The sequence below is a fragment of the Salvelinus alpinus genome, chromosome 25 (genome assembly GCF_045679555.1).
Source record: "Salvelinus alpinus chromosome 25, SLU_Salpinus.1, whole genome shotgun sequence".
Taxonomy (NCBI): Eukaryota; Metazoa; Chordata; class Actinopteri; order Salmoniformes; family Salmonidae; genus Salvelinus; species Salvelinus alpinus.
Window position 1 is genome coordinate 2,505,036 of NC_092110.1, and position 136,386 is coordinate 2,641,421.

Genomic DNA, 136,386 nt, shown 5'->3' on the forward strand with positions numbered 1-136,386 from the left:
CTCCCCTCAGACAGACTCTATAGGGTCCCTCCTCCCATCAGACAGATACTATAAAGTCCCTCCTCCCCAATGACAGATACTATAGGGTCCCTCCTCCCTTCAGGCAGACGCTATAGGGTCCCTCCTCCCCTCAGACAGACTCTATAGGGTCCCTCCTCCCCTCAGACAGATACTATAAAGTCCCTCCTCCCCACAGACAGATGCTATAGGATCCCTCCTCCCCTCAGACAGACACTATAGGGTCCCTCCTCCCCTCAGACAGACGCTATAGGGTCCCTCCTCCCATCAGACAGACGCTATAGGGTCCCTCCTCCCCTCAGACAGACTCTATAGGGTCCCTCCTCCCCTCAGACAGACTCTATAGGGTCCCTCCTCCCCTCAGACAGATACTATAAAGTCCCTCCTCCCCACAGACAGATACTATAGGGTCACTCCTCCCTTCAGGCAGACGCTATAGGGTCCCTCCTCCCCTCAGACAGACTCTATAGGGTCCCTCCTCCCCTCAGACAGATACTATAAAGTCCCTCCTCCCCACAGACAGATGCTATAGGATCCCTCCTCCCCTCAGACAGACACTATAGGGTCCCTCCTCCCCTCAGACAGACGCTATAGGGTCCCTCCTCCCTTCAGGCAGACACTATAGGGTCCCTCCTCCCTTCAGGCAGAAACTATAGGGTCCCTCCTCCCCTCAGACAGACGCTATTGGGTCCCTCCTCCCATCAGACAGACGATATTAGGTCCCTCCTCCCATCAGACAGACGCTATAGGGTCCCTCCTCCCCTCAGACAGACGCTATAGGGTCCCTCCTCCCATCAGACAGATGCTATAGGGTCCCTCCTCCCTTCAGACAGACGCTATAGGGTCCCTCCTCCCATCAGACAGACGCTATAGGGTCCCCTCCTCCCTTCAGGCAGACGCTATAGGGTCCCTCCTCCCATCAGACAGACGCTATTGGGTCCCTCCTCCCATCAGGCAGACGCTATAGGGTCCCTCCTCCCCTCAGACAGACGCTATAGGGTCCCTCCTCCCCTCAGACAGATGCTATAGGGTCCCTCCTCCCTTCAGACAGACGCTATAGGGTCCCTTCTCCCTTCAGACAGATGCTATAGGGTCCCTCCTCCCTTCAGGCAGACGCTATAGGGTCCCTCCTCCCCTCAGACAGACGCTATAGGGTCCCTCCTCCCCTCAGATAGACATTATAGGGTCCCTCCTCCCATCAGACAGACGCTATAGGGTCCCTCCTCCCCTCAGACAGACTCTATAGGGTCCCTCCTCCCCTCAGACAGATACTATAAAGTCCCTCCTCCCCACAGACAGACACTATAGGGTCCCTCCTCCCTTCAGGCAGACGCTATAGGGTCCCTCCTCCCCTCAGACAGACTCCATAAGGTCCCTCCTCCCCTCAGACAGATACTATAAAGTCCCTCCTCCCCACAGACAGATGCTATAGGATCCCTCCTCCCCTCAGACAGACACTATAGTGTCCCTCCTCCCCTCAGACAGATGCTATAGGGTCCCTCCTCCCTTCAGACAGACACTATAGGGGCCCTCCTCCCTTCAGGCAGACACTATAGGGTCCCTCCTCCCCTCAGACAGACGCTATAGGGTTTCTCCTCCCTTCAGGCAGACACTATAGGGTCCCTCCTCCCCTCAGACAGACGCTATAGGGTCCCTCCTCCCTTCAGACAGATGCTATAGGGTCCCTCCTCCCTTCAGACAGACGCTATAGGGTCCCCCCTCCCTTCAGACAGACACTATAGGGTCCCTCCTCCTTTGAGACAGACTCTATAGGGTCCCTCCTCCCCTCAGACAGATGCTATAGGGTCCCTCCTCCCCTCATACAGACGCTATAGGGTCCCTCCTCCCTTCAGACAGATGCTATAGGGTCCCTCCTCCCCTCAGACAGATGCTATAGGGTCCCTCCTCCCCTCAGACAGACGCTATCGCGTCCCCTTCCCTCAGACAGACTCTATAGGGTCCCCCCTCCCCTCAGACAGACTCTATAGGGTCCCCCCTCCCCTCAGACAGACACTATAGGGTCCCCCCTCCCCTCAGACAGACACTATAGGGTCCCCCCTCCCCTCAGACAGATGCTATAGGGTCCCTCCTCCCCTCAGACAGACTCTATAGGGTCCCTCCTCCCCTCAGACAGACTCTATAGGGTCCCTCCTCCCCTCAGACAGACTCTATAGGGTCCCTCCTCCCCTCAGACAGACTCTATAGGGTCCCTCCTCCCCTCAGACAGACTCTATAGGGTCCCTACGTGTAAGCTGAACAGTTGTAAGCACTCTTTAATTCCCATGTCCATCAAATACCTGAATGACAATAAGTAAAGCTGAGCTGTGTTAGTTCGCCACTGACTGAATGTATGGGAATGTGCAATATGTATTATCTATGAGGCTGTGTTAGCAGTCCATAATTGGTATGTGGGTAAAGTGCTATATTATGTTGAATGTGTAATGTATACAGCAGTACAGTGTGTCAAAGATAATTTTCCGATTAAGTTTATCCTATCCTATACACACACACACACACACACACACAGGGTTGGGTAGGGTACTTTCTAAATGTAATCAGTTACAGTTGCTAGTTACCTGGATTACTTTTGGATTACCTAGTGTCAGTAGCGTATTGTGATTACTTTCTGTAATTTTTGGATTACTTTTCCCTTAAGAGGCATTACAAGAAGACAAAAAGGATCCATCAAACACGTTTGGTGTGTCGTCATAGTGGTCTCTGAGCAGGGTTGGGGAGTAACTGATTACATGTAATCAGTTACATGTAATCGGATAACAAAAAAACTGTGACGGTATTTAGCTACGTTACCAGCAAAAATATTGTAATCAGATTACAGATACTTTTGAAAAACTAGATGATTACTCCTTGGATTATTTTTTAAATCATAAAGGACATTTGCAACAACAACAAAAATACATTGGCTCCCAAGGGGCGCAGCGGTCTAAGGCACTGCATCTCAGTGCTAGAGGCTTCACTACAGACCCTGGTTCGATTCCAGGCTGTATCACAGCCAGACGTGATTGGTGAGTCACATAGGGCGGCGCACAATTGGCCCAGCGTCGTCCGGGTTAGGGTTTGGGCGGGGTAGGCCGTCATTGTAAATAAGAATTTATTCTTAACTGACATGCCAAGTTAAAAAAATAAACTTTTCTGTTTTCTCAATAACATTAATTTCAGCATTGAAAAAATATGCAAGTTTAATTTCTTCCACGTGAGCATGTCAGAGACCACTATAATGATACATCAAATGCGTTTGATGAGTCCTTTTGTCTTCTTCTAATGCCTCTTTAGGGGAAAGTAATCCAAAGGTAACAAATTACCTGACTAAATTTGGGTCATCAAAAAATTACGTTACTGGTTACAATTTTGGACAGGTAATTAGTAATTAGTAATTAGTAGAAAGTAACCTACCGAAACCTGTCTCTGACTTGTGGTCAGACTCGCTCAAATGGAACAAACTTAAACGTGTGCCTAATGCTGAAATGAATGTCATTGAGAAAGCATAAAGGTGTCATCATGATTTTTTTCCCGCAAACATCCTTTCTGAATTTAAAAGTCATCCAAGAAGTAATCATCAAGTTTTTCAAAAGTATTGGTAATCTGATGACAATATTTTAGCTGGTAACTGATTACAGTTAAAAAAATAGTAATCAGATTACATGTAACTGATTACATGTTATCAGTTACTCCCCAACCCTGTACACACACACATATCCAGATGTCACAGGGATCATTAGAGTAGTATAGCTGTTATGTAGTAGTGACTGTGTTATAAGAACAGTCACGTTTATGTAACCAACGAGAACACACGGGGAACATCGTTGGCACCTTTACCGGTACACATCTTTCATGCCCACTGAACAGGTTCCAGGACATTGGTTGCTACCAAAACAAAGTGTGTTGTCGTACAAAACAATCATCAACGCCACTCTATTTCAACAGGAAGTTTCTCCCGGTCAACACACACATCTCTTACCATAACACATATAGATAGGTACAGTGAAACCTAAAGACAAAAGTTTTAACACCGAAAGAGAATGAGTATTACTAGGGTGTAGAAAAATAAACGCAGAGGAGTGTGGAAGGGCTCTCCCCCCTCCCCCTCTTTCTTTCTCTCTCTCTCTGTCTCATCCCTCGCTCGGCTGCTCCTCCTTTCCCCTAGGTGCCGTAGGTAGACTCCTAATGAAAGATCAAGGGCATTAGCTCAGCGGAAAGCTAAGTGGGTTACCTGCAGTTAGACGCTCCGACACAGAACATTAACTTTACTGCAGCCTCATTTGTAATGGAGGGGGGAGAGAGGCAGAGAGCAGGAGGGAGGGAAAGAGAGAGAGAAGAAAGAGTGAGGCAAAGAGAGGAAGAGAGAGAGAGAGAGAGAGAGAGAGAGAGAGAGAGAGAGAGAGAGAGAGAGAGAGAGAGAGAGAGAGAGAGAGAGAGAGAGAGAGAGAGAGAGAGAGAGAGAGAGAGAGAGAGAGAGAGAGAGAGAGAGAGAGAGAGAGAGAGAGCGGGGCAAAGAGAGGACGAGAGAGAGAGAGAGAGAGAGAGAGAGAGAGAGAGAGAGAGCGAGAGAGAGAGAGAGAGCAAGGGAATGGGAGTAACACAGGTTGGCATTTGCAGGTGCTTTGTCAGCAGTGGCTGCATGGAATGCCAGCTTCATTACCTTCTGTCTCCATACGGTCACATTCCTCAACGTGATTCACACCACACACACCCACACACACAGACACTTACACACTTACACCACAGATGCAAGCACCACACTCGCACACACACACAAACAGAAAAGCTTTCAGGGCCAGGCCATGGCAGCCAAAAAAAACTGTAAACAAACATAGATAGTGTGTTGTGATGTTTTTAGGGCGCAATGTGAAGACGCCAACTGCCTTTTTATAACCTTAGGGGTAGACTGGAGTCACAGCTCAATATATTCAGGCTTTTGTATGCAGGCCTTGCTCTAACACACCCGAAGTGAAGACCATGGCACTTTGATTTATTGAAACAAAAGCCAGTACTTTCTTTAGCCCCCCAGGACCAGAGTTGCCCACCCCTGTTTTGCACTACAAGCCTCTTGTCTAGTTACAGTGACACAGTGCCAGTACTGAAGCATCCATTACACACCCTCCCTTCCCTCCCAGACTCCAGTCGGTGTCCTTACATGAAGTCATGGCACGTTCCTCAAGGCTGCCACCAAAGCCTTCAATCTTTTCTTAAATCCCCCTAGCCCACAGCCCCATGCAAATCAAGCCCTCTTCCCACAGATAGGGAGACTTGCAAATGTATGCAAACACAGGCAGCCTAATACTGGGGCTTTCATGTAATGCTGCTGTATTTGTGTCTGAGTTACAGGGACCCTGGGACGCATTAGGGGGACGGGCACGGATTTGTCAGGTTATTATCTGGTGTCTGCGGATTGGGGTGTGTATGTGTTTCTATCTGAGGGGGGTTATTGATTCGCTGATGTAATGAACACCTCCATTTCTATGCTACCTTGGCAACAACGGGAGAATGGGTTCTCCTAGTGAAGGATTGTGGGGTGTTGGCGTGAACAATGAGACATCTGGCATCACACACACACACGCACACACAGACACACGTATCCACTTAAAACCCAATCCTCATCTGTGTAGGGTGCAGCAATAAAGATGCCACCTGAGATGATACTAACTCAAACCATAACATACCCCTTTAATGTCAACATGGCATTTCAGGTAGGAGTTAACAGTGATAGCTGAGTGTTGGAGTAATGTTCACCAGTTATCACCTTTCCCCAACCTTCTCAGAAACTAGTGTTTTGTATCCATGACAACTGAGCAGAGCCAGGCCAAGCAGAGCACCGGGAAGAAAGTAAGACGTAAGCCTGGCAAAAAAATGGTTGAAAAAGAAATGTCTAGTCTAGTTTACTTGTTTAACATGGACATTTATATCGATTTTTCCCACACGACACGTAACAAAAGCACAACAGACAGAACAAACAGTCAACAACCAGGTTGGACGATAGGCCAGGCTACCATGGTGGAGATCCATGCATGGAGACAAATATAAGAGAGTGGTGGAACAGCGACTGGTTAAATGCACTTTCTTTCCTTCCTTTATTGCTGCTGTTGCATAACAATGGAGGTTGGTAGAGGGTGTGGCGCATGGGTAAGAGAGGGAGAGAAAGTGAGAAAAAAGGACAGATAGTGCGAGAGAAAGAGAGTGAGAGAGAGAGAGAGAGAAAGAGAAAGAGAGAGAGAGAGATTTATAGTGGTCTATGATTAGGACTGTTGGTCTGTAATTAGTGTGTCCACAGTGTGCAGTGCAACACAAACAGGCTGTGAGTTATGGGGCTGGAGAAAACATGTCACACAGTGTGAGAGACCCACTGTGTCTCAAAACATGTGTACACAGAGAAACACTCTTTTTCTCCTCTTTCCTCGCTGTCCTTTCCCTCTCTTCCTCTACAGGAACAGGTCCACAGCACACTGTGTGATACCCAGTGTATCAGACAATGAGTACATGCAACCCCCTTCTCCTCTTATCTATCCCTTCCTCTTCTCCGGCTCTTCCTCCTGTCCTCGTTCTTCTTTCCTCTTCCCATCTTTTCTTTCCACAGTCTGGGAAACTGACACTAAAATGTAGGACTGAAGGGTGGGAAACACATAAAGGCACAGCCAATTGGCCAGTGTTACCTAGTGTTGATAGATGATGCAAGAGGTTTTCCGAGTAAGTGTTTTCATGTCGCTGTTGTTTTGGGTTTATTTTATGTCTCTCGCTGGTGTTTTTGCCATTTATACTCTAGTGTTTATCCAGGAGTTAAATGAACTCTGTAAGTGTTAAATTAACAATCATTGGTGTAAAAGAACGCCAGTGTTAAAAACCAGACTTGAACCAAAAGGACAACTATCATATTTCCCAGCATGCTCTATTGCAGGTCGATTTTTTAAAATTGTTTGTTTCAAAATCTGTTTTTGCATGTACATTGATTGATTAATGAATGTTATGCTACTCAAATATAAATAACATAAATTTTTCTGTTACTTGGACTTCTTGCACCCGTTACATCCAGTTTAGATGCTTTAGGTAGTCTAAAATCTTAGCCTTCCCAACCCTGGTAGACAATCATGAATGCAGGTGAATAAAAATGCCAAATGTTGGATATCCCAACTCTGGTTGGATTTCAATAGGAATTACACATCACTTTGCAAGCCAGCATGTGACTTGCAGGCCTCATGTGGCCTGTAAAATCATTAATTTCAGGCCACTTTACAAGGGTAAACTAGGCCCTCAACATAAGGCCTTATGAAAACAGTGCATTCAGAAAGTATTCAGACCCCTTGACTTTTTCCACATTTTGTTAAATTACAGCCTTATTGTAAAATGGATTACATTTTTTTTAAATCCTCATCAATCTACACACAATACCCCAGAATGACAAAGTGAAAACAGTTTTTTTTTGCAATATTTGCAAATTTATTACAAACAAGTAAACATTTTACCTTTATTTAACCAGGAAGGGCTCATTGAGATTTAAAATCTCTTTTTCAAGATAGTCCTGGCCAAGATAGGCAGCACCAAGTCATTACAAAAATTACAGACAGACAACATGAAAAACTACAAGTAATCTAGTAAAAACCATTGAATTCACAAGAGTATAACAAAATCAAAAACAGCAAATTAAAAACATTGACAGGTCAGGGAATCAGCCTCAAAATCCTTCATCAGTGATTTAAAAACACCAATCGGGACAAGTTCTTCCAGTTTAAAAGTATTTTGTAAGGTGTTCCAAGACGATGGCGCAGAGTACATAAAAGACCTTTTACCAAATTCAGTTCGGACATTTGGAACAGTTAGCAGGATAAAGTCCAGCGAACGAAGAGAGTACCCACCACATTTCTGAACAATAAAAATGCCCAAATAAAAAGGTAGTAAACCCAAAATGGCTTTATAAATCAAAGTATACCAGTGACTGAGCCTACGAGTGACTAGAGAAGGCCAGCCAACCCTGGTATACAAAGTGCAGTGGTGCGTAAGGGTTTTGCAGTTTAAATAAATCTCAAAGTGCCATGGTAAAGAGTGTCAATTGATCTCAAACACTGTGCGGAAGCATTCATATATAAAATATCCCCCTAGTCTAGTAAAGGCATAAATGTAGCTGATACTAGCCTCCTTCTGGCTTCAAAAGAAAAACAGGCCTTATTCCTAAAATAAAATCCCAATTTCAGCTTCAAATTTTCTTTGTAAGTTGTTGAATATGCAATTCAAAAGAGAGGCCGTCATCAATTAGAATTCCAAGATATTTATATGAGGTTACAACCTCAATCTCCTTGCCCTGACAGGTAGTAATAGGTGAAAGGTTCAGATGTCTATTTCTTGCATTAGAAAACACCATTAGTTTAGTTTTGTCAGTATTGAGGATAAGCTTCAATTGACACAAGGTATGTTGAACAGTATAAAAAGCAGTTTGCAAGTTCTGGAAAGCTTTTGTAAGAGACGAGGCACAACAGTAAATAACAGTATCATCAGCATAAAAAGTTGTGTATTTTGGACATTTTTGTCTAAATCATTTATATAAATAGTGAATAAGAGAGGACCAAGTACAGAGCCTTGGGGCACACCATTCAGGACAGACAATTTAACAGACATAAGCCCATCAAATTGAGTGCACTGAGTTCTATCAGACAGATAGTTAGCAAACCATGCAACTGCATGCTCCGAAAGACCTACACTCAACAATCTCTGCCTTAGTATAGCATGATCAACTGTATCAAAAGCCTTAGAGAGATCAATAAAAAGTGAGACACAGTGCTGTTTTTTGGCTGCTGTAATTGTGCTATGCTTCTCCCTGAAGCCCGATTGGTACATTGATAAAATAGAGTTAGTAAATAAAAACTCTTTTAGCTGTTCACTTACAAGGGTTTCAAGTATTTTCACCAGGGGTGACAGCTTTGAGATTGGCCTATAATTATTTAAAAGAGTTGGATCTCCCCCTTTTAAAAGTGGTAGGACAAATGCTGATTTCCAGATCTTTGGAATTTCATTACATTCCAGGGTTAGATTGAACAGATATGTAAGTGGTTCAGCTCTGAAATCATTTGCCAGATTTAAAAAGCAGGGATCCAAAAGATCAGGACCTGCAGGCTTTCTTTGATCTAAGGTTTTCAGGGCTTTATGTACCACCTGTACTGAGAATGGCAAAAAGCTAAAAGTTTGACCAGCTCTCACTGGTTCATCCACACAGGGTTGTACAGAGACAGAGGACACTGGTTCAACCACACAGGGTTGTACAGAGACAGAGGACACTGAATCAAACAGCCTACCAGATGATACAAAGTGCTCATTGAAACAATTCAGCATTTCAGTTTTGTCATATATAGCAACAGAGTCCTTCAAAACACATGACGGTAATTCATTAACACTACTGTTACCAGACATAGACTTAATAGCCTTCCAAAACTTTCTAGGGTCATTCAGGTTATCAGTGGTAACAGACATAAAATATTCAGACTTGGCCTTCCTGAGAAGAAAAGAACACTTGTTTCTTAACTGCCTAAAAATAAGCCAATCAGCATCAGAACAAGATTTCCTTGCTTTAGCCCAGGCTAGATTACGGTAGTGAATAATACAAGACAGCTCAGACAGCTTAGCTTATTTACATAAGTATTCAGACCCTTTGCTATGAGACTCGAAATTGAGCTCAGGTGCATCCTGTTTCCATTGATCATCCTTGAGATGTTTCTACAACTTGATTGGAGTCCACCTGTGGTAATTTCAATTGATTGGACATGATTTGGAAAGGTGCACACCTGTCTATATAAGGTCCCACAGTTGACAGTGCATGTCAGAGCAAAAACCAAGCCATAAGGTCGAAGGAATTGTCCGTAGTGCTCCGAGACAGGATTGTGTTGAGGCACAGATCTGGGGAAGGATACCAAAAAATTCCTGCAGCATTGAAGGTCCCCAAGAACACAGTGGCATCCATCATTTTTAAATGGAAGACATTTGGAACCACCAAGACTCTTCCCTAGAGCTGCCTGCATAGCCAAACTGAGCAATCGGAGGAGAAGGGCCTTGGTCAGAGAGGTGACCAAGAACCCGATGGTCACTCTGACAGAGCTCCAGAGTTCCTCTGTGGAGATGGGAGAACCTTCCAGAAGGACAACCATCTCCACAGCACTCCACCAATCAAGCCTTTATGTTAGAGTGGCCAGACGGAAGCCACTCCTCAGCAAAAGGCACATCAGAGCCCGATTGGAGTTTGCCAAAAGGCACCTAAAGGACTCTCAGATCTGATGAAACCAAGACTGAATTCTTTGGCCTGAATGCTTTGGCCTGAATGCCAAGCGTCACATCAGAAGGAAACCTGACACCTTCCCTAAGGTGAAGCATGGTGGTGGCAGCATCATACTGTGGGGATGTTTTTCAGCGGCAGAGACTGGGGGACTAGTCAGGATCGAGGGAAAGAGTAAAAGAGCAAAGTACAGAGATATCCTTGATAAAAACCTGCTCCAGAGAGATCAGGACCTCAGATTGGGGCGAAGGTTCACCTTCCAACAGGACAATGACCATAAGCACACAGCCAAGCAATTATATAAACTCAGCAAAGAAAGAAACATCCTTTTTTCAGGACCCTGTCTTTCAAAGATAATTTGTAAACATCCAAATAACTTCACAGATCTTCATTGTAAAGGGTTTAAACACTGTTTCCCATGCTTGTTCAATGAACCATAAACAATTAATGAACATGCACCTGTCGAACGGTCGTTAAGACACTAACAGCTTACAGACGGTAGGCAATTAAGGTCACAGTTATGAAAACTTAGGACACTAAAGAGGCCTTTCTACTGACTCTGAAAAAAACAAAAGAAAGATGCCCAGGGTCCCCGCTCATCTGTGTGAACGTGCCTTAGGCGTGCTGCAAGGAGGCATGAGGACTGTAGATGTGTCCAGGGCAATACATTGCAATGTCCGTACTGTGAGATGCCTAAGACAGTGCTACAGGGAGACAGGACGGATAGCTGATCGTCCTCTCAGTGGCAGACCACATGTAACAACACCTGCACAGGATCGGTATATCTGAACATCACAACTGCGGGACAGGTACAGGATGGCAACAACAACTGCCCGAGTTACACCAGGAACGCACAATCCCTCCATCAGTGCTCAGACTGTCCACAATAAGCTGAGAGAGGCTGGACTGAGGGCTTGTAGACCTGTTGTAAGACAGGTCCTCACCAGACATCACCGGCAACAATGTTGCCTATGGGCACAAACCCAGCATCGCTGGACCAGACAGGACTGGCAAAAAGTGCTCTTCACTGATGAGTCGCGGTTTTGTCTCACCAGGTGGATTTGCGCTTATTTGCGCTTATCGATTTGCGCTTATCGTCGAAGGAATGAACGTTACGCCGAGGCCTGTACTCTGGAGCGGGATTGATTTGGAGGTGGAGGGTCCGTCATGGTCTGGGGCGGTGTGTCACAGCATCATCGGACTGAGCTTGTTGTCATTGCAGGCAATCTCAACGCTGTGCGTTACAGGGAAGACATCCTCCTCCCTCATGTGGTACCCTTCCTGCAGGCTCATCCTGACATGGCCCTCCAGCATGACAATGCCACCAGCCATACTGCTCGTTACATGCGTGGTTTCCTGCAAGACAGGAATGTCAGTGTTCTGCCATGGCCATCGAAGAGCCCAGATCTCAATCCCATTGAGCACGTCTGGGACCTGTTGGATCGGAGGGTAAGGGCTAGGGCCATTCCGCCAGAAATGTCCGGAAACTTGCAGGTGCCTTGGTGGAAGAGTGGGGTAACATCTCACAACAAGAACTGGCAAATCTGGTGCAGTGAGGTGGAGCTGCACTGCAGTTTTTAATGCCAGATACTGACTTTTACTTTTGATTTTGACCCCCCCCCCCCCCCCCTTTGTGTTCAGGGACACATTATTCAATTTCTGTTAGTCATGTCACGCCCTGACCGTAGAGATCCTTTTTATGTCTCTCGTTTGGTTGGTCAGGGCATGAGTTTGGGTGGGCATTCTATGTCTGGTGTTCTATGTTGTCCTTGTTTTGTATTTCTACAAAATGGTAGAAATACATTGGTTCCCAATCAGAGGGAGCTGGGATTAGACCGTCGTGAGACCGGTTAGTTTTACCCATGAGGACTGTAAAACGTTGTCTCTGATTGAGAACCATACTTAGGTAGCCTGTTCCCACCTGTGTTTGTGGGTGGTTATTTTCTGTTTAGTGTTTGTTGCACCTTTCAGAACTGTTCGTTGGTCGTTTTTGTTGTTTTTGTTCACGCGTTCATCTTTATTAAAAGTATTATGGATACGTACCACGCTGCACTTTGGTTCTCCTCTCCTTCTCCCGACGACAATCATTACAAGGCACATGTCTGTGGAACTTGTTCAGTTTATGTCTCAGTTGTTGAATCTTGTTATGTTCATACAAATACTTACACATGTTAAGTTTTGCTGGAAATAAACGCAGTTGACAGTGAGAGGACAATTCTTTTTTTTCTGAGTTTATATATAAATTGCTCTGCCCTGACCGCCACTGACTGTATGTATTGTATCGTCTTAAATAATGTATCTTAATGATATCATATTCGCGTAGGCTCGCACTTGGTGAACGCCATAGGACTGGAAATGAATAAATGCAACATCCTTGTAAACTTAGCAAAAAAAGAAATGTCCTCTCATTGTCAACTGCGTTGATGTGTAAATATTTGTATGAACATGAATATTTGTATGAACATATGTCACTAACAAATACAGTCATGGGTGGCATCTACAATTCAATCAAAAGGCAAAGCACACTGGGAATTATGCAAATAATTATGCTTTACAATGTCAATTTAACACTGAAAAGTGTGGAGCCGCATCGACACTGGAACAGTGTTGATTTAATAGTGGAGAATTTGCTGTGGACTTATTGAAGAAACATGATCACAGGAGTAACTTTTTGCAATGCGGTTTTATTTTATTGCAGCTGGAAGACAATACAACACAGAAACTTTATGTTAGCTTTTTGTTTTCTTCGGAAAAACAAAAAATCTTTTTTTTTTTAAACAAACATACTTTCGTCATAGTAATGGACAAGGTGATATTTACATGAATTGATGAAGTAGTTTGTCTTTGGCAATATGAATACACGTCAAGGAAATACAGAACGCACCTACGGAGGTCGGTCTCCATATTAACAGATCAGCTGTAAGGTCATGCCATCAAGACTACATGGTTCAAAAACAGGACACAGAAATGATCGGTAGCATGTTTTTACAGAACATCACCTACCTGTTATTTACATAGAAACTACATGGTGACTTTTTGGTATTTTGTTTCTTTGTTACCAATAACAGTGGTGTAACGAAATTGCTGACAGTCGTTTCAGCGATTAGCACAACTACGGATCCTTTGAGACCAAATAGTAGCCGATTCTATTGGAATTTGTGCCATAAGTGCCATAAGGTACCATGCAGTTTCCATGATTACCAGGTGAAGTGTACTGCAAATAACTTGAAACTGACGATCCATTGCTCTTTCTTCTCCTCCTCCTCAGAAAACCCCTCCAAACAATAAACTGAAAAATGGCAGTTGAACAGACATAAACCAAACAAAATATCAACAAAAAACACAATGAAACAAATAAACACTTTTTTTTTGACTCATCAATATATCATTATTTGCCAGGCTAATTTTGACAGTTCATTGATAATAATTCATATTCAATATTTTGAGAACACGTCTTCCTCCTCCAACATTGTGGCACCTGAAGGATTGTGATTGGAGGAAGAGTTATCGAGTGACTGTTATCATCCAAGGAAGGCAGTGTTCCTCAAAGGGTAACGTAACAAACAATGGGAATAAATCATATAATATATTTATCAGTTGAAGATACATTGACACACGAAGCAGTCCAGTAGACAGAAGCTCATAATCTCATCTTAATCCAGGGCAAATAAGGGCTCTTTCAAATGATACCTTATTTCCCATATAGCACTCTACTTTTGACCAGAGCCACATTGGGTTAGTTAGCTCTGGGTTAGCTCTGGTCAAGAGTAGTGCACTATGAGATATAGGGTGTTATATTCAACTAAAAATGAAAATCATCCCAATGAGCAATGATCGGTAGCAAAAAAAAAATCCAAGTAATGTGGTAGGTTTCAACAAAAATCAGTAGCACATAATGCAGAAAGGGTATCTGACAGAAATGCTACAGCTCACTGGTCTTTTTTTTGTCTTGACATACAGATCAAATATGTGTGTCATCTATTTCAGGAAGATAAGGAATTATTACAGGCTTTGGCACTGAACTTAAACAATATCTTTATTTGAATATCTTAGTGCAATCTGGCGAGATAATGTGAAAATATGCACTGTAGAGTTCTTATTTACCTTGCCATCGTACTGTGTCATTTACTTTGTGTTACTTTCATGCGCAACGAGCCTATGGTAGCCTGCCTAATAATACTGACAACAAGACCTGAAGAGTTGCTCGAGTAGAAATGGCAAAAACACAGCGAGAGACATGAAATAAACCCAAAACAACAACGACATAAAAAACACTTACTCGGTTAAAACTCTTGTGTCATTGAAAAAATGGAAGACCCTGAAATATCAAAGACGTCTAAAACCTTAGAAAAGAAAGAAGTGATGGAAGAACAGGCACAGAGAAGAGGGGGGGGGGGGGGTATGGGGAACAGAAGACTGACACTCACTACCTAAACTCTCTTTTATCGCATGGGCTCCAACATTCAGCCGTCAGGGTGAACCCATCAGACACAGTGGTCACTATACGGCCATGCCGGAGAGGACAGAGGTACGCTGAAAGTTTGGTGCTTTCAGTCCACAAATAACTGATCTTCATGCCAAGAAGTTTTTAAAATGTTGTCTTTTCTAGCGTGGCCATCTAGGGACTACATACAAACACTGGGACATTCTGGTTTAGTCAACTATGGATGAAGGGAGTTGCTATCTATCCCTGTATCCACGGTTGGAGCGAGTTATCCTCATATTGCAGAAAGAGACTTGCCCCACAGACCGTCTTTTTGTCCCCGAACAAGATGTTATTACTGTATTTTTTTTCCAAAGCCCACATTAAAACAAAGATGAGTAAGGACGACAGGAAACAAATCATCAAGTCAAAAAGAAGAGGACAAGACAACCGAGAAGGATTCCACACCTCCGGGCGCAGAACTTCGAGGCGGAACCTTTTTGTTCGCTAGGATACTTATATGAAAATAATTCATGCTTCATGCTAAATACATTATTTACCTAACATGAACTTTGTCTGAATAGAAAACAGTTTTTTCTCTTTTTCTTTACAGAACCCATGCAACACGATTTGGAAAAATCCTGCTGGCTACATTGCTTAAAAAAAAAAAATCAAAATCTAGTTTAACTTTTTATACAGTGTTATCCTGACTGGATGAAATTGCTTTATTACGTCATGAGAGTGGGTAAGTAAACACAAACAAAAAAAACAAACACAAAAATTAACAACTCCACAGTCATATCATTATTCTTCTCACACAAAATATAATTGGCAGGTTCCATAGCATCATTTCCTTTCCAACCAATGAAGGTATTCAGGTGTTAGTGCCACAGGAAAAATATCACTACATCATGTGACTGGATTATAACTCAATGATTCACGTTGATTGCTTTCATAAAAGGACACAGGCAGTTTTGAGGTTATCTTGACATATTATCAGTTATTTCCCTCTCCGATAAGCGCTTGCTAGACTATTAGCTTATGACTTTTAGCGAACTAAATTAGTTTACATTTAGAGAACACCCTGTCAAAAAAACGAAGCCTTTCCTACATCTAACTTGTACCAGTGTCCTTCATCCCACTACAGTCCTACAGTCAACCATTAAGGTGAAAACCTAACTCTCCCCTCCGCATTGGCACGCTAGCTAGCGCTGGTGGCTAAATGTGATTAGCGGTCAGAAGGACAGTTAGCTAAGGAAGTGCTACCATCATCACTGGGCTGACCAAGAGTTTCTCTTTGACACTGTCCCAACACTGACACACATAAACTGACTCTCTTCTATGAGCTTGGCTACGCTACTGATGAGTGTCTCTTCTATGGGGTTGGCTACGCTACTGATGAGTGTCTCTTCTATGGGGTTGGCTATGCTACTGATGCGTGTCTCTTCTATGGGGTTGGCTACGCTACTGATGAGTGTCTCTTCTATGGGGTTGGCTACGCTACTGATGAGTGTCTCTTCAATGGGGTTGGCTACGCTACTGATGAGTGTCTCTTCTATGGGGTTGGCTACGCTACTGATGAGTGTCTCTTCTATGGGGTTGGCTACGCTACTGATGAGTGTCTCTTCTATGGGGATGGCTACGCTAATAGTCACTAAAGCTAACAACTTCCCTGGAATTTCCTGGAACATTTTTTCTGTGGCAGCTTCCTTGCACACAGACAAGACAGAGTTGGCAAACTGGGTTTTATATATATATTTTTTTTTTATAGCCGCCTTTGTAGCACCGGAAGTTCCAAGGCAAATTAGAATGCCATTGTTTTTGAAAGTTTGGTACCCAACACAGGGGATAGTTTGCCAAACTATGTGTATCTGTGGCACTCCTATCCATGTCAGCATATACCTGTGTTACTTCAGTGGAATAGTTGACTAATATAAACATTGCTTTAGCCAGTATAGCATGTGGATTTGTGCTTGGTTATTGTGACATTTATGTATATGGTCACATCCTAACTGAAATATGCAGCCCATAGACATCAATGCAGATCTGACCCTGAATACTAACTTGATTTCATTTGAATGATGTAGATCACTGTAAAAACAAAATAGTCCGTGATAAGCACCTCATAATAATGTTTTACCTGTAAATTCTACTGAAGTAACAAGTTATGAGTCTGTAGAACTGTACTTAGTGTTAGCTGCATCTGATGAGACTGTAAAGGGCAATAGCTGCAGATTGGGTACATTTTGACATTAACAAGGTGATCCCCTATTCATACATCCAAGCCAATCCACGATGGGGCAGTTTTTCAAAAAGCTATTTTTTTTCTCTCGCTCACTTTACTTTCAGCCAACGGAAACCTGCGAACTTAGCTGAATATCAGAAAAAGGTTCATCTATGGCTTTAATCTCCTTTAAACAAATAAAAAATAATTTTAAAAAACGTAAAGAAAAGAAAGAAAATCAACCCTATAAACAGTAACTTTAAATACAGGAAAACAAAGTGATTGTTTTTTATATTGCCACAAATCATTCAGAATTCACCTGATATCCTGAAAAAAAGAAAGCACACATTTCTATATTAAAAGTGATGTTTTGTATTTCCGTTCTCTCTCGCTCTCCTTTTTTTTTCTTTGAAAATCTTCACTCTCTCAGTCTCTCTTTCTCTCTCAAGTCTCATGGGTCAGTTTTTTGTGGGTTCTTTCTGCTCTTTCTGGCCCTTGGCGGTTCTGTTAGTGATATTGTTCAAGCAGGCGCGGACGCCCGCCAGGTGGAGCAGCGAACCCGCCGCCTCCTTCATCTCCTCGTCGTCGCTCTCTGGCGGCTTTTCCGTGCGCCGCTTTTTCAGCGGGAGCGTATCACTAGCCACACCCATCCGCTGCTTGGCTTTCAGGAAGTGATGCCGCTTCTTGTTGTGCTGCTGGCTGGAAAGGGTGGAGTCTATCGTGTCTATGGGCCAATCGCGTGGCTCTTCCTTCTTGATCTCCAGCTGAATCTTGCTCTTGTCATCTTCATCATCCTCGTCGTCGAAGTCTGAATCGTTGGCGACATCCCGGGCGACGGGGCCGTTGCTGCGGAGACTGGAGTCGCTGGTGTAGTCGCTGCCGTCATCCGATTGGTTGGTGCTGTAGGTGTGGTCCTCCTTGGCGTCGCTGCTGACCAACGGGGAGTCGCAGGCGGGATGGCTGATGCTATGCTTCCGACAGCCTCCGGACAGCACAGATCTGGAGAGAGACAGAGATGAAATGCACATAAATACATGCACATAGTATGTACACACACATACACTGAAGCCGACCGTAGACATGACAGATACACTGATGTCAACATTAGACACACTTCACAGCTCCCTGCGTTTGACTTATGTTGGTAGCATGTTTACGCACGCACGCACGCACGCACGCGCGCGCACACACACACACACACACACACACACACACACACACACACACACACACACAAGCTTCAGTGAGTACATCAGACACACAGAGCAATGCTAGCTGTGACCGCTAATCAGCGAGTCATCAGCTAATTCAATTAGACCAGGCTCATCTCCGAGTGGCCACTTCAGAGACCGGAGTACAGAGCTAAAGAGCTAATGCTACGTGGATGATTATTCTAATGGATTTAGCCCTACACTCTGCCATCAGGTAGATGTGGGAATCGTGTAATGCTAAGTAGCTCTATTTGCTGTGCATTTTTGGAACAGCTGTGGTTTCAAAATAAAAACCTGTGACAAATCAATCACCGTCTCGGGATTAAGGAAGTAACATTCGATTTGAGCCGATTCACTTTAATTCAATTCAATTCAGTGGTGTAGCTGGCTGATAGCACTACATGTCCTACATTGGTGATCATCATAATGCCAACCACTTTATGAAGTGTTATAACTGTTGTATGAATACTGTGTGCTAGAGCGCTGAGGGGGGTTAACAGTAAAGTGGTGTCATTAATTATCATAAACGTTATCATACTATTTTCGTTAAGGCTATTCCGTTCTTTCCTATAAAGGACAAGGTATGTTGTAAATGAACTAAAACTTTTTTTTTTTTTAAGTGAACGATCCCTTGAAGCTTTTCCATTCTCCTATAGATATTACAGCCCAACCAGCTAAGTTAAGTCAAAGATGTTCCCGCCATCACTCTGCATCATGTCATGCAGCTTCCCAACTAAAAGCCCAGCTCTGAGTGTCTCTGGCCATCCTGGCTGCTCTGTGCATTTAAACCTCATGAATTATAGGAGGAGCCCAGCAGTCTAAGACAAATCCTATCTATTATTCATGTCAGCCAGTCACTCACTCACCCTCTCTCTCTGCTCTGACTGAGTGTGTTCGTCTGTGTGCCTGCGTGAAAGACACAGAGAACGGATGGGGAAAGGCACCTGTTTATGTGTGGACGCTGTCTCTCTGTGTTTTATACCACGTCAAACTACACTGCTGTGTTACTACAGTTTTTCAAATCACATTTTAGCCGTCACATACACATATTTAACAGGTGTTATTGCGGGGTGTAACGAAATGCTGAGCTATAATGTTATCGTTTGTGTGCAGCTGTCAGTTGTGTCCCTACCTACCACTTATCCCGGAATACAGTTTGATCTATAACACCGAGCTAGACAGAGCTCAGCTGGAATCACTGTGTTTCCACGTGAGGCTGTCACCGCCTCAGGCCAGAACGTTCTGTGTGTGAGAGTGTATAATAGCATATGAGCCTGAGTGTGTCCTGTCTGAACATGCAGCTTTCACCCCTCCTAAATGTCTGTCCCTAACGCTTCCGCGCCATCCCTTGCATGAGTGTGTGTGTCCGTGTGTGTGGCTGTGTGCATAGACCTGTGTGAGCGCGTGTGCATATATGTGTCTCTCTCTATGGCAGGTATACCAACCTGACTGCGGCTGTCCTGCTCTCTAAGGGATTGATGGGCAGTGGTCGTATTCCTGGGTAAAGGCCCTGACTCATCATACTGGCACCGTTCCGGATCACTCCCTGAGGGACTAAAGATAAAGGGAAGAGAGAGAGGAGAAAGAGGGTCAGTAACACACACACACACACAAACACATGCAGTGCATTCGGAAAGTATTCAGACCCCTTGACTTTTTTTCACATTTTGTTACGTTACAGCCTTATTCTAAAATCTACACACAATACCCTATAATGACGAAGCGAAAACAGGTTTTTAGACAAATAAATACCTTATGTACATAAGTATTCAGACCCTTTGCTATAAGACTTGAAATTGATCTCAGGTGGATCCTGACACCATTGATCAACCTTGAGATGTTTCTACAACTTGATTGGAGGTAAAGTCAATTGATTTGGAAAGGCACACACCTGAAAGGCACACACCACAGTTGACAGTGCAAAAGCCATGAGGTCGAAAGGAATTTTCTGTAGAGCTCTGCGACAGGATTGTGTCGAGGCACAGATCTGGGGAAGGGTACCAAAAATGTCTCCTGCATTGAAGGTCCCCAACAACACAGTGGCCTCCATCATTCTTAAATGGAAGAAGTTTGGAATCACCAAGACTCTTCGTAGAGCGCCACCCGGCCAAACTGAGCAATCAGGGGAAAAGGGGTTTGGTCAAGGAGGTAACCAAGAACCCGATGGTCACTCTGACAGAGCTCCAGAGTTCCTCTGTGGAGATGGGAGAACCTTCCAGAAGGACAACCATCTCTGCAGCGCTCCACCAATCGGGCCTTAATGGTAGAGTGGCCAGACGGAAGCCACTCCTCAGTAACAGGCACATGACAGCCCGCTTGGAGTTTGCCAAAAGACACCTGAAGACTCAAACAAGATTCTCTGGTCTGATGAAACCAAAATGTAACTCTTTGGCCTGAATGCCAAGCGTCACGTCTGGAGGAAACCTAGCACCATCTCTACAGTGAAGCATGGTGGTAGCAGCATCATGTTGTGGGGATGTTTTTCATCGGCAGAGACTGTGAGAGTAGTCAGGATTAAGGGGAAAGATGAACGGAGCAAAGAAAAGAGAGATCCTTGATGAAAACCTGCTCCAGAGAGTGCTCAGGATCTCAGACTGGGGCGAAGGTTCACCTTCCAACAGGACAACAACCCTAAGCACACAGCCAAGATAATGCAGGAGTGGCTTCAGGACAAGGCTCTGAATGTCCTTGAGTGGCCTAGCCAGAGCCCGGAATTGAACTCAATCGAACATCTCTGGAGAGACCTGAAAATAGTTGTGCAGTGACGCTCCCCATCCAACCTGGCAGAGCTCGAGAGGATCTGCAAAGGGGAAAAACTCCCCAAATACAGGTGTGCCAAGCTTGTAGTGTCATACCCAAGAAGAATTGAGCCTGTAATCACTGCCAAAGGTGCTTCAACAAAGTACTGAGTAAAGTGTGTGAATACTTAAGTAAATATATGATTTCCGTTTTTTATTTTAAATATTTTTTCTAAAAAATTCTAAAAACCTGTTATTGCTTTGTCATTATGGGGTATTGTGTGTAGATTGGTTTTAGATTAAGGCTGTAACGTAACAAAATGCGGAAAAAGTCAAGGGGTCTGAATACTTTCCAAATGCAGTGTACGTATGAGCTGGTTAAAGACTTCATGTACGAAATACCTGGGGGTGGTGATTGACGATAAGCTGCAGTGGAAAGAGAACACCTCCGTGGTTTTTAAAAAGGCTCAAGAAAAGCTACTCCTTTTAAAGGAAGCTCAGATCCTTTGATGTCTGCTAAAAAATGCTCCAAAAGGGTAACATCACTAAGGTGGATACAAACAGGCTAAACTAAATCATCGAGAAGGCTGGATCTACCATCGGCACCCACCAGGACAAACTAGACCCCATCCTGGATAAGCGGACCCTCAAAACCTCAGGATTATAGAGGCCAACACTAGCCAACCCCTCCACAGTATCAGCCTGGAGCATCGCAGTGCGATGGCAGACAGATTTATTTTACCCAGGTCCAAAACAGAACGTTTATGCAGATCCTTTTTACCATGTGCTATGAGGCTTTTTAACACGAACACTTCGTTTTTTATCAAATCATATCAAATTTGATTGGTAACATACACATGGTTAGCAGATGTTAATGCGAGTGTAGCGAAATGCTTGTGCTTCTAGTTCCGACAGTGCAGTAATATCTAACAAGTAATCTAACAATTCCCCAACAACTACCTAATACACACAAATGTAAAGGGGTGAATGAGAATATGTACATATAAATATATGGATGAGTGATGGCCCGAGCAGCATAGGCAAGGTGTAATAGATGGTATAAAATACAGTATATACATAGGGTATGAGTAATGTAAGACATGTAAACATTATTGAAGTGGCATTATTTAAAGTGGCATTGTTCCATTTATTTAAGTGGCAAGTGATTGGGTCTCAATGTAGCCAGCAGCCTCTCTGAGTTAGTGATTGCTGATTAGCAGTCTGATGATGGCCTTGAGATAGAAGCTGTTTTTCAGTCTCTCAGTCCCAGCTTTAATGCACCTGTACTGACCTCACCTTCTGGATGGTAGAGGTGTGAACAGGCAGTGGCTCGGGTGGTTGTTGTCCTTGATGATCTTTTTGGCCTTCCTGTGACATCGGGTGCTGTAGGTGTCATGGAGGGCAGGTAATTTGCCCCCAGTGATGCGTTGTGCAGACCGCACTACCCTCTGGAGAGCCTTACGGTTGAGGTCGGTGCAGTTGCCATACCAGGCTGTGATACAGCCCGACAGAATGTTCTCAATTGTGCAAATCTGTAAAAGTATGTTAGGGTTTTGGGTGACAAGCCACATTTCTTCAGCCTCCCGAGGTTGAAGAGGCGCAGTTGCGCCTTCTTCACCACACTGTCTGTGTGGGTGGACCATTTCAGTTTGTCCGTGATGTGTACGCCAAGGAACATAAAACTTTCCACCTTCTCCACTGCTGTCCCTTCGATGTGGATAGGGGGGTGCTCCCTCTGCTGTTTCCTGAAGTCCACAATCATCTCCTTTGTTTTGTTGACGTTGAGTGAGAGGTTGTTTTCCTGACACCACACTCCGAGTGCCCTCACCTCCTCCCTGTAGGCTGTTGGTAATCAAGCCCACTACTGTTGTGTCGTCTGCAAACTTGAGGATTGAGTTGGAGGCATGCATGGCCACGCAGTCATGGGTGAAAAGGGAGTACAGGAGGGTCTGAGCACACACCCTTGTAGGGCCCCAGTGTTGAGGGTCAGTGAAGTGAAGATGTTGTTTCCTACCTTCACCACCTGGGGGCGACCCGTCAGAAATCCAGGACCCAATTGCACAGGGCGGGGTTAAGACCCAGGGCCTCCAGCTTGATGATGAGCTTGGAGGGTACTATGGTGTTGAATGCTGAGCTGTAGTCAATGAACAGCATTTTTAGGTTTAGGTAGCCTTGTTCTCAAATTTGCTTTGATAAAATCCCCAGCTACAATAAATGCAGCCTAGGATATATGGTTTCCAGTTGACATAGAGTCCATTGGAGTTCCTTGAGGGCCGTCGTGGTGTCTGCTTGAGGGGGAATGTACATAGCTGTGACGATAACAATTCTCTTGGGAGGTATTATGGGCAGCATTTGATTGTAAGGAATTCTAGGTCGGGTGAGCAGAAGGACTTGAGTTCCTGTATGTCGTTATGATTACACCATGAGTCGTTAATCATAAAGCATACACACCCGCCCTTCCTCTTCCCAGAGAGGTGTTTATCTCTGTCAACGCAATGCATGGAGTAGCCCGGTGGCTGAACTGATTCCGACAACATATCCCAAGAGAGCCATGTTTCCGTGAAACAGAGAGTGTTACAATCTCTGATGTCTCTCTGGAAGGCAACCCTTGCTCGAATTTCGTCTACCTTGTTGTTAAGAGACTGGACATTGGCGAGTAGGATACTCGGGAGCGGTGGGCGATGTGCACGTCTACGGAGCCTGACCAGGATGCCACTCCGTCTGCTCCTTCTGCAGCGCCGTTGTTTTGAGTCGGCTTCTGAGATCCATTGTCCTGGGTGGTGGTTCAAACAGAGCATCCGCCCTCGGGAAAGTCGTATTCCTGGTCGGAATGTTGGTAAGTTGACGTCGCTCTTATATCCAATAGTTCTTCCCGGCTGTATGTAATAAGACTTAAGATTTCCTGGGGTAGCCATTTTTTTAGATGATGATGCTGCTTTTAGTGTCTGTGTGTCCTTGTTGTGATTCTTTCTGGCATATTTATTGGTAATGTATGTATTGGCTGGTGCAATAAAAAATGTCCCCTCTGGTGGATTAATAAATTACTCTTATTTTATGATACAGTTCACACGTAGAAACTCCAAATGGCAAATAAACCAAGCAGATTGCAGATCATGTGAACGAAAAGAAACACAATCTCATCATCAACAGAGGGAAGGGGGGATACGGACGATAGAAAGAGAGGGAGGAAGGAAAATGATTCACTGCAAAGCAACCAACTCAGAGATCCAGACAATCCAGGCCCAGACAATGCTATGCCATGACCATGCAGCAGCTTGGCGGAGCTGCAGAGCTGCAGTCTACCCTGCACATATTGCCCAGCAGCGACATGAGATCGAATCCCACCCAAGACATTTTCTGACTTTCTCCCAACCACATCGACACCCCTATTATCTACCTACCATCGATAGTGTCTAAATAAAAGAGAAAATCCAAAGGAGGACGACTCTACTACACATTGGACTGTAGCTCAGAGTGAAACGTACAGGGAAACATGCACACTCGATTCTCCTTGGCCCAGGCCCTCCCTCCATCTATAAAAGGCTTTATTAAGTTTGGTCAGAGACGGAGACGGCTTGTAAACACACAGAACACCATGGAGAGAGAGAGAGGGGGGATAAAGAGAGAGAGAGAGAGATTGTAAACAGAGAGAAGAAGGATGTGGGACAGTGCGTTTCTTTCTTTCCCAGGCACTTTCCAATAACCACATAGTCAACCCAGTGGAAAGATATGACTGGACAACAAACTAAAAGAGAGAGAGAAAGGAGGGACGGCTGAACCTGATCAGAGAGTGGCTATCTAGCACATTCCCTCACACACTGCTTCAATTAGTTAGACCTGAGTTAGACCCCTGTCGAGACGCCTCGAAACACACATGCGCACACAGAGCCCGACAGAGTGCTATTGAAAGAAGAAAGGAGGGAGGTTCAGTTGACCGTTAAACCGTCATGACCGGGTCAGGTCAATCGCGTCTCAGCAAATCGCAGTCCTCAATGTCTGGGTATTTGGACTCCATTCACCTCTGTCGTAAACGCGTTACATTTAAGAGCCATGTTGGTCAACAGATCCAGATCTCGGCCGGGTATTCCTCTATGAACCAGACACTTTATGGATTAGGTGAGATTATAATCTTTGGAATTATTATCTTTTGTTTTGAATGATATTTGAGTACAATAGAGAGGGCACAGTGATGACGAGGCAGACCGCGAAATTGGGGACAGCTAGGGCATTGACAGGCACACCTGCCACCTGCCACGGTTGGCCAGCGACACGACAGCGTTGGTGTACGTGAGACACAACCTCCCCGCAATGGGGGGAAAAGAAAGATGGAGGGATGAACTAATCTAAAGCAGATGGCAGACTGTAGAGAGAGAGAAACAAAATTAAAGAGCGAGAGAGGGGGAAGAAAAGAGGGGGGGGAAATATTATCCGTTTAGAATCATACTCACCTTCCTGCCCATTAAGCAAGTCGGAATTGTTGTCTTGGCAACCCCCTCTCCCCGAACTGCCATGACAACCGTATACAACTACGGTTGCTATAGTGACAGTTGCTAAGCTAGCTAACCAACCAGAAGAAGGCTAAATAGAACAGCTGGGTTGAAAATGCCCTCTTTTCTCTTTCATCTCCCACCACTCGAAAAGAGAGGGGCACAAGGGGTGCCCTCAGACAGGGGGTACACTGACCCCACGCCTCAACACACACACACACACACACACACACACACACACACACACACACACACACAAAGACACGCACACACAAAGACACGCACACACACACACTGCCCATCTATCGTGGTGATAGGATGTGAAGTGACAGAGAGACGCGGAGAGGGAAGGGTATTAGTGTGGTTGGGCTAGCAGGGTGAAAGGCTAGTGGGAGATCTCCTTTGTAGCACTTGATGCTTCCCCTCCATGACAGACAGAGGAGTGTAGAAATAGAGCTGGTAGACTGGACAATCCTGACAGGTCGAACTGACTGACTAACATATGTTACAGACTCTTACCACTAGGGGGAGAGCCTGGTTATAGGGTAATCTGATCCTAGATCTGTGGTTGAGGGTCATTTCACCTTCAGTACTATTGAGGTATGGTGGGAGATGCTTTATATGACTGGTTACTGTGGTTACACACGACAACCCTCAGTTCACACCGTAGACTTCAATGTAACATACATTGATTGACCTTCAGCATTCATCTTTCACGTCCATCCTCTATACAAGACTGGAGCTTTCACCAGCATGGGAATTCTCTATTTTATCTAACCTTTGTATTCATATTTTGACCGAGTAAACACATTCTATTTACAAGCAACGGATGGAAATGAAAGGGAAGAGTTGCAGGAGAGAGGAACGCTACATTAATAATTGCACATTTGACTGTTGTCGGTGTACAGTAATGTCAACGCACTGACCTATAGACCTGGCCATCATGAGGGCCTACGCCTCATCCACGTCAAGAATACCACGGCTTTTATTGACAACGACCGGTACGACAACAGAGTCAGACAGCGTCACAAACTCTCTCATGGACCTTGAGGGTAGACAGAAGAGGAGGCACTTTCCCTAGTGCCTCACACAATACAGTCAAGGCGGACTCGCCCGAGTGCCTTATACCCAGAAATCACAGGTTATTCATAGAAACAAACTGCTGACTGGCCTTGTGTTGGAAAGCCCCGTCTCCGTCCTTGAGAATGTCTCTGTCCTTTAGAACGTCTCTGTCCTTTAGAACGTCTCTGTCTATCGGTATGGAGGAGAGAGAGCGAGACGAGGAGAGGAAAAAGGAGAGAAGAGGAGAGAGGCTGGTCCCGGCAGGGGAGTGCTGTGGGTCTTTGTGTCAACACAATGACCTGGATGGAGTGAAGAGAGTAAATACAGAGAGAGGTGGAGGGAGAGATAGAGGACTGGAGGAGTTTGTAAACTGTGGTCTATGTTACGCTCCAGTTGGTCTTCACATCGAGGGAGGACGTTTTTTTTTACTCACAAAGACAAGCAGTGGCAGACAGAGCACACAGAGCAGACAGACAGGCAGTCAGGCACTTTCTCAGGAAGAGGATTGACGTCCCAGGTAACGACGCAATCGAGAGAGTCACAAACACAATTATGTAAAGCAAACAAACGCTCACATGCACAGAATGCACAGACAGACACATCAACCATTAGAACCATTTCCTGCAGTCAAATTACCAAATCTCCCTCTAGAGGCCTCATTCACAATTAATAAACACATTTTTTTTAACTGCAAAAAAAACGAGGTTTTTATGTCTCTTTTTTTTTTACCCCAATTTCCCTGCAACTCCCGTACGGACTCGGGAAAAGCCTCTGTCCTCTGAAACACAACCCAGCCAAGCCCGCGCTGCTTCAAGACACAATGCCCACTAAACCCAGAAGCCAGACGCGCCAATGTGTCAGAGGAAAACACCGTACAATTTCAACTCTATATTTGACATAATTAAAAGGTGTCTTCTTTTCTTAAGCCCATAACCATGTGTGTGAGGTGTATACGTTTGTTTCAAAGTAGATTTCTTTAAGACTACCAAGAAACACTCTGTGACCCTGGTTCAGCCCTCTGCAGCAACCGTAACTCTTTAGCCCACATGTAATGCAATAGAATTTCTATATACAGGAGCACTGATTGTGGCCATGTATAGAGTGAAAGAATAGACATGCATAAAGAAAGAGGATGTCTTGAAGCCTGTTAAGTTATTTAATCTTAGTGCATCACACAAAAGCACTTCCTTGAAGAACACGGCGACTCTCTGGAGTACACACACACACACACACACACACACACACAAACAAACAGCTTTGATATCACATTTCACTGCTCGGGCCGATTAGGAGGAGAAACATGATGATTCTTTAATGGTTACTGAGTGAACATCACAAATAGAAAATTAACAGAATAGTCTTTAATTCATTGGAGGTTTGACTAAATGTATCATGCCTTCTCCAATTCCCCTGATCCTTACTTTAGGTAAGGCTTCTGAAGAGAAGTGCTCAAGCAATTTTTCCTAACCAACACATGGTGAATTTGGGGGACAGTCAAAGCGGGACTCGAACCTGCAACCTTTCTATACCAAAGCCATTGTAGCCATTTAGCAGTCCATACACACACACACACTACACACACTACAAAAAAATACATCTCTCCCATCCAGGAAAAAGGAGAATATATTTGTGGGAGCAGCAGACAGATTCAGACATGTAGAAGTTGAAGCGTTCAAAATAGGCCATCCATGTTGTTGCCAGGTAACAGAGTGTGTTTATCACTAATGGAATGGATTCTCCTGGGTCAGAGCAGGGACGTGTGTGTGTGTGTGTGTGTGTGTGTGTGTGTGTGTGTGTGTGTGTGTGTGTGTGTGTGTGTGTGTGTGTGTGTGTGTGTGTGTGTGTGTGTGTGTGTGTGTGTGTGTGTGTGTGTGTGTGCGTGCGTGCGTGCGTGCGTGCGTGCGTGCGTGCGTGCGTGCGTGCGTGCGTGCGTGCGTGCGTGCGTGCGTGCGTGACTGTGTGTGCGTGTGTGTGGTCACAAATTACACAGTCAAACACAGTGTGCTCAGAGACATTGTGGTCAGGAATCAGGGTGTTTGAGGTCAGAGTGAAGAGGTTGTAGAGGACGTTATGGTTGATACACATGACCTGGCTCTCCTCTGCTCTGCTCTCTTCTCTCCTCTCCCTCCTCTCCCCTCCTCCCTTCCCCCTCCTGATTACAGAAGCATCCCAAATACTCCATCCAGACTGACTTGAGGTGCAGACACCTCTCCTCTCCTCTCTCTCCAATTTCTCTTTCTTTCCCCCCCCCCATCAAGTGATGATAAACTGTGTTCGAGTCGTTCTATTATTCACTAAGTGTTACAACCCGGCTTCCAGCTAACAAGGCGACATCTGACTGAAGCTGCCTTTTAGCGCTGTGTTCAAGAGAATAAAATTAGCAACACTTCACATTAAAGGCACACCAACAGCTCTCCACACAGACAGCCTTCTAAGAGCTACATTCAGGAACACCACACGTAAACAACAGAGTAAACACACACACAGTCACTCAGAACTACTGCTGTCACTGACGCACGCAGGCACGCACGCACGCAGGCACGCACGCACACAGAGATAGATAGAGACACAGACAGAGACGCAGAAAGACAGACAGACCGAAGAAACATATGTTTCCCATGCCAATAAAGCCCTTTGAATTGAGAGAGAGAGAGAGAGAGAGAGACGTGTATGTATGGGTAAACCACTTCTCCAATCTTATCCAATCTTTTTGGCCCTATAACAAAGAACAAACAGCAAAAACATATACATGATCAAATGAAACATACAGATAACAAATTCCAATTGGCTATACTTAAACTCTTTAACATCATCCTTCACTCTGGCATCTTCCCCAATATTTGGAAGCAAGGACTTCAATCCACAAAAGTAGAGACAAATTTGACCCCAATAACTACCGTGGGATATGCGTCAACAGCAACCTTGGGAAAATCCTCTGCATTATCATTAACAGCAGACTCGTTCATTTCCTCAATGAAAACAATGTACTGAGCAAATGTCAAATTGGCTTTTTACCAGATTACTGTACGACAGACCACGTATTCACCCGACACACCCTAATTGACAAACAAACAATCCAAAACAAAGGCAAAGTCTTCATGCTTTGTTGATTTCCCAAAATAATTTGACTAAATTTGGCATGAGGGTCTGCTATACAAATTGATGGAAAGTGGTGTTAAGGGAAAAACCTACGACATTATAAAATCCATGTACACAAACAACAAGTGTGCGGTTAAATTTGGCAAAAAACACACATTCATTCCGCAGGGCCGTGGGGTGAGACAGGGATGCAGCTTAAGCCCCACCCTCTTCAACATATATATCAAGGAATTGGCGAGGGCACCAGAACAGTCTGCAACAACCGGCCTCACCCTACTAGAATCTGAAGTCAAATGTCTACTGTTTGCTGATGATCTGTTGCTTCTGTCGCCAACCAAGGAGGGCCTACAGCAGCACCTAGATCTTCTGCACAGATTCTGTCAGACCTGGGCCCTGACAGTAAATCAGTAAATCTCAAGACAAAAATAATGCTGTTCCAAAAAAAGGTCCAGTTGCCAGGACCACGAATACAAATTCCATCTAGACACCGTTGCCCTAGAGCACACAAAAACTATACATACTTCAACCTAAACATCAGCGCCACAGGTAACTTCCACAAAGCTGCGAACGAGCTGAGAGACAAGGCAAGAAAGGCCTTCTATGCCATCAAAAGGAACATAACATTCAACATACCAATTAGGATCTGGCAAAAAATACTTGAATAAGTCATAGAACCCATTACCCTTTATGGTTGTGAGGTCTGGGATCCGCTCACTAACCAAGAATTCGCAAAATGGGACAAACACCAATTTGAGACTGCATGCAGAATTCTGCAAAAATATCCTGTGTGTACAACGTTAAACACCAAATAATGCATGCAGAGCAGAATTAGGCCGATACCCGCTAATTATCAAAATCCAGAAAAGAGACATTAAATTCTACAACCACCTAAAAGGACCGATTCCCAAACCTTCCATAACAAAGCCATCACCTACAGAGAGATGAACCTGGAGAAGAGTCTCCTAAGCAAGCTGGACAGCAACACAATTAGACCCAACCAAATCATGAGAAAACAAAAAGATAATTACTTGACACACTGGAAAGAATTTACAAAAAAACTGAGCAAACTAGAATGCTATTTGGCCCTAAACAGAGAGTACAAAGTGGCAGAATACCTGACCACTGTGACTGACTCAAAGTTAAGGAAAGCATTGACTATGTACAGACTCAGTGAGCATAGCCTTGCTATTGAGAAAGGCCGCCGTAGGCAGACCTGGCTCTCAAGAGAAGACAGGCTATGTGCAACACTGCCCACAAAATGTGTTGGAAACTGAGCTGCACTTCCTAACCTCCTGCCAAATGTATGACCATATTAGAGAAACATATTTCCCTCAGATTACACAGATCCACAAACCGAAAACAAACCCAATTTTGATAAACTCCCATATCTAGTGGGTGAAATATCACAGCAGCGTGACTTGTGACCTGTTGCCACAAGAAAAGGGCAACAAGTGTAGAACAAACACCATTGTAAATACAACCCATATTTATGTTGCTTTATTTTCCTTTTTTGTACTTTAATTATTTGCACATCGCTACAACACTGTAGCCATAATATGACATTTGAGGGTAATGTTAACTGTTCATTTTTGTTGTTTATTATCTACTTCACGTGCTGTGGCAATGTTAACATATACTTCACACATGAGTCTCTCTCTCTCTCACTCACTCACTCACTCACTCAAATGTGGCATCTGCTGTACAAATCTCCCTTGATGAATTCCCAGGACTCTTGTCAACAGTGTACAGAATATGGACAGGATATTGAGGTTACTGATCAACTCAGATTTTAGGCTGCACTATCCATTTCAAGCAGACATGTGATGTTCCTTTCCACTTGAGGTCCATGGGCCTGCTCCTGAGTCCACAACCTCTGTCATGCAAAGCAATGGACACACAGGGAGCTGTCAGGCGTGTGTAACAGAAATAGAGGAGCAGAGGTCTGGGAAACAAGCTGTCAGAAATAAGAAAGTCCTTTTTAGAAAGAGGAGAGGTTCTAAACAAGGATTTTTACTTCAAGGAGAGTGGCTGAATTATTCAAGGGGTCTTCAAAAAAGGGCAGAATCCTTCAATTATTTCATTGTTTCCCTTTTATCTCCCTCTCTCTCCCATCTTTTTCTCTCGACCTTCTCTCTCCCTCCTCTAAAAGAATGTCTATGTGGCTTCCCACACGGAAAAATACTACAGTTTACTATAGAATACTACAGTACTTATATAGAATTCTAAAGTAAACTGTAGTATACTGTAGAATACTATAATACACACTGTAGTATCACTCAATCATGTGTAGTACTTATTATAGAATGTTGTAGCATACTGTCGGATATTATAGCAAATACTACAGTATTAACTTTTTTTTTTTTTTTTTTAAATACTGTAGTGAACACTACAGTAAAGTCCGCAAAAACACGACACTTTTTTATCTATAGTAAATACTACAGCATTCGATTGACATATACCCATTCCCCTCCCCCATAGTCCAAATTTGTGCCACCCATAAGTGAGAAACCTACATGTCAAGTATAGCCCATATATTGTGTTCCCTACAGGTTATAGAAAAAGAGCAGAAGCTCTGAAGTATCCCTTCAGAACCCAGACCAACCTACTTACAGGTTATGGAAAATGTGTTCTTTCAGTATTTATCCAGTAGGTTTCCTGAAGGAGAATAATAAAACAAAAACACCATAGGAACTATTACAGAAATGTCAGCAAAAATACTACAGTACATACTACAATGCGCAAAACACTACATTATTTACTATAGTATATACTACAGTTCACTGTAGTGTTTTTGCGGACTTGGACTTTAGTGTATAGTGTAAATACTGTACTATATACTATAGTAAATAATATAGTGTTTTTTCCTGTGGGTTGCTGCTTCCTTCCTGCCACTTTCTCTGGCTGGGGCATTGCTGTCGCCAAGGCAACCGATCACATTTCACATACTTCACTTCAGAGCCCGAGTGGATCACACACACCACATGACCAAGAACAGGAAATACCAGAGAGAGAGAGAGAGAGGAGAAAATGAGGAGACAGACATGCAGAGAGGGAGTAGGGAAGAAAGAGAGAAAGAAGGATAGGGGGAAATAGAGAGGGAGACATAATCAATGTTTACAGCCCATAATTGAAACCAGTCGAGTGGTGACTATAAGCAAAGTCATTCTTACTCTATATATCCTTCAACGCTGCTATGCGTTCCACTTTTACCCTCCACCCCCCTTTTATCTCTGTCCCTCTCTCTTTCTGTCTCACTCCCTCTCTCATCCTTTCTCCCTCTCCCGCTCTCCCCCTCTGTGTAAAGGAAGGCAGTGTAGTGTTACAATGCACAGTCCCTGACTTCAAAACCTATTTATAGAAGTAACTGGGTAAGAAAGAGGAAGAGAGAGGGAAGGAGAGGGAGAGCAGGAGGGGGGGGGATAGGGAAAGAGGCATCATCATCACCACAAGTCAAAACACCCACAAACGTCATATGATCATGCATATAACAGACCTAACCATGGCAGAACACCCAGGAAATAAGCTTCAGATTGACCAGGCACAACACCCACAACCCATATCTGTTCACTCAGATCACAGACGCCAACGAGATGATGCAACACTCAGCCCTCTCATCAATTCACACCTGATGACAGAAACAGAGAGAGACACAACAGCTACGGATCATATCTGATCAGTCATAAAAGCAGACGCTACACCCACATAATAAATCACCCCGATAACGAACGAGAGAGAGAGAGAGAGAGAGAGAGAGAGAGAGGGGAAAAACGATCAATAAAGATAGCAGATGTTCCTCCATAGATCTGAATATAGAACACAAGTAGCAGTGAAGAATAGCAGACTGGTGTTCTAAGTGGGAGTGACCAATAGCAGACTGGTGTTCTAAGTGGGAGTGACCAATAGCAGACTGGTGTTCTAAGTGGGTGTGACCAATAGCAGACTGGTATATAAGTGGGAGTGACCAATAGCAGACTGGTGTTCTAAGTGGGTGTGACCAATAGCAGACTGGTGTTCTAAGTGGGAGTGACCAATAGCAGACTGGTATATAAGTGGGAGTGACCAATAGCAGACTGGTGTTCTAAATGGGAGTGACCAATAACAGAATCCAAGGCAGCTGTGGGCAGAACATGGACTGAAGTCAACTAAAACCAGAATGTAGACCTCCCCACACTTTGAGGTGAACCAAGGACTGCATAGAATTTCATAGTCTGAAACAGGAAAGCCCTGTACATCAGACGAGTGTGACAGGAAAGCCCTGTACATCAGACGAGTGTGACAGGAAAGCCCTGTACATCAGACGAGTGTGATGACATCCCACTTTACATAAAGATCCTGCAGCATCAAAGAGCCTTTCAATGGTTCATTGGTGGCAGCAGTGGAAATGTACTTATTGTGGACATGCTGACTGGGTGTTCAAGTGTGAGGACACCAGACAACCAGTCAACCCCTTTCCCTCCCATCAGCTGGATCTGTCACATGGGTTGCCGGTGCCGTGTCATTTCCCCTAGACGTGAGGACACCTTTTCATCCCCCAGACAGACAGACCCAGGAGACATGGTCAAGGCTGTTAGTGGAGACACACACACACCTCTGAGTCACTGTGACACTCTGAAGGTAAAAAGAGGGAAAAGGATGAGAGAAAAGGAAGAGGGAGTGAGATGCTTTGAAGCAGGAAACACGCTACCTGACAGCACCACCCACAGAGAGAGAGAGAAAGAGACAGGAGAGAAGGGGTGATGTAACCAACTGATCGCCTCTCTCGCACTCTCTTTTATCCCCAGGGTATTCTGACATAACAGAGTGGTGTGTGTGTGTGTGTGAGTGTGTGTGTGTGTGTGTGTGTGTGTGTGTGTGTGTGTGTGTGTGTGTGTGTGTGTGTGTGTGTGTGTGTGCGTGTGCGTGTGCGAGTAGGAGAAGTCAGTAATAGTAGCTAACGTGACAACTGTCACTTCTAGACAATCAGATCTGCTCCGGCTAAAACTGGACCGGACACACTACACCACCTAATCCATTCACACTAGGAGATGATGATAGGAGGAGAGCAAGGAGCAGAACAACACGACAAGGTATGGAGGGGGGGGGGTATTCCAAGTCTTCAGTCCCATAGTCTTTGATGCAAGAAAAAAGGAGGAGTGTATGAGAGGAGGATGAGAATATGAGAGGCGAAAAGGAGGGAGGCGAGGAGGCGTTCCCCTGTTCAGAGCACACACTGGGTGCCTGGGAGAATAATGAGTAAAAAGTGTCACACACACACACACACACACACACACACTTCTACAAACTCTGTTCTCTCTCTCTCTCTTTCACCCCCCCCCTCCTCTCTCTCTCCGTCATCTCCTGAATATCTAAATGTGGAAGAAGCGAAGACAAGAACGAGTGACTTACTCTTAGAAGTTAAGGGGAGAGGAGGAAAAGAAGGATGACGGAGAGAGAAACGGAAGAGTGTGTCAAATGTCAAAGGGGCTTCATTGGCATGGGAAACATATGTTTACATTGCCAAAGCAAGTGAAATAAACCAACAAGAAGAAACCAACAACAACAACAACAACAAAACGATTGAAAATGAACAGTAAACATTGCTCTCATAAAGGTTTCAAAAATATAAAGATATCTCTTTATTCTCATGCTCTCTGTTTACTCTGTTTAGGCACAAATAGCATTCCCGTTTGACACGTCGGCATTACACGTATTGTACAAAACTATAGCGAAGCTTAACGTATAAAATATGACATCTATTTCTAACTACACCAGCAAGTATCTTAACCATTCCTCTTATCTCACTTGTCCAACTGTCTGCATAAGAAAACTCAAAAGGCACTGAAGAGCGATGAGAAAACGGGTTCTGCCAGAATGTCTTGAAACAGTCTAAGTCTAAGTTCCTCCATACCGGTAACGGTGAGTTTCATGCAGAGGGAGCTATGGAGAGGGCTGTGGTATGGAAATGGGTTCACAATATATTCTGTGTCCCCATAGGAGAGGGTGTAGCGCGGAAAGTGGTTCCACTGTGATATTCTGTGTCTTCAGTCCACTGCCATTCCTCCAACTGTTCATCAGTACTACGGTACTTCTCTCTTCTCTCTCTCTCTTCATTCTTTTCTCTCCGGTATCAGCAAGTTAAATATCCCCCGGCTTATTCTGCCATTGCTCAGAGCTGAAAAATGTGTGTGTGTGTGTGTGTGTGTGTGTGTGTGTGTGTGTGTGTGTGTGTGTGTGTGTGTGTGTGTGTGTGTGTGTGTGTGTGTGTGTGTGTGTGTGTGTGTGTGTGTGTGTGTATTCATTGCTGAGAGCAGTGTGGTGGGCGGAATACTTCAAAGACTTTTCCTCTGACTCACTCCTAACTTGTGAGACAGCAGAGGCACGCGACACACACACACACACACACACACACACACACACACACACACACCCTGCTCTGTCGCCTTCTGCTCTAACTGGTCCTGCATCATTCAATATATGTAAAAACATACAGAAGACCACCTAAATGGAATATAGGTTTAGGGGCTTAGAGGAACTGTCTCACACACACGCACCAATAGAAATTGGACACTCTTGAAAAAAATAGTAATGTGGTCACATGACACACTCCCACCCACACAGCACAGACGTCAATGTCCCGGCTCACACGCACACACAATGATATCACATGTCAATCAACGGTCAGCTGGAAACCCTGCTTGTGTTACGCGCGCGCGCGCGCAAGCAAGCACACACACACACACACACACACACACACACACACACACACACACACACACACACACACACACACACACACACACACACACACACACACACACACACACACACACACACACACACACACACACACACACACACACACATGACATCATACCCAGGAGTACTACAGGGAATAATACAGTTCAATGATGATGAGTTAATGGGACTATACAATTTTAGTTAGTACGATAAAATCTGTACTATTAGGTATCACAGCTGTCATATTACTAGTCTGGATTACTCCCTGTATCCCCTCTCCTGTCCTCCCTCCTCTATATTATCTCTCCTCCCTCTATCCCCTCTCCTCTCTTCTCTATATGCTCTCTCCTCCCTATATCCCCTCTCCTCTCTGCTCTATATTCTCTCTCCTCCCTCTATCCCATCTCCTGTCCTCCCTCCTCTATATTCTCTCTCCTCCCTATATCCCCTCTCCTCTATATGCTCTCTCCTCCCTATATCCCTTCTCCTCTATATGCTCTCTCCTCTCTCTATCCCCTCTCCTCTCTCCTCTATATTCTCTCTCCTCCCTCTATCCCTTCTCCTCTCTCCTCTATATTCTCTTTCCTCCCTCTATCCCTTCTCCTCTCTGCTCTATATTCTCTCTCCTCCCTATATCCCCTCTCCTCTATATTCTCTCTCCTCCCTATATCCCTTCTCCTCTATATTCTCTCTCCTCCCTGTATCCCCTCTCCTCTATATGCTATCTCCTCCCTGTATCCCCTCTCCTGTCCTCCCCTCTATATTATCTCTCCTCCCTCTATCCCCTCTCCTGTCTTCCCTCCTCTATATTCTCTCTCCTCCCTCTATTCCCTCTCATATCCTCCCTCCTCTATATTCTCTCTCCTCCCTGTATCCCCTCTCCTGTCCTCCCTCCTCAATATTCTCTCTCCTCCCTCTATCCCCTCTCCTGTCCTCCCTCTATCCCCTCTCCGGTCCTCCCTCTATCCCCTCTCCGGTCCTCCCTCTATCCCCTCTCTTCAGTTTGAAAGTGATGGGTATAGCGCTAGACTCCAGCTCTCTGAGCCATTCCTAAGCTAGACACGCCTCACCACAGAACTTTGAACTGAAGAGGCACAACTCAACAAGAAGAGCAGGAGAGAGGAGGGGAGGGGAGAGAGAGAGTGAGAGAGACGGTAGGGAGGAGAAGAAAGAGAGGGTGTATTTGGAGGGCTTTTGGCAGGGTGTCAGGGGAAGCTCCTAAATCCATAAATCAATAGTGACCTGTGCATGAGACTGGGACAGGTGTGAGAGTCTTCAGAACGGAGCTGGATCACACAGCTGAGGTAGGAGTGTGTGTATGTGGGGGGGGGGGGGGTACCTGAGTTTGTGTGTGTGTGTGTGTCATGGTACTAGTGGCTCAATAATATAGCGCTAGTTTGTCTGCCTCTCCTTCAGCTGCTCCAGAGGAAATCTCCAGCCTCTCAACAACTCTCTCAAGGCCTGCGCAAGGGGCTGCGAGACACACATACATACACAATCACACACACACACACTGGAATCTGCCACAGCATGCGTACGTGCACACCTTTCTACTTATCTGTGTGAGTGTATGTGTTAGCTAGCCGTTCAGATCGTGTTTCGGTCGCTGCTCTCAACAGATGTTCCTCCCACACACACTACCCCCCCTTCCCCTCCATCCATCCATCCAACCATCCCTCCCTCCCTCACGCTCCAGGTAATACCAGGCTCCACAGCAGCAGAGTTGATACTAAACACTCCTCCCTCTAACTGCCAGTATCAGTGGTGTGTCTGTCTGTCAGCTGGGAGACAGATGAGGGACACAGTAGAGTAGGTCTCCACATGTCTAAGGAGTGTACTATGAATATCCAGTAACTTGCAGGTGCAGGGTACTTTTTGTACTCTGTCTGTAATAGTCCTGCTATCTCTAACTGAGAAGGGGGAGGGGGGGAGAGAGAGAAAGGAAAGGTCATACCTAGTCAGTTGCAAAACTGAATGCATTCAACCAAAATGTGTCTTCCGCATTTAACCCAACCTCTCTGAATCAGAGAGGTGCGGGGTTGGGAGAGAGAGGGGGTAAAGTGTACGACGTCATTACATCTATTTACTCTAACAACACAAGTAGTATTAAACTGAACAATAAAATAACAGATTTTTTTTGCACACGGGCGAGGGGTGAGACAAGGGTGCAGTTTAAGTCCAACTCTGTTCAACGTCTACACCTGCAGCCCCTGGACTCACCCTCAAAGATGAGGTCAGATTCCTGCTCTACGCAGATGACCTTGGCCTGCTGTCACCGACAGAGCAACTACAGGAACAACTTAACATTATTTGGGAATAAAGCATAATTTCTCTTTTGTTTACCTTAATTTAACTAGTCAGTTAACTTCTTATGGCTGCAGGGGCAGTATTGAGTAGCTTGGATGAAAGGTGCACAGAGGTGCCCAGAGTAAACGGCCTGCTCCTCAGTCATAGTTGCTAATATATGCATATTATTAGTAGTATTGGATAGAAAACACTCTGAAGTTTCTAAAACTGTTTGAATTATGGCTGTGAGTATAACAGAACTCATATGGCAGGCAAAAACCTGAGAAAAAATCCAAACAGGAAGTGGAAATTCTGAGGCTGGTAGATTTTCAACCTAGCTCCCATTGAAATCGCAGCGAGATATGGATGAGTTTTCACTTCCTACGGCTTCCACTAGATGTCAACAGTCTGTAGAACTTTGTCTGATGACTCTACTGTGAAGGGGGGCCGGATGAGAGGAGAATTAATCAGGTCGGCAGGTCACATGAGAGGGAGCTCCGTTCCATCGCTCATCTGAAGTCAATGTAATTCTCCGGTTGGAACGTTATTCAAGATTTATGTTAAAAACATTCTAAAGATTGATTCAATACATCGTTTGACATGTTTCTACGGACTGTTACGGAACTTTTGGACATTTCGTCAGGTTTTAGTGAACGCGCTTCCCTGACGTTGGATTTGTTTACCAAACACGCAACAAAAATAGCTATTTGGACATAAATGATGGACATTACCGAAAAAAAACGAACATTTCTTGTGGAAGTGGAGTCCTGGGAGTGCATTCCGACGAAGATCAGCAAAGGTAAGTGAAGATTTATAATGCTTTTTATGAGTTTTGTTGACTGCACAATTTGGGCTTGCTTTTGTGGCTGAACGCTGTTTTCGGATTATTGAATATTGTGTTTTGCCATAAAGCTTTTTGAAATCTGACACAGCGGTTGCATTAAGAACAAGTGTATCTTTAATTCTATGTAAAACATGTATCTTTCATCAAAGTTTATGATGAGTATTTATGTTATTTGACGTGGCTCTCTGCAATTTCTCCGGAAATTTTGGAGGCATTTCTGAACATGGCGCCAATGTAAACGGAGGTTTTTGGTTATAAATATGAACTTAATCGAACAAGACATATATGTATTGTGTAATATGAAGTCCTATGAGTGTCATCTGATGAAGATCATCAAAGGTTAGTGATTCATTTTATCTCTATTTGTTCTTTTTGTGTCTTCTCTCTTTGGCTGGAAAAATGGCAGAATTTTTCTTTGAGTTGGTGGTGACCTAACATAATCGTTTGTGGTGCTTTCGCTGAAAAGCCTATTTGAAATCGGACACTTTGGTGGGATTAACAACAAGATTACCTTTAAAATGATATGAGATACATGTATGTTTGAGGAATTTTAATTATGAGATGTCTGTTGTTTGAATTTGGCGCCCTGCACTTTCACTGGCTGTTGTCATATCGATCTCGTTAACGGGATTGCAGCCATAAGAAGTTTTAAGAACAAATTCTTATTTATAATGACAGCCTATCAAAAGGCCTCCTGCGGGGATGGGGGCTGGGACTAAAAATTAAAAATACAATAAAAATATAGGACAAAACACATACGTTTCAGCAAGTTTCGGGAATCCAAAGTTGTTCTTTTCCAGAAAAAGGCCAGGAACCGGAACAGCAGACACTCGTTCAAATGAGGAAATACCATGGTTGAACATGCCCAATGGTACAACTACCTAGGACTAAAAATATGTGCCTCTGGTAGATTTGGTCTGGCAGTGAATCCACTCAAATAAAAAGCCTGCAAAGCATTTTACTCCTTAAAAAGTTAATTCTCAAAAATAAATATTCCTATCCAAATATGATACAAAATAGTCAATAGTGTAATTTTACCAAGGTTTGGAGTTCAATCTGTAATTACGATTATAAGCATTGGGCTAAAAACCCAAATCATCAATCAACATACAAAATTCGGCAGAATTATCCTAAATATATACATTTTTAAAATACCAAATAATGTATGCAGAGCTGGACTCTGAAGATTCCCTTTAATTGTAAATATAAAGGAAAGGACACAAACATTTTGGCACCATTTTAAATGAAGCCCCAACATCCGTACTATGCACTGGAAAAAAGCACTGGAAACCCAACAGCGGAACACTGAAAAGAGTCAGCTGTTAAAAACACGAAACAACCCTATTACCCAAAACACACAAGGAAATCAATCAAATTGCTACAGAAATTAAAACCTCCTAAACAAAAACAAAGAACAAACTAAACTGCTGTTTGGCCCTCTAAAGAGAATACAAATTGTCAGAATATCTCTACTCTGTCAGAGATACAAAACAGAGACCGATCCTGACCAAACACAGGCTCAGCGACCACCATTCGGCTATAGAAAAGGGCCATACAAAAAGACATGGTTTCCAAAAGAGGAACGCCATGTGGTCACTGCACTACAGGGGAGGTAGAGACAGAGATGCACTTTCTCCTCTACTGTAAGAAATACTCCCAAATGAGATCAATCCATTCCCAACTTCTGCGCTTTTAATAACGACATAAAGCTGGGAATTATTCTGGGTGATTTCCATAGCCTGAGGGACATCCCGTGACCTTTAGTTCCCTGAAGTATGTACATTGTACATCACTTACAAGTAATACATAGTGTAACCATCATCCATGTACATTGTGTTGTTTATCTAATCTTATTTAACGAAATGTATCAACTGAATGCTTCTTCTGCGTTTAAATGCGAGAGAGAATCCGAGAGATGCGACGGCAGAGAGAGAGAGAGGGGGGGGGGATAAATAGATGAAGAGGGATTAGAGGAAGTATGAGAGGCAGAATAATTGAGAGAGAGGAATATAACTGATCAAAATAAAAGGAGAAAGAGGGAAGACCCAAAACAGGCAATTATGTCTTCCATATACCTTTTCGTTCTCCTCTCCTCAATTCATTGTCTGATCTAGAAGATGAAACTCACCATAGTAAAAACCCTGACAGTCTCATCGCCCTCTCCCACAGACACAAAAGCTTGGGGAAGATGTCTACCGACGTATCGCAGCCATGGCAACAATACTTTAGGTGGCCAGCTCTAACCATTACCATGGCAACTTTCAGAAGGTGAATCTCCATGTCTTCCTAACTGACTAGGGGATTGAGTCCAGTTAACTGACAATAAAGTTCAACATAAAGACAATGGGGTTCATCCAAAATGGCACCCTGTTCCCTATGTAGTGCACTACTTTTGGCCAGAGCCCTATAGGGAATAGGGTCCACTTTCAGATGTGTCCTTCCTTCTGATATTCAATGCAACACTGGACCACTTAAGTAGAATAATTTGCCCATTCTTTGTAACACTTTTTTCCTTTGCTTCCTCAAACACTCCTGGAAAGATAGATATATTTATCCTCTTCGGGATAAAGCAATACGTTAGAAGCTGTATGCCTCCTTTCAAAACTCCTCTTCCTTCTTCCCCTGTTTCAAAAACTGCAGCATTGTCCTCAGGAAAAGGGATCTCCCTCCCTCTCTTTTTTCTGTTGCTCCACAATAGCCATATTAAGGTCTGCTCTCTGTGCATTACCATTACCATGTGCAGTATCATATTAGCAGGAGCTTGGAATACTGATCAACTGGTCAAGAGACAAAGGAACAATGGCGACTTATACACCAAGCCCCTTCTCAATGCCCAGCGCCGCGGGGGAGGAGAAAGAAAGGAGAAAAAGACATTCCATCGGATTACAGTACAGCAGGAAAAACAAGAGAGGGAAGAAGCAGCTGAAGAGATGTTGCCAGAATCTCTATATAACCCCCCTGCCAAAAAATAACGTCTGAATGAGAGAAAGAGGAGGGGAGAGGAGCAGAAACAAAAAGGCAGCCACCTCGAGACTTAGAGACGGTCCTTTTTATAAGAGCAGAACCAATGCCGGATCTATACAGTGTGAGTTAAGGCTATTGTGATCTAGCCAGGTGCCTGCATGGAGGGAGGGTGATCGACAGAGAGAGCGAGAGAGAGAGAGAGAGAGAGAGAGAGAGAGAGAGAGAGAGAGAGAGAGGAAGGAAAGAAGGAGAGAGTTAGACTGGGTTAATGATATCTAAAGAGCATATGCAAATGAACCAACTTCACTCCGGCAGCTTTGAAGTGTATCAGAAAGTGAAGGATGGGGGTCTCAGTCCGTCCTACCGTGCACCATGGGGGCGAGGAGGAGATACGGGAGAAAGAGGGAGTGAAAAGACAAGGTATAATATTCAAGTCTACGTGACGGTACCTTGCAGGAGGACCCCTCCATTTTTTCGGAAGAAGGGACTCCCTGGCCATATAGGAGGACTGGACATGCTGCAGAAAAAGAGAGAGAGAAAGCATGAGTAAGGAAGAGCCTCGGACTGAATTCGCTCAAATGACAGCCCTGTAAAATATTCCACTAGAGCAGCACTTCTTCAATCTCTATGCAAAACACAGCAAGGGGGTTTCAACCAGTCTCTTACACACACAAAACAGACCACGGTCTTTTTTTAAATTCATTTTGATTTTTTATTTATTTTACCCCCTTTTTTCTCTCCAATTTCGTGGTATACAATTGTTAGTAATTACTATCTTGTCTCATCGCTACAACTCCCGTACGGGCTCGGGAGAGACGAAGGTCGAAAGCCATGCGTCCTCCGAAACACAACCCAACCAAGCCGCACTGCTTCTTAACACAGCGCGCCTCCAACCCGGAAGCCAGCCGCACCAATGTGTTGGAGGAAACACCGTGCACCTGGCGACCTGTGGCGTGCACTGCGCCCGGCCCGCCACAGGAGTCGCTGGTGCGCGATGGGACAAGGATATCCCTACCGGCCAAACCCTCCCTAACCCAGACGACGCTAGGCCAATTGTGCGTCGCCTCACGGACCTCCCGGTCGCGGCTGGCTGCGACAGAGCCTGGGCGCGAACCCAGAATCTCTGGTGGCACAGCTAGTGCTGCGATGCAGTGCCCTAGACCACTGCGCCACCCGGGAGGCCCCTAGACCACGGTCTTTTAGCTGTAACCACATGAGCAGTCATCGAAACACGCACGCACACATGCGCACGCTAACACACACCATTTTGCTCTGAGAGGTGGTGTGTGGGTGTCGATGTGTGTGTATGATAAGAGTTCAAAGGGTTAACAGACTCCTAATACCTTTATCTCTGCAGTCGAGGGGATAAGGAGTGGACACAACTCTCTCTCTCTCTCCATCCTACTCCCTTTATCACTTTTCTCTCTTTGTCTGTCTGTCACTCTCTCCCCTTTTGCTCTTAATCCTCTCTCCCCGTTGTCTCTCTTTTGCTCTACCTCCCTCTACCTCTCTCTCAGACCAGACAGAGCTATCCCAGATCTAATCAGATGGTAGTCTGATCTTCCACTGAGCTCCATCTGAGTCCTCTATCCTCTCACATAGATAGGGAGGCACACACACACACACGCACGCGCACACAGACACACACCCTGTAACACAGCAGATAGCAGAGCCACAGCCAGGCCGTCTACTGCTATGCTCCATGTTAATCTGCTTACTCCATATTAACTAATTGAGCTGTAGAACAAACAGTGGAGCAGGAAGGCACAGCACATTATAGCCCCAAAACGGTTTGTGTGTGTGTGTGTGTGTGTGTGTGTGTGTGTGTGTGTGTGTGTGTGTGTGTGTGTGTGTGTGTGTGTGTGTGTGTGTGTGTGTGTGTGTGTGTGTGTGTGTGTGTGTGTGTCACCAGCTTAAGACATACACTTGATGAGTTGCCTCAGAAAGAGAGACACGTCTCATTTAAACGATGGAGAGCGAAGGAGAAGAGAAAAAACGTGTTCAACAGGCACCTTAATCAAGCACAGACCGACCCGTTTCTCCATCTCCATCTCCTGATAAGCAGGGCAGTACGCCGATGACAGATGGCTAGGTCTGACCTGACAATTTGGGATAATTTAGCTGTGGAGAGGAGAGGGCCATCACATCTCCACTCTTCATACAGAGAACGGATACTTTCAATTATAGCTGTGTCGGAATGCTGAGACACTGAATGCTGAGATGTGCGCACACACACACACGCACACACACACAGGCAAACACACACTCACTGAGCCACACGCATACAAACACACACAGAAGCCTTCTGACTGACTAACAGCCTCATTAGCATATCAGTTGCCTGGCAACCGAAACAACATCGTCAACTTCCTTTTTCCTGTATTGGTATTCATGTATTTGTTTGGAGACATCCAGCTACTAAACACCACTACACTCTTAGAAAAAAGGGTTATTCGGCTGTCCCCATAGGAGAACCCTTTCTGGTGGAACTCAAAAGGGTTCTTCTACCCATTGTCTTACATCAGCTAGTGCGTTGATTCCACCTGCACTGATCTGTCTCGTACCTCGCAAAGGATCATGGGATAGATCAAAAGTAGTCCGGCTACAATGTGCTGCCACAACATTTGAAAATATTACCTAGGCGACATCGTCTGCTGAACCCCATTTCTGCCTCAAACATGTCTGAATGAATCTAAGCTAGAACAATAAATGTCAATAATGTTGATGTTTTATTGGTGAGGAAGTCTTAGTCACCCCATTTTACATCTAGCTAAAGATTATTGTCCTTCAATGAGCAGTGTTTCTGAAGTTTGACTATAGGCACGGAAGCTAGCATAGATTTGTTCGGCAACAGCTGAGCCAGTCACTGAAATGTTCTGATAAAAACGAGTTAATTGCATCCTCCATGGAGCCCAGTTTCATAATTTTACCGTATGTCCCAGCTGCTTGGCATGGTTTTGAAGTAATCGCGAAAAAACGGGCCTTATTTTAGGGCATTTTTCACCCTGCCAGCTCCAATTAGTTCTACTGAGCACGTGGCACCAACTCACCTTCAAACTTTCTATTCCCAGCCTACTGTTCTCCATCAAAATGCCAGCTTCGCAATCGTTAGCAATGACATTTACCCACGTAAACCTTGAACGTTTACCTCGGGTAACGGCTACTTGATGTGCGATCTCACTGTTCGGCTGAGTACACGTTGCGGTGACCCACGGTGAAGAGATGGCTGACGCCTAGCGATTGAAAAAAAAATTCTGGTCATGGTTTACCAAATTCTTTCCAGAAAAAGGTGTAAAACCTAAAACAAAACACGTGCCTGTGTTCTCTTTTTCAAGTTTTTGCCAATTTACACCGCCAGAAAAATTTGAATGACAAACGAAATGATTTTTGGACCAGTTTTGTTGTTTCTAAATGGCTGCTTTTCATTAGTAGGCATCGAATTGAGTGTATGCTGCGCTGGTTCACTGAGTTGCAACCAAATGGATGGGTCTACCTCGTTGATTTGTAGATTTGTAGACACAGTTGCTACCTCAGATTATGAGCCCAGAGAGGTATGTAGTACCCGCAGATGGCCACGGGGAGGAGAAAGTGAGCTATAAACCCATTCCGTTTTTTGCCTAAAAAACCCTAACCCTAGGTATAAACTATTTTAGCAATAACCCTAACCCTGAACAGATAGTAACCCTAGCCACAACCCAAATTCAATGGTAGGGTAGCCTAGAACATTTTTTAAGTATTTTCGTAATAATATTATGTTAATTAATACCATTACAGTACTAAATAGCATTTTCATTGTTTTGTTTTTTAAAGTCAAAACCTCTAAGTATTTGCTGAATACTTAATTCATGGTATTTATTATTGCAAGGCAGAACACTTGATGAACAAGCCACATTCTACAGACAATCACGGATTACAAAAAGAAAACCAGCCCAGTCGTGGACCTCGCCGTCTTGCATACAGACAAATTAAACAACTTCTTTGCGCTTTGAGGACAATACAGTTCCAACGACGCGAACCACTACCAAAGACTATGGGCTCTCCTTCTCCGTGGCCGACGTGAGTAAAACATTTAAATGTGTTAAACCTTGCAAGGCTGCCAGCCCAGATGGCATTCCTAGCCGCATCCTCAGAGCATGTGAAGACCAGCTGGCTGGACATATTCAATCGATACCTATCCCAGTCTGCTGTCCCCACATGCTTCAAGATGGCCATGATTGTTCCTGTTCCCAAGAAAGCCAAGGTAACTGAACTAAATGACTATCGCCCCGTAGCACTCCTGTCATCATGAAGTGCTTTGAGAGACTAGTCAAGGATCATATCACCTCCACCCTACCTGTCACCCTAGAACCACTTCAATTTGCTTACCGCCCCAATAGATCCACAGACGATGCAATCGCCATCACACTGCACACTACCCTATTCCATCTGGACAAGAGGAATACCTATGTAAGAATGCTGTTCATGGACTACAGCTCAGCATTCAACACCATAGTACCCTCCAAACTCATCTTGAAGTTTGAGACCCTAGGTCTCGACCCCGCCCTCCTGGACTTCCTGACGGGCCGTCCCCAGGTGGTGAAGGTAGGAAACAGCATCTCCACTGCGCTGATCCTCAACCCAGGGGCCCCACAAGGGTGCGTTCTCAGCCCCCTCCTGTACTCCCTGTTCACCCATGACTGCCAGGCCAAGCACGCATCCAACTCAATCATCAAGTTTGCAGACGACACAACAGTAGTGGGCTTGATTACCAACGATGACGAGGCAGCCTACAGGGAGGAGGTGAGGGCACTCAGATTGTGGTGTCAGTAAAACAACCTCTCACTCAACGTCAATAAAACAAAGGAAATGATTGTGGACTTCAGGAAACAGCAAGGGTGCACCCCCCCTATCCACATCGACGGGACAGCCGTGGAGAAGGTGGAAAGTTTTAAATTCCTCGGTGTACATACTGTATCATGGACAAACTGAAATGGTCCACTCACACAGACAGTGTGGTGAAGAACCTTCAACCTCAGGAGGCTGAAAAAATGTGGCTTGTCACCGAAAACCCTAACTAACTTTTACAGGTGCACAATCGAGAGTATCCTGTCAGGCTGTATGACCGCCTGGTACGGCCCGCCCACAACCAAAGGGCTCTCCAGAGGGTGATGTGGTCTGCACAACGCATCACCGGGGGCAAACTACCTGCCCGTCAGGACACCTACAACACCCGATGTCACAGGAAGGCCAAAAAGATCATCAAGGACAATAACCACTCGAGCAACTGCTGGTTCACCCCGCTTCCATTCAGAAGGCGAGGTCAGTACAAGTGCATCAAAGCTGGGACAGAGAGATTGAAAAACATGTTCTTTCTCAAGGCCATCAGATTGTGTCAAGGCCACTAGCACAGAGAGGCGGCTGCCCACCTACAGACTTGATATCATTGGCCACTTTAATAAATGGAACTTTAATAATGCCACTTTAAGAATGTTTACATATCTCACATTACTTATCTCATATGTATAGTACACTACACTATCTATTATATACTATCTATTGCATCTTAGCCGCTCTGTCACTGCTCATCCATATATTTTATACTTATATATTCTCATCCCATTCCTTTACTAGAGTGTTTGTATTAGGTTTTGTTGTGGAATTGTTAGATATTACCTGTTAGATACTGCTGCACTGTCAGATCTAGAAACATAAACATTTCACTACACTTGCAATAACATCTGCTAACCATGAGTATATAAAATAGCATGCAACTAAACACTATATGTCCCACTCATTACTTTACAGTTAGCTATATACAGTTGAAGTCGGATAGTTTACATACACTTAGGTTGGAGTCATTAAAACTTGTTTTTCAAACCCTCCAAATGTTTCTTGTTAACAAACTATAGTTTTGGCAAGTCGGTTACGACATCTACTTTGTGCATGACACAAGTAATTTTTCCAACAATTGTTTACAGACAGATTATTTAACTTATAATTCACTGTATCACAATTCCAGTGGGTTAGAAGTTTACATACACTAAGTTGACTGTGCCTTTAAACAGCTTGGAAAATTCCAGAAAATGATGTCATGGCTTTAGAAACTTCTGATAGGCTAATTGACATCATTTGAGTCAATTGAAAATGTACCTGTGGATGTATTTCGAGGCCTACCTTCAAACTCAGTGACTCTTTGCTTGACATCATGGGAAAATCAAAAGAAATCAGCCAAGACCTCAGAAAAAAATTGTTGACCTCCACAAGTCTGGTTCATCCTTGGGAGCATTTTCCAAATGCCTGAAGGTACCATGTTCATCTGTACAAACAATAGTATGCAAGTATAAACACCATGGGACCACGCAGCCATCATACGCACAGGAAGGAGACGCATTCTGTCTCCTAGAGATGAACGTACTTTGGTGCGAAAAGTGCAAATCAATCCCAGAACAACAGCAAAGGCCCTTGTGAAGATGCTGGAAGAAACAGGTAAAAAAGTATCTACATCCACAGTAAAACGAGTCCTATATCGACATAACCTGAAAGGCCGCTCAGCAAGGAAGAAGCCACTGCTCCAAAACCCCCATAAAAAAGCCAGACTACAGTTTGCAACTGCACATGGGGACAAAGATCACACTTTTTGGAGAAATGTCCTCTGGTCTGATGAAACAAAAATAGAACTGTTTGGCCATAATGACCATTGTTATGTTTGGAGGAAAAAGGGGGAGGCTTGCAAGCCGAAGAACACCATTCCAACCGTGAACCACAGGGGTGGCAGCATCATGTTCTGGGGGTGCTTTGCTGCAGGAGGGACTTGTGCACTTCACAAAATAGATGGCATCATGAGGAAGCAAAATTATGTGGATATATTGAAGCAACATCTCAAGACATCAGTCAGGAAGTTAAAGCTTGGTTGCAATGCGGTCTTCCAAATGGACAATGACCCCAAGCATACTTCCAAAGTTGTGGCAAAATGGCTTAAGGACAACAAAGTCAAGGTATTGGAGTGGCTATCACAAAGCCCTGACCTCAATCCTACAGAAAATGTGTGGGCAGAACTGAAAAAGTGTGTGCGAGCAAGGAGGCCTACAAACCTGACTCAGTTACACCAGCTCTGTCAGGAGGAATGGGCCAAAATGCACCCAACTTATTGTGGGAAGCTTGTGGAAGGCTACCCGAAGCATTTGACCCAAGTTCAACAATTTAAAGGCAATGCTACCAAATACTAATTGAGTGTATGTAAACTTCTGACCTACTGGGAATGTGATGAAAGAAATCATTCTCTCTACTATTATTCTGACATTTCATATTCTTTAAATAAAGTGGTGATCCTAACTGACCTAAAACAGGGAATTTTTACTAGGATTAAATGTCAGGAATTGTGAAAAACTGAGTTTAAATGTATTTGGTTAAGGTGTATGTAAACTTCCGTCTTCATCTGTACAGTACCAAAAAGACAGATTTCCACCGGCCTAATGTCCATTGCTCGTGTTTTTGGCCCAAGCAAGTCTCTTCATATTATTGATGTCCTTTAGTAGTGGTTTCTTTGCAGCAATTCGACCATGAAGGCCTGATTCACACAGTCTCGTCTGAACAGTTGAAAATAAACTGTTAGCTACACAGCTGACCAAGTCACTGCACTGGCGACCAACGTCCTTGCACAGAATTTGTGCAGGAGATAGCCACCGGTTTGTTTTTATTTTGTCAAAATTACAAACTATTAAATCTCTGTCATAACATTTTAATAATTTAGCTAGCTAGATATTCTGCCTATTTCATGGAGAGTTATACAAGAGTGCAGTGATGTCCCAAATTAGGAACTATGTTTTCATTTTTTGAATGGCGGATGCTCAATATTCAAATTTGAATATGAGTTCCACATCCTACAAGACAGATCGGTCACAGAGTTTCTAAACCCAGAGGCACAACATCGCGAGACTTCTGGGAACGCTTGCGAAACAGAACAAACAGAACAGGCAGGGGGTTTGGTGTTAGAGAGAAGGGAAAGATTCTTCCTTAGTTGTAGATTTTCTCAAAATCTAAAGGCACAACTTAGAATCGAGCCAATGGCTTAAGTAGTTGAACATGTTATAACTCCAACCTCGTGAATGTGACAAACTGACACGTTTTCATTTTCGTGGAAAACTATTTAATATCGAAGGAGTGCCTTTGATTTGATGGCCTGCACATGCGCAGTTCAGTGCGAGACAACCATGACACCAGATGCCGTGTTTCTACACATGAGCTTAGCAAGCCAACGTCACCATGACATTGCCTACAAGTGTGGCCATTTGATGTTAGACAATGGTTCTTCCTGGAACCATAAAGGGTTCTTCAAAGGGTTCTCCTATGGGGACAGCCAAAGAACCTTTTTAGGTTCTAGATTAAAAAAAATCTAAGAGTGTATGGATCCAGGTCAAATCAATAGCCGGGCCAACACCAGTCAACAGTCTTGTATGTGATATCATGTTTACCATTTAAAGGGATGAGAGCTCACTGAGTAATTTATTGAGATATTACAAGTTTGTTTTGACTCTAAAAAGATACAGTATATAACCAACTCTACATGCTAGAAAATATTAAATAAATAGCAGTGATAGCAGACAGTTGTAGGGAAGCAGACAAATGCAATTTGTCATTAAGTTGAAATAATTACGGCTTTGATTCCCTCTCTATCTGGAGTACAGACATCAATGCCATTAATGTATGTGCATACTGTAGTATAAACCTACATTATACAGTGACACAGTGTATTATAAGCCTACAATTATACAGTGACATAGTGTAGTATAAGCCTACATTACACGGTGACATTGTGTAGTATAAACCTACATTATACAGCGACACAGTGTAGTATAAACCTACATTATACAGCGACACAGTGTAGTATAAACCTACATTATACAGTGACACAGTGTATTATAAGCCTACAATTATACAGTGACATAGTGTAGTATAAGCCTACAATTATACAGTGACATAGTGTAGTATAAGCCTACATTACACGGTGACATTGTGTAGTATAAACCTACATTATACAGCGACACAGTGTATTATAAACCTACATTATACAGTGACACAGTGTATTATAAGCCTACAATTATACAGTGACATAGTGTAGTATAAGCCTACATTACACGGTGACATTGTGTAGTATAAGCCTACATTACACGGTGCCATTGTGTAGTATAAGCCTACATTATACAGTGACACAGTGTATTATAAGCCTACAATTATACAGTGACATAGTGTAGTATAAGCCTACAATTATACAGTGACATAGTGTAGTATAAACCTACATTATACAGTGACACAGTGTATTATAAGCCTACAATTATACAGTGACACAGTGTATTATAAGCCTACAATTATACAGTGACATAGTGTAGTATAATTCTACATTACATGGTGACATTGTGTAGTATAAGCCTACATTATACAGTGACATACTATAGTGTCAGTGGAGGCTCCTCGGAGGAGGAAGTGAAGGACCATCCTACTCAGTGAATTTCATAAAAACATTTTAATAGTGAGGGGCCTCCAGAGTGGCGCAGCGGTCTAAGACACTGCACTGTAGTGCTAGAGGCATCACTACAGAGCCGGGTTTGATCCCGGGCTGTGTCGCAGCCGGCCGCGACTGGGAGACCCATGAGGCGGCACACAATTGGCCCAATGTCATCCGGGTTAGGGAATGGTTTGGCCGGCTGGGATGTCCTTGTCCCATCGCGCTCTAGCGACTACTTGTGGCGACCGAGCGCATACACGCAGACTTCGGTCGCCAGCTGTACGGTGTTTCCTCTGAAACATTGGTGCGGCTGGCTTCCAGGTTAAGCGAGCAGCGTGTCAAGAAGTAGTGCGGCTTGGCGGGGTCGTGTTTCGGAGGACGCATGACTCTTGAGCTTCGCCTCTCCCTAGTCCATACGGCAGTTGCCGCGATGGTGTAACTGCTAAACTGCTTACTATACACTGTACTGCGTGATTGTAGTGGGTTTACTAACGTGTTAGTTCTAGTAGCTATGTTGACTATGACGTTAGCTAATATGGTGACAACGATGTAAGCTGTGTGTAGCAGTTATGGTATGAATGTTTGGCTTGGAAAGTTTTTTTTGCCTGGTTACAGACAGCTGTTGTGTTGTGCACTGAAGTCCACAAGCGAAGGGAAAAGGTGAGAGGAAAAGAGCGTGTAGATGAGAAGGAATTATACAACGAGTGATGATGATGTTTGTATGTGGCTGCTATGAAAGTGAACTGTGTGTGCGGAGGATCCGGGGTGTATTCATTCAGCAGATTCTGTTGAAAAACGTTTCTCAAATGCAACAAAATGGGGTTAAACCAATCGAAACTTGTTTGCAACTGTTTGGACTGATGATTACACCCTAGATAAGCTAGATGCAGGCAAAAGTGTGCAAGGTGGTATTGAAAGTGTCACTAGCTAAGTTTCCATCCAATTGGCGACAAATTTTCATGCGAATACTCTAAAATCCACATAAAAACATGCACATATTCCCAACAGAAATGTGTTTCCATCAAATTAAACTGTTGCAGATAAAATGCTGTGAGTGATGATGTAGTGCACATAAAAATACCTTTTGCGGTTAAATTCCCATGTATCTAATAAAAAATACAAGTTAAACTCTACTGATGGTTTTCTCAACAAAAATGTGTCATTATATAGCGAGTGTGCCCACTCTGGTATTGGCACGTGTGCTCTAGTCCACAGCGCTATCTGCATGCTGTTGGCTAAAGCGTCTGTATAGCCTACATGATGAGATTATTACGGACAAAAGAGAGAGATTATTTTTATTTGTCAAACACAGTCAAGCATCAATGATCATGTCACCAGAATAAGACCCTCAATATTTATTGGAAAGGAACATCAAGCTCATTACCGTGCACTTTCACCACTCTGTAAAGATCATCATAACTTATTTAATCCATAGCCTAATAAACTGAAGTGTTTCCCAAATAGTAGTGGGAGGACCACACAACATGTCATCGCGTGCCTCCAAGTTTACTTCGATAGGATGATTATTATGTCAATATTAGCGCATAAAAACGTTTCCACCGACATTTTTTGCATTATTCATTTTACAGACACAAAAAGATCCGGCCTTCTATAGTGTATTTAGTTTTGTCGACATTTGGAAAGTTTACCCCCCAAAAAATCTGTTTCCATCAGGCCTGTCGTTTTATCCAACATGTACGTTACTCGCATAAAAATGTTTGATCCAATTTGTCTCTCGACCTGTGCACCTGCGTTATAAACTTCCATTCGTAGCAACATCATGATGGATATAGGGAACATTTGATTGTCATTGTAGCCTACACCTATTGATGTTACATTGAATGGAATATGAATGACAGTCATCCGATATGCTGTAATAGAAATAAGGCCATGCTCATAAAAAAAAAACTGTGTCCTCCCTAATCTTAAACGGCACCGACCGCCACTGTGTAGTATAAGCCTACATTATACAGTGACATAATGTAGTATAAGCCTGCATTATACGGAGCCATTAGTACATGACTGTACTAGGTCCAACCGCTTTGCCGCAAGTTTAAAAAGACTCTTTGTTTTCCTACAGACTCTTTGTTTTCCTTTGACTGTGAGTCTCTCTCAGTCACAGCGCCCTACTTTCCCCTGCGCCTGAAATAGAGAGGGCTCTGTTGAAAAGTGTATGTGTGTGTGTGTGTGTGTGTGTGTGTGTGTGTGTGTGTGTGTGTGTGTGTGTGTGTGTGTGTGTGTGTGTGTGTGTGTGTGTGTGTGTGTGTGTGACCTATAGTTTGCACTGACTTAACCATTGCTCCACAAAATCTACAGACTTATTATTAAGTTGCAAGTTATTAACTTTCTTTGAGACTGTAATTAAAGTCACAATATCAATTGGACCCAGTGTAAAGTACAGTAGGTGGAGGGATACAATAGCCGTGGTTCGGCTCTGTTCTTAGGTTAGTTCACCAGGGGCCAGCCCAGTGTTCATAGTCCCAGTCCACATATGCTTGGCGTCGGGTTACCACCCAGGTATGTGTTGCCATGGTAACAGCATGACTGGTGGTGTCAGTCGAGCCCAGCGTTTCGTTCAATTCAGCTGTACGGACAGAATAATGCAAACATGGATCTCCTTTTTCAATCTGCTCTCTTTTTCCTCCGTCGCTATATAAACTCATACTGCAGTTAGCACCAACAAGATAGACAGAAATAGCATCTGTGGTCTGTAATTTATATTTCCTGTACACATAAAGAAATAATCCCTGAGTTGACCATAACTTAGAATTCACCTTTAAGAAAGAGTTTGGTTTGGTTGCACGTTAGGTCAAATGGTAATTTAGAACAAAGAAATAACTTGTGTGAGAACTATGGCCGTAGCTTTATCAATAACTGTATTTCAGCAGAGGAACTGAATTGCAAACCAACAAACCAACACTAAAATCTCGGCTAAAGCTTGTAGCCTGCTCCCGAGTGGCGCAGCGGTTATAGGCACTGCATCTCAATGCAAGAGGCGTCACTGCAGTCCTTGGTTCGAATCCAGGCTGCATCACATCCGGCTGTGATTGGGAGTCCCATAGGGCGGTGCACAATTGGCCCAGTGTCGTCCGGGCTTGGCCGGGGTAGGCTGTCATTGTAAATAAGAATTTGTTCTGACTTGCCTAGTTAAATAAAGGTCAAATAAAAATAGCTCTGTATTGTTTGGAGTGACAATGACTATAGAAGTTGACAAGACAGCACAAACACATCTGGGTTCAGACTATGAACATCAACAGAGAGCTGAGTTTCAAAGGTAAAAAGTGACATGAGATAGACTTGAACCAGGAGCTTGACAGTACCATGGAAACAGCTGTTACTGTTTTGACGGAAGTGACCCTATACAGACTTGAAGCCTCTCTAAGAAGTGGATCTGTGTGTGCTTGCGTGTGCGTGCACACACACGTGTGTTAACTAAAGGCAGAATCCTAACTTCAAACGTGTACGTGGAACTCACAACTGACCCTTTCTGCACTAACTTTTTTTGACTCATCAAATACGCTGCTGTTACTGTTTATTATCTATCCTGTTGCCTAGTTACTTTATCCCTAACTATATGTACATATCTTCCTCAATTACTTTGTACCCCAGCACATCGACTGAGTACTGGGGCGGCAGGTAGCCTAGTGGTTAGAGCGTTGGGCCAGTAACTGAAAGGTCGCTAGATCGAATCCCTGAACTGACAAGGTAAAAATCTGTCGTTCTGCCCCTGAACAAGGCAGTTAACCCACTGTTCCTCGGCCGTCATTGTAAATAAGAATTTGTTCCTAACTGACTTGTCTAATTAAATAAAGGATAAATAAATAAAAGTACTGGTACTCCGTGTATATGGCCAAGTTATCGTTACTCATTGTGTATTTATTCCTTGTGTTATTATTTCTCTTTCTTTCTCTCTGCATCGTTTCTTTCTCCTGCTGTTTACGAAGCATGTGACAAATACATTTGATTTGATTCCTTCCAAATCTCCCTTTGACAAGAATGCCTGATTCACACAAAAGATGGAGCTGAGTGCCACAACTCAGGATCCATCCTTAAGTCTACAGACACACTATTGTAGAGAAGTGAAACTGGCAGACACACTTTTACTCTAACCACAGAAACGTGTGGCCCTCCCTCGCCATCCCTTTGACCACAGAAACATGGCCCTCCCTCGCCATCCCTTTGACAAATCAGACCATGACTCCATCCTCCTGCTTCCTGTTTACAAGCAAAAACTCAAACAGGAAGCCCAGTACGGAAGTGGTCCGACAAAGCGGACACTTAGCTACAAGACTGCTTCGCTAACACGGACTGGAATATGTTCAGGGATTCATCCGATAACATTAAGGAGTTTACCACATCACAGACGACGGTGAGACGGCAAAGAGGGACGAGGTCAGAGACCTGGCAGTTAGATGCCAGGGTAACAACCTCTCCCTCAACGTCAGCAAGACAAAGGAGTGCATCAAGACTCTTGGTATGGTAACTGCACTGCCCTCAATCGCAAGGAGCTACTGAGGATGGTGCGGACGCCCCAGTGACATCACTGGGGCCGAACTCTTTGCCATCCAGGACCTCTATACCAGGCGGTGTCAGAGGAAGATCTGGAAAATGTTCAGACCCAAGCCATAGACTGTTAACTCTGCTTCTGCACGGCAAGCGGTACCGGATCGCCAAGTCTGGGACCAAAAGGCACCTGAACAGCTTATCCCCCCCAAGCCATAAGACTGCTGAACAGTTAATCAGATGGCTAACCGGACTGTTGCATTGACCCTTTTTTGCACTGACTCTATGCACGCACACACACACACACACACACACACACACACACACACACACACACACACACACACACACACACACACACACACACACACACACACACACACACACACACACACACACACACACACACACACACACACACACACACACACACACACACACACACACACACCTTACATATGCTCACACACACAAAACATGAATATTGACGTCATACACACACACGCACACACACACACATGTACACACTTTCACACTCTCCACTTTCACTCCTCCCACTCTGTTAATTATCTATCCTGATTGCCAGTCACTTTTACCCCTACCTACGTGTACATACTACCTTAACTACCTCATACCCCTAAACATTTACACAGTACCGGTACTCCTTGTATATACAGTGCATTCGGAAAGTATTCAGACCCCTTGACTTTTCAAAATGTTGTTACATTGCAGCCTTATTCTAAAATGTATTAAATAAAACATTTTCCCTCATCAATCTACACACAATGCCCCAAAATGACAAAGCGAAAACAGATTTGTATACATTTTAGCAAATGTATTTCAAACAAAAAACAGAAATAGCTTATTTACATAAGTATTCAGACCTCAGGTGCATCCTGTTTCCAATGATCATCCTTGAGATGTTTCTACGACTTGATTGGAGTTCACCTGTGGTAAATTCAATTGATTGGACATAATTTGGAAAGGCACACACCTGTCTATATAAGGTCCCACAGTTGACAGTGCATGTCAGAGCAAAAACCAAGCCTTGAGGTTGAAGGAATTGTCCGTAGAGTTCTGAGACAGGATTGTGTCGAGGCACAGATCTGGGGAAGGCTACTAAAAAAATATGCAGCATTGAAGGTCCCCAAGAACACAGTGGCCTCCATCATTCTTAAATAGAAGAAGTTTGGAACCACCAAGACCCTTCCTAGAGCTTGCCGCCAGGGAGGTGACCAAGAACCCGATTGTCACTCTGACAGAGCTCCAGAGTTTCTCTGTGGAGATGGGAGAACCTTCCAGAAGGACAACCATCTCTGCAGCACTCCACCAATCAGGCCTTTATGGTAGAGGGGCCAGACGGAAGCCACTCCTCAGTAAAAGGCATATGACAGCCAGCTTGGAGTTTGCCAAAAGGCACCTAAAGGACTCTCAAAAAAACAAGATTCTCTGGTCTGATGAAACCAAGATTGAACTCTTTGGCCTGAATGCCAAGAGGCACGTCTGGAGGAAACCTGGCACCATCCCTACGGTGAATCATGGTGGAGGCAACATCATGCTGTGGGGATGTTCTTCAGCGGAAGGGACTGAGAGACTAGTCAGGATCGAGGGAAAGATAAACGGAGCAAAGTACAGAGAGATCTTTGATGAAAACCTGCTCCAGAGCGCTCAGGACCTTAGACTGGGGCGAAGGTTCACCTTCCAACAGGACAACAACCCTAAGCACACAGCCAAGACAATGCAGGAGTGGCTTCGGGACAAGTCTCTGAATGTCCTTGAGTGGCCCAGCCAGAGCCTGGACTTGAACACGATCGAACATCTCTGAAGAGACCTGAAAATAGCTGTGCAGCGACACTCCCCATCCAACCTGACAGAGACACTACAGTGGTGGGCTTGATTACCAACAATGATGAGACGGCCTACAGGGAGGAGGTGAGGGCCCTCGGAGTGTGGTGTCAGGAAAATAACCTTACACTCAACGTCAACAAAACAAAGGAGATGATCGTGGACTTCAGGAAACAGCAGAGGGAGCACCCCCCTATCCACATCGACGGGACAGTAGTGGAGAGGGTAGTAAGTTTTAAGTTCCTCAGTGTACACATCACGGACAAACTGAATTGGTCCACCCACACAGACAGCGTGGTGAAGAAGGCGCAACAGCGCCTCTTCAACCTCAGGAGGCTAATGAAATTTGGCTTGTCACCAAAAGCACTCACAAACTTTTACAGATGCACAATCGAGAGCATCCTGTCGGCTGTATCACCGCCTGGTACGGCAACTGCTCCGCCCACAACTGTAAGGCTCTCCAGAGGGTAGTGAGGACTGCACAACGCATCACCGGGGGCAAACTACCTGCCCTCCAGGACACCTACACCACCCGATGTCACAGGAAGTCCATAAAGATCATCAAGGACAACAACCACCCGAGCCACTGCCTGTTCACCCCGCTATCATCCAGAAGGCGAGGTCAGTACAGGTGCATTAAAGCAGGGACCGAGAGACTGAAAAACAGCTTCTATCTCAAGGCCATCAGACTGTTAAACAGCCACCACTAACATTGAGTGGCTACTGCCAACATACTGACTCAACTCCAGCCACTTTAATAATGGAAAAATGGATGTAAAAAATGTATCACTAGCCACTTTAAACAATGCCACTTAATATAATGTTTACATACCCTACATTACTCATCTCATATGTATATACTGTACTCGATACCATCTACTTCATCTTGCCTATGCCGTTCTGTACCATCACTCATTCATATATTTTTAAGTACATATTCTACATCCCTTTACACTTGTGTGTATAAGGTAGTTGTTGTGAAATTGCTAGGTTAGATTACTCGTGGGTTATTACTGCATTGTCGGAACTAGAAGCACAAGCATTTCGCTACACTCGCGTTAACATCTGCTAACCATGTGTATGTGACAAATACAATTTGATTTGATTTGAGATGCTCTGCAGAGAAGAATGTGAGAAACTCCCCAAATACAGGTGTTCCAAGCTTGTAGCGTCATACCCAAGATGACTCAAGGCTGTAATCGCTGCCAAAGGTGCTTCGACAAAGTACTGAGTAAATAGTCTGAATACTTGTGATATTTCAGTTTTGTATTTGTAATACATTTGCAAAAATTTCTAAAAACCTGTTTTTGCTTTGTCATTATGGGGTATTATGTGTAGATTGATGAGAAAAAAAACAGATTTAATCCATTTTAATATACGTCTGTAATGTAAGAAAAAGTGGTCTGTTATTCATTGTGTTACTATTTTCTATTTTTATTTGCACATTTTCATCCTTTTTTTTAACTGTGCATTGTTGGGAAAGGGCTTGTAAAGTAAGCATTTCACGGTAAAGTCTACACCTGTTGTATTCGGCGCATTGTGACAAATAAAATGTGATTTGATTTGACACAACGAGTGTGTTGTTGTGTGCGCCAGTAAGTACTAGGTCTGGGATGAGGAGAGGGGGTGGGGGTGTTTGGATGCAGTAGAGCAGAGCAGAGTGGAACTAGAGAGCGCAGCGCTAACATTTGTGTACACCACAGGAGGCCAGCAAGCACAGCATTCTTTGTTTGTGTTTTTATGAGAAACACATGGGCTTCTGGCACAATCCTCTCCTTCATTCTCTCTCTCTCTCCATCCCTCGTTTTCTGTCCTCCTCTCTAACCAGTGGTGGAAAAAGTACCCAATTGTCATACTTGAGTAAAAGTAAAGATACCTTAATAGAAAATGACTCAAGTGAAAATGAAAGTCACCCAGTAAACTACTACTTGAGTTAAAGTCTAAAAGTATTTGATTGTAAATATACTTTAGTATCAAAAGTAAATGTAATTGCTAAAATATACTTACATTTTAAATATACGGATAGCGGGGCTATCTCCAACACTCGGACACCATTTACAAACGAAACGTGTGTTTAGTCAGTCCACCAAATCAGAGGCAGTAGGGATGACCAGGGATGTTCTATTGATAAGTGTGTGAATTAGACCATTTTCCTGTACTGTCCTTAGGAATGTAGTGAAGTAAAAGTAAACATTGCCAAAAATATTAATAGTAAAGTAAAGTATTTTTACTTATGTACTTTACACTACTGTCTCTAACTCTCTCTTCTCAATACCTCTCTCTGTAACTCTTCCTTCTCCCCATGTCTATCTTTCTGTCCTTCTCTACTCTTTTCTCTTTCTCCTTCTCTCTGTCTCCCCCACTTTCTCTCTCTATTCCCCTCGCTCTCCCTCTCTCCTCCCTCCTCTCCCTCTCTCCTCCCTCGCTGTCCATGCCCCAGCCTTTCTTTAACTCTTCGCTCCATGTGTTCAGTAACACACACACACACACTTTGAGGAAAACAGATTGTGTCCTCATCTTGACTCTAAGTGCTCCACTCCACCTCACTCGCTCCACGATGAAGGCAACAGGCCTTTTTCTTAATTCCCATAATCTAATTTCCAATCCTATTGCCCACCACTTTCCCTCGCTGCCCCGCGCCCTACGGGCAGCAGACACAATCCTCTTTAGCTAATCTAAGGACCCGCTGGTGCCAGGGGCTCCTGCAACACTCCTTTACTCACGTTTCATTTCTCATCTGGCAAACTAGCAAGGATGCCCACACCTCCAGCCTCACCGCTCTGGTCACAATGGAGCCATTCTTATTTCTTATGGACAATCAGAGAAAGGAATGGGGGGGGGGGTTGCCAGAGAGAGTGAGGAGAAACTCCATATAGTGAAGTGCCTATTTTGATAGACAGTGAACCGTCGTCTCTGACTTGCTTCATTTCAGACAGGCTCGCGCGCACACACACCACACACAGAGAGGAATGACACATTGGGGAAACTCCAGAGAATATTTTCCATTGAGCTGTCACCTACTATTACCTAACACTAAGGTGTAGTGTTGTCAGGCTGCCAACAGGGGAGACTGATACATTAGAACCAAACCAGGAATCAAGACCAAAACAACATGTCACACAAGCATCCACACCAGACATGACCGTCGCTAACCGTTACATGACACTAACATAACCATTAACGGAACACAAACACATTGAAAAAAAAACGATTGCAAATGCGACGGAAAAACGTCTCTCCTTTGGGAGTATGACAATGAAAGACCTAAGCAGAGAGATGGAAAACCATGAAACATAAAAAGATAAAACTATTTTTAAAATTGATTTTTTTTTATCTTCTGGAGGTACTTGTCAAGGAAACAGAAGTTGTGGAATGAAAGAAGACTTTCAACGTACACAAACCACAGTAACCAGAGAAAACAAGCAAAACAACACCACACACACAGCGTTAGTCCTCCTCTCTCCTTGTTTGTGTGCTTTGTTTTTCCCATCTGAGGGCTGAACACACCTTGTTCACAGAAGCAGAAGGTCTGGTTAACTGTTAGCTCTCGGCAGTGTGTGTGTGTGTGTGTGTGTGTGTGTGTGTGTGTGTGTGTGTGTGTGTGTGTGTGTGTGTGTGTGTGTGTGTGTGTGTGTGTGTGTGTGTGTGTGTGTGTGTGTGTGTGTGTGTGTGTGTGTGTGTGTGCATGCGTACGGGCCTGCGTGCTTGCGTATAGCTCTCCTCTCCTCCCTCTTTCTCTCCATCTAAAATGTATCTCCTCCGGCAATTCGCCCTCCACTTGTCATCTCCCATAATTCACGCTTTTATGGCTTCTCATGAACATGCACAAAAGTAGGTAGCTAACGACTGACACACACACACACACAACCCCAGAATAGGCTCAAAGCCATCTGCTGTTGCCATGGTGAGCCCATGTGTTGCCTTGACGATGGCTTATTTTGCACGCTAATGGCCTGTCCTTTTTGCCAGGCAACAAATTGCCACGGTGATGCAACCGCACCTGCCTCTCCCTCGGTTACGCGTTGCCATGGAGGTGTCGCTGTTGCCGCAGCAACGGCAGCTATAATCACCCGGCAAGGGCAAACACTCAGCAGAGAGCCTCGGCCAGACCAGCTGTTCAGTACGGAGAAAGAGTGAGTGAGTGAGAGAGAGCGAGAGAGAGAGAAAGAGTGGAGGAATGCAGCTCTGTCAAGGCCAACAAGATCTCATAATTTCACTTTGAAATTAGACGTATTATGGATTAATGTCTATTTTTGACGCATTCATTCCACGTGGTTAGAGGGTTAATCCCACGTGGTTACAGGGTTAAAACAGAAACAACTCAAAGGTTTAAGTTTAAGTAGTTTCCGAGTGGTTAAGGTTAGGGCTATGGTTTGGGGAAGGCTTAAAAAACGAAATTACCATCAAGTATTCTCCCGGTTTGCTAGAGCTTTGTGAACTGCCGTGGTGCAGTGGTCAGAGCAGCACACATCGGGCTGAGCAGCACGCTTCGCCTCTGAGCATCATGAGGTCGCGCCAGCGCTGGGCAATCATTTTTGGGGTAAGAGCCGAGTAAGGCAGATGTAGACGTTCTGGGGACCTTTTCAAACGTCCAAAATCAAAGTCTATTTCTCGTGATCAGCCTGGTCAGGGCCCGTGTGGAGTAGCAGTACAGAGGGGACTCTCTTCTTCTCTCCCTTTCAGTCATTGCTGGCATGCTCTAAGCTGCTGTACTAACTCTTCTTGATACACACACACACGTAAACAAACGCAAACTGTTTTGTGTGTGAGCGTGGATGCATGTGTGCATGCAATTGTGTGTTTGTTTTTGCCTGTGTGTGTGCCAGCGTGCATGCATGCGCGTGCATTCGTGTCAGCGTGTGTAACCGTGCTGAGTAAAAAGCAGCTACAAAATGCAGCATTCTGCTCTGAGCACAAGTGGCCAGATTAACACTTTATTACAGCCTCTACCACAGAAATATACCATTTGGACAGAGAGACAGAGAGAGAGAGAGAGAGAGAGAGAGAGAGAGAGAGAGAGAGAGAGAGAGAGAGAGAGAGAGAGAGAGAGAGAGAGAGAGAGAGAGAGAGAGAGAGAGAGAGAGAGAGAGAGAGAGAGAGAGAGAGAGAGAGAGAGAGAGAGAGAGAGAGAGAGAGAGAGAGAGAGAGAGAGAGAGAGAGAGAGAGAGAGAGAGAGAGAGAGAGAGAGAGAGAGAGAGAGAGAGAGAGAGAGAGAGAGAGAGAGAGAGATGGAGAGAGAGAGAGAGAGAGATGGAGAGAGAGATGGAGAGAGAGATGGAGAGAGAGATGGAGAGAGAGATGGAGAGAGAGATGGAGAGAGAGAGAGAGAGAGAGAGAGAGAGAGAGATGGAGAGAGAGAGAGAGAGAGAGAGAGAGAGAGAGAGAGAGAGAGAGAGATGGAGATGGAGATGAGTTCTATTACATGAAAGTGGAGAGGGAGGAGCGCCCTTCTCAAATCAAACAGTAATCTGCGCCGCTCGGTCATGTTGTCAACAAGGCAGCAGGGTGCATCATCCAGAAACATACATCTCTTCTTTTCCATAAAATAGATGTTCAAACTCGTTTTCATTGGGAAGGCAGACGAAGCGTTTATGACAAAAACAATCACGTTTGCATGTGAAAACCACGGAATCCTACTCATCGCTCCACGCGCTTCATTACGTCACTTTTGTTTTGAGACGACTTCGCCGTCGGCCAGAACGGGTCACCTGGCTCACACCCGGGAGGCAGCCTGGTTACAAAGTGAATGCAATCCTTTTTCACCCGGTTCAAACTGCTCCCACCAGGGTAACCCGAGCCAGATAAATGAACCCGCTCATGGAAGGAGGGAAGGAAAGAGGTGGGTAAAAAGAGATGCGATAAGAGAGAGAGACCAGATCCCATTCATCATGCAAGACTCAAACAAACAAGCTTTCTCTTCCACACATAAACATCCTCTAGTAAGACTCTCTCTCTCTCACTCTCTCTACAAAGTAAACAATTGCGACAGATATTCAAGCAATTATTGCAGTACATATATTCCGGTTTAAACTGCTACAGAATGAATTTCCCACTGCGCGTAACAATGGCCGTGCTATTCAGATTCCTCCGTCTTTGGAAGAGTAGAACTTATAACCTTGATAAGGTGGCCTCAAGCGTTGAAACATTTGGGAGAACGTCTTCTATTCTCATCCCTTCTTCTTCTTCTCTCTCTCCGTATCCCTCCCTGACCACCCATTTGTTCCACATCCTGTTAAGGATGATGGGTTTTTACAGTGAAGCCATTACTGTGTCCTGCACACTCGGCTGACTCCGCTACTCTGGGCGCTGGCCCAACACCACTCTGCTCTGTTCTACAGTGGACTGGACACACACATCAGTGGACACACCACTGATCAGAGGAGAGAGACGGCAGGGCGTATAACACTGATCTCTCTCTCTCTCGCTCTACTGTTTGACATTATCCCTCCGCTCTCTCTCCTGACTGTTTGACATGAACACTCCTCCCTCCTCTCTCTCTGGTCTGGCCTGGCGTGTCCTGAGGCGGCGTTGCTAACCAGTCCACGGCAGGGTGTCATGTGAGGGGAGGGAGAGACCAGGCAGGAGGTTGACACGAGGGGGTGGATCACTAGTTACCATGTCCGTCTGCCTTTTATACTGTACTTCTGATATGCCTGGGGTGTTGTGTGTGTGGGTGTGTGTGCATGCGTGTCTTACCTCTGATATGCCTGAGGAGAGGTGGGGGGAGTAGAGAAGACCTGAGCGTGAGGGTGGTAAGGTGTCTTCTTCAACGCCTGAATCAAATTCTGCCTGTACTCAGGGTCTACACACCACAAGGACCCCTTCCCAATGCTCTGTAGAGAGAGATGGGGGGGGGGGGGGGGGGGGAGAAAATTGTTGGAATGAACAGTTGTTTTTACAGATTCACAATAACAAGACTCTCCATTGGCGCCGTGAGGTCAATAAATTATGTATTTACTTTCATAGTGCATTATTGTACAGTACATATCCACGAGTCCCACAGACACAACACACACCCCCTTCCTTCCCCTCGCCTCCCCCTTCTTATCCTCTTTCCCTGATAGCCACCTGTATGTGTGTTTGTCACAGCATTAGCACCAGGTGAAACAACCAGTCCCTCTTTTTTTCCTCTTTCGCTCCATCTCTCTTTCCTTTTGTTCTAGGTTTGGTTAATGACGTGCACGGAGGTCAGATAAGACCGATTCTACTCTATTTCGCTCTAAGCTCTATATACCTCTGGGAGAGGTGCTTCGCCTTTGTGTGTGTGTGTGTGTGTGTGTGTGTGTGTGTGTGTGTGTGTGTGTGTGTGTGTGTGTGTGTGTGTGTGTGTGTGTGTGTGTGTGTGTGTGTGTACGCACCTCGCCTCCAGCAGGATTTGATTATGAGGAATAAGTAAAGCAATAAACCTGCCTCTTGTAAAAAAAAAAATTTAAAAAAAGGCCAGAAAGAAATAAGGAACCTGTACAAATGTGTGTGTTTTTTTTTAATGGTCCCCCATATGACAGCATCAGCACTTTGCTACAGGGAGAGGAAGGGATGCGTTGAGGATTTCTAATTTCCAGTAACATATAGTGAAGAATACTCAATGAGAGGGACAGGTCATCTCAAAAGCAACCAGACCGGTTGGGAAAAAATTCACAATGTCAAAAGTCTGTCATTTCAACAGATGACATGATTTTGTCTCTGTTTGTGTGTGTGTGTGTGTGTGTGTGTGTGTGTGTGTGTGTGTGTGTGTGTGTGTGTGTGTGTGTGTGTGTGTGTGTGTGTGTGTGTGTGTGTGTGTGTGTGTGTGTGTGTGTGTGTGTGTGTGTGTGTGTGTGTGTGTGTGTGTGTGTGTGTGTGTGTGTGTGTGTGTGTGTGTGCGTGTCAGAATGTGCACTGCTCTGTGTTCTAGTTAGATCAATAGTCATGACCTTGGGCTCAGTGACTTGATATCAGACAGCCGTGTGTGTGCGAGGGCAATTGAAAGAGAGATTGTGAGAGTGTGTCCTCGGGTGTATGTGAGCTTGTGACTGACTGCCTCTGCCCCTGTCTACTGGAGCGACAAGTCTGCACAGAGGGACAGGTGATACCAGGTGCCAAATACAGAAATCTACCCTATTGATCTTAAAGACAGTGCTAGGCTAGGCGGATAACCGCTAATATTTACTCTTCTCTCTAGGCTCCAGGGCTCCAGGGAGCTAAGCTAAAGCTAAATGATTTGTCCCAGCGCTAGCTAGGTAAACACTGGGATTATGGGATATGATGTCCCTTCCCTGGCCAGAGGTGGCTATTATGCATGTGCGCACAGCCACACATGCACACACTCACATTTCTGTTGAAGGTTCTTTCCTAACATCTCACGACAACCACCTGAACTTGCTATAGGTCGTTATAGATATGCTAACGTATGGACAATACGCAGTAACAGCTAGCAGGGCTATATGCTTAGAATCACAGCAACAGTATGTAAACAGCATAGGAGGTTGGTGGCACCTTAATTGGGGAGGACGAGCTGATGGTAATGGCTGGAGCAGAATATGTGGAATGGTATGAAATAGCATGATGCCATTCCATTCGGTCCGTTCCAGCCACTATTATGAGCCATCCTCCCCTCAGCAGCCTCTACTGGTAAACAGTCTTTTCACCATGGAGAGTACTTGTTTTTTTTTTAAGGAAGTTTAGAGTAGAGATCCAATTCCGCCAGAAGCGATGCAGGCAGTAATTTTAGGTTCAGACACACACACACACCTAATTATTCTGTCAGCTTTCCATCAGTGGGGCTGCTTCTTTAAGGCCATGACTCAGATTGTCACAAACTCTATCAGGCCATGAAATGCAATACTTATAAATGCTGCAGTAGAGACAGCCTGATGACGCTACCATCCTACTGACAGCTACTGTAAGTGTGTGTATGTGTGTGTGTACACTTCAGTGGAGGCAGCTGAGGGGAGGACGGCTCATAATAATGGCTGGAATGGAGTCAATGGAATGGTATCAACCACATGGAAACCATGTGTTTGATGTGTTTGATTCCATTTCACTGACTCCATTTCAGCCATCATGCCTTCGGAAAGTATTCAGACCCCTTGACTTTTTACACAGTTTGTTACGTTACAGCCTTTTCCTAAAATTGATTAAATGAAACATTTTCCTCAGCAATCAACACACAATACCCCATAATGACAAAGTGAAAACAGGACATTTAGATTCTTTTTTTTGCAAATGTATAAAAAAACAAAAAACAGAAATAACTTATTTAAGTAATCAGACCCTTTGCTATGAGACTCAAAATTGACCTCAGGTGCATCCTGTTTTCATTGCACGCCATTTGCACACACTGTATATAGACTTTCTTTTTTTCTATTGTGTTATTGACTGTACGTTTGTTTTACTCCATGTGTAACTCTGTGTTGTTGTTTGTGTCGCACTGCTTTGCTTTATCTTGGCCAGGTCGCAGTTGTAAATGAGAACTTGTTCTCAACTTGCCTATCTGGAAAAATAAAGGTGAAATAAAAAAATAACAAAATGGATCATCCTTGAGGTGTATAGAACTTGATTGGAGTCCACCTGTGGTAAATTATATTGTTTGGACATGATTTGGAAAGGCACACACTTGTCTATATAAGGTCCCACAGTGGACAGTGCATGTCAGATCAAAAACCAAGCCATGAGGTCCGTAGAGGTCTGAGAAAGGCTTGAGTTGAGGCACAGATCTGAGGAAGGGTACCAAAACATTTCTGCAGCATTGAAGGTCCCCAACAACACAGTGGCCTCCATCATTCTTAAATGGAAGAAGTTTACAACCACCAAGACTCTTCCTAGTGCTGGCCACCCGGCCAAACTGAGCAATCGGGGGAGAAGGAACAAGAACCAGATGGTCACTCTGACAGAGCTCTAGAGTACTCTGTTGAGATTGGAGAACCTTCCAGAAGGACAATCATCTCTGCAGCACTCCACCAATCAGGCCTTTATGGTAGAGTGGCCAGACAGAAGCCACTCCTCAGTAAAAGGCACATGACAGCCCGCTTGGAGTTTGTCAAAAAGGCACCTAAAGACTCAGACCATGCGAAACAAGATTCTCTGGTCTGATGAAACCTAGATTGAACTATGGCTTGAATGCCAGCGTCACGTCTGGAGGAAACCTGGCACCATCCATACGGTAAAGCATGGTGGCGGCAGCATCATGCTGTGGGGATGTTTTTCAGCGGAAGGGACTGGGAGACTAGTCAGGATCGAGGCAAAGATGAATGGAGCAAAGTACAGAGATCCTTGATGAAAACCTACTCCAGAGCACTCAGGACCTTAAACTGGGGTGAAGGTTCACCTTCCAACAGGACAATGACCCTAAGCACACAGCCAAGACAACGCAGGAGTGGCTTCGGGACAAGTCTCTACATGTCCTTGAGTGGCCCAGCCAGAGCACGGACTTAAACTCAATCGAACACCTCTGGAGAGACCTGAAAATAGCTGTGCAGCGACGCTCCCCATCCAACCTGACAGAGCTTGAGAGGATCTGCAGATAATAATGGGAGAAACTCCCCAAATACAGGTGTGCCAAGTTTGTAGCATCTTACCCAAGAAGACCTGAGGCTGTAATCGCTGCCAAAGGTGCTTCAACAAAGTACTGAGTAAAGGGTCTAAATACCTGTTTTTGCTTTGTCATTAAGTGGTATTGTGTGTGGATTGATGAGGGAAAAAACGATTTAATCAATTTTAGAATATGGCTGTAACGTAACAAAAAGTGGAAATAGTCAAGGGGTCTGAATACTTTCCGAATGCACTGTATAATTACTAAAACAACAAACATGAAACAAGACAGTGTAACAGTGGCGAGATAGCTTGTGAACAGAAAACAATACCGACTGAGGAATGAACATAAGGGAGGGACATATAAAGGGGAGGTAATGGAGTCCAGGCGTGAATCATGATGATCTGCAGGTGCATAATGAAGGATGCCAGGTGTGCGTTATGATGAATCCCAGGACAGGAGGTCACGTGTTGGAGGGGAGGAGCAGCCGTAGACGTGACAATTAGGCTATTTCAGCCACACCCGTTTCTGACGGGTGTATACAATCGAGCACACCGCCATGCAATCTCCACAGACAAACACTGGCAGTAGAATGGCCTTACTGAAGAGCTCAGTGACTTTTAACGTGGCACCATCCTAGGATGCCACCTTTCCAACAAGTCAGTTTGTCAAATTTCTGTCCTTCTAGAGCTGCCCCGGTCAACTGTAAGTGCTTCTATTGTGAAGTGGAAACGTCTAGGAGCAACGGCTCAGCTGCGAAGTGGTAGGCCACACGAGCTCTCAGAAAGGGACTGCCGAGTGCTGAAGCGCGTAGCACTTAAAAATCATATATGCTCGGTTGCAACACTCACTACCAAGTTCCAAACTGCCTCTGGAAGCAACATCAGCACGATAACGTTTCATCGGGGGCTTCATGAAGTGGGTATTCATGGCCGAGCAGCCACACCAAAGCCTAAGATCACCATGTGCAATGCCAAGCGTCGGCTGGAGTGGTGTAAAGCTCGCCGCCATTGGACTCTGGAGCAGTTGAAATGCGTTCTCTGGATTGATGCATCACACTTCACCATCTGGCAGTCCAACGGACGAATCTGGGTTTTGCGGATGCCAGGAGAACGATACCTGCCCGAATGCATAGTGCCAACTATAAAGTTTGGTGGAGGAGGAATAATGGTCTGGGGCTGTTTTTCCATGTTTCGGGCTCAGACCCTTAGTTCCAGTGTAGGGAAATCTTAACGCTACAGCATACAATGACATTCTAGACGATTATGTGCCTCCAACTTTGTGACAACCTGTTTCAGCATGACAATGCCCACGTGCACAAAGTGAGGTCCATACAGAAATGATTTGTTACGATCGGGGGTGGAAAAACGTGGCTGGCCTGCACAGAGCCCTGACCTTTGGGATGAATTGGAACGCCAACTGCGAGCCAGGCCTAATCGCCCAACATCAGTGCCTGACCTCACTAATGCTTTTGTGGCTGAATGGAAGCAAGTCCCCGCAGCAATGTTTCAACATCTAGTGGAAAGCCCTCCCGGAAGAGTGGAGTCTGTTATGGCAGTAAAGGGGGGACCAACTCCATATTAATGCCCATGATTTTGGAATGAGCTGTTCGATGAGTAGGTGTCCACACACTTTTGGTAAGTAAGTGTACATCAGACCATAAAACATACAAACAAAGCCAAAAAAATACAAAACATTTCTCATTTCAAACCAACATATTTCCTACACAACTGTAATTATCAACCAGCCCAGGTTTGTGTCTGAATGTGAAGTAAGTTATTGTGCTACCTTTAAACAAAGATAATCAACTCTAATTACCAGCCAGTAATTAATCGCAGGAGAGGAGGGACATTGAGAGAAAGCTAGTGTGATGGCAGGTTTTAATGCCTATTTCACACAGGGTCATTAACTTAGTGACAGCTTTAGGTGGAAATATGTTTATTGTCTGATGCTTAAATGAAAAGCTACCACAATGTAATATCAATCAGGTCCACCAGGAAGTTATGCACAAGACATAAAGGCACAAATGTGTGTGTGTGTGTGTGTGTGTGTGTATGGGTGCGTGTGTGTGTTTCCTCTTGAGTTGTGGGATTATTTCTATCCGTCTCTCAGAGAGAAAAGGGGCTGTGCCAGCTGGAATTCCAAACGTTCAGTAATCAGGAAAGAATCGATGGGCTTTAGAGCACTTTCCCTCGCATTTCTTTCCCTCGCACAACTCTCTGCTCTGAGACAGTACACTCAATACAACCCCCATCAGAGGGAAAAAACTGAGAGAGAGAGAGAGAGAGAGGGGAGAGAAAAAGAAAGAGGTAGAGAGACGGTTGAGGGGGGAGTGGAGAAAGGGAGAGAAGGATTGAGGGGAGAGAGAGATGAAGAGGGAGAGCAAATGAGAGAGAGGTGTGAGGGAGAGTGGAGAAAGAAGAAGTGGGGCTCGGTTGCATTACAGTGGTCGTCCCCTTCTGAGAGAGAAAGAAAAGAGGGAGACAGAGACAGAGAAATGAATGGAGGCTGTAGGGAGGAGGGGGAGGCGGTTGGATTACAGTGGTATCCTAGGCAACAGGCGTGCTGCGCGGAGTGTGTGGCGTTTGTGTGTGTGTGAAAGCGGGTGTTTGATGGTCCTGGCAGAAGGCTCTTTCGCCCTCTCTCCCTCTCTTTCCCTCCCTCTCTCGCTCTGATGATTCATCCCTCCATCTCACAGCCCATCCAGTTAATCCCATCAGCCCCCCGCGCTAAATAACACAGCCCTCTATTATCATCCTCCTCCTCTCCTCCTCCCTTCTACCCCTGAATTCCTCCTTTTCTCACGCAAAAAAAACACAGCTCACTCTCATTTTCCTCCTCTCTTACTCAATTCCTTTCACCCTCCTCTCTTACTCCTGCTCCTCTATCCCTCTCTCCTCTCCTCCTCCCTCCTCGATTCCATTTATTCCGTTCTCACACTTAAGAAACACAGTCCTGAGCCCACTATCATCCTCTCCTCACCCTCATCCTTCCCTCCATCAATTCATCCCTCCACCTCCTCCTCCTGCCATCCCGTCATCTCTCTGTCCTCCACTGTGAATGGTGGATCTGTGAGGAACAACATTGGGAACAACACTGTCCTCACCCTGACCTGGACCAGGGGATGTAGGTGGCCTAGTGGTTAGAGCAGCGTTTCTTAAAATATGGGTCGCGACCCTGTTAATGGTGGGTCGCGACGTAAATGTCTAATTATTTCATGAATTACTGGAATTGATTTGGCCAAGTGCATCTGCGCTCTCGACTCACTGCACTCTCTGCTTATCAGCGGTCTCTGCTCAGTTTGGCAGCAGCGCGAGTGGGAGATGCCCATGTGCTTCGCTGTTTACTGGATCTTTTTTTTCTACAGTTTTGTTGAAGATCACTCCGCAATCACACGCTGCAGCGCTGTCGTTCGAGCCACTGACCTGTTATTCCCACTCGCCATCACTCACCGCTGTCACGAAATGGACTCATGCTAGCCACAAGCTCTGACTGAGCTCAATCGTCATGAAACGCAAATACAGTGAAATACTTTTTGTCTCTTTCATACAAACTTTGAGAAATAACGAGGAGCGCCCACAATGTGTTTTGTGTGGGGAAGTGCTTAGTAATGAGTCTCTCAAAACGAACAAATTATTAAAACGACACGTCCTGACCAAACATCCACAGCGTGACGGTAAACCCAGGGAGTTCTTTCAGAACAGGGCAGAATGCTTCAGGAAATAGCACTTCGAAAGTGGAAAAGTAAGTCAACTAGCAAGGCATTGTTGTCATTTTATAACAGGTGATGATAAGCAGAAATAAGGGAGTACTAACTCTCATAGTAGTAGATGTGAGTTTCTCTTTCAAACAATCCCCCTGGCCTTGTAATGTTACACAGCTAATAGCTCACGTTAGCCAAAGCAAGCTAACTAGCAACTCTAAGAAACAGTTCAGATGAAGATGAAAAATGAACAGGCCTACTGTACATTTTACTGTAGAAATGATTGTTGAAAACAAGTCTAGGTTGGAACTGTTGCAAGTAATCATTTTTATTCTGAACTGGAATAAACTGATTGAAGCAAGATGCTGTTTGAGACAAACACTCACACAGTTCTGGGTTGCTCATCTGCAGCAGGAAGCTGATCCAGTTTGGCATCACATACCTATGCAAGTCAGGGTTCTCAAGTACAGAACCAGTGTCAATGCTGAGCATGACCTCAGTGATGCACTGTCAAAAGCTGAGCTCAGAATAGACATGCTTGTTGAAAACTTCAACCAGCCACACACCTCTCATTAGGACTACCTGGTTAAAAAAAGGTGAAAAAAAAAATTATAATAATAAAAAGGACTGTGTGTGTGTTCTGTGTTAGGTGATCAATCAGTTTATTCCAGTTCAGAATAAAACAGATGTATTTTAAGAGCAACAGTTCCAACCTAGACTTTCTATCAATAATCATTTCTACAGTAAAATGTACAGTGGGCCAGATCATTTTTTATCTGTACTGTTACTTAGGGATGCACGATCAAAAAGCCTGTGTGTGTGTTCTGTTATACATCTGTGGGATGTGATCAATCTGTTCATTCCAGTTCAGAATGAAATTATTTATTGTATTTTAACCACAACAGTTCCAACCTAGACAGGTGTGTAAGAGTGTTTTTAATGGGGGAAAATAAACATGAAAATATATTTATGGGTATTTCATTGTTATTTGTTTTTGTCTATATTGCATTTTTTGGGGGGCATAAGGGTAATGAAATGTATTGATATTTACGTATAGTTGCATATTTTCCTAAGCTTGGGTCCCAGGAAAACAGAATTTCTCATTTGGGTCTCAGGCTGAAAAGGTTTAAGAACCCCTGGGTTAGAGCGTTGGGCCAGTAACCGAAAGGTTGCTAGATTGAATCCCCGAGCTGACAAGGTAAAAATCTGTCGTTCTGCCCCTGAACAAGGCAGTTAACCCACTGTTCCTAGGCTGTCATTGTAAATAAGAATTTGTTCTTAACTGACTTGCCTAGTTAAATAAAGGTGAAATACATTTATGGAACACTGACGACTTCCTATATTTAAATTCCTTAATTACAGCCTTTATTTCCTCCATTTCACAGTGGAACAAAAGTGTGTGAGAGAGAGAGAGAGATAGTCAATGGGGGAAAAAGCAGAGACAGCTCAACTAACTTCACACCCCATCCAAAATAATCTGCACAAATAGCTCGCCCCAGACAGCATCTCTCCAAGCCTCTATCAAATTGTATATGGTTAGTGTGTCTTACAGCGTTAGTCACGCAGTGCACTTTCCAAAAGTGTCATTAAGTTAAAGAAGCAGTCCGGGATCTTAAGCACTTACAAATTCGTAACATATTGTACGATTTATCTCTTTGCAGGACGTAACATACTGAATAAAACGAAAACGATGACATAGTACACAATTGTGCACCATTTTCAAGGACCCGTTTTGGCTCGTGACCCTACTTGTATTTATTTATTTAATTTTTTATTTCACCTTTACTGATGCATCACTTTAATTAATGTCTAGTGTCCTTCTACAATGTTATTACAAAGTCACTGAGTCCCATGCTTCCCCAACCTAAAAAAAAACACAGTCTAACACTTTTCCATGTGAACTAGCAATCTGGCCACTAACAGGGTACTTTGAACTGTACAAGTGAAGGTCAAACTAAACAAACCTAAAGCAAGCTACAGGCCAAAGAACTCTGAAACACCAACCCTATCCTGAATCCAGTCTGACTTCCACCCTCTATTAGAACCGGTGGAGGGCCAGGAGAGAGAGCGAGAGAGAGTGAGCGAGAGGGCAATCGGAAGACAGGGAGAGAGATTGAAAGAGAGAAAGAGAGAGGTGGGAAAATGAGGAGAGGGAAAGATATGGAGAGAGATTGAGGATTATTAAGGATTATTAGCTGCATTTAATTAGCTATATCATCCTAATTAGTGAAGATCACCTTTCAAAGAGTGGTAGTGTCCGGAGGATAGATCAGAGGACCTACACACACATGCAAACACATACACACTGTTGATTTCTACGAATACATTCTCCATTTTGTCACACTGGCACAGCCACTAAAATCTCTGCCGTATTAAGGTACTGTGGGATCAATTCCCTTGTCTTTGCAGAAAGTAAATCCACTCAGAGTGAAGAAAGCATGAAGCATTAAGATTCACTCCAGCATGACACCACCTCAGTTTTTCCCCTTTGAGCACGCGCTGCCAGGATTAACAGTGAACATTTCACTGAGATCTCCCCTCTAGTTGGCATTAATTCAACTGTGAGAACGTCACTCTAGTCCCCCCTTCCTCTCTCCCTCTCTTTCAGTCTGTCCAGACTAGTGCTCACTCAGTGTTACCATGCTAGAAAATGCTTCACACCATGGGCTCCCCTAGCATAGGAGTGTATGCACACGCACGCACACACACCACACCACACACACACACAGAGAAAGAGAGAGCATGGTGATCTCATCCCCTGTCATTGTCTGCTATGACATTCCACCACAGTTATCTTTACTTGTCACAACAACATTCTCCTCCTCCTCTCCTCCTGAGAGAGAGAGAGAGAGAGTAAAAGGCTGGTCGGATGAACGCAACAATTTGACTCATCAGCCGATGAACAGAAAACAAATAACGGTGTTTGCCGGGGGTATCCCTCTCCCCTTCTCTCTCTCTCCTGGACGGGAGGGGGCTTGGTTCTAACTTTCTAGGTCCGTTAAAATGTAGTAAAGTTTGTGCTTTTAATGATGTAACTATTGGGCCAATAAAGGTATTTAAATAAAAGAATCCCTCTCCGTCTTCTCCGCCCCCTCCTCTCCCTCTTTCTGCCCTCCCTCTCTACGCCCTCTCTCACTCTACCCCCCCCCTCTCTCTCTCTCTCTATAAAAGGTGGTCTATAAACCAGCAGACTGAAGGACTTTTCTAGTCTAACATGAGCTCCCCTGGCCTATGAGTCACAACACATAGAGAACAGAAGGGGTGATCTCTGAACTACAGCTATTTTACACCCTTCAAATTGACCTATTAAAAACATCTGTGTGTATGTGTGTGTGTGTGTATGTGTGTGTGTGTGTGTGTGTGATGAGCAGACTGACTGATTGCAGGTATTTTTGGCAATGAAAACCCACATCGCATTACCCCTCCTTCCAACAACAATAGCTACACAACAATGGAAGAGTTTTCTGCCCCTTTAGTGTTTGAAGATCTGAGAAAAATATTCCTGTAACAGATCTATGTCCACTGGAGAGCGAGAGAGAGCGAGAGCGGTTGGGTGCGTAGCAGAGGATGTGCGTGCTAACACCAGCTAACCCTGGCAGGCTAACATCTGTCTACACAGAGGATAACATCTGGCCAGGGTACACATCATCAGGAGGGGGCTGGGGCTAGGGGACAGGAGACAGGAGACAGGGGGTATAGGGACTGGGCACACATCAGCAGGCACATAGCCCAGGAGTTCACAGAGGGGCAGAGTGTGAGGCTGGAGGACAGGCGACTGGAGGCAGAGGGGCAGAGTGTGAGGCTGGAGGACAGGCGACTGGAGGCAGAGGGGCAGAGTGTGAGGCTGGAGGACAGGCGACTGGAGGCAGAGGGACAGATCGCTCAGGGGATCAGTGAGAGAGCAGGGCAGGCCGAGGATAGTGGCAGAGGATCCCTGATGGGGTGATGACTAGGGGCAGAGCGACCACAGGATCGGCCCTGACCTGTTGCTGCGTTATTAAGCAGAGTTTACAGCTGCAGTCCATGTCTGTTAGTAGCATCAGCATAACCTCAATGACTTCTACTGGTAATACACCCACTATGCGAGAGGGAGAGAGAGAGAGAAATCACCTACAGAGCGATTAACCTAGAAAGCGTCCCCTAAGCGAGCTGGTCCTGGGGCTCTGTTCACGAACACAAACAGAACACACAGAGCCCCAGGACCGCAACACAATTAGATACAACCAAATCATGAGAAAACAAAAAGTTAATTACTTGACATATTGGAAAGAATTAACAAAAAAACTGCGCAAACTAGAATGCTATTTGGCCCTAAACCGAGAGTACAAAGTGGCAGAATACCTGACCACTGTGACTGACCCAAACTTAAGGAAAGCATTGACTATGTACAGACTCAGTGAGCATAGCCTTGCTATTGAGAAAGGCCGCCGTAGGCAGACTTGGCTCTCAAGAAAAGACAGGCTATGTGCACACTTCCCACAAAATGTGTTGGAAACTGAGCTGCACTTCCTAACCTCCTGCCAAATGTATGACCATATTAGAGAAACATATTTCCCTCAGATTACACAGATCCACAAACCGAAAACAAACCCAATTTTGATAAACTCCCATATCTAGTGGGTGAAATCCCTCAGTGTGCCATCACTACAGCAAGATGTGTGACCTGTTGCCACAAGAAAAGGGCAACCAGTGAATATTTATGTTTATTTATTTTCCCTTTGTGCTTTAACTATTTGCACCTCGTTACAACAGTGTACACGGCCATCATATGACATTTTAAACGTCTCTATTCCTTTGGAACTTTTGTGCGTGTAATGTTTACTGTTCATTTTTGATTGTTTATTTCACTTTTATCTATTATTTATTTAACTTGCTTTGGCAATGTAAACATGTTTCCCATGCCAATAAAGCCCTTTCAATGTAATTAATTGAGAGAGAGAGAGAGAGAGAGAGAGAGAGACAGAGACAGAGACAGAGACAGAGACAGAGACAGAGACAGAGACAGAGACAGAGACAGAGACAGAGACAGAGACAGAGAGAGAGAGAGAGAGAGAGAGAGAGAGAGAGAGAGAGAGAGAGAGAGAGAGAGAGATTGCAGATGCTCTTGCCCCGGTGTCTCATCCCTCTGTGTCGACCATGTTTCCCTGTGTAAATAATTAAACTGCTGAACCAAACAGCTAACAGGACGCAAACACACACACAGCTGAACCTCACAGACGGACAGAGCTAAAAGGCCACACCTTTCTACAACAGTAATAAGCCTGCCCCATTAGCAAGCATTACACACATTAATCTCAATGACACACACACACAATCACAAAAACACACAGAGAGAGAGATTTACAGGCACTCACTCAGCATAAACAGAGATTGTCAAGGTAACCTCTAAATACTGGTCAATATAGACCAACTCTTCTATTTGTAAATGACATGTTCTATTTCAATGCAGATGAAATGTTGGTTTTGGTTTTGATAATCTTATCTGGCTTGATCTTTACGGTCTGGCACTCAGGGCATTCAATCTGCATGTTGCCATGGTCACCACAGAAACACAAGAAAAACAGTGGCATTAATCAAGGTTTAAATCAATGTTTACCACGAGATAGAGAGAGAGCACTAAAGTGGCATTTGCATTTAGTTATAGGACTGTGTGTGTCTGTGTCGGGCAGAAGGTATCGGCGCATGAGGTCTGATACCAACAGACAGTTTCTATCTACAAGCCGTCAGACTGCTGAACACTTTTTAAGTGTTATTTAACTAGGCAAGTCAGTTAAGAACAAATTCTTATTTACAATGACGGCCTAGGAACCGTGGGTTAACTGCCTTGTTCAGAACGACAGATTTTTACCTTATCAGCTCGGGGATTCGATCTTGCAACCTTTCGGATACTAGTCCAACGCTCTAACCACTAGGCTACCTGCCGCCCCAGAATTGGACTAACCACCTGCACCTTAGCCCACATGCACTCACTCACGCACACACACATCCACACACTCATCCACACACACACATATACATTCATACTACACACATCACATATGCTGCTACCAGGCTCTTATTATGATTGCTAAATACTGCACAATTTAAACACTTGCCCCTTCCCCAATACACATGTAAATATTGGACTATAAGTTGTGCCTTCCTGTACTATACTTATGCTAAAACGTTTATTCTATTCTATTGAGCCATTTACTTTATGTTCATATTCTTATCTTTTATTATTTCTTATTGTTGTCGCATTGTCGGGAAAGAACCTGCAAGTAAGCATTTCAACGGTGTATACCATGTGTATCCTGTACATATGACTAATAAAACATGAAACTTGTGTGTGTGGGGTGTGTTTTTGTTTAACTATCCTTGTGGGTACCAGAAGTCCCCATAAGGATAGTAAAACAATGAAAATTGTTTTTTTAAAAGTGGGGACATTTAGCTGGGCCCACGAGCTGGTCCCCATTTTAGGGTTAGGGGTTAGGTTTACGGTTAGGGTTAGGGTTAGAATTAAGGTTAGGGTTAGGTTTACGGTTAGAGTTAGAATTAAGGTTAGGGTTAGAGTTAGAATTAAGGTTAGGGTTAGGGGTTAGGGTTAGGGTTAGAATTAAGGTTAGGGTTAGGGTTTAGGTTTAGGGTTAGGGTTAGAATTAAGGTTAGGGTTAGGGGTTAGGGTTAGGGTTAAGAGTTAGGTATAGTTTTGGGGTTAGAGCTTTGGGGTTACGGTTAGGCTTATGGTTAAGTTAGGGTTCGATTTAGGGTTAGGGAAAATAAGATTTTGGATGGAAATAAATTCTTGGTTCCCACAAGGATAGCAATACAAAACACTGTGTGTGTGAGTGTGTGTGTGTGTGTGTGTGTGTGTGTGTGTGTGTGTGTGTGTGTGTGTGTGTGTGTGTGTGTGTGTGTGTGTGTGTGTGTGTGTGTGTGTGTGTGTGTGTGTGTGTGTGTGTGTGTGTGTGTGTGTGTGTGTGTACACGGTCATGAGGTGTCAAACTGAAACATTGTGTTCATAAACAGCGTCATGGAAACCAAGGACACTTTGACTGCCACATACACACAAACGTGCATGCGCACACAAACACGCGCTGACAGCAGGCATCTGCAGGAATCCTGCTAATACACACACCGTTTGAACCATCACATCACTCCATACAAGGACATCCCTTACAGTAGGCAACATAAAGACCTCTACATACCACATCCTCTACATACCACAATCACACTACCACTTTAACCAGTGACAAAACCTCACATCTTCATCCAATCCACACTTCCTCCCCTCTCCTCCTCTCCTGTCCTCTCTTCTCTTCCTCTCCTGTCCTTTCCTGTCCTCCTCTCCATAACGTAGGTAATAGATTCATGCATTTTCACTGAATGTCTAATGAAAACAGACACAATCATCCCACTCATTCATTAAACAGTTTAACACACACACAGACACACACACACACACACACACACACACACACACACACACATACACAAACATGGAAAACATTTACAAACACCATTCATTAAACAGAAAGATTGAATAGTATAGATGGAATAGCTCTGCGAATGACACAATTCAAACCCTCCACTCTGAAAAGTGGCCTATTGACACACACAAGTCCTGTTAGCATCGTTAATAACTCATTAACAAAGATTGGAACAACGACGTGCGGTAGAAGCTTACAGGATTTTTATCATTGAAACTGATTGGTCGATAGTGGTTTCAACATCCAATTTCACTTCAATGTTTGGTTTCCAGATTTTTCCAGTCTAGCGTGATAAGGGAATGTATTATGCATGCTACACCTGTGTGCGTGCGTGAATGCATGCCTAGTATGCACACAAGCACGCACAAGTGCACAGACACACAAAACAAATCGAGACACACATCCATGCAATATTATTCATAAAATATGAACTTTATAAAAACATGCCTGAACAAAAGAACAAGTATTGCACACACACACACACACACATATATAAGTTTCTCTGTTGCTACAGCAACTGCTGGCTTTCCATGACAATGGCAGTGGTGTTGCCATGGAGACAGGTATACAGCCCTAAGCAGATGGCAGCGAACTGTGAGTCACATGGAAGGGCTTTACTGTTCCACACACACACACACACACACACACACACACACACACACACACACACACACACACACACACACACACACACACACACACACACACTCACAGAAACCAACATACAAGAAATCACATGCATGCAAGATCACGTGCATGTATGCAAGCACATGCCTACACACACACACACACACACACACGTAATGTACTCAAGTAAATCTATTAAACCAGTCCCAGTCAGTGACTGATGATTGTGGCGTCATAGTAAATATCTGCATATGGGGAAATTCCACGTTAACAGAATGATGCTGAGACTCAGATGTTTCACTTTAAAGCGTATTTCAAACAGAAACGAATGATTGCAAAGTTAAACAAACCATAAAACACTATGCTCAAGGACGACTTTTAACAACGTCCACTGAAAATGTTACAAAACCACATTTAGTTGAAGAACAGCACCAATGCAAAGTTTGGTAACCGAATGACGGCACAAACACAAACCATTATTCTGTTACCAAACTTTGCATCTGCAATATGCAAGTAAATGTGTTTTGGAAAATGTTCTGTGGAAATTGGTAAAAGTAGTGGCATTTACCATTGGCATAAGAAAATCTGATACTTCCCAGGAGCATATTAACTTAATGTGTCAGCCACTGTCCACACACATGCATGTATGCACACAGAGCAGGATTGCATCACGCAGAATGTTTCCTTTGTTTTCAATGTACCAGAGGTATCTCTTTTGAAGAACAAAGACACACATAGATGGGACTTTACTCTCTACAAGTGATTAGCAATGAATTTATCAAGCAATTATCTGAAAACACACTTGTCCATTATTCAATAAAGGTTTGGCTGCAGTGCAGGAATTTACAGTTCAAACAAAACATCAAATGACATTTAAAAACCAGGCATGTCACAGCGATACCAGGATAGGGTTTTGTCTGTACTTGACTATGGCAAGTGTGTGTGTGCGTCTGTGTGCGTGTGTGTGTGTGCGTGTGTGCGCGTGTGTGTTTGTATATGCATGCAGGTGCACATTAGAGGTTGAGGAGTGAAAATGAATTCCTGTCCTGTCTTGTCCTGTCAATTACTTTCCTGTACTGTCCTGATCCCGCAACAGTTCTACAACAATGGAACTTCCTGTCCCTTTCCGATTAAAAATCACTCCCTTCCCGTCCCGTGCTCATTTTTGCACACAGAAACATGTAGGTTATTGTGTTTGTTTAGGAAGTATTGAAAAGTATTATTTCAGCAATGCAATATGCGACTGACATGTGGTTGTCTTACCTATCTTAGTTAAATGCACTGGCTGGAGACCAAGTCGCTAAGGATAAGAGCGTATTCTAAATGACCTAAATGTAGACAGATTAAGCTGGAGGATGAGGACCTAGACACCAGCAGGATGGTCTGCTCAGCACAGCACCGGCATAAAGCAGCCTGCAGCTGAGCACTGCGCACATACTGTATGAACATGTACAACACATTAACAAAAATAACATTTTGTTACGTATTTTTTACTAAGCGGTAGTACTGTATAAGTCAATCTATTTTTATTTCACTCTTCACCTCAGATGGCACAGTTTAAGTTAAAAACGCAAACAATTGGGCTTGATTGTACAGTTGTTGGGAGTAGAGCAGCTATGCCACTTCCGGCCGCCTGTCCCACCATCCGATTGGTAGCCTATTTGATTAAACAGCAGAATGGTTATATTTTTACAAGCCTGTACTCGGTTCCTTCATTGTTAAAGAAAACTCCATAAAATGTCTAAAACATCACTCTTTCCTTGGCTCTAATGTTAATGTTAGTGATGGGTCCTTGGCTGCAACAAGACGTGGCAATTGCTCAATTGAAGGCTTCATCATTTAGCCTACTGACAGTAGATTGGCATCTGAGGTAGCCTATAGTGACTGGCTACAGCTGGAGCGAGGAGCATTAGTGAGCTGCTGGAGGGAGGGGGGAAATTACCTTTTTTTTAATGTTATTAGGCCTATTTTATTAAATGCTTCACACATTACATATTTTTGCCCCAAAAAACTCTGTTTATAACTATTCCTGTACTGCCTTCCTGTGTACTGTTGATCCTGTCCCGAACTTGATTCTAAAACTTCACTCCCATTCCTGCCAGAATCCCGCGGGAGTCCTGTTCCCCTGTCAACCTCTAGTGCATACAGCTGAAGTCGGAAGTTTACATACACTTAGATTGGAGTCATTAAAACTCATTTTTCAACCACTCCACAAATTTCTTGTTAACAAACTATAGTTTTGTCAAGTCGGTTAGGACATTTACTTTGTGCATGACACAAGTAATTTTTCCAAAAATTGTTTACAGACAGATTATTTCACTTATAATTCACTGTATTACAATTCTAGTGGGTCAGAAGATTACATACACTAAGTTGACTGTGCCTTTAAACAGCTTGGAAAATTCCAGAAAATTAAGGCATGGCTTTAGAAGCTTCTCATAGGCTAATTGACATCATTTGAGTCAATTGGAGGTGTACCTGTGGATGTATTTCAAGGCCTACCTTCAAACTCAGTGCCTCTTTGCTTGACATCATGGGAAAATCAAAAGAAATCAGCCATGACCTCAGAAAAGAAATGGTGGACCTCCACAAGTCTGGTTCATCCTTGGGAGCAATTTCCAAACGCCTGAAGGTACCACGTTCATCTGTACAAATAATAGTATGCAAGTATAAACACCATGGGACCACGCAGCCGTCATACTGCTCAGGAAGGAGAAGCATTCTGTCTCCTAGAGATTAACGTACTTTGGTGTGAAAAGTGCAAATCAATCCCAGAACAACAGCAAAGGACCTTGTGAAGATGCTGGAGGAAACAGGTACAAACGTATCTATATCCACAGTAAAACGAGTCCTATATCGACATAACCTGAAAGGCCGCTCAGCAAGGAAGAAGCCACTGCTCCAAAACCACATGGGGACAAAGATCATACTTTTTGGAGAAATGTCCTCTGGTCTGATGAAACAAAAATAGAACTGTTTGGCCATAATGACCATCGTTATGTTTGGAGGAAAAAGGGGGAGGTTTGCAAGCCAAAGAACACCATTCCAACCGGGAAGCACGGGGGTGGCAGCATCATGTTGTGGGGGTGCTTTGCTGCAGGAGGGACTGGTGCACTTCACAAAATAGATGGCATCATGAGGAAGCAAAATTATGTGGATATATTGAGGCAACATCTCAAGACATCAGTCAGGAAGTTAAAACTTGGTCGCAAATGAGTCTTCCAATTAGACAATGACCCCAAGCATACTTCCAAAGTTGTGGCAAAATGGCTTAAGGACAACAAAGTCAAGGTATTGGAGTGGCCTGACCTTAATCCTATAGAAAATGTGTGGGCAAAACTGAAAAAGCGTGTGCGAGCAAGGAGGCCTACAAACCTGACTCAGTTACACCAGCTCTGTCAGAGGAATGGGCCAAAATTCACCCAACTTATTGTGGGAAGCTTGTGGAAGGCTACCCGAAACATTTGACCCAAGTTAAAAAATGTAAAGGCAATGCTACCAAATACAAATTGAGTGTATGTAAACTTCTGACCCACTGGGAATGTGATGAAAGAAATAAAAGCTGAAATAAATCATTCTCTGTACTACTATTCTGACATTTCACATTCTTCAAATAAAGTGGTGATCCTAACTGACCTAAGACAGGGAATTTTTTACAAGGATTAAATGTCAGGAATTGTGAAAAACTGAGTTTAAATGTATTTGGCTAAGGTGTATGTAAACTTCCGACTTCAACTGTATGTGCATGAATCATGTGAATGTGTATGTATGCATTTGTGCACGTGTGTGTGCGCGCGCGTGCTACATGAATTTCTGTGTGTGCTCCTCCTCCTCCTCCTACTTCTTACCTGGCTCCTGTCCTTGTCCACCTTCTTGAAGCACTTATTGAGGGACAGGTTGTGCCTGACAGAGTTCTTCCAGCCTGTGGGAGCGTTAGCGAAGTAGGGGAAGTGTTCCAGGATCCAGTTGTATATCTCCTTCACGGGTAGCCTCTTGGACGGAGCGTCCTCAATCGCCATGAAAATCAGACAGCTGAATGAATAGGGCGGCTTACAGGTGGGGTTACGCTGGGCGTCGTATGGAAGGTCCCCGCCCACCATCGACGGCGACGGCGGGGTGTCGTCATGGTCCCCGTCGCGGGTACCGCCCCCCTCGCCGCCCACGGGGCTGACGCTGCGCAGCACGGGGTCTCCGAAGCTGTTGAGCAGGTTCTTGCTCTCGTGGAGCCAGTTGAGGTTGGTCAACTCCTCGTCCTCCATACCCGGGGTGGCGGTGCCTTTCTCTGGTTTGGCGGCCCCACCGGGGAGGGGTGCCAAGGGGAGGGCCAGGTGGACAGGGAGGACCAGGTCAAGTTCCTCAGCCTCCTGCAGGGCGCGGGACAGCGAGCCGGTCTGGTAGAGGTGGGACATGCTGGCGCTGGCTACACTGATGCCAGACACCTCAGGCTTCTTACTGGGGGGCATGACGGGACCCATGGACACCACCACCTAGACTCCTGGAGGACAGAGAGAGGGGGTTAGTGTTAGACAGTCCGGTAATGGAGGGAAAAAATATGTTTGTGTTACTATTGTTATAATCGTTGTCATTATCATTCTATCACAACAGCACAAAACTAGCTGGAGAACACAACGTTACACACACATACCTCATGTAACCTGACTCTTCTAAACACTCCACATTTATCCCACACACTCACACTGACACACTTTACACACTACCGTCCTATACTGAAAAGTAACCTTAAGTCCATGACCGCTCTCTGTTCCCCAACCCCATCTCTCTGTCTTTCTCTCTCTGTCTCTGTCAGTGGAGGTATGCAGAGTATTTCAGGCAGTGAGGTCTGTGGAAAACAGACACCCACCATGCAGTCAAGTACTGCAGATGCCTTTCTCTATGACACACACACACACAGGTCATAACCGTCATACAACTAAACTGCAACCTTCACATAACCAGGCCATTGTAGCCCTAACCTTCAAATAACCAGACAACCTTTCAAATCCTATGTCTCTATGATTGATTTACCCACAGCTGTCACTAAACACTGTACATCAAGTGAGTGAGTGACTCTCTCGCCACTCACATTCTCTCTTTTCCCTCACTCTTTCTCCCCTCCTTTCGTTCTTCCCTTCTCAAATTCCCTATACTGTCTGTCCCTCTCTCTCTCTCTCTCTCTCTCTCCCTTTCCCTCTCGTTCTCACCACTGCGTATTTAATTGAGGTAACAGTCATGTTTATATGGCTTAATCCGCCGGTATCTGAGGATTTGTTTTACCACAGCAGTCTCTGAAAAAAGAAAACACTCATTCCCCTGTTATAAAACTAGTCATGCTCCACCAGAGGCAGATGAAACCCGGGCCGGTTTAACAGTTACACGCCATGGTAAACACGCAGCACCCAGATTGGACCCTGCGCTCCCTTTAATTACAGCGAGCTGATTTCTTCTTCCTAAAAATAGGCTATATAAGAGACGCAAGCAAACGCGTTCGTCTTGCGGTTCCAATGGTTGAACGCCATACCGTTTTCACTTGAAATTGTTTCAAAAGACAGCGGTTGAGCTGCACACCAACACACCACGCTCGTCGTGTATTGAACTAGGCTAGGCGCTGCGGGAATGTCGACTCTTTTGGGGATGACATGTCCCACGTAAGAACATTGATAATCAGATAGGCCTACACTGCACTACAAATTCAATGTAATCATTCAGGTAGCATTCTCACATATTGCACCCTATGCTTATTGCACTCTTAATCACTTTCAGATGTGAAGAAAAAAAAACGATATAGCTTACTCACTAACTCATTAGTCATAGACTAGTATGGCACATGAGAGAAGTGATGAGGACAACTGTTTCCAATTTGGAACTGTTGGAAGAGCAATCCCAGGAGCCTCTTCTACGCGGAAAATAAATGATGTTACAGCAGCTGACAGACAGTCGAGGTAATTTCATTGTGTGGGGTTGCCTTGACAACAGGGCGCTCGGTTTGGGGGCAGCTAATTATCAGAATTGTCTATCTACCACAACCCGGAGAGAACATCACCCTTTTCCAAAGACTGTCTCTCATATAAAAAAAAATGTATTTCTAAATCTCTCGCCTTTCTCCTGACTGCGCACAGGTGAGTGCAGCGAAGTCATGTCATTGATGCCATACAGTAGTTCACAGCAAAACCTTACAGGTAGCCTATGTCAACGGTCCATCTAAACCAGTTGGCTAACATGACAGGCGCACAGAAGTAAATCATTTGGCAGTCTATTCATTGCGTATCTTGGTGTACGCAAGTCTACATTTGAACTAAGAATACGCTACGGCATTTAACTGTTAAACGTTGACCGTAGAGCTTAGACTATAGTTTAAAAAGTTCAAAAGCAACCGTGGGAGCCGAGCATAGCATGCTGCGACCTTGTGTCATACAAATGCTTCAAAGCACCGTTCTAAAAAGCCTATAACGATAGAAAATAACGGGGGGGGTCTTTGGGAGAACGATAGGCCGTAGCCAACGCTATAGCCCTAGCCTACTGTCATCCCTATAGTAAATAAGCTACAATATAGTGTACATTTATACTATTCGTTGTTTTATAAAAGTAGATTAGGTGTAGGGTATTTTGACAAATGTACCCGACGACTGTGATTGATAGCCTACGTAGACTAAGCGATATTTAATTGGTCAGTAAAATATTAACTCGCCAACTCGAATCATCCATCCCACAATGATTCCACCAAAAACACACTGTAACAGCAAAATTAATGTCCGATTCCCGACGATGATTCCAAGCTGTTTTCTCTCATTGGGCAACCTGACGATATACGAATTGCGAGGCATAGATAGAACACGTCTTTGGAACAACCGCCTCTGCGTAAATTACTTTACAACCCTGCATTGTAATCCTCACCCAGAATCAAACACCGAGGTTTACAGAGATAAATCGAACCAAGTCCCGTCAGAAATCATAGTCCTCGGCGGTTATTTGAGCTCTTTCCCGTCCCCAATGCATACGGTATGTGTGTGTGAGAGAGAGCGTGTGTTTCGTCGGCTCATGCAAGTGAAGAGAGGAGAACAGAGTCGCTCGTCAGCAAATTAGAAGTCCACACATGACGGCGTGGCAAAGCTTGGGGCTGGCAGTGCACACACACACACACAAAAAACGTGGTGTTGAGCTTGAAAGTAAAGAAGTGAACATAATGAAGTCGACTGTGTTTTAGGGCACAAATAGCAGCTGTACAAATACATCAACATTTGTTTTGGAGAGGAGGTGGAGACCATGTTAAAATGTGCCGTGGGAGTCATGCCCCCTGGATCATTTTAATAAACAAATTTTTGCAAATCGAGAGTGCCTTTCATTTGTTTTTGCCAAAGAAAACACATTATGTAACGCTGTAATATAACAATAGGCTCATTCAGTTATTACATTTAGCATTTTCAATCAGTCTAAAAGTGACTTAAATTAAGACAGGGTTTATTTTATAATAGGAGGTTATTAAATACTGACATTTTCACCATTCATACCAGTAGGCTATAACCATCTCCTCACTCATACTGTAGGTCTATGTGTTCAGCAGCCAGGTCACCTGTGATACAAGTCAGTATTAGACCTCTATCCATGTCTGAGGACTTTGGGATGATGTGGAAACCCGGCCACTAGGGGCAACAGTGAACACTGTTCCCTTCACTTGCAAAAGGTTGCATGTTTGAATCCAGTGCAAAAAAGTTTTTGCGATTTTTGTTCTAAGCTTATCCCAAACTTGAACCCTTACCTTAACCATTCGGAGTTAATGCCTACCCTTAAGATTTTGGAATGAATGCCTAAACTTAACCCTGACCTTAATAATTCAGAGCTAATGCCTAAACTTAACCTTAAAACACTTCCAAATGTAACGTTTGGAACAACATTGACATTTGAAGTTTGAGAAACATGGGTGAACTTCTAATTCTGACGTGAGACTGAGAGCTTGTTGCAGCTCAGGTCCAACTGACCTAAAGTCAGTTTGGAGTTTTACCGCCTAATGAAGTGAAGGTTAGGATTTGAGAAGGACTAGCTGATACTAGACCTGTGGGTAATTTAGGTTGAAATAGTGACACGTGATTGTTATTAGATCAAGAAGCGTGACGGCGGGGGAAGTCATTAGAACATTCCTAATCAACCACACTCCTCATCTCACTTGTTTACATTTGCACACACACTCCTTCACACTCAACTCATCCGCACACACACGCACCTCCAACAGTTTACACAAGAAATAACTCCGTCACTAATTTTCGACTCAATCCCCCCAAAAACATTAAAGGGAGAGCAAACTAAACTAAAGTACATGACCTAAAGTACATGACCTCTCTCTCTCCCCTTCTCTCTCTCTTTCTCTCGCCCTTTCTCTCTCTCTCTCCCTCCATTCTGTGTCTCTTTGAGTATGGCAGACCACTCTCCTGCAGGTCAGGCCAGGGCCCCTAGCCAAATACAAAGGACCAATCCCCTCTGAATAGACCAAGCCTGCCCCTCTCATACCCCCAACCAACTGCCAAACTGTCACCTCAACACACACACACACACACTCAACCGCATGACTAATTATAAGTGTGTGTGTGTGTGGGGGGGGGGTGTAAGGAGGCTATTCATGCCAGTAGTAAATAAATACTCAACTCAGCTACTGATAGTACTTCAGAAGTACATGTACACGTTTGTATATAACACACGCACACACACAAACAAACATGAGGGCCACATTGGAAATATGTTTTTTTTACGATGCTTTATTACTCTATTCTCTATTTTGTCTTAAAGATAGAGTCAGGATACAACATAGATGCTCAAAGTAAACAGCATAGTGGGTCAATTTCCGCAACTACTAAGAGCGTTGGAGTGCGAGGCTAAACTTCTCTGCAGTTTTGGTCCAGTGGCTACCAAGTTGTAAGAGCGTGAAGTGAACCCATATGCACGTGCTCAGATACTCTTTGAATCTTGCTCATCGCAATATCTGCGGTGCTGCTCATGCAACGTCATTTTGCTGAGTTTACCTTTAACCCCTAATTAATAAAACACGACATCAATCAATGCAAACTTCTGAAGCTCGTTGGAGGCTTTGGAGCTGTTCTAGAGAATTAGTAAAGACAACTCAGAAATACTACTACCAGAACTTCTAATGTATTCAAGCGATGTCTGTTTTGCATTGACAAGAACAACCAGCACTGTGTGTACCTTTTTAGTTTCCCCTTTGACATAAAACATACTCTACACACCAGACCTGGGCAGAAAAGAGTTGTATTTTGTAGTTTATATGAAAATACCAACTTTTTTTTTTAAACTAGACGTACAGTAGTCAAATACAGTTCATATAGTTTCAACTAAAAGGCAACAATTTTTTTGATATTCAAATACAATAAATGGCTGCCAAATAGAGTTGAATACGGAAGTTTACATACACCTAAGCCAAATACATTAAACTCAGTTTTTCACAATTCCTGACATTTAATCCGAGTAAAAATTAACTGTCTTATGTCAGTTAGGATCACCACTTTATTTTAAGAATGTGAAATGTCAGAATAATAGTAGAGAGAATGATTTATTTCAACTTTTATTTCTTTCATCACATTCTCAGTGGGTCAGAAGTTTACACACACTCAATTAGTATTTGGTAGCATTGCCTTTAAATTGTTTACCTTGGGTCAAATGTTTCAGGTAGCCTTCCACAAGCTTCCCACAATAAATTGGGTGAATTTTGGCCCATTCTTCCTGACAGAGCTGGTGTAACTGAGTCAGGTTTGTTGGCCTCCTTGCTCGCACACGCTTTTTCAGTTCTGCCCACACATTTTCTATAGGATTGAGGTCAGGGCTTTGTGATGGCCACTCCAATACCTTGACTTTGTTGTCCTTAAGCCATTTTGCCACAACTTTGGAAGTATGCTTGGGGTCATTGTCCATTTGGAATACCCATTTGCGACCAAGCTTTAACTTCCTGACTGATGTCTTGAGATATTGCTTCAATATATCCACATTATTTTGCTTCTCATGATGCCATCTATTTTGTGAAGTGCACCAGTCCCTCCTGCAGCAAAACACCCCCACAACATGATGCTGCCACCCCCGTGCTTCACGGTTGGGATGGTGTTCTTCGGCTTGCAACCTCCCCCTTTTTCCTCCAAACATAACGATGGTCATTATGGCCAAACAGTTCTATTTTTGTTTCATCAGACCAGAGGACATTTCTCCAAAAAGTATGATCTTTGTCCCCATGTGCAGATGCAAACCATAGTCTGGCTTTTTATTGTCACGCCCTGACCTTAGAGATCCTTTTTATGTCTCTATTTTGGTTTGGTCAGGGCGTGAGTTGGGGTGGGTATTCTATGTTCTATGTTGTGTATTTCTTTGTGTTTGGCCGGGTGTGGTTCTCGATCAGAGGCAGCTGTCTATCGTTGTCTCTGATTGAGAACCATACTTTAGGTAGCCCTTTTTTCCACCTGTCTTTGTGGGAAGTTTACTTTGTTTACGGCACATAGCCTTTGAGCTTCACGGTGTGTTTTTGTAGTGTTTGTTGTTTTGTTCTGCGTTTTTTTCCAAATAAAGAGAAAATGTACGCTAACCACGCTGCACCTTGGTCCTCTTCTTTTCACGGCCGTGACATTTATGGCGGTTTTGGAGCAGTTGCTTCTTCCTTGCTGAGCGTCCTTTCAGGTTATGTTGATATAGGACTTGGACTTTTTACTGTTTTACTGTGGATATAGATACGTTTGTACCTGTTTCCTCCAGCATCTTCACAAGGTCCTTTGCTGTTGTTCTGGGATTGATTTTTCACACCAAAGTACGTTCATCTCTAGGAGACAGAACGCGTCTTCTTCCTGAGCGATATGACGGCTGCGTGCTCCCATGGTGTTTATACTTGCGTACTATTATTTGTACAGATGAACGTGGTACCTTCAGGCGTTTGGAAATTGCTCCCAAGGATGAACCAGACTTGTGGAGGTCTACACATTTTTTCTGAGGTCTTGGCTGATTTCTTTTGATTTTCCCATGATGTCAAGCAAAGAGGCACTGAGCTTGAAGTTAGACCTTGAAATATATCCACAGGTACACCTCCAATTGACTCAAATGATGTCAATTAGCCTATCAGAAGCTTTTAAAACTATGACATCCTTTTCTGGAATTTTCCAAGCTGTTTAAAGGCACAGTCAACTTCGTGTATGTAAACTTCTGACCCACTGGAACTGTGATACAGTTAATTATAAGTGATATAATCTGTCTGTAAACAATTGTAGGAAAAATGACTTGTGTCATGCACAAGTAGATGTCCTAACCGACTTGCCAAAACTATAGTTTGTTAACAAGAAATTTGTGGAGTGGTTGAAAAATGAGTTTTAATGACCCCAACCTAAGTTTTATGTAAACTTCCGACTTCAACTGTATTTGATGAAGAACCAAAAACTACAACAATTAGTTGAATTGGTCTAAAAATATGATCATAAGCATATGGTTTGGAGGGCTCTTAGATATGAATTTTAATATAGCCTGTAGCCAAGAATTAAATACACGAGGGACATCACCTCAACATTAGAGTAGAGCACTTTTCAGCTTCGAAATGACTAACAAATATATTTTCATAATGAGTGAGACATAAGGTAACACAGTAAGACTTGACATGAAGTTCTTTTACATATGTAGTTTGCTTATTATGATAGCAACATTGTTGTTACATAAAACTTTGGAAATTGCTATATAATTGCATGATATTTATTTAAATGTTTTATTTTACCCTTATTTTACCAGGTAAGTTGACTGAGAACACATTGTCATTTACAACAACGACCTGGGAAATAGTTACAGGGGAGATGAAGGTGGATAAATTAGCCAATTTGGAAGCTGGGGATCATTAGGTGGCAATGATGGTACGAGGGCTAGACTGGGAATTTAGCCAGGACACCGGCGTTAACACCTCTATTCTTGGGATCATGGGATCTTTCCATCAATAATAATGGAGTTATTATATAAGTGGAATAAATCACAGTCACTACTGTACACAAGAGGAATAGTTACAAAAACTCTCAGCTCATTGCTATGCAATTAAAATGCAATTAGCACGGTATTATGTAACATGCAAATAAAATGATGCTCCAATTACACAGGCACAAGAACAGTGTAATGTTAAGTGTTACTGAGAATGCTAGCACTAACAAAACATGGCTATTAAGTGTTGAAAGGAAACTACATATCCGAAAACTGCCGCCTTGAATCAACTACAGAAAAGGTAAGATGAAAATCATGTTAGTTTGTATTCTGAGCAAACCATCCCTTTAAAGATGGTATAGTGTGTGTTTGAAACAAGGACACTTACCCTCAGATGGACAAAGAGGTTCAAAGTTGTTTTTGCTAAGCATCCAACTTGCTGTTAGCAATTTGTGCAAATGGCTTTGAATTACTCTTACAGTATATTCAGGTATCATTCATTTCATTGCAGCGTTCGATCTTTTCAGTGGCGTGTTGAAAGAGTCCTACAGTGGTTGAGCGTCACAACTTATTTATACTTATCAATAAAATATCATTGGTTAATTGATTTGACTTGATTATGTACAGCTGTGGCAATAGACATTTAGTAATTGCTTTCTCATATCTGTGTTCAAATAGTTTACAAAAGTAGTTACTTTTTGAGATTTGTATTGAAATAGTTTTAAAAGGTTACATTTTTTGGGTGGAATAGTTGTAATCACCTCCAAAGTAGTTACTTTCCACAAAGCATAGTTAAAAATGTTGTTTATGAAAGTTCAAACAGGAAGGCTGGTCTGAATGCTCATTTAACTTTATCAAGCAGCATAACATAATTCATTCTGTTTCCTATACTACGGGCATAGTGGGAATGAATACAAATGTATCATCCTCAGCTCAGTGTCTCGTTCTTCTCCTCTTCCTATTAGCCATGCGCGGGATGTTATTCACCTATTTACCTTTGACCTATAAGCATGGCACAATAATGCACATTCCCCCCCAATGCCTTTCCCCTAGTGGGGGGGGGGTTCAATGCCAGCTGCCCAGCAAAGGGCTACCTGTCATCAGTATCTGGCGCCGAGGACCATTCCTCAGAGACAAAGGCCATACCCCAAACTATTTAATAAAATTCCACATTGCATTCTGTCTCTGTTGTTCATTCAGTTAAGCCTGAACTCGATCGAACTATAGTTATCCCAGGTCTGACACACACACACACACACACACAGGTCTAAATGTGTTTGTTTTCAGCTGTTGAGAGAGGCACACTAGTTCACTCCTATGACTAACCCACTGCGGTCAGTCAGAGAAAAAACATCCACCCTGTACTTTAAGATACACGTACAGTAAATGTCCTTTTACAGCAGTCATTATAAACCCGATAGACTTCCAGAGCTTGACTACAGTACCTATTATCATCATTTAGAAAACATGTGAAAAGTCAGACTGTAACAGTCCCTACCTGGACGTGAGTTTGGGCTTCTTTCCTTGCTCATATACACTCTGGATCTGTTGGGGCGTTATGCAAATTGGAGTGGGTCTAGGGTTTCTGGGATGATGGTGTTGATGTGAGCCATGACCAGCCTTTCAAAGCACTTCATGGCTACAGACGTGAGTGCTACGGGTCGGTAGTCATTTAGGCTGGTTACCTTGGTGTTCGTGGTCTGCTTGAAACATGTAGGTATTACAGACTGGGTCAGGGAGAGGTCAAAATGTCAGTGAAGACACTTGCCAGTTAGTCCGCGCATGCTCTGAGTACCTGTCCTGGTAACACGTCCTGATTTGATTTCTACTGCTGGGAAATCAACACTCATGCGTACATCCACAACAAGCTCATCAAAACACCCTGTGACGTCAAAGCAATGTGACTGAGTGAAAGCACACATACACTGTGAAACCTGCTTCAACCTCAGACAAGTCTTGACTCATCTGCCCTATGTTTACCTGACAGAGGAGGGTGGAGCCAGTGTGTGTGCTTTTCTGTAACTGCCCCTTGAGTAGGTGTCACATGTCTTGCCCCAGTAACCTGTCTGACGAGTGCCGACCCTTGGCTCGTTCGATTGGTGCAGGGCCAGCGGCCTGACACAAACACACACCAGTAACTCTCCGTAAAAGCACCCTGGGATGACGTCACGTGTTTAAACGGGGGAAACAAACAGAAGGGAAGAGAGGAGTTCACTTTGTTTTTATCGTCTTGATCTTCCACTCTTCTTGCCTCTCTCTCTCTCAACACCTTGCATGTACTCACTCACGCCGTCTGTGTTTGTGTTTGAATCAAAAGAGCTGCTACGGTGTCTTTGTCTGAGCAACAACAACAGACTGGAGCTTTCCTAGCCCTCCACAAAGGCAGGGAGGGAAGGAGTGAGATAAGGGAGGGGGAGGGAGGAGAGGGACCGGGGGAGAGGGGTGAGCTAGAGGCCGAAGGTCATTGGCTGTGCAGCCGAAGTGGAAGAGGTAGTAATTTGCTGAATGCACGGCTTGTCTTTTATCCACTCTCCTTATCTGAGCAGGACAGAGAGATAGGCTATAGCTCAGAGCAATGACCACTTTTAAACACATACACACATACACATACGTACATTACTCACACTTGCGCACTTTCACAAACATACACATTCACAAACACACACAAAAACACAGTCTCACTGCAGAATAAGATGTTTTTCCACGTTTCTCAAAACGTCAAATTTACAAGGTTAAGGTTTTATCCTACTGGACTGTTTTGCAAGGACAGACTGGAATATGTTCCAGTCAATAGTGCATCAATGATGTCATCCCCACAGTGACCATACGTACATATCCAAACCAGAAGCCATGGATTACAGGAAACATCCGCAATGAGCTAAAGGCTAGAGCTGCCGCTTTCAAGGAGCGGGACACTAATCCGGACTCATGAGAAATCACGTTATGCCCTCAGACGAACTATCAAACAGGCAAAGCGTCAATACAGGACTAAAATTGAATCCTACTACACCGGCTCTGACGCTCGTCGGATGTGGCAGGGCTTGCAAACTATTACAGACTACAAAGGGAAACCCAGCCGCGAGCTGCCTAGTGACGCGAGCCTACCAAATGGGCTAAATGCCTCTTTATGCTCGCTTCGAGGCAAGCAACACTGAAGCATGCATGAGAGCACCAGCTGTTCTGGATGACTGTGTGATCACGCTCTTCGTAGCCGATGTGAGCAAGACCTTTAAACAGGTCAACATTCACAAGGCCTCGGGCCAGACGGATTACCAGGACGTGTACTCAGAGCATGCGTGGACCAACTGGCAAGTGTCTTCACTTGACATTTTCAACCTCTCCATGACCGAGTCTGTAATACCTACATGTTTCAAGCAGACCACCATAGTTCCTGTTCTCAAGAAAGTGAAGGTAACATGCCTACCGCCCCGTAGCACACATCGGTAGCCATGAAGTGCTTTGAAAGGCTGGTCATGGCTCACATCAACACCATCATGCCGGAAACCTTAGACCCACTCCAATTTGCATTCCTTCCCAACAGATCCACAGATGACGCAATCTCAATCGCACTCCACACTGCCCTCTCCCACCTGGACGAAAGGAACACCCATGTGAGAATGCTATTCATTGACTACAGCTCAGCGTTCAACATCATTGTGCCCACAAAGCTCATCACTAAGCTAAGGACCCTGGGACTAAACACCTCCCTCTACAACTGGATCCTGGACTTCCTGACGGGCCGCCCCCCCCCCAGGTGGTAAGGGTAGGCAACAACACATCTGCCATGCTGATCCTCAACACGAGGGCCCCTCTGGGCTGCTAGCCTAGTCCCCTCCTGAACTCCCTGTTCACCCACGACTGCGTGGCCAAGCATGACTCCAACACCATCATTAAGTTTGCTGACAACACACCGGTGGTAGGCCAGATCACCGACAACAATGAGACAGCCTATAGGGAGGAGGTCAGAGACCTGGCCGTGTGGTGCCAGGACAACAACCTCTCCCTCAACGTGAGCAAGACAAAGGAGATGATCGTGGACTACAGGAAATGGAGTGCCGAACACGCCCCCATTCACATCGACGGGGCTGTAGTGGAATGGGTTGAGAGTTTCAAGTTACTTGGTGTCCACATCACCAACAAACTATCATGGTCCAAACACACCAAGACAGTTGTGAAGAGGGCACGACAACGCCTTTTCCCCCTCAGGAGACTGAAAAGATTTGGCATGGGTTCCCAGATCCTCAAAAGGTTCTACAGCTGCACCATCGAGAATCAATGTGCAGGGGTACAGGATAGTCAAGGTAATTTGTACATGTAGGTAGGGGTAAAGTGACTATGCATAGATAATAAACAGCTTGTAGCAACAGTGTAAAAACAAATGGGGGGTGTCAATGCAAATAGTCCGGGTAGCCATTTGTATAACTGTTCAGCAGTATTATAGGTTGGGGGTAGAAGCTGTTGAGAACCTTTTGGTCCCGGACGGTACCACTTGCCGTGCGGTAGCAGAGAGAACCCTATGACTTGGGTGGCTGGAGTCTTTGAACATTTGTAGGGCCTTCCTCTGACACCACCTGGTGTAGAGGTTATGGATGGCAGGGAGCTTGGCCCCAGTGATGTACTGGGCTGTACACACTACACTCTGTAGCGACTTGCAGTCGTATGCCAAGCAGTTGGCATACACTGCTGAGGTCCTTGAGGATTTTTTTGGCCTTCCTGTGACACCGGGTGCGGTAGATGTCCTGGAGGTTAAGCAGTGTGCCCCCAGTGATGTATTGTGCAGACCCTCTGGAGAGTCTTGCAGTTGTAGACAGTGCAGTTGCCGTACCAGGCAGTGAAACAGCCTGACAGGATGCTCTCAATGGTGCATCTGTAAAAGTCAGGGAGCGTTCCATCTCCATGACTGTCTTGGTGTGTGTGGACCATGATAATTCCTTAGTAATGTGGACACCGAGGAATTTTACGCTCTTGACCTGCTCCACTACAGCCCCGTCGATCTGGATGTGCTCGGCCCTCCATTTCCTGTAGTCCACGATCAACTCCTTTGTCTTGTTGACGTTGAAGGAGAGGTCGTTGTCCTGGCACCACACTGCCAGGTCTCTGACCTCCTCCCTGTAGGCTGTCTCATCAGTCTGGCCCTGCGGCCTTGTGAATATTAACCTGTTTAAATGTCTTACTCACATCGGCTACGGAAAGCGTGATCACACAGTCGTCCGGAACAGCTGGTGTTCTCATGCATGGTTCAGTGTTGCTAGCCTCGAAGCGAGCATAGAAGGTTATTTAGCTTATCTGGTAGGCTCACATCATTGGACTGCTCGCAGCTGGCTTTCTCTTTGTAGTCCGTTACAGTTTGCAAGCCCTGCCACATCCGACGAGCATCAGAGCTGGTGTGTAGGATTCGCTCTTGGTCTTGCATGGCCGCTTTGCCTGTCTGATGGTTCGTCTGAGGGCATAGAATGATTTCATATAAGCAACTGGATTAGTGTCCCGCTCCTTGAAAGCGGCAGCTCTAGCCTTGAGCTTAGTACGGATGTTGCCTGTAATCCGTGGCTTCTGGTTGGGATATGTACGTACGGTCCCGACGTCCTCGGGACATGGATAGACGTCCAATTTCTCTTGAGAGATCTGCCTGTGCTTGCATGTGGACAGGCAAGCACACACTCACATATAGATAGATAGCATATGCCTCATAACATGGATCCCAGCTCCAGTGAGGGAGTTAAGTGGTTGTTAAATAAACTGCCCAGTTGGACCCTCCCACTACTGTCTCTAACTGTTCAGAAACATCTCGCCTGGAGGCTCATGCATCTTTCTCATTCATCAACAATATTGCTTTCAACACAAAATGTATCTTTCGCTTTCACTCTTTTTCCATGTCTTGCTCTCTTTGCCTTTCCTTAGTTCTCTCTCTTTTCTCTCGCTCTCCCTCTCTCTCTCCTTCTCTCTCTCCCGCTCTCTCTGTCTCTCCTTTTTCCTCCTCTCCCTCTCTCTCTCTCTCTAATAAAATCACGCCTGCAGCGTAACTTTGTTGAAAAGTTTACAGGAGTTGACCAACAGTGTTAGCATCAACCAGCTAGCACGCGGAGAGGGGCACACTCACCCCTCCCAAACAGGGATCATTAAATGATCTGTGTTGTGTTGCCGCTTGTGATTCAGTATTTAAATCCCCACTACCCTTAATCTATACTCTACCTCTCCCCTCTCTCTCTCTCTCTCTGTGTGTCCTCACTGGCTGTATTAGTGCCTCCAAGGACAACAGGCAGCCTATTCCTTTCTCTCTCTCTTGGTGTCTCTGTATCTCTCTCCAGCTGTCCCTCTCTCTTTCTCTGTCTTCCTTTCTCTCTCTCTTGGTGTCTCTGTATCTCTCTCCCGCTGCCCCCCCCCCTCTCTTTCTCTGCCTTCCTTTCTCTCTCTCTTGGTGTCTCTGTATCTCTCTCCCGCTGCCCCCCCCCCCCTCTTTCTCTGTCTTCCTTTCTCTCTCTCTTGGTGTCTCTGTATCTCTCTCCCGCTGCCCCCCCCTCTCTTTCTCTGTCTTCCTTTCTCTCTCTCCAGCTGTCCCTCTCTCTTTCTTTCCCTCTCCCTCTCGTTCCCTCTCCCTCTCTCTCTCTCTTCCTCTCTCTGCAACTGTGTCACCATGGTTACTCTGGAACACCAAGGTGTCTGTTGCCAGGGCAACGGGAGGCGGCTGGGCAGCGAGTGACAAGCCGTGTTAATTCCATCACCCATGAACCCCACGGGACCGCAGGCATTCGTCTTCATCGCACACACACACACACACACACACACACACACACACACACACACACACACACACACACACACACACACACACACACACACACACACACACACACACACATCATCAGATCGCTGTCTGTATGCCACAGCCAATGCATTAACTATATCATTCAACCACAGTTGTCTGGATAAATGCACTCATCGCTCTCTTTTTTACGCATTCTCTCTCTCCCTCTCTCCTTTGCCTGTGAGTGTCTGTGTATGTGTGTGTGGTGTGTGTGTGTGTGTTGTATTAGTAGTCTTGAATGGTAGAGACTTCACATTTCCTTTACGCTACTAATATATTAGCTGTTTTGAATCCCTTCCTCTCGTTCTCCATATCTATTTCTCTCTCTCTCTCCCTCCCCCTTTCCTCCCAACTTCCGTAAGATCAAAGGTGAAGATGTACTTGTTCTTTCGCTTTACTTCCAGCCCACTCACCCCTCTAGTTATACAACCATATGTCCATCTCTCCAGACCAGATGTAGATCCCTACATCTCCCTACAGCCCAGCAGAGTGGTACATATCCCCAATAACACAGACCTGAACATGTAGGCTGTGTCCCAAATGGCACGCTTTTCACTTTATTGTACACTACTTTTGATCAGGCCCTGGGCAAAAGTAGTGCACTACAAGCACTGTAACGGCCAACTTTAATTTATAAAGTAATTTTGGGTATTATCGACATTGAAATACATTAAAATATTTTACGGCAATATATTGTATATTATGGTGCAATGTTGTGGGCAGGGAAATAATTGCTGTATTTCGAATGGTACTGTAATTCCATCCCACAGTCTGAGTGCCAAAAATCCTTATTATATTGTTGTTTCTGGCTCATTAACATATTTTGAGGCTTACCTTGTAAGAGGCTATATTTGTTGCCCCCGTTAAGAGGAAAATGCTGTAACAATTTAACTCCTATGTGTTTATAGTGCCCCATCAATTTAAATTGTATAGGGGACAGATTTGATTGGCAGAAAGTTTTAAATGGTTGAGCATTTTGCAATGTCCTCTTGGTCTGTTTTGCCCTGGTTGATGCCAGTTTGGAAGCGATATAAGTGATATAAAACACCAAATATGAATTAATATGCTGTTATGTGTAAACACGTTACCTATCAGCCAACCTACTTGCACCAATCCATTGTAATTACAGTAAGATACTGTGAAATATAAACCCCTCTCCTCAATGAAATTCATTCATCCATTCATCGATTCATTCTGATTACGGTAGCATAAAAAAAAAGTTTAATAAAGTCAATTTTACAATATTGTACTGTGTGCATTTCCGTATTTACCATATATATTCACCTTATTTATATTACAGTAGGTGTAATAGGGTGTAATTTGTGACAGAACGTGTTGTCTCACAATGGGGAGGTGAGGGACATGAATGATAGCGGTACGGGTACAGTGATGTAGTTGTTATGGGATGGAAACATGGGTAGGACTTGGACACACTTGGAGCAGCTGTAACATTTAACAGAAGGTCACTGACCACAATGAGATGGGAAAGGCTGCCAGTCTTTACTGTTACAACCTCATACAGACACAGACACGCACGTGTGCACACAAACAACATGCACACATGTGCGTACAGATATACACATATGGATAGACACACACACACACACACACAGAAACACATGCTGATGCAGACACACACATGCTCACCCACACACACACTTTCTTGCTCATACATATGCACACAAACACACACACATTCATACACGTACACGCGCTTGCTCACTTTCACAGACAGACACACACACACACTCTCTCTCGCTCTCTCTCTCTCTCACCAAAGCACAATCACTCACATATTCACACACTCGTCATCCATGCGTAAATGCCAGTGCCCAGCTTTCGCTACGCTAGTAGTGAGAACCATCCATGCATGAGAGGAGTTAGTTAAAGGGGCAATCAGCAGTTCAAACAATAACAAAGCCACACCCCACCACTGTTTTGATAAAACGCTGAGGGATGGGGCTTGAGAAAGGCAACCACTTTCAAATTCATAGACAGAGCTACACTGTAAAAGGGTTAGTGGTAATTAAGTTACTGTATATTGCGGTACAACTACTGTAATCTAAATACAGTATCAAAGCAAGTACTGTCTAATGAAACACAGTATAATAATGTAGAATTTACTGGATTCTACTGTAAAAAAAGTCAATACTGTAATTGTAATGAATGAATGGATGATTCATTAAATTCATTGAGGGGAGATGCGGTTTTTATTTCACAGTATTTAACTGTAATTACATGGGATTGGTGCAAGCGGGTTGGTTGGAAGGTAATGTGTTTACACATTACAGCATATCAATGAGTATTTGTTGTTTTATATCACTTGCACTTCTCGAGGCCTTAGCAAAGACTTCCAAACTGGCAGCGACAACAAGGCAAAACAGACGAAAAGGACATGGCAAAAATACTCAACCAATAAAGGTTGAAGACTTGCTGCCACTCCAATCTGTCCTCCATACATTTTAAATTGATGGGGCACTACTACCACATACCAGGGCCCAATTTCCCAATAGCGATGGAACTTAGGCTTACGAGTGTTTTAACGATGCATTGTTCCTACGACAAACCGGAGATGTAACATGCTTTTCCTAAAACACCAAGCAGAAAGAACGTTCGCCGAGTGCATTATTGAAGCACGTGTCGGTACTGATAGGATGGAAAGAAACGCAGCGCTGCTCTCAGATCAGCTTTCTCCATTCAAATCTTACCTTAACATTAGAATTATTCCAGAATACTGATGACGGATCAGCTCCTAGAGAGATATCACCTACGGCCGCAAATATTGAGGCAGGCTTATTCTAATGCTTATAAGCATTAACCTAGAATTACCCTATAAAAATGCTTGAAATCAAGATTTGCCACATCATTGTGCACATGCTACACATCATGGAATATATTGAGGCAAAAATGACAGACAGTAGCCTACAATTTGCTAAATAGAACTCGCCTAACATGAAATTATTTTAATATGATTGAAATATATAGGCCTGTAGCCTATACCTTAGGACTATTTATCTACAGTCTTCTCCGTTTTCATTTGAAGCATACTTTTATCCTCGGTTTATAACAATTGCAAAGACATTGGCAACTTTGTTTTTTCAGTCAACTTAATTCTGAAGTTATCGTCGGTCACAGAGAGAGAGATAAACATTTTGATTCTGTGTTAAGCAGAGATCTTCTGTGTTTAAAGTGAAGCGGAAGGGCAAAAAAGTATCTAACGACACCCTTATCTGTTCTACAAGTGCAACTTTAGTAATGATGGTTTTGGGAAACAGTTCAGAGATTTAACGATGCGCCTACAAAAGTTCTAACGATGAGCTTAGCCTTAAGATGCATTTTGGGAAACCAGGCCCAGTTAAATTGGTACAGCAGTCACCCATAACAAATATAGCCTCAAAATACCTCAAAATATGTTAATGAGGCAGAAATAACAATACCAGGCACCCACTAGTGGTCAAAAGGTTTTTGGAGCTTCAAAAACAGTACATTACTGTATTCTGCGGGATGGAATTACAGTACCATTCGAAATACAGCAAGTCATTTAGTCAGTGCTTACAACGACAACATGATGGAAAAACACCTTGTTGTATCTATAACGTGCCCCCCCCCCCCCCCCCCACACACACACACACACACACACACACACACACACACACACACACACACACACACACACACACACACACACACACACACACACGGCAAGCTGCGTGCCCTGAGGAAGGTAAATTGAATAAGGCTGTGTAGCAGAGTGTCGGCTGGGGACGTAAACATGGTTAGAGAGGATCCATGGACACACACTAATGAATAGGAACACACTAGAGACACTGTCCTTTTAACACAACACTCCATCCAAAAGGATAATCTACGGTAGTCTACTCATACAGTCAATTTATAACCCCAAGACACTGACTGTAACCCAAAGACACTGCTTCCTACCAGAGTAGATTCAAAACAGGACATTGTACAAAACACAATTCATAGCCTACTGTAGTCTATTCAGCCAACCTGCAAGACACTGATATAGGCAATTCACAACCTCAAAACAAAAGTTACAGCAAAGGACTTATATTTACAGTTGTTCTCAATTGGTAAAACACTAAAACCCATTGGCTGAACAAAGTTCTCAGTTGCCTGGACTCATTTAGCTAATTATGCAGTCTGTTGTCAACACCTTAAACCATTTCACATGGTAAAACACAATTTGCAGATCTCACTTAGACTTTTCAGCAAAACTCTAAACACATTCTCATTCTCAAAACACATTCTGCACTCTAATGCACATGTCATCCATACTGGTAAACACAAGTGGCAACAATCAAATACAAATAGAGAACACATGTCATTGATTGAACACAACCACTCAAAATTGATTTAACCTGTTTCAAATGATGCGACACAACCAATATAAGCCAGTTCAGAGAGCAAACAGGTTGTTGAAGGTGGGAAGGAGAAAGTCTGAGAATGGATAGAAGAAACAATGTGAGAGGACGAGGACGAGTGCGTATGCGATGTGGGCGACGAGGAGGAAGAGGGCAAGAAAGAGGAAGAGGAAGACAAAGAGTGGAAATATCTGATGGAATACGAGCAACAGTTATAGACCATGTTCTTGTCCATGGACTGACAATGAGGGAAGCAGGACTTAGAGTGCAACCCAATTTGAGCCGATTTTCTGTGTCCACCGTAGTAAGGACATTCAGAGAAGAGAACAGGTACAGTATACTACTGTATTTTTGTAATTGCAAATTTACTGTACTACACTATATGCAGCTGTTTCAATAGACATTTGTAAAGTGAATCACTGTATGTATTGTACTGCATGAATATGTTTTGTAACTGCACAACTACTTTTTGTAGAATTGCAAGGCTGCCACATGCAGGTGGAAGGACAGCTATATTCACTCGGGAGCAAGAGGCCGTTAGAGTTGGCATGGTCCTTCAAGGTAATGCAATACGACTCAGAGAAATCCAGGAAGGAGTGATACAAGACAACACACACTTCTAGGGAATCGACAGTGTGAGCATTTCCACAATTGACCGTGTCCTCCATCGTAACAGGATGCGAATGAAACAAGTATACAGAGTAGCTTTTGAGCACAACTCACCAAGGGTGAAAGAACTGCGAGCTCAGTATGTGCAAGTAAGTGTACATTCAGAAACATTTACTGTAATCCAGATTGTCTACAGTACTAACACATACTATGTGAATGACATTACTCTTCAGTACATACAATGTATGTGAATCAGAAGCCTAATTGTACTCTACAGTATAGCACTGTCTCTGTACGACTTACAAAATCCTACATACAGTATATTGTATTTCTACACAGACAATATTTGACTTGGAATCCTTGGACAGACCCCATGAGTTCATCTTTGTCGATGAAGCAGGCTTCAATCTAACAAAGAGGAGAAGGAGAGGCCGAAACATGATTGGACAGCGGGCCATTGTTGAAGTCCCTGGTCAACGAGGTGGCAATGTCACAATCTGTGCTGCTATCAGCAACCATGGTGTTCTACATCACCATGTTACACTCGGGCCATATAACACCCAGCACCTTCTAAGATTTATTGCCAATCTAAGAGATATTTTATTTGAGCAGCAGGTTCAAGAGCAGCAGGGTCAAGAGCTAAATGAGAATCCCATTCCCACCTACAGTATGTGATAGTGTGGGACAATGTCAGTTTCCACCGAGCTGCTCAGGTAAGGGAATGGTTTAACATGGGCAGTTTATGAACTTGTACCTCCCTCCATACTCGCCTTTCCTGAATCCGATTGAGGAGTTTTTCTCCTCTTGGAGATGGAAAGTGTATGATAAACAACCCTACACCAGAGTAAATCTGCTGCAAGCCATGGATTTAGCCTGTGGGGATATAGGTGAGGAATCATGTCAGGGCTGGATACGGCACACAAGAGGCTTCTTCCCCCGTTGCCTCAGGAGGGACAATATTGCTTGTGATGTCGACGAAGTGCTCTGGCCTGACCCAGCCCAAAGACAAGAAGAAGCACAGTGATCACATGTTTACTCCTTTGATTTTTGTCCCTTTTAGTATTGTATACTGTAGTACAGTGCATTGTAGGCTGTATACTGTACAATGGACAAATTGTATGGCCCTGAACATTGTGCTTTCCATTTATTAACAGTACTGACTGCTCAATAGATTTTGACTGGTTGCAGGTTCATATCAACAAAGAACAAGAATTACAGTGTCACAGAGATAAAGGACAAGTTTGTGAGATGCAGGGTACAGTACTGTAAAAATAGGGGTACAAGGAGGAGGAAGAACAAAAAACAAAATTGCAAAGAGCAAAGCAGAGTAGTAATTTCTGATCAATTTTGAGCTACTATGATAGAACATGTTTTCGTTCATCAAAAGACAATGATGGAAAAATATGAATATTTTTTTAGATGAAAAATGTACTTCTCCCTGAGAATTGTATGTTTTGAACAATGTGTTTTCTATTTTTCGGTGTATTGTTTACTGACTGCTTGAGAGTGTATATCATTTTGATCACTTTGTTCATGATTTGAGAGCAGTGTTTGATTTTGAACACAGGTAAAACTGTTTTGAGCCGAATGTTTCATTTTGCCAGAGGAGTCAGAGCTTATGTAAATAGTGCTTGAAGGTGAGGTTTTGTGCTTAATGTTTTCAGGAAATGGAGCAAGGGTCAGAAATTGTGTTTTAGCAATTGAGAAACACTCTAAATCAATTAGCAGACGCTCTTATCTAGATCGACTTACAGGAGGAATTAGGGTTAAGTGCCTTGCTCAAGGGCACATCGGCAGATTTTTCACTTAGTCAGCTCGGGGATACTGGCCCAACGTTCTTAACCACTAGGCTACTTAAATACCCAGCAGCCCTATAACTTCCAGAGGATGAGAAAGATCCTTCCATTCAGTCTGTCTATTCATGGTTGCGTGTTTCATTTGAGCACAGCCAGTCAGTGATACTGAGTGAGCTGCTTTGTCTTTGACGCTCTGGGTGTGTTTGAAGTAAAGGGTCCACTGGGACCCACTGTAGAGACAGGGACAGAGAGAGAGACAGAGAGAGAGACAGAGAGAGAGACAGAGAGAGAGAGAGAGAGAGAGACAGAGAGACAGAGAGAGAGAGAGAGGTTGTGTGTGCAAGTGTGTGTACACACGCAGCTCTCACCACCCGCTGTTCACTCGAGGACAGGGGAACAATATCTGAATAGGGATTAGTGGCACATCTTGATTGGAGTGTGAGGGTTGGCAGAGGCACATGTTGATGATGCTGATTTTGAGGAGGGCACCAGGTGATGATGCGTATGGTGTAATGATGTGACAGTACAGGAGTTAGCCCAGCATTGATTAGACATTGTGGCTTTAATTACAGTGCATCGTATCCTCTGATTGGTGAATCAGCGTAGGAGAGGAGGGATGAGAGGAGAAGAGGACAGGTGTGTGTACTCGACGCCGACACCTCTGCCCAGACACACACAAACACACACATCTGCTGTCGCCTAGTGCCTGATAAACAAGGATTGGAGACGAGACAGGAAGAGCCGTGAGGACTGACAGCTGTTGGCTGTCTCAGGTCTCTAACTACCTGCAATTACAGTATCTACACACACAGTGCAAACACACACACACATATCCACCCACACACACATCAAACACATTTCACATAATATTCCTTCTGTGTAGAAAAGTAGAAAGCGCATTCATTCAATACCTAATCAAAAAGCAATGACACAGGCCCCAGGAGAAGCCCTCTCTTGGAATTACTCAGCGCAACATCAACAATAATTTAGAATGGACAAAAATAAACTTGCAGAACAGGCATCTTGTTTGTATTTCTGTGTCGGTGTCCAGGGAGTTAGGGAGAGCTTGAGGAGAGAGTGGGACGGTGGGAGGGATGGAGAGAGAAGATGGGGAGAAAAAAGTTTTTTTAGAGTCAGCAGGCAAGATAATTTCAGCATCGGAGCAGTATTGAGTTATCAAGGCACTGTCTCGCTCTAAAATAAGCAAGCATCTAAGTAAGCACTTCCTTAGACGATGTATACCATGCGTATCCCGTACATAGACTAATAAAACTCTCTCCCCTCTCTCTCTTTCTCTCCTCTCGCTGACACAGCCAATCACCACAGAGGTTAATGTCATACACACGTTCCGAAAAACTGCAGATCCCTCCACCTGATCGTTAGTTAGTGTGTGTATGTGTGTGTGCATACAAGTGTGTGTGTGTGTGTGTTCAACATTACTGCTGGGCCAGCACTAAGCCATGTTCAGGGGACTTCACTCTACATTACCCCTCAGCTGTAACCTTGGCCTGGTGATCTGCCAAGATTCTTTACAGGCCTCCCATCACACATAGAGATACTAGATAGAGCTTTTTCATTCGTCAGTGTAGAATGGAAACCATAGATTCTATAGCGGACATCTTGGAAAGGTGTTCTGGAATAAAGCGTATGACAAAACATTTAGGATGACAGATTCCTTCCTTCAAATCTTAATTTGCTGACGTTCCTTCCTTTTTCAACGCTTTGTGTGTTTTATAACATTTATTGTATTCGACGCATGGGACAAATTTTGATTTGATTTGGACAGTGTGTCACTGAAGGTGCAATCCCATTCTATTTCTATGAATTAACCCTATATGAAGCGGTGTGTAATGAGTGAAGAGCTCTCTCTCGCTCTCCCTCTCTCTATCTCTCTGCATCCAGTTACAGCCACAGTAAATCACAGAGCACCTATCAGTGGTTAATCTTTGTGTCAGATGACAATTTATCCATCAGCCAACGACAGACAGACAGTGTGGGTCACCGGTAGCCTGCGAAAACATTCAGTCACTAATCAGCTCCCTCGCAAACATGATTACATTTCAAATCACATTAGCCTCAGCACGCCAGCTACAGGACAGCCTAGTCAGAGCAATACGGAGCAGTGAACAGTACAGGCCCAGTGGTAGACAGGAGAGGCATAGAGGGATAGACAGGGGTGTAGAGAGAGAGAGAAAGTGGTAATAAAAGAGATGAGGAGAGAAATCCGAGCAGACGCACACACACACGCGTGCACAAACTTGACCACAAAATCCTCCTCCTAGCATTAAAAATCTCTTCACCACCTTGTCCACCCCTACCTCTCAGACCGTCTTGTCCCCTACCAACCCACACACTCACTGTGTTCTACCACAGCAGGCCACCTTGTCATCCCCAGGTCCAAGCTCCAGAGCTTCTCCAGGGTTGCGCCAAGGCTCTGGGACTCCCTCCCTTCAGTCATCCGTCAGTCCATCACCTTCTTTCAGTCCCACCTAAAGATCTTCACACACACACACACACACACACACACACACACGCGCGCGCGCACAACACCTGCTCACTCACTCATCCACTGACATATCATACCCTTTCCCTTCCTTGAACCCTACTCCCTACTCCTCCTGTTTATTCTGGTGATTTGCTGTTTTGATTTTGGATTTCTTGTCTTGCCGTTTCTGCAATTGAACAGTGACTTCGGGGGCTTGAAAAGCGCCGCGTACATATCCCGTGTTATTATAAGTAGAGGGGATTGACAAGGAAGCCATATCACCACTCTAGACCCTTTAGTTCCTCTTCAGTCCCTCCCACCCATCATCTCAGTCTCTGCAGACTCACTCAGATCATCTGAATAGTATAATCATCGTGACAGGATAGCCTCTCGATTACCTACGGAAGGAAGAAAGGCAGTAGCTATGCACAATGGCCACTCAGCCACAGTGAAGAATAGCCCTCAATGAGACAGCACTCTGAAAGCGACCAAGTAACTAAGATTCAGTCTAGTCCTTCAATGACACAATACTCTGAACAAGGCCAGCCTACTGTATCTCCTTCCAATCAAAATAGCTTTGGGCCCTGTCCTAATAGTTCTGAATTGTACCCTTTCTCTTTTTCTTGAAAAAAAATCACTGAGGAGGGAAAGAGGCAAGGAAGGAAGGAAGAAAGGAAGCTATTTGAACAGGGCCAAGGTCACTACACTATACTGGCAGGTTCTTTTATGTCTAGAACCACTCCTAGGGCCCTCTCCGACATCTGATTAGCCCATCAAGGGTGCTCGAGACTGGGCTTATGTCTGTTTGAAGAATGCCTCCTAACCTCCAGCCCTCCTCTCCAGATGGAGCTCATTGAGCTGAGAGCAGGTCAAGAGGAGCAGTGAACACTCCACTGTGACATGAAAAAGGTATTACGGGAGGAGAGGAAAGGAGAGGAGAGGTCAGGAAAGTGGAGGAAAGGAGAGGAAAGGAGAGGTCAGGAAAGTGGAGGGGAGAGGGGAGGGGACGAGAGGAGAGGAGAGGAGAGGTCAGGAAAGTGGAGGGGAGGAGAGGAGAGGAAAGGAACGGAGAGGTCAGGAAAGTGGAGGAGAGGAGAGGAAAGGAGAGGTCAGGAAAGTGGAGGGGAGAGGGTAGGGGATGAGAGGAGGGGAAAGGAGACAAAAAGGTGGGCGTGTAGTATCAGGTTGACTGTCTCAAACAGAAAGCAGTTGAGGGAGAGGAGGGCAGTGTAACCACATGTTGTAAAGGAATGTTGAAGACACAGAGACACAGAGCTTTGTAGTGTCTGGGTGCGTGTTCTATTCTGTATGTCATGAATGCTGTGAATGCGTCTGTACCGTATCGTTGCAGGGTGATTTGCACATGAAAAGGAAAGAAGGCCCGAGCTGCTTTGACAACGCCAACAGCAAGATATTCTCCTTTCTGAATAAATAACGCTGCCTGATGGGAAGCTAGTGCACGGCAGGATGAAACACTAGTCTTCCAAACCACCTCCTGGAGCGCTGAATCAATGCACCTCCCATCCCGGATATGAAACAATGGCTGGGATATGTTAAGACTGGAGTGTCTCACCGGGAATGTATGGAGGAGATGGGAATGGTTAGGAACAGGAGGGAATGAGAGATGGGAACGGTTAGAAATGGGAGGGAGGATGTAGTGGCATGAGTGGGTATGGTGATGGATGCAGTGTTAGGTGTGTGTGTGTGTGTAACGTGTGTAACGTGTGTAACCAGTGTAACGTGTGTAACGTGCCTGCGTGCATGTATGTGGCCATTCTTCCTGTCAGGAAGAGATCATATATACCCTAACTCAGTCCCTCCCTCACGGCTTCCCTCAGCGTCGGGTGAGATAGAGGAGCAAGCGGTAAAATAGAGTTGTTTATCCACTCCTCGGTGGAGCTGTCTCCTAGGTGACAGAGCCCAAATGAAAGCACTACCGGTGAAATATGACACTGATGATAGGCTGCCTGCTCTGCAATGCTCTCTGCACTGGGGATGGAATTGACTTGATCCTCCAGAGTCCTTCAGATGAGATGGAGGTAAGGAGTGTGTGTGTGTGTGTGTGTGTGTGTGTGTGTGTGTGTGTGTGTGTGTGTGTGTGTGTGTGTGTGTGTGTGTGTGTGTGTGTGTGTGTGTGTGTGTGTGTGTGTGTGTGTGTGTGTGTGTGTGTGTGTGTGTGTGCATCTCCATTTAAGTGTGTCAATAATAGGGTCTGCCTACCAGTTTCCGTAGACAATCAGGGTGGTGTCTCTCCGGGGAGTAACTGTGAATGAACACACACTCAGGGAGGGACGGAGGAGGAGAGCAGTGAATGGTCTGAAGAGTTTTCATTGATGGGTTTAACCTCCCAGCGTGTGCCTGCATACACACACTCACTCAGGCACGCACGCCCACACACACACACGCACACACACACCCTTTCCCTCAGATTCCTTTCCTTATTTCCTATTCATAAGGGGGCGTGGCGATAAGGTATGTTCACAAGCTACTGGCTGTTTTTACAAGGTTAAGATCATCAGACAATAGAGGATTCTTATTCAAATGGATTAAATCTGTGTTTTTGACAAAAAACAACGAATGGACTAGTCAAATTAGTCAACAAATCCCACCACAGCCTGATGGTTAAAAAACAAATGCTGTGTCAGTAGGCTGTGGTCCTCGTGTTGTGGCTCTGAGCATGCAGTTGCATTTCCTCCCATTCTCTCCCAGTGGAGCAGGATGCAACTGACAACCATATCAGAGCCATAATGGCCCCTTTTCAGCTAGCGAGCTAGCGTGGTATTAGTATGAAGGGAATGTAGAAGTATGTCTGAGAGTATGGCATGACATGCAGGGGGAGAGACACTAGAACTTCTAGAGAGGACAGATCTGAACTGTTCTCACAAAACTGCATAGCAACAACAGTGTGTCAACTGAGAGGGAAAATTGCCACATCAACACTGAAGGGATTTCTTGAAGTTAAGAGAAAGGAGGGAAAGGAAAGATAGAGAGGAAGAAGGAGAGAGAGAGTTAGTGGAAAAGAGAGATACGGCATGTCTCCATTCCAACCTATCTTTGACTAACTAAGAGATGTGCCACACACACACACACACGCACATATAACAGTGCCTGACAGGTTTCCTGCCGAGAAGCCTTTCCCCGTTAACACAACGTCAACAGGAAGCACTGCAGTAACAATGATAATGCTGCCCAACTCCAGTAGTTACAGAGAGAGAACGACTGAGAAAAAGAGAGAGGAAGCAAGAGAGCGGGCGAGAGGGAGAAAGAGACCTTGAAACGTTATTGAATGGAGAGGCTGTTTGAGAGCCTGTGGGACACAATACTCATGAAATCAATTAACGACCCGCCAGCCGTATCACTGTTTCAGACACACAAAACACACACACACACACCATCCTGACATCACAGCATAGAAATAGACTGAACACACACACACACACATTTTTCTGTATTTATTTATTTGTATTATTTTTTACTGCTCTAAGGTTATTATTACTGTTTGAATAACCTTATTTACTATTATGAATTTATTTATTTTTCATTCTTTATGCGGCGTGCACTGCACAGAACACCGGAAGAATTATCACTGAATTATCACTGTGAACTATTGTAATGTTTGTTTATGTGTCAATTAATCCCATAAGGGATGGGTAGCCAACTGGCCATTTGACTCAAAAATAAATGTCATTCATTCATTCATGTCATTCATTCACACGCAAGTAAACACACACACACACACACACACACACACACACACACACACACACACACACACACACACACACACACACACACACACACACACACACACACACACACACACACACACACACACACACACACACACACACAGTGACTTTGGAGGAGAGGAGCTGAGTAGGACATGGTCAACGGGAGAGACTATAAGGACACAGCTGACGCTTAAACCGACTAGCCAAAACCTAAAACTGACCCTTACCTTAACCCTAACCCCAACCAAACCCCTTAACCATGACCTAACCCTTACCTTAACACTAACCACAACCAAACCCCTTAACCATGACCTAACCCTTACCTTAACCCTAACCCCAACCAAACACATTAACCATGACCTAACCCTTACCCTTACCTTAACCCTAACCCCAGCCAAACCCCTTAACCATGACCTAACCCTTACCTTAACCCTAACCCCACCAAACACATTAACCATGACCTAACCCTAACCCTTACCTTAACCCTAACCTTAACCAAACCCCTTAACCATGACCTAACCCTAACCTTAACCCTAACCACAACCAAACCCCTTAACCATGACCTAACCCTTACCTTAACCCTAACCCCAACCAAACACATTAACCATGACCTAACCCTAACCCTTACCTTAACCCTAACCTTAACCAAACCCCTTAACCATGACCTAACCCTAACCTTAACTTTAACCACATTTTTATCCATTCTGAAATGAAATATTGGTTTGGGCGTGAGCTTTTCCCAGAGTCATCGTTTTTTCCAGCGTCAACGTTAGTCTCTGGGAGAATAGCCAAGGACGTTCATACACAGAGGCACGCACTAGACTAGAGAATATGTGACGGACAGAGGTGCTTCAGTGAAACACAAAAGAGAAACATAAAGGCGAGATGGGAGAGAAGAGAGAACCGGAGGTGACCTTCATAAAGCAGAAATAAAGAGAGCACTGTTCACTCTCCCACTTATCTTTGCCTCTATGGTAACCGAGCCTCTGGGTATTTAGTAGAAACCCTGAACTTCCTGTTTGCTTGGGAGGCAGCATCCAATCAGGAGCCAGTGATTTCAGGTGTGGGGTTAGTGTGTCCTATATAGGCGGAGCTCAATCACCACAAGGGGCCATGGGCACAGAGAGAGAGAGAGAGAGAGAGAGAGAGAGGAGCAGGAGAAAGAAATAGAGAGAGGGGCAGGAGAAAGAGAAGAGAGGTTAGAGATAGACATGATGAAAGAAAATAGGAAAAAAAGAGTGAAATTGAGGGGAACTAGATAAACAGAGGGAGGGAAGTAAAAGAGGATGTTGAGAAGATGAGAAACGGTCTTTTAGTAAAGTATTGCGAGAGCAGAGATATAAAGCCTGTTCACTTTCCATTTGTAAGAACACCTCACCGGGTCACATAGAGGAGTACCACTCTATGGAGCATGCTGGCTACTCCTGAGTCCCCAAAATACACCCTGGTGCACTTCTTTTGGGCCCATTGGGCTCTGGACAAAAGTAGTGCACTATATAGGGAATAGGGTGCCTTTTGGGATACAGTCCCAGACTCCCTGGAGAGAGAGGGAGCGAGAGAGAGAGAGAGAGACAGTCATATACTATCTAGTTAGCACTGTGCTTTGGTACACAGTCAGGTAGCCACTTAATGGCCACGCTAGAAAGGACAGGAGTGGCGATAGCATCAGAACTATGACCATCAAGTGCATGAGCTTTTGGGTCTTGTTCTACTGTAGCATTAGGGTTTGGCTACAGTTAGAGTATGAGTTACAGTCACATTCGTTGAATGGAGGAGACCAAGGCGCAGCATGATGTGAATACATTCTTCTATTTATTAACGAAGAAACACTAAACAAACTATACAAAAACGAACGTGACGCTATATATAAACAAGTGCAGACACAGGCAACTAACCATAGACAAACTAGACATACAACATAGAATGCCCACTCAGATCACACCCTGACCAAACAAAACATAGAAACATACAAAGCAAACTATGGTCAGGGCGTGACAGTTACGTTTATAGTTGTGGTTTGAATTCCATTTGTTGCTGTAACACACAGCACAACCCTTTGAATCCCTCACATTTTGTACCTGTACATTTTGTTTTCCTGGATGGCTAACAATTCCAAACTGTCCCAGACACATCCCTGGATAATGATTGTCGAATACTAGTTTTCCGAACCTGAGACTCAGTGCTCACATTTTCCTGGGCAGCATTTGGGTTCTCTAAATTTGATGGGAACTGTGATGGAATACAGTGCTCAGCTTCTGAGATCCCTTTAAAAGCAAGAACAGCAGACTGGCAAGCACACACACAAGTGTACAGTGCACACGCACACACACACACACACACACACACACACACACACACACACACACACACACACACACACACACACACACACACACACACACACACACACACACACACACACACACACACACACACACACACACACACACAGTTCCGCTCAGTCAGCACACCCAACACTACCAGAGAATTCCTGCTGCTCCGACTTGATCCATACGGACGAACAGCAGAATTCCTGAGTGAGGAAGCTTTGTCTCGCTACAAAGGGAACGTTCTTATGGAGGGGGACCAATGTGTGCGTGTGTCCTTCAGCACACCAACACTTAGTTCATAATGCAAATATTACTGTTTTTTTATCGCTTTGGTACTATTTTCACAAGTATGTGGTAACATTTCACAACTCTTAGTACAAAACTCAAAACAGATCATCAAAAAGGCTGTTTTTTCAAAACTTTTAGCACATTTTTAATTGACTAAGTACAACACAAAATCACACAGTAACTTTGTCTAGAAATACCTTTGACAGAACGTAATTGCCTTACACAATGCATTGCTCACAATACTTTTCATATGATTCTCTTCTCATTTGTTTAAATACGTTTGGCCATCACTTAATCCAACTGCGCTTAATGATTCATCACTTAACAGTTTGGCAAACCTATAGAATTTAAACTGGTTCGTCTACTATATATGGATTTCGAGAACTACAGACATAAAATGTGTTGGTAAAGTATACATATCTAAATGACATGTATGATAAATGATAACCATACATAATGACTACTGGTTATTGCTAATTGATTTCAGATAGTGGTAACCACAATTGGTGACCATATAAAAGGGGGTGTGTGAACACTTGCAACGTCTTTTAACATGGAGCAGGATAGACAGCAAGGGAGAGGAAGAAATCAAAGAGCTCGTGGACAAGGGGCCCGTCAGAGAGGTGGGCATCAGAGAGAGAGAGAGGGGGAGGCAGACGGCAGGGAACTGTTGTGTCTAATGAAGTCTAGGCCGGTAAGTCTGCAGGGTATGCATTGTGCTTAACCATTACATTTACAGTAAATGACATATTGTAATGCATGTCAATTCACAAAATGTTACAGTATTCTCACAGTATGATCTATTGGAAGTATACTCTGTTCTATCCTCAGAATTGACAGAAGACCCCATGGTGGTGACCGTGTGCTGACCGACCAGCAGGAGCGGGCCGTGGTGGAAATGGTGAGGGACAGGAATGACATACGGCTGTCTGAAATAAAGCAGACCATTGAGGAGAACGATGACACATACGATGTGAACGATGACCGAAATATATTTTTTTGAGGGTGATGGCTCTTGATGCTGCTGTGAACCATCGCAGGTATATCTTTGTTGATGAAGTGGGCTGCAACCTGGCCAAAACTCGGCTCTGTGGGTGGAAACTCATCGACCGTCCAAGTGCCTGGACAACGTGGGGCAAATATTTCCATGTGCGCAGCTATCTCTGAAGATGGTGTGGTAGGACGTAAGCCATTACTTGGATCCTACAACTCTGCACACCTCATTGTGTTTCTCAATGAAATTGAGCAAGGCCTGTCAAGGTGAAGGGGTCACTTATGTCATTGTGTGGGACAATGTCAAGTTCAACCATGCAGAGGTGGTTCAGGCATGGTTTTGGGGCCTTCCCTGATCCGTGACCCTATACTTGCTCTTATACACTCCTTTTTTTCCAGCATGGCGGTGGAAGGTGTACGTTCGCAATCCCGTGACGTGCCACCCTCCTTCTGGCCATGGATGAGGCATGTGACGACATCAATGTCAAGCTTGGATTCTCCATGCCTAAAGGGTTTTTTCCCGCGGCGCATGAACAATGAGGACATTCACTGTGATATGGATGAGAATTCATGGCCAAATGCTCAAGACAGGCTTGACGCAAATTAATGCGTTCATTTAATTTGTTTCATTTCATTTCTTACCTTTGATTACAGACAGTACACACGTTGTTTGTTGCATGAATGATTGTAGAGGATGTCTTCATTAATCACACCTTTGATGACACATTTGATAGACATTATAGAAATGATAGATCTCGTCAATTTTGTTGGGTAATGTAAGTGTATTGCCTCATGTGAACTGTGTAATGTACTGTAAGTTACAGTACTGTAGCATATTACTTTCAGCACTTCTAAGGGCGATTTGAAACGCGTATCTTGCATGGTTTGCTATTGGATTAACTGGTTGTTAAACGACTAAATTGAAAAGATCTAATTGTTGTGTTTTGGTGATTAAACCGATGTTCTCAATACATTTCACAATAAACTTATATTTTGAGTCAATGGTTGTGTGGTGAGAGATGTTTACGATCCAAATGAACGCACAATGACAGCTTCTGAAAGAAAGACTGGCTGCGTTACATGTGTGACCAGTTCTGAGCTTTGTACTAAGAGTTGTGAAAGCTTACCACATAAAATGGTACTAAAGCGATAAAAAAATAAATGTAAATCAAGCAGAGCCTCTGGTCACATACAGTTGAAGTCGGATGTTTACATACACCTTAGCCAAATACATTTAAACAAAATTTTTCACAATTCCTGACATTTAATCCTCGAAAAATTCCCTGTTTTAGGTCAGTTAGGATCACCACTTTATTTTAAGAATGTGAAATGTCAGAATAACAGTAGAGAGAATGATTTATTTCAGCTTTTATTTCTTTCATCACATGCCCAGTGGGTCAGAAGATTACATACACTCAATTAGTATTTGGTAGCATTGCCTTTAAATTGTTTAACTTGGGTCAAATGTTTCGGGTAGCCTTCCACAAGCTTCCCACAATAAGTTGGGTGAATTTTGGCTCATTCCTCCTCACAGAGCTGGTGTAACTGAGTCAGGTTTGTAGGCCTCCATGCTCGCACACGCTTTTTTCAGTTCTGCACACACATTTTCTATAGGATTGAGGTCAGGGCTTTGTGATGGCCAACTTCAATATGATACTTTGTTGTCCTTAAGCCCTTTTGCCACAACTTTGGAACTATGCTTGGGGTCACTGTCCATTTTGGAAGACCCATTTGCGACCAAGTTTTAACTTCCTGACTGATGTCTTGAGATGTTGCTTCAATATATCCACATAATTTTGCTTCCTCATGATGCCATCTATTTTGTGAAGTGCACCAGTCCCTCCTGCAGCAAAGCACCCCCACAACATGATGCTGCCACCCCCGGGCTTCACGGTGGGGATGGTGTTCTTCGGCTTGCAAGCATCCCCCTTTTTCCTCCAAACATAACGATGGTCATTATGGCCAAACAGTTCTATTTTTGTTTCATCAGACCAGAGGACATTTCTCCAAAAAGTACGATCTTTGTCCCCATGTGCAGTTGCAAACCGTAGTCTGGCTTTTTTTATGGCGGTTTTGGAGCAGTGGCTTCTTCCTTGCTGAGCAGCCTTTCAGGTTATGTCGATATAGGACTCGTTTTACTGTGGATATGAGTTTGACTGAGTTTTGAGGTAGGCCTTGAGTTATATCCACAGGTACACCTCCAATTGACTCACATGTCAATTAGCCTATCAGAAGCTTCTAAAGCCATGACATCATTTTCTGGAATTTTCCAAGCTGTTAAAAGGCACAGTCAACTTAGTGTATGTAAACTTCTGACCCACTGTCACTGTGATACAGTGAATGATAAGTGAAATAATCTGTCTGTAAACAATTGTTGGAAAAATGACTTGTGTCATGCACAAAGTAGATGTCCTAACCGACTTGCCAAAACTATAGTTTTAGACTCCAACCTAAGTGTATGTAAACTTCCGACTTCAACTGCACATACATACATACATACATACATACATACATACATACGTACGTACATACATACATACGTACGTACGTACGTACGTACGTACGTACATACATACATACATACATACGCACAGAAGCAGTGAACAGAGCAAAGCTATTCCTGTCTCTGTAGTTGCTAGGGAGAGAATCTGCTAAGATCAAGAATGCCTCCACTTATACCACATTAAATATCAGAATAGATCAAATACTGTATGAACTGGCTGGGTTGGGAAACCCAGTCACATGGACATCTAAATTGCATTGACCGACAGCATCTACAGCGCATTCGGAAAGTATTCAGACCCCTTGACTTTTTCCATTTTGTTACGTTACAGCCTTACTCTAAAAATTTATTAAATTGTTTTTTCCCCCTCATCAATCTAAACACAATACCCCATAATGGCAAAGCAAAAACTGTTTTTTTGTATGTATATACAATGTATATAAAAAAACAGAAATATCACATTTATATAACTATTCAGACCCTTTAGTCAGTAGTTTGTTGTGGCTTCTGTCTGGCCACTCTACCATAAAGGTCTAATTGGTGGAGTGCTGCAGAGTTGGTTGTCCTTCTGGAAGGTTCTCCCATCTCCACAGAAGAACTCTGGAGCTCTGTCAGAGTGACCGTCGGATTCTTTGTCACCTCCCTGACCAAGGCCCTTCTCCCCCAATTGCTCAGTTTGGTAGGGCTGCCAGCTCTAGGAAGAGTCTTGGTGGTTCCAAACTTCTTCCATTTAAGAATGATGGAGGCCACTGTGTTCTTGGGGACGTTCAATTCTGCCGAAATGTTTTGGTAACCTTCCCTAGATCTGTGCCTCGACACAATCCTGTCTCTGAGCTCTATGGACAATTCCTTCGACCTTATGGCTTGGTTTTTGCTCTGACATGCGCTGTCAACTGTGGGACCTTATATAGACAATCATGTTCAATCAATTGAATTTACCACAGATGGACTCCAATCAAGTTGTGGAAACATCTCAAGGATGATCAACAGAAACAGAATGCACCTGAGCTCAATTCCGAAAGTCTCATAGCAAAGGGTCTGAATACTAATTTAAATTGGGTATTTCTGCTTTTTGTTTTTAATACATTTCCAAAAACCTGTTTTCGCTTTGTCATTATTGGGTATTGTGTGTTGAGATTGCTGAGGATTTTTTTTTATATAATCAATTTTAGAATAAGGCTGTAACGTAACAAAATGTGGAAAAAGTCAAGGGGTCTGAATACTTTCCAAAGGCACTGTAGATCTCTCTATTGTATAGTTGAGCATGGTAAGTGGTGTTTACCAGTAATAACAAGCCCAGATAAACAGACGGAAAGATAGCCTTGTCTCAATGTGTTCATAGATAGCCGAGCTTACACTGAGTGTACAAAACATAAGGAACACCTGCTCTTTCCATGACATACACTGACCAGGTGAATCCAAGTGAAAGCTATGATCTCTTTTTGATATCACTTGTTAAATACACTCCAATCAGTGTAGATGAAGGATAGGAGACAGGTTAAATAATGATTTTTAAGCCTTGAGACATTGTTTTAAATGTAACCTTTACTTAACTAGGCAGGTCAGTTAAGAACAAATTCTTATTTACAATGGCAGCCTGCCGGGGAACAGTGGGTTAACTGCCTTGTTCAGGGGAAGAACGACAGATTTTTACCTTGTCAGCTTGGGGATTCAATCCAGCAAACTTTCGGTTACTGGCCCAACGCTCTAACCACTAGGCTACCTGCCGACATGAATTGTGTATGTGTGCCATTCAAAGGGTGAATGGGCAAGACAAAATATTTAAGTGCCTTTGAACGGGGTATGGTGGTAGGTGCCAAGCGCAGCGGTTTGTGTCAAGAACTGCAACGCTGCTGGGTTTTTCACGCTCAACAGTTCTGTGTATATCACGAATGGTCCACAACCCAAAGGACATCATGCCAACTTGACACAACTGTGGGAAGCATTGGAGTCAAGATGGGCCAGCATCGCTGTGGAATGCTTTTGACACCTTATATAGTCTATGCCCCAACGAATTGAGGCTGTTCTAAGGGCAAATGGGGGGTGCAACTAAATATTAGGAAGGTGTTCCTAATGTTTGGTATACTCCGTATAGATGTGTGTTAACCGCTGTGAGCTGCATTCATAAAGACAGAGAGGCTATCAATGGCTTGTTGGCTGCTATGCTGGATTCACATGGCTCTGGCTGCCGCGTTTTATCTCCTCTCGTCTCTCTCTCCTTCCTTGTTGTCACTCGCTCCATTTCTCTCGTTCTCTTTTATCACTCTTTCCCTGGTCTCAGTTGAAAGATTGATAGAGTCAAACTCGCTGCGTATTTTCCTTTCACCCAACTCTCACTCACTCTCTCTCTCTCTCCCCATCTCTCCTCTCTCAGTGTAAGTTTGTCTCTAGTCTGGTCTGTCACTGGCAGGCTGTATGGTTTAGTTGAGCCAGTAGTTTACTACGAGGAAAATTGTTCTACAGTGTGAGTCAAACACTGACCTTGAACACTCTTTTAACAAACACTCCCCTGCTACAATGAACATGAGTGAGGGAAAGCAACAGAGAGAGAGGGAGAAAGGGGGAGAGAGAGGGCAAGAAAGAGTGAGAGAGAAAGGAGAATGAGAGATTGCGAACGGGTGAAGGAGAGAGAGAATAGAGGTGGGTGACAGCGATAAAAAGAGGAGGGAGAATGGAAGATTCAGAAGAGGAAAAGACCCACAGACACACTTCACACAGTGTCGCACAGTGTGTGTGTGAACTGTTAGCTACCACACATACCCCCTCACAGGGACAGGAGCGTGACCTGTTCACACACACACGACTCCTGACAAGAACAAGTCAGATTAGATAAGGCGTATAGTAACCTTTCAATCCTGCTGCTCTCCCGATCCTGAAATACTCCTTCTTTTGTCACTCGTTCTTCTTCTTCCTCCAAAAGGTTTAAATCCCTCCGTTTAATCCCTCCATTCCGTTCAGATTCAGTGTTACAGCAGAGACCATTGAGATGACCACACTCACTTCTCTTCCTCTAGCTTCTCTCTCTCTCTCTCTCTCTGTATGTCTGTCTTTCTGGGTCCTGCTCTCTTCCTCTCTCTCTCTGTCTCTCTCTCTCTCTGTGCTGGAACAGAGGAGGCAGTCCGACACAGGAGCCAGTAACTCTCTGGGTCCTAGTGTCTCCTGGGTTGACTGAAAGAATGTCATTGTTCCTTGTTGCCTTGCGAGGTGGCTTGCACGCAAGCACGCACACACACACACACACAAGTCAACGTCACACAGAACAAAGTGAGCTTAAGTCTCTAGGTCATTTTTTTCTCCACCAATTAGAAAAGCAGTTAGTGATCTGACAGCCATAATTAAAATGTAATGTTTCCAGACAGAGAAAGAGACACGCCTTACAGGGAAAATCCTTAAGAGCACAAGAATAATGACTCAACGTGTGCAGGATTTTAGAATAAGGAAAAAAATCACAAAATGTGTTTGTGTGTGTGTTCATGCGTCAATGCCCATGTGACTGTCTGAAAGCAAAGTCTTGCATTATGCTCATGTCAATATCTGTGGTATTGCTCGTGGCAATGTCATCTTGCTGAGTCTACCTTCAATACAATACGGATCATTTTTCCAGGTATGGGTTTTTGGTTCACTGACTTCAGCGTAGACCTTGTTGATCTCGATTTAACAAACAATACCTGGTGATTATCAGTTACAACTGAATTTGTAGCAATGAACGTGTGCTGAGTGCAAGCGGAGAGAGAGGAGAGTGAGAAAAGAGAGGGAGCAAAGGAAACAGAGAGAGACAAGTATGGAGAGAAAGAGATACATCAATGTCTCTTCATCCAAAAGACAACATTACTGTCTGTTAGGAGACGTAACAAAGAGAGAACCAATAGAACAATGACCCATATAATGTGATGAAGTGGAGCAAGCTTTATAGCTACAACACACAGGCAGTGCATCGCCTGGAGTCACACACACACACACACACACACACACACACACACACACACACACACACACACACACACACACACACACACACACACACACACACACACACACACACACACACACACACACACACACACACACACACACACACACACACACACACAGGAGACAAACACTCACGCAAAAGGGAATACGACATCATTTCAGCTTTCAGGGAATAGGTGGGAAGACTTGATTCGTGTGTGTGTGTGTGTGTGTGTGTGTGTCCGCCTGTTTGGGCATGTATGTGTGTAGGGGGAGGGGAGGGTGAACTATGGAGGTAATGGCATTAACTATATAGCATACATTAACTATAAAGCATACTATAAGACATACAGAGCACATACAGTATGTAGAGTGCTCATTCAAAGCCATGGAAGGGTCAGAGGTCGATTCCATACAGTATGTAGAGTGCTCATTCAAAGCCATGGAAGGGTCAGAGGTCGATTCCATACAGTATGTAGAGTGCTCATTCAAAGCCATGGAAGGGTCAGAGGTCGATTCCATACAGTATGTAGAGTGCTCATTCAAAGCCATGGAAGGGTCAGAGGTCGATTCCATACAGTATGTAGAGTGCTCATTCAAAGCCATGGAAGGGTCAGAGGTCGATTCCATACAGTATGTAGAGTGCTCATTCAAAGCCATGTAAGGTTCAGAGGTCGATTCCATACAGTATGTAGAGTGCTCATTCAAAGCCATGGAAGGGTCAGAGGTCGATTCCATACAGTATGTAGAGTGCTCATTCAAAGCCATGGAAGGGTCAGAGGTCGATTCCATACAGTATGTAGAGTGCTCATTCAAAGCCATGGAAGGGTCAGAGGTCGATTCCATACAGTATGTAGAGTGCTCATTCAAAGCCATGGAAGGGTCAGAGGTCGATTCCATACAGTATGCACAGTCGGTTTACCAGGCTCTACATCACAATAGAATATAGCTACATGCATCCACAGTGTTAAAACAGTTTCTATTTCATTATGTGGTCTACTGTTTAAGTAAAAAGAAAATAGTAGCATAATCATCAATGATAAACAGGGCCATCTCCTCGCTATCAAATCAAATCAAAATGTATTTGTCACATGATGTCATGGCTTTAGAAGCTTCTGATAGGCTAATTGACATCATTTGAGTCAATTGGAGGTGTACCTGTAGATGTACACTGCTCAAAAAAATAAAGGGAACACTAAAATAACACATCCTAGATCTGAATGAATGAAATATTCTTATTAAATACTTTTTTCTTTACATAGTTGAATGTGCTGACAACAAAATCACACAAAAATTATCAATGGAAATCAAATTGATCAACCCATGGAGGTCTGGATTTGGAGTCACACTCAAAATTAAAGTGGAAAACCACACTACAGGCTGATCCAACTTTGATGTAATGTCCTTAAAACAAGTCAAAATGAGGCTCAGTAGTGTGTGTGGCCTCCACGTGCCTATATAACCTCCCTACAACCCCTGGGCATGCTCCTGATGAGGACTCCTGGACAGTCTGTGGTGCAACGTGGCGTTGGTGGATGGAGCGAGACATGATGTCCCAGATGTGCTCAATTGGATTCAGGTCTGGGGAACGGGCGGGCCAGTCCATAGCATCAATGCCTTCCTCTTGCAGGAACTGCTGACACACTCCAGCCACATGAGGTCTAGCATTGTCTTGCATTAGGAGGAACCCAGGGCCAACCGCACCAGCATATGGTCTCACAAGGGGTCTGAGGATCTCATCTCGGTACCTAATGGCAGTCAGGCTACCTCTGGCGAGCACATGGAGGGCTGTGCGGCCCCCCAAAGAAATGCCACCCCACACCATGACTGACCCACCGCCAAACCGATCATGCTGGAGGATGTTGCAGGCAGCAGAACGTTCTCCACGGCGTCTCCAGACTCTGTCACGTCTGTCACGTGCTCAGTGTGAACCTGCTTTCATCTGTGAAGAGCACAGGGCGCCAGTGGCGAATTTGCCAATCTTGGTGTTCTCTGGCAAATGCCAAACGTCCTGCACGGTGTTGGGCTGTAAGCACAACCCCCACCTGTGGACGTCGGGCCCTCATACCACCCTCATGGAGTCTGTTTCTGACCGTTTGAGCAGACACATGCACATTTGTGGCCTGCTGGAGGTCATTTTGCAGGGCTCTGGCAGTGCTCCTCCTTGCACAAAGGCGGAGGTAGCGGTCCTGCTGCTGGGTTGTTGCCCTCCTACGGCCTCCTCCACATCTCCTGATGTACTGGCCTGTCTCCTGGTAGCGCCTCCATGCTCTGGACACTACGCTGACAGACACAGCAAACCTTCTTGCCACAGCTCGCATTGATGTGCCATCCTGGATGAGCTGCACTACCTGAGCCACTTGTGTGGGTTGTAGACTCCGTCTCATGCTACCACTAGAGTGAAAGCACCGCCAGCATTCAAAAGTGACCAAAACATCAGCCAGGAAGCATAGGAACTGAGAAGTGGTCTGTGGTCACCACCTGCAGAACCACTCCTTTATTGGGGGTGTCTTGCTAATTGCCTATAATTTCCACCTGTTGTCTATTCCATTTGCACAACAGCATGTGAAATGTATTGTCAATCAGTGTTGCTTCCTAAGTGGACAGTTTGATTTCACAGAAGTGTGATTGACTTGTAGTTACATTGTGTTGTTTAAGTGTTCCCTTTATTTTTTTGAGCAGTGTATTTCAAGGCCTACCTTCACACTCAGTGCCTCTTTGCTTGACATAATGGGAAAATGAAAAGAAATCAACCAAGACCTCAGAAAAAAAATTGTAGACCTCCACAAGTCTGGTTCATCCTTGAGAGCAATTTCCAAAAGCCTGAAGGTGCCACATTCATCTGTACAAACAATAGTACGCAAGTATAAACACCATGGGACCACGCAGCGGTCATACCGCTCAGGAAGGAGACGCATTCTGTCTCCCAGAGATGAACATACTTTGGTGCGAAAAGTGCGAATCAATCCCAGAACAACAGCAAAGGACCTTGTGAAGATGCTGGAGGAAACAGGTACAAAAGTATCTATATCCACAGTAAAACGAGTCCAATATCAAATCAATTAAAATCAACTTGATTTATATAGCCCTTCTTACATCAGCTGATATCTCAAAGTGCTGTACAGAAACCCTGCCTAAAACCCCAAACAGCAAGCAATGCAGGTGTAGAAAGGCCAAAACCTAGGAAGAAACCTAGAGAGGAACCAGGCTATGAGGGGTGGCCAGTCCTCTTCTGGCTGTGCCGGGTGGAGATTATAACAGAACATGACCAAGATGTTCAAATGTTCATAAATGACCAGCATGGTCAAATAATAATAATCACAGTAGTTGTCGACGGTGAAACAAGTCAGCACCTCAGGAGTAAATGTCAGTTGGCTTTTCATAGCCGATCATTAAGAGTATCTCTACCGCTCCTGCTGTCTCTAGAGAGTTGAAAACAGCAGGTCTGGGACAGGTAGCACGTCCGGTGAACAGGTCAGGGTTCCATAGCCGCAGGCAGAAGAGTTGAAACTGGAGCAGCAGCACGGCCAGGTCGACTGGGGACAGCAAGGAGTCATCATGCCAGGTAGACCTGAGGCATGGTCCTAGGGCTCAGGTCTTCCGAGAGAGAGAAAGAAAGAATGAAAGAAAGAAAGAAAGAATTAGAGAGAGCATACTTAAATTTACACAGGACACCGGATAAGACAGGAGAAGTACTCCAGATATAACAGACTGACCCTAGCCCCCCGACACATAAACTACTGCAGCATAAATACTGGAGGCTGAGACAGGAGGGGTCAGGAGACACTGTGGCCCCATCCGATGATACCCCGGACAGGGCCAAACAGGCAGGATATAACCCCACCCACTTTGCCAAAGCACAGCCCCCACACCACTAGAGGGATATCTTCAACCACCAACTTACTATCCTGAGACAAGGCCGAGTATAGCCTACAAAGATCTCCGCCACGGCACAACTCAAGGGGGGGCGCCAACCCAGACAGGAAGATCACATCAGTGACCCACTCAAGTGACGCACCCCTCCTAGGGACGTTATGGAAGAGCACCAGTAAGCCAGTGACTCAGTCCCTGTAATAGGGTGAGAGGCAGAGAATCCCAGTGGAGAGAGGGGAACCGGCCAGGCAGAGACAGCAAGGGCGGTTCGTTGCTCCAGAGCCTTTCCGTTCACCTTCACACTCCTGGGCCAGACTACACTCAATCATATGACCTACTGAAGAGATGAGTCTTCAGTAAAGACTTAAAGGTTGAGACCGAGTCTGCGTCTCTCACATGGGTAGGCAGACCATTCCATAAAAATGGAGCTCTATAGGAGAAAGCCCTGCCTCCAGCTGTTTGTTAAAAATTCTAGGGACAATTAGGAGGCCTGCGTCTTGTGACCGTAGCGTACGTGTAGGTATGTACGGCAGGACCAAATCGGGAAGATAGGTAGGAGCAAGCCCATGTAATGCTTTGTAGGTTAGCAGTAAAACCTTGAAATCAGCCCTTGCCTTAACAGGAAGCCAGTGTAGGGAGGCTAGCACTGGAGTAATATGATAAAATATTCTAGTCAGGATTCTAGCAGCCGTATTTAGCACTAACTGAAGTTTATTTAGTGCTTTATCCAGGTAGCCGGAAAGTAGAGCATTGCAGTAGTCTAACCTAGAAGTAACAAAAGCATGGATACATTTTTCTGCATCATTTTTAGACAGAAAGTTTCTGATTTTTGCAATGTTACGTAGATGGAAAAAAGCTGTCCTTGAAACAGTCTTGATATGTTCGTCAAAAGAGAGATCAGGGTCCAGAGTAACGCAGAGGTCCTTCACAGTTTTATTTGAGACGACTGTACAACCATCATGATTAATTGTCAGATTCAACAGAAGATCTCTTTGTTTCTTGGGACCTGGAACAAGCATCTCTGTTTTGTCTGAGTTTAAAAGTAGAAAGTCTGCAGCCATCCACTTCCTTATGTCTGAAACACAGGCTTCCAGCGAGGAGAATTTTGGGGCTTCACCATGTTTCATTGAAATGTACAGCTGTGTGTCATCCGCATAGCAGTGAAAGGTAAAATATATAGTGAAAACAATAGTGGTCCTAAAACGGAACCTTGAGGAACACCGAAATTTACAGTTGATTTGTCAGAGGACAAACCATTCACAGAGACAAACTGATATCTTTCCGACAGATAAGATCTAAACCAGGCCAGAACTTGTCCGTGTAGACCAATTTGGGTTTCCAATCTCTCCAAAAGAATGTGGTGATCGGTGGTATCAAAAGCAGCACTAAGGTCTAGGAGCACGAGGACAGATGCAGAGCCTCGGTCTGACGCCATTTAAAGGTCATTTACCACCTTCACAAGTGCAGTCTCAGTGCTATGATGGGGTTTAAAACCAGACTGAAGCATTTCGTATACATTGTTTGTCTTCAGGGAGGCAGTGAGTTGCTGCGCAGCAGCTTTTTCATTTTTTTTTTGAGAGGAATGGAAGATTCGATATAGGCCGATAGTTTTTTATATTTTCTGGGTCAAGGTTTAGCTTTTTCAAGAGAGGCTTTATTACTGCCACTTTTAGTGAGTTTGGTACACATCCGGTGGAAAGAGAGCCGTTTATTATGTTCAACATAGGAGGGCCAAGCACAGGAAGCAGTTCTTTCAGTAGTTTAGTTGGAATAGGGTCCAGTATGCAGCTTGAAGGTTTAGAGGCCATGATTATTTTCATCATTGTGTCAAGAGATATAGTACTAAAACACTTGAGTGTCTCTCTTGATCCTAGGTCCTGGCAGAGTTGTGCAGACTCAGGACAACTGAGCTTTGGAGGAATACGCAGATTTAAGTCCGTAATTTGCTTTCGAATGATCATGATGTTGTCCTCAAAGAAGTTCATGAATTTATCACTGCTGAAGTGAAAGCCATCCTCTCTTGGGGAATGCTCCTTTTTAGTTAGCTTTGCAACAGTATCAAAAAGACATTTCGGATTGATCTTATTTTCCTCAATTAAGTTGGAAAAATAGGATGATTGAGCAGCAGTGAGGGCTCTTCGATACTGCACGGTACTGTCTTTCCAAGCTAGTCGGAAGACTTCCAGTTTGGTGTGGCGCCATTTCCGTTCCAATTTTCTGGAAGCTTGCTTCAGAGCTCGGGTATTTTCTGTATACCAGGGAGCTAGTTTCTTATGACAGATATTTGTAGTTTTTAGGGGTGTGACTGCATTTAGGGTATTGCGCAAGGTTAAATTGAGTTCCTCAGTTAGGTGGTTATCTGATATTTGTCCTCTGACGTCCTTGGGTATGCAGAGGGAGTCTGGAAGCGCATCAAGGAATCTTTGGGTTGTCTGAGAATTTATAGCACGACTTTTGGTGCTCCTTGGTTGAGGTCTGAGCAGATTATTTGTTGCAATTACAAACGTAATAAAATGGTGGTCCGATAGTCCAGGATTATGAGGGAAAAACATTAAGATCCACAACATTTATTCCATGGGACAAAACTAGGTCCAGAGTATGACTGTGACAGTGAGTAGGTCCAGAGACATGTTGGACAAAACCCACTGAGTCGATGATGGCTCCGAAAGCCTTTTGGAGTGGGTCTGTGGACTTTTCCATGTGAATATTAAAGTCACCAAAAATGTGAATATTATCTGCTATGACTACAAATTCCGATAGGAATTCAGGGAACTCAGTGAGGAACACTGTATATTGTGATTGTGATACAGTGAATGATAAGTGACATAATCTGACTGTAAACAATTGTTGGAAAAATGACTTGTGTCATACACAAAGTAGATGTCCTAACCGACTTGCCAAAACTATAGTTTGTTAATAAGAAATTTGTGGACTGGTTGAAAAACGAGCTTAAATGACTCTAACCTAAGTGTATGTAAACTTCTGACTTCAACTGTATCTTGTCTCCGTAGTACATTATATATTGCTCAAACAACAGACCATACTAAAAGACACTCAACAGACAAACAGGCAGATAGAGAGGGAGGGAGAGAGATAAGGAAGGGATGAGAGAGTGAGACAAAAAGGGAGAGAGAAAGAGAGAAAGACAGGGGAGATAGAAAAAGAGGGTGAAAGGAAGCTATAGTTGATGGACATTTTAAAATCAATGATTGTCCTCCTGAGGGTTGTCTTGACAAGTGTCACACCTCTGGCCAAGTCATGGTCAAACACATGGTAAGTCTGATCACAAGTGATGATCATACACACCTGTGATGAGGCCACAGGGACCTTTTACATTCATTACTATCTATTAGAGCCTGTAGGCTTCACACTTCTACATAGAAAGAGGGGAAAGAGAGGGATGGAGTAAGAGAGAGACAGAGAGGGGAGAGGGAGAGAGAGGATGGGATGAGACAAAGAGAGGGGGGCATGAAGAGAAGTAGATTGGAGAGAAGGGGGCGAGGGGTAGAAACAGGGCTGGTTTGTTTGCCGAGACAGAGATGATTTTGCGGTTGTTGTCGATGGCGTTGTTGTCGTCGTTTTCTTCTTTTCATCCCCTTCACAAACATGAGAGCCAACAAAAGCACAGAGGGGGGTAAAAGGGGAGAAGAAGGTGAATGAGTGGTAAGAATAGGGGGAAGAGAGAAGAGGGAGAAGAGAGTGAATAAAGGGAGACCGGAGGGTAGGGGGTGGATTTCACATCGTCGTTCATCCCCCTGGCAACAATCAATCATATTAATGAGCTTCCAGGGCTCCTGTATCCACTTCCCTGATGGAACGCCAAATGCCGGAATACAAAACACGGAATATGCAATGCTTGGCAAGATGGCGCAGAAATGCATTGCAGCTCTGCTTCTAGCTCCTAAGCAACTTTGCAGTATTTTGTTTTTTTGTGTGTTATTTCTTATATTATTAGCCCAGAAAGTTTTTTGTATTATCACATCCAACAGTAAATAACTTTTGGAAATCAGAGCGGCAGTAACTCACCAGCATTACGACCAAGAATACGAATCGGATCCTTTGTTCGTACCCACCAGGGCAATTGAACGTATCCCAGAGGCTGCTCCAAGACGCCGCCGGCGGAGAAGAGGTATTTGGAGTGGATTTCTAGTATACTGAGTAAAGTTGAAGTCGTAAGTTTACATACACTTACGTTGGAGTCATTAAAATGTGTTTTTCAACCACTCCACAAATGTCTTGTTAACAAACTATAGTTTTGGCAAGTCAGTTAGGACATCTACTTTGTGCATGACACAAGTCATTTTTCCAACAATTGTTTACAGTCAGATTATTTCACTTATCATTCACTGTATCACAGTGACAGTGGGTCAGAAGTTTACATACACTAAGTTGACTGTGCCTTTTAACAGCTTGGAAAATTCCAGAAAATGATGTCATGGCTTTAGAAGCTTCTGATAGGCTAATTGACATGTGAGTCAAATGGAGGTGTACCTGTGGATATAACTCAAGGCCTACCTTAAAACTCAGTGCCTCTTTGCTTGACATCATGGGAAAATCAAAAGAAATCAGCCAAGACATCAGAAAAATATTGTAGACCTCCACAAGTCTGGTTCAATTTCCAAACGCCTGAAGGTACCACGTTCATCTGTACAAACAATAGTACGCAATTATTAACACCAGGGGACCATGCAGCAATCATACCGCTCAGGAAGGAGACGTGTTCTGTCTCCTGGAGATGAACGTACTTTGGTGCGAAATGTGCAAATCAATCCCAGAACAACAGCAAAGGACCTTGTGAAGATGCTGGAGGAAACAGGTACAAAAGTATCTATATCCACAGTAAAACAAGTCCTATATCGACATAACCTGAAAGGCCGCTCAGCAAGGAAGAAGCTACTGCTCCAAAACCACCATAAAAAGCCAGACTACGGTTTGCAACTGCACATGGGGACAAAGATCGTACTTTTTGGAGAAATGTCCCCTGGTCTGATGAAACAAAAATATAACTTTTTGGCCATAATGAACATCGTTATGTTTGGAGGATAAAGAGGGATGCTTGCAAGCCGAAGAACACCATCCCAACCGTGAATCACGGTGGTGGCATCATCATGTTGTGGGGGTGCTTTGCTGCAGGAGGGACTGGTGCACTTCACAAAATAGATGGCATCAGGAGGATGGAAAGATATGTGGATATATTGAAGCAACATCTCAAGACATCAGTCAGGAAGTTAAAACTTGGTCGCAAATGGGTCTTCCAAATGGACAGTGACCCCAAGCATAGTTCCCAAGTTGTGGCAAAATGGCCTAAGGACAACAAAGTCAAGGTATTGGAGTGGCCATCACAAAGACCTGAGGGCAGAACTGAAAAGGCGTGTGCGAGCAAGGAGGCCTACAAACCTGTTTCAGTTATGCCAGCTCTGTCAGGAGGAATGGGCCAAAATTCACCCAACGTATTGTGGGAAAATTGTGGAAGGCTACCCGAAACGTTTGACCCAAGTTAAACAATTTAAAGGCAATGCTACCAAATATTAATTGAGTGTGTGTAAACTTCTGACCCCTGGGAATGTGATGAAAGAAATAAAAGCTGAAATAAATCATTTTCTCTACTATTATTCTGACATTTCACATTCTTAAAATAAAGTGTTGATCCTAACTGACCTAAGACAGGGAATTTTTACAAGGATTAAATGTCAGCAATTGTGAAAAACTGAGTTTAATCGTATTTGGCTAAGGTGTATCTAAACTTCCGACTTCAACTGTACATTACTCGCTAATGTTCAGTTTCTGGACAAAAAAGTAGATGAGCTCAAGGCGAGGATCTCCTTCCAGAGAGACATCAGGGACTGTAGCATACTCTGTTTCACGGAATCATGGCTCTTTCTGGATATACTGTCCCCGTCCATACAGACGGCTGGGTTCTCAGTACATTGCGCAGACAGGAATAAAGGACTCTCCTGGAAGAAGAAAGGCGGGGGTGTATGTTTCATGATTAACTTCTCATGGTGTGATTGTGATAACGTACAGAAACTCAAGTCCTTTTGTTCACCCGACCTAGAAGACATCACAATCAAATGCCGACAGTATTACCTCCCAAGAGAATTCTCTTCGGTTATAGTCACAGCCGTGTATATCCCCCCTCAAGCCGATACCACAACGACCTTTAAGGGACTACACTGCACTTCATGCAAATTGGAAACCACATATCCTGAGGCCACATTTATTGTCGCTGGAGATTTGACAAAGCTAATTTGAGGAAAACTCTACCGAAGTTCTATCAACACATGACTGCAGTTCTCGCGCTGCTAAAACACTCCAACTTCTGGGATGCCTCCAAGGCCCTCTCCTGCCCTCCCTCCCTGCAAATCAGATCATGACTACATTTTGCTCATCCCTTCCTACTTAAACAGGAAGTATCCATGCTAAGGTCTATTCAACGCTGGTATGACCAATTGAAATCCATGCTTCAAGATTGTTTTGATCACGCGGACTGGGATATGTCCCGTGTAGCCTCTGAGAATAACATTGACATATACACTGACATGGTGACTGAGTTAATCAGGACATGGTGACTGAGTTAATCAGGAAGTGTATAGCGGATGTTGTTCCCATTGATGGCAGCATTCGCGCAAAACTGAAATCGCAAACCACCGCATTTAACCATGGCAAGGTGACTGGATGAATGGTTGAATACAAACAGTGTAGTTATTTCCTCTGTAAGGCAATCAAACAGGCAAAACGTTAGTACAGAGACAAAGTGGAGTCACAATTCAAGGGCTCAGACATGAGACGTATGTGGCAGGGTCTAATCATGGATTACAAAGGGAAAACCAGCCACGTGGCGGATACTGACGCCTTGCTCCCGAACAAGCTTAACACATTCTTCGCCCGCTTTGAGGATAACATAGTGCCACCGACGCGGACCGCTCCCAAGGACTGTGGGCTCTCCTTCTCCGTGACCGACGTAAGACATTTAAACGTGTTAACCCTTGCAAGGCTGCCGGCCCAGATTGCATCCCTAGCCGCGTCCTCAGAGCATTCGCAGACCAGCTGGCTGGAGTGTTTACGGACATATTCAATCCCCTCTATCCCAGTCTGCTGTCCCCACTTGCCTCAAGATGTCCACCATTGTTCCTTTACCTAAGAAAGCAAAGGTAACTGAACTAAATGACTATCGCCCCGTAGCACTCACTTCTGTCATCATGAAGTGCTTGAGAGGTTGGTTAAGGATCATATCACCTCTACCCTACCTACACCCTAGACCCACTTCAATTTGCTTAACGCCCCAATAGATCCACAGACGATGCAATCGCCAGCGCACCGAACACCACCCTATCCCATCTGGACAAGAGGAATGCCTATGTAAGAATGCTGTTCATTGACTACAGCTCAGCATTCAACACCATAGTACCCTCCAAGCTCATTATTAAGCTCGGGCCTTGGGTCTGAACCCTGCCCTGTGCAACTGGATCCTGGACTTCATGACGGACCGCCCCCAGGTGTTGAGAGCATCCTGTCGGGCTGTATCACTGCCTGGTATGGCAACTGCACTGCCCGCAACCGCAGGGCTCTCCAGAGGGTGGTGTGGTCTGCCCAACGCATCACCAGGGGCACACTCCCTGCCCTCCAGGACACCTACAGCACCTGATGTCACAGGAACACTAACAGCTTACAGACGGTAGGCAATTAAGGTCACAGTTATGAAAACTTAGGACACTAATGAGGCCTATCTACTGACTCTGAAAAAGACCAAAAGAAAGATGCCCAGGGTCCCTGCTCATCTGTGTGAACGTGCCTTAGGCATGCTGCAAGGAGGCATGAGGACTGCAGATGTGGCCAGGGCAATAAATTGCAATAAATAAATTGCAATGTCCGTACTGTGAGACTCCTAAGACAGCACTACAGGGAGACAGGATGGACAGCTGATCGTCCTCGCAGTGGCAGACCACGTGTAACAACACCTGCACAGGATCGGTACATCCGAACATCACATCTGCGGGACAGGTACAGGATGGCAACAACAACTGCCCGAGTTACACCAGGAACGCACAATCCCTCCATCAGTGCTCAGACTGTCCGAAATAGGCTGAGAGAGGCTGGACTGAGGGCTTGTAGGCCTGTTGTAAGGCAGGTCCTCACCAGACAACACCGGCAACAACGTCGCCGATGTGCACAAACCCACCGTCGCTGGACCAGACAGGACTGGCAAAAAGTGCTCTTCACTGACGAGTCGCGCTTTTGTCTCACCAGGGGTGATGGTCGGATTTGCGTTTATCATCGAAGGAATGAGCGTTACACAGAGGCCTGTACTCTGGAGCGGGATCGATTTGGAGGTGGAGGGTCCGTCATGGTCTGGGGCGGTGTGTCACAGCATCATCGGACTGAGCTTGTTGTCATTGCCGGCAAACTCAACGCTGTGCCTTACAGGGAAGACATCCTCCTCTCTCATGTGGTACCCTTCCTACAGGCTCATCCTGACATGACCCTCCAGCATGACAATGTCACCAGCCATACTGCTCGTTCTGTGCGTGGTTTCCTGCAAGACAGGAATGTCAGAGTTCTGCCATGGCCAGCGAAGAGCTCTTGTTATGCTATGTTCATACAAATATTTACACATGTTGAGTTTGCTGAAAATAAACGCATTTGACAGTGACACACATTTGACATAGACATGGAATCACTGGTAACTTTAATAATGGAACACCAGTCAAATAATGTTTACATACTGCTTTACTCACTTCATATGTATATACTGTATTCTATTCCTCTGTATTTTAGTCAATGCCACTCTCACATTGCTCGTCCTAATATTCAAATATTTCTCAACTCCATTATTTTTCTTTAGATTTTTTGTGTATTGTTGTGAATTGTTTGATATTCCTGCACTGTTGGAGCTAGGAACACAAGCATTTAGCTACACCCGTAATAACATATGCTAAATAATGTGTAGGTGACCAATAGAATTTGATTTGATTTTATGCAGGCTTAATGCGAAAGGCAAGCGTGATTCTCTTTCAATAAAAGCGTGCAGGCACTTTTCACACCACAAAAAAATGCTTGTAGAGGGAAGTAATATTACCATATTTCAATGTATCCCTCTGTTCTCTCCCTCTGCTTCTCACACTCTTTCCATCTCTTTCTTTCTCTAGAATTGCAAGTCATGCCAACCCTCATGTGACGAATACCACTCTCTGGACCATCACTTCCTCTATTGTCCTCTCTTTCTCTTTACTCATTCTTTACTCATTCTTTACTCATTTACATTTTACATTTAAGTCATTTAGCAGACGCTCTTATCCAGAGCGACTTACAAAATTGGAAAGTTCATACATATTCATCCTGGTCCCCCGGTGGGGAATGAACCCACAACCCTGGCGTTGCAAGCGCCATGCTCTACCAACTGAGCCACACGGGACCACTCTCTCTCTCTCCACTCTCTTACTCTCTCACTCTCACACTCTCACACTCACTCACTCACTCACTCACTCACTCACTCACTCACTCACTCACTCACTCACTCACTCACTCACTCTCTGTGTGTGTGTAGTGAGCAGACGTGAGGGAGGGACTGGTATGTTAGAGCCAGTCAGATAGATTGAGCCGTTCTCTGCGATAATGACACACATCGCTGGAGAGACTATAAACCCATGTTATTATGGAGCATTGTGCTGTGGCAAAACCAGGGAGGCTGTGGGACACACACACACACAGTGGCATGTGCACATTCACACACACACACATACACATGCAGTTATGCACGTGCGCACACACACACACACACAGACTCTGGCAGTAGCAGGGTCAAGTGCAGGCACAGATGGAGTCATTCATTCATTTCCTCTCATCACTAATGGCCTCGGGCCCTGGAGGGTCGTTTAGAATGAGGTATCATGGGATGCTGGAGGTCTAAGGAGGATACGGCCTGCTCCTACTCTCTCTCTCCATCAGTTCTACACACACACACACACACACACACACACACACACACACACACACACACACACACACACACACACACACACACACACACACACACACACACACACACACACACACACACACACACACACACACACACACACACACACACACACACACACAATCTCTTTCTCTCTGTCTCTCTCTCTTCATCCATCCTACATGGTCCCGGGCGACAGGCCTTTACACGGTACTGTCACTTCCCCCTGTGAGCGACACTGAGCACAAGGACGTTAGGCTACTTAATGAATGGAGAGCATCAGGC

General features: G+C 44.3%; 1 protein-coding gene across 2 annotated transcripts; it reads right to left on the reverse strand.

The window, feature by feature from the left end:
* Positions 1–17,365: 17,365 nt before the first annotated feature.
* foxn3 (forkhead box N3) lies at positions 17,366–121,429 on the reverse strand. 2 transcript variants are annotated; one of them, XM_071365161.1, is made up of 6 exons: positions 121,169–121,429; positions 84,324–84,970; positions 64,863–64,999; positions 42,787–42,854; positions 19,586–19,694; positions 17,366–17,928 (listed from the first exon to the last, which is right to left on the reverse strand). In XM_071365161.1, exons 2-6 carry the CDS (start codon positions 84,948–84,950, stop codon positions 17,388–17,390), a joined length of 1,482 nt encoding a protein of 493 aa, XP_071221262.1. In that variant the 5' UTR covers positions 84,951–84,970; positions 121,169–121,429; the 3' UTR covers positions 17,366–17,387. The 2 variants fall into 2 exon arrangements, with proteins under 2 accessions (XP_071221262.1, XP_071221263.1); XM_071365162.1 differs by lacking the exon at positions 121,169–121,429 and adding an exon at positions 87,367–87,504.
* Positions 121,430–136,386: the final 14,957 nt, after the last annotated feature.

What these genes read in the sequence shown, in the direction of transcription:
- foxn3 (XM_071365161.1), bottom strand. Translation starts at nt 84,950, where the DNA reads ATGGGTCCCGTCATGCCCCCCAGTAAGAAGCCTGAGGTGTCTGGCATC. An exon ending in TCTCCTCAGGCATATCAGAG is followed by an intron (nt 42,855 to 64,862) that starts GTAAGACACGCA and finishes CTTTTTCTGCAG; the next exon opens with CATGTCCAGTCCTCCTATAT. An exon ending in TGGAGGGGTCCTCCTGCAAG is followed by an intron (nt 19,695 to 42,786) that starts GTACCGTCACGT and finishes CTTTATCTTTAG; the next exon opens with TCCCTCAGGGAGTGATCCGG.